This window comes from Erythranthe guttata, chromosome 2 (assembly GCF_056151865.1).
Source record: "Erythranthe guttata isolate IM_541 chromosome 2, IM_541, whole genome shotgun sequence".
Taxonomy (NCBI): Eukaryota; Viridiplantae; Streptophyta; class Magnoliopsida; order Lamiales; family Phrymaceae; genus Erythranthe; species Erythranthe guttata.
Genome location: NC_142534.1, coordinates 11,696,245 through 11,827,612, shown reverse-complemented (window position 1 = coordinate 11,827,612; position 131,368 = coordinate 11,696,245). Strand labels below are relative to the sequence as shown.

The window sequence follows — 131,368 nt, the reverse complement described above, 5'->3', positions numbered from 1 at the left end:
CCGATTCCGATCCGAATATTTCCAATTTTGGAGCAATTTTTTGTAGTCCGATTTCCGAAATTCCGATTTCCGAAATTTCCGAAAAAAATCGGATCGGAATTGGAAATTGATATGAAAAATTCAGAATTTCCAAATTCCGATCCGAAATGAATTCCGACATTTTCCGAAAATTTTATTATATTTACATGTATTATGTATACGGATTTTCATATTAAAACCAAAGTTGTTGATGTGGGCTTCAACTAATTGCTTTAAAGACTTTTATGGCCCACCAAATATTGGCCCATTTTACAAACCACACTAACCCTACTAACCCTACATGTATTTTGACGTAATCCTCCAATTTCTTCTTTCCTCACAGCGCCGATGAGAGCTTGTTCTTTTGATTTCAAACGTATCCCTCCGTCCTCCTTTTTCCTCGTTTTTATTTGGAGAGATTAATCGTTGCTGTTTTTTTGTTCTCTGGTGTGTTCGAAAAAAAAATTGTTTTCTCTTTTTTTTTTAATCGAAAATTCCGATTTTTCCGATTAAATCGGAATCGGATCTCATTTTGAGATTCCGAAAATTTCGGAGTCGGAATCGGAACTGAGATTGTTGTTCCGCAAAAAATCGGAAATTTTCCGAAAGACTCATTTCCGATATTTCCGATCCGATCCGTCCGATTTCCACACCTAGCCAAGACAGTAATATTATTTTTAAGAAAAAACAAAATTAAAAAATAAAATAAAAAAAATAGTCAACGCCGGAGACCCAGCGGTCAATGGCGACCGGCCGGAAAAAAAATTCAGGGAAAAAAAAGTTTTTCAAAAAAAAGAAAAAAAAGTCAACGCCGGTCAACGGCGGTGACCGGCGGGTCAAAATTAAAATTATGGTTAAAATTAGTTAATTGATGAAATTGGGGCTAAATTGGGGTGTAAATCATGAAATTGGAATTGAAATGAGTTTCAATGAATTGGTGGTAATTTAGGTATATATAAAAAGATTTTCCTTATTTGCAAATAAGGTTGAATGAGCTGGATTTATTTGAAAGACAAAAAAGTTGGATGTCCCTCTTTTAATTAAGTGTCTTTGTCATGGGCCTATTTGCTATTTGCCATTAATAAAAAAACCGATCTTTTAATTAAGTGTTTTTGTCATGGGCCTATTTGCCATTAATAAAAAAAATCGAACTCTTGACTGGACTACTGTTACGTTATCGAAATTTTGTTATTACATAGTTTCAATATAGACATCCTAAATAGCTTCTCAAAATCATTTTCCGATTAATGAGAAATTAATAAATCACTTAAAATATCGAAATTTTGTTGTTACATAGTTTCAATATAAACATCCTAAATAGCTTCTCAAAATCATTTTCCGATTAATGAGAAATTAATAAATCACTTAAAATAAATTAATGGAGAGTGAAAAGGTGAAGAATCGCCGTTGAAAATATGGAGTTGTTTTAAACACTCATTCAACAAAAAACGTGTCAAAACAAAACGATACCTCTTCAACCAAATACGTATTCGATCGTATATGTATGATACCTTTCCAAAGTATAATTTCCCTGATGGTTATGACTTATGGGTCATAATATTTAGGGATTTTTGTACGTAAGCTCATCCCTTTAATATGTATTATAAATAAAGGAAACATTAATGTATGATAAAATTAACCTCAATCATTTACACTCAATTCTTAATTGTAACCCCTATTTAATTAATTTTAACCACAAAAATCCAACTTTGATTTTTTTTTTTAAATTTGTTCTGAAATTATCTTTTTGCCGCCGGTCTCCGGCGCTGATTTTTTTAGTGTTTTTTTCCCCTAAATTTTATGCGTTTTTTTTCCCTAAAATTTTATGCGTTTTTTTACGTCCGCTGCTAAACGTTGACCATAATTGTATTGTCATTAACAGTATTATACTGTCACTGACAGTACACTAACGTAATTGTACTATCGTTGACTGTACATTTATGTAAGTGTATTGTCATTGACAGTATAATTACAGTCAGCGACAATATTATTATTTTTTTGGCTTTTTTTTATTTAGTTTGATTTGTTGACAAGTCAACGTAACTATAATAACTATCGTTGACAGTAAAATAACTGTAACCACAATAATATTATTGTCAACCAAATCAATATTTTTTTTTGGTTTTTTGTTTTGTTTGGATTGTTGACGGATTAACGTAATAATATTACTATCTACTATTGTAATATTATTGTAAACACAATAATATTACTGTAGTTGACCGTAATATTACTATTGCTAAAGTAATATTACTCTGGATGACAGTAATATTATTGTCAACCACATCAATATCAATTCTTTTGACTTTTTATTATGTTTACATTTGTTGAACGGTCAATATATTATTATTACTCTATTACACAATAATAATGACTTTTATTGTGTTAATGTTATTGTGCTAGATATTAATATAGCAATGTTATTGTGTTAAACTGTACTATAGTAATCTTACTGTATTTAACAGTAATATAGTTAACATGAATGTCAACCACAAGAATATTGCTGATTAAACGTGGCAAAAATATGTTACCGAGAAGAAAAAAAAGTCAACGCCGCCAAAGATCGGCAGAAAAAAGGAAAAAAAACGAAAAAGTCAGTGGGAAACTGGCGGAAAAATATGGAAGAAAAAAAAAGGTCAACGCTAGAGATAGGCGGTCAACGGACGAAATTGTACTCAAAATTTAGTTTTGGGTCAAATGAATACTTTGTAAATTTTTTGGGTCAAATTGAGGTTAAATTAAATTAAAGAATGAACTTGAAAAAATGTGAGGGGCTATTTTAAGCTTCTACATATATCTGAACAACGTGTGGATTTTTTTTGTAAAAAGATTTTTTATCTAAGCCCTTTTATGAATAAATATCTCCTAATGAACTTATTTGTAATGTGTCCTAATATTTATGTATCTATATAAAGATTCCAAAGCACACCATTTGAATCACTCACTTCCATCCAAACATTTTTTTCATGTATATTGCAATTTGTGTTTTTCTTTGTCTCATAGTAAAAAGTCCAGCACATTATTTTGTTTGTTGTAATCCAAAATTAGCTGTGCTACATTTTTTTTGTTTGAAATAACCATTGTATCTGTAGATACAAGTGCTAAAAATTGAAAGCATTTGTAAGGAACAAAATTTTCTTAAGGAGAAAAAATAGAGTTTTTGCATCGACAACAACTACTAGGTCATTATTTTGCATTTAGAGATGAATTTTTAGTGAATGAGAAATTAATAAACCACTTAATATAAATAAATGGAGAATGCATAGGTGAAACGTCATTATCAAAAACATGGAAGTTTTTGAATACCCATTCAGTTGAAAATATGTTAAGTTAAACGAAAATTACCTTTTCAACCAAATAGGTGTTTGTTTAATCATAGGACATTTCAAGTACTCATTTTTTTTAAATTTGGGAGTTTTGGTCATAACCTTTGAAATTTATAAATAAGTACCGAAAATCCAGCATTTGAATCACTCACTTGCATCCAAACATTTCCATTGCATATTGTTGCAATTCGTGTCATTTTTTCATGTAACAGTAAAAATGTTAAAACACTTTTATGTTCATTGTAATCCAAAATTAATCGTTCTACTTTATTAGTTCGAAATAATCGCTGTATTACGGAGAAAGTTGTCAAAATCGATAGCAATTATATGGAATTAGTTTGTTTTATGTAAAAAAGAACCAAACTGTTGTCTTGATTACGGTTACTTTGTTGAAAGGGGTTTACTATTCATAATGCAATTTTTTTCAGTTACAGTGCGAAATAATTCATTTGTCAAGAAATCCTTTAACTTGTTTCCAAATTCTCTCAACCTCCGATTTTTTTTGAACTTTCCAAATTGTCAAATTTTCTGATAATATCAATTAGAACACAATAATTATCAATACGGATGAAACCTACTTCGATTTTGAGATAAAGAACGTATTTTTTTTTATCGAATTTTGACCTTTTTTGCATTTCGTGCAATACAACACGAAATGCTTTTTTTTTTTCTTCATAAATTTGTTTTATTTCGTGTAAATTTACACGAAATAAAACAGAATTTTGAAAAAAAAAGCATTTCGTGTTGTATTGCACGAAATGAAGTGTTTCATTTCGTGCAATACAACACGAAATGCATAAAAACATAAATTTATGGTTTCGTGTATCGTAAAAAAACACTATCTCGTGCTTCTTTGCACGAAATGCCTTCATCCATTCCGTGTTAGGGAATACAAAATGTTAATGCACGAAATATAATTGGGAAAGAAATTGAGAGAACTGTGGTTTTTATCTTTGAAAATTACAAATAAAATAAAGTCACACTGCAAGGTGGTAAAATATGTTCTATGAATAGCATTTCAGTTTGTCGGAATTATGTAATTTCACATTTGGAAATACACACATCCCAAGTAAACAAACACCCTCTTTGGTCAAATACCATATACAATTCAAAGCGGGATAAAATAAGAGATGATTGGTAGAAAATGGAATCTCGATTGCATGTTTCATTAAGATCTCAATTTGAAACTAGCTAGGTCGAATATCTATATATAGATATGTTTCATAATCAGCAAATCCAAGGTAATTTGTATGAATTCTTAGAGAGATTTCACCTGTTCTTATTTATCTCTCTCTCTCTCTCTTCAATTTCTCCATTTCTTAATTCCTTTTGCCCTAAATCCTCTATTCCATTTGTCTCTCTCCATCTCTTTTCGCAATCAATGATCAACTCAATCATTATTACTATATACCAAAAATTACAGGTGAAAAGTAGAAATCGATGGAATCCATGATCTGTTTTGCTGAAAAAAGATTTAACCTTTTCAGGGAAAGGGTGGTGGTGGGTGGGGTGGGGGTGGGGGCGGTGGCCGCCACCTTTCGGTTCTATAATGCCAACTCAATAGTCATCACTCAGCCAACTCTTTGGTCATAGTCTCTGCGTCGCCTTCCTCTCTCTCTCTCTCTCTCTCTCCCTCATTATTATATTTTATTTTTTTTCCAATTCCAACCAATCCCATCTTTGTGTTAGAATTTTTCAAACACTTGACCCGTTACATCACCACCACCACTATCTTGCATATATACTTTTGTATGTAATTTGTATTTATAGAGTAGGGGATTAATAAATACATCTGGGGTTTCTTCTCATTTTTTTTTGATCTGTCTGAATTGTGATCATTTTTTGTCAGTCTTCGGTGAAGGCTGCGATCAGGTGTGATTCTGGTGATTTGTTTACCTTTTTCCTTCATTTAATTGCTTTTGGGACTTGTGATTCTTTGTTTGATGCTAATGATCTGTGCATATTTTCACTGTATTGTTGAATTCGAATGTCGAAAATTAAGTGATGGCTCGACTTTTTTCGTATGGTTGACTCTTTTCTTTGCATTACTTTGTTATTGTTTGTTGGGATATTCCTTAGCAATCGAATGAATGCGTGTTGGGATAGAGTTTCGTTACAGAGTGACGTATTGTTTGGCATAATATAATGAATCTGCTGTTCGAATTTTATGTTGCAATTGATTTATGCCTTTATTACTCATGCTTAGCTTTGAAAACCAAGTCCCGGTTTTATGTGATTTTCAGGACAAATGGAATTAAATCGAGCTCCAGCTAACGAATCTTCGCAGAACGTGTCTCTTAGTATTACCTCAGCTTTAGTTTCAGCAGTTCTTGAATGGATGCTGATGTTTATGATTTTCGTCGATGCTAGTTTCTCGTACTTAGTTACAAGGTTTGCCCGCTACTGCCAATTGCAAATCCCGTGTTTGCTTTGCTCGAGACTCGATCATGTTCTGGGCAATGAAAAAGATAGTTTTCACTGGGATTTGTTCTGCCACAACCACAAGTTAAACATTTCTTCTTTAGTTCTCTGTCAACATCACAACAAACTCGTTGACGTTCATGGAACATGCGAAACTTGCTTCTTCTCGTTCGCCACGACAAACAAGTCGAACGCCGAAACATACAGATTACTAGTTGGCAAACTGGGGTCCGAGCCTTACGGTAATGCCCTTGCTCAAGGTTCTTCCGACTCGAGAAAGTGTATGTGTTGCAAGGAGCAATGGATCTCTAAAAATTGCGCCGAGAAATTATTAAAGAGCAAATCAATTGACCCGGAGGAAACTCCGATGCATGGGATCATAGAGGGATCGTCGCAAATAGGACAAATTCGGAACAAGAATGCTGATACGCTGCCCCACGTCGAATATAAACAGGTCAAAGTTAGTTCTGATACCGAATCAGAAGGTCCGTTTTCAGATACTGAAAGTGTTAAAGCACTCCTTCGTGAAATGGAGGTCTTGGGCCAAGATTCAGTCGCTAACTATACTTCCTCCGAACCTCAAATTATTTCTGTTGCCGATTTTCCAGCTTTGGAGAAGTTGATACATCCATCTCCTCCAATAGAATTTTCACATTCAGAAACGGAGTACCCTATCATCAATTCACATCATAACGTAGAATCCGAGACACCCCTTGGGCACGGGTTAGAGGAACTTAATTGGCAGCAAGCTGACCACAGTAATGATGTCAGTGAACAATCTGAGCGCATTACTATTCCCGAGGCACTTCCTTCTCCCGATAATTGTGACGAATCAAAAGAAACTAGTAAGTCAAAATAAAAAGTGCATTGCATGCCTAACTGCATCTATAACCATTCATTGATTTTTTTATTTTAGTTAGGTGGTTTCAGTATATCTGATATTGTTGAAACCTTTCACGTTTTCGTGAAAAAAATTGCAAAATGATTCTACATTTCAAATCAAGCCTCGTAGTTAGTAAATATGGGAAGAACAAGACAATGTGTACTATGGATGCCATGTGCAATTCAGCATATTGCTTTTATATATAGTTAACTACTTGCCTTATCGGATTAAGTCAATCATAACAATCCCCACATGCTTATTGATCTGCAATTTCGGTAATTCGTTTTCTTTTCTTTAATCCAATTTCTACTGAATAAATGCTGGCGGTGGAAACAACTATTTTTTCTGTCTCTCTCTAATCATCTTTTCTCAGTCTATAACCTTTTAATATCATTTTGGTTTACCTGCTCACTAGTTTGGTATTCTTTAGATGCTAAAAGCACCGTTGAGTTGGAGAAAGAAGTTCACGTTGAATATGGAGAAGCTTCTCATGTGGGAAGTCACTCTGCAGGCACAATTGAAAGTGGAGAAACTTCAATGGTTGTACTCGTAAATGAAGTTCAAATGGATTCAAGACCGAACAAGACTGATAATATCCCACAAATAGCCGAGTCTCTAGATTTTGGTGATGCTTATAAATTAGCTCTCGGTACAAGGAGCAGACAAATGTCCGGAAGATTCTTAGAGCAACAAAGATCCATGACTGAATCTACTAAAGCTAGTGAAGATTTGAAGCTCTTGCTATCACAAATATCCGCTGCTCGAGGCCTTGAATTATCGTCAAATGACATGAGTCCTCGTGTATTTCCTAATAGTGAACCTACTGATGCTTATGGTGCTATGGGGATGCAAATAATTCAAAGAAGGATATCGCTCGAGAGGAACGAATCCAATTTATCTCTCGACGGTAGCATTATCGGTGAAATCGAAGGTGAGACTGTTCTGGACCGATTGAAAAGGCAGGTTGAGCACGACAAGAGAATAATGGCTACTCTGTATAAAGAATTGGAGGAAGAGAGAAACGCTTCTGCCATTGCGGTTAACCAATCAATGGCCATGATTACGAGACTGCAGGAAGAGAAAGCGGCCCTTCACATGGAGGCTTTACAGAGCATTAGAATGATGGAGGAACAAGCCGAGTACGACGGTGAAGCTTTGCAGAACGCTAATGACTTGCTTACGGAGAAGGAGAAACTGATCCAAGATCTCGAGTTCGAGCTCGAAATGCTTAGGAATCAACTCGATGATGATTCTTTGTTGAATAATAATACCCTTGTCGAACCCAGGATCGAATCTGATGCGGTTGAACTGAAGATTGCTGCACTTGGGAATTTGGATAATTACAAAAACGACACTGTCGACGTAACTGATTTAGCGTCCAAGATCTCGTCGGGGCATGAAGATGAAAAACAATATATGTTACAATGCTTACAAAAGTTGGAGGAAAAACTGCTTATGTTCGCCAAACACGAACTCTACCCTGATATGATTGATGGGGTAGAAGAAGTACCTGAGGCTGAGGCAAGTGCGTCGTCTCAAGAAAATGGTGGAACAGAAAACACTATTCTTCAAGGAGATGCAGTCGCGCATAAAGATTCTTCTTCTTCGAAAGAAAGTAGTGGTAAATCAAGGTCTAGCAGACATGTGTGTACAGATGCTGAGTTGGAGGCATTTAGACACGAGCTTTCTGTTATGAACAATAGACTGGAATCGCTCGAGGCAGAACAAAATGTTATTGACTGTTCGATAAACTCACTTGAAAAGGGAAGTGAAGGATTTGAGTTCATTCGTGAAATAACTGTTCGACTGCGAGAGTTACATTCAGCTCTCATTAAATCAAGAAAGGCAAATTTAACATGACCATTCGTGTAAGGTATGGTTTAGATACATTATTTTGATTCAGAGATTCTTTTATTTTTTTACCATGCCGCACTTGTTCTATCTTTCGATCTTTCTGTGTGCGTAATTAGACTTGTTTTTTAAAATATTAGACGATATTTACGAGTGTACATTTGGTTAGGAATCTGTGTCTATTTAGTAGTTTGTCTCTTAGTTAGGAAATTTGTCTCTCCTTAGGAAGAATTCTTTCATTGGCCATGGATTCGATTAAAGAAATAATATCTCCATCATAGTTTTGGTACGGTATGATGTTACTTTTCGGTTTTCGGCATCCGGCATTTTATTATATGGAGTTGCTACACATTTAATAAATGGATATGCCGACCATATAACGCATTTAATTAATTGATTTTTTTTTTAATTTTTTTTTATGAATTGTTTCATTTCCTCGCCGGTTTATAGTTGGAAAAATATGAGAAAAGTTTGCATAGAAAACATATGTTGAACGTGGATGGAGTTACATATTGTGGAAGTAGCAACCTATCATCCTTGTTAGCTTTTGTTTTTGCTATTTATTAATTGGAAACTATATCGTGAATTCAACAAACATGAAGCATTCTTGTTTTTTAATCTTGTCAAATGAAGATTGTGTAAATGATCATCTTTTTATATTTAGAGTGATTTTAGTATGTTGATACAATAAAATGAATAATTGGACCATTTAAAGTCTAATTTTCAGTTACACGATTTAAGTGGTTAATAATTTCCGGTAGATACCGAAATATTGGTTAATGATTTTGGTATTTCAGATAAAAAAATCCTCTCCTTTTTCTATTTTCCTTTTTATGCTATCTACTTATGTATTTTTTTTTTCTGTTTTCGAGTTTTTTTCTGCAACATCTTCAAGGTTTTATTTATTTATTCATTTAATTTTATTTTTATTTTTATTTTTTATTGTCCAATTGTAATTCCTTGACATAAAAAATAAACAATAATTTCTTCTACTGTTGGTTTTACGTCTGTCAGGATATCCATTGTTATTGTCTACAGTTTACCTACTTTACTTACTGTAAATATTGCCAATCAAAATCGAGAAGGCTATTTCCACTTTTGTTTGTGTTACCACTACTATTTTTATCTACCGACGAAATCAATTGGACTATCTATCGATCTCCCAGCCGACCATGACTGACTGATGTCGTCTGTTTGCAAATCCGAAACCCGAAATCCCGAAACCCGAAACCCGAAACAACTCTGACCGGATTACTAATTAATTATGCATCCTTTTTGTTTGACAAATCTGTGCTATGCTAAAGAATATTTAATTTTACATTATTGTTTTGTGACAAGTTCCAATTTCGGGGGAGTATTAGAAGATATTTATCAATATTCGGTTATGAATTTTGTTTCTATATTAGTTAGAAGATTTGTGTCCGTCTTTGGGAAGAATTATTTTCTTGTTACAACTCTTTTCCTATCTCTATATAAGACATAGACATGACTCGTTCAAAAATATTAATTCGTCTGGCTTTTCTATTACATTTCATGTTCGATCTCGGCTTTTCTATTCTAACAAGAATGAACCGAAACTTTACTCTCTCTCTCTAGTTGCCCTACAGAGGAAATTATAGTAACATGATTTATGTATTCATATTTGCTATAGGCCGTTTTGTACGTTGTCAATTAACTGTTCTGAGAAAGCATAGTATTTTGGCTGTCGTTTATGCATCAGTATCAAATGCGCAAAATACTCCATTCTCTCTTGTTTATTTATTTGTGTACATGGAATGGTATTTTGTGGTAATAATTTGCATCTTGTTTTTCTTTTCTTCGAACAAACGGTGTATGAGAGATTGTTTGCTTACTTCATCATTAGATGTTTGTATCTAATATAACGAAATGTTTTGTTTTAACATGTTTTTACAGATGCCTAGAAGACTCGCTCTTGTGAAACAGAAGCGACATATTAAGTAGCTGTACATGGATAAATTGAGCTCGGTGTGGTTTTTTTTTATTTGTTTTTTTCTTTTATATTTTTAACTGTTTCGGTTTACGTTCGGGGTTTTTTCCTTTGTATATCGGTTTTCAGTAATATCTTGTGAAGTCAGTGTTCATCTTTTGGATATGGAGGTTTTTGCCTGTGTTAGAATTCCAGGTAAAATGAGTTGTTCATTTGGCCATTTAACATTACCACTACATTTTAACAAATTAGTCAAACTTCTTACTACTACTATATTTTATCATCTTTAATTAGTTTTCTCTTATAACTAACTTGGTGTATACATATTTTTTGCTAACTCAACATCTACTATTTCATTTTAATTATTCAATTATATATAAATTTATTGAAGTACCATTTAAAACAACCCAACAATCTTATTTTCATTTGTAGGCATTTGTTATGCTTTGGAGGGGAGTAATTTCCAACATAATTCTAAAAGTCCTACAGTTTAGTTAATTCTTTCATTTTCAATCTCGGAAATTGTTATTTTTTTCCGAATGTTATCAACTAGGACGCGACAATAAACCAAATGAACGACGATTATCTAGACTTTCAGGTATTTGTTTTTTGTTATTCCGTTGGTCAACACCGAATCTCTTTTTGCAATTACAAATTCCATGTTAAACAACAATAACTAGAAAAAGTAAGAAAAACTGAAAACCGGGTTCCGCGTTGAACTAAACAGAAATAGCATAATTTGCTTTCGTTTTTTCTTTTTTTTTTTTAAATTCGAGATATACATGATTTAAAAATTGGAGGAATTAGGAATGCGACTTTGAAAAAACTAAAAAACCCTTCCAAATCGCATTTTAAAAATTGGAGGAATTAGGGATGTGACTTTGAAACAACAAAAAAACCCTTCCAAATCGCATGTGCAACGCACATGCTTTTAATTCCGGCCATTTTGGCCTAAAAAAAAGAAAAAAAACGGGTAACGTGGCATAACTTATTGAGTTCAGGTGATATCGTAGTTTTTTTTTTTAGGTAGTAATCCGCAAAAAGGGGCAAAGTTAGATGGTTTAATGCTATTTATCCCTAATTATATATATGCATGCTTGTTGGTGATGGAAGCTTTAAGGTACGCAATTGATTGTTCGTTTATGCACATGTTCATAGAATAACTTGTTATTATGTGTTAATTTTTTTAAATTCCACTGCGACGTGCCCTGGTCCCAACAACAACTAAGCACTGAACTATCCACAAACCGATGGCTGTACGGAAAGGGTAAACCAATGCTTAAAAAGTTATTTGAGGTGTATGTGTTTGGACAGTTTTCCAAGAAATAAAGTTCTTGGATAACATTAGCTGAGTGGTGGTATAATACTACTTACCATTCAACTATACAAAGCACCCCATTTGAAGCTTGGGTGAAAGACCATAAATGGTATCACAACAACTAAAGGGGATATAACTTAGGGAATCTCAAGGGAGGACGAAATACTTTCCAAATGAAGTGAAAGGGTGTTTGAAGTAGGAGATTAAGTCAACATAGAATTAAGTGAAAGGGTTTACCTCAAGCTAAAACCCTACAAACAATCCATACTAAGAAAAAGTTAATTTGAAAAATAACCCCAAAGTATTGTGAACTTTTCGAAGTTACTAAGAAGATAGAGAATGTGGGTTTTGAGTTATTATTACCCCTGTAGTCCAAGGTCCACCTAGTCTTTCATGTCTCACAGCTCAAGAAATATGTGACAAATACTTGGGTTATATCTGTAAGTATACCGCCTCTGGATGAGAATTCTCAATTCTTACTGGTTGCAGAAGAAGTGCTAGGAAGGAGAATGATGAAGAAAAACAACGCAACTTGGTTAAGTGGTTGGTTCGTTGGGCCCACTTGCCCAAAGAGGAAGCTACGTTGGAGGAAGCTGATGCAATGGAGAAGAAGTTCCCAATTCCAAGCCATGACTCATGGCTCGAAAAAGAGGGGTGCAATGTAATGGAATTACGTGCCTTTCCTTATTTGCACGATGTCGTTTTAACTTAATGAGTCGTTACTAATGTTATTACAATTTTATTTCCGCTTTCGAGTTGGTGAGAGGAGATGTATGCGAATTCGTTTCAAGAGCTGCTTCATGGGACCAGACTGACCATTCCGTTAAGGAAGATGCCAATAAATAGTGAAAGCAATGTTGGATTTTAGACAAGCAATCTCTAAGTATTTTGCTAGCTAGTTAAAGTAGATAATTTAGCTTCTTCCCCAAGTTTCATTTCTACTTTGTAATATTTAAGTTTTGGCTATCCAGATTTGAATATTTTCTAGGGTAAATAGCATTAAACCACCTAAACTTTTTCAGTTTTTGCGGATCACCACCTGAACAATTTTTTTTTGCACGAGTTCACCTGTACTTAATAAATTGTGTCACTTTGCCATTTTTTGCCCGTTTTCAGGTCAAAATGACCGGTTCTCAACACATGTGCGTTGCACATGACAAATTCAAGGGTATTGATGTCTTTTCCATTTTTAAAATGGAATAAATGTTTTTTTTTAGGATAAATGGAATAAATATAAAATAGAATAATTAAATGAAAAAAAACATGTCAGTTTTATTTTATTTAATTAATCAATTTTATATATACATACATTATACATACATATACAGGGGATAAAACCCACTTGCAGTTGCAGAACACAAGTTTTGAAGAAAGATTCTCTCTCTCACACACACACACACACACAACACATTCTTTCCCGTTTTTAACTAATTTAATCGGTACGAATTAACTTGGTACGTTTGTATTTCACTTTTTTCATCGAATATTTGATTCTTTGATTGAATCCCACTTCAGATCTGTTGATTTTAATAAAAAAAAAAAAAATTATTTTGCATTTGAATTGAAGTGGGATGATCTTGGTGAAATGGGGGGACGATTTTTTGTGCAACTGGTGGTGGTTTTATCATTTCGGAGTGGTAGTGTGTTTGTTGCAAAAGCAGAGGATTTCATACCCGATCTCACCACCAAGCGCCGCGCACTTCCGCTGCGGCCTCAATTGTGAGAAGATCATCTAATCCTCCATTCGTTGGAAGATGATCTAGTTGATTCGGAGGAAGAAATCGAGAGAAAATAGTGTTCATATAACCTGAATTGGGGAAAGAGAAAATTAAATGGGCATTTTTGACGTAATTTTAGGACCAATTTCATTCAATTAAAATGGGTTGGGATTAAATGTGTTCAAAATACAAACTTTAGAATGTATTGTGTTCATTGTCGAAAATTCTCGTTTGAGGTTGTGGGCGGCGGATCTGAAGATGTGGTGGTGGTGGTGAGTATGGTGGTTGTGCAAGAGGGCGGAGCTGGGTTGTGGGCGGCGGATGTGAAGAAGATGTGGTGATGGTGGTCAGTGGCGAATCCAGGATTTTTGCCAAGGGTGTTCGAAATTAAATATAGTAAAAAATATAATGGTTGGCTAATAGTTTACGGGGGTTCGGGGGCAGCGCCCCCGATTTTTTTTTTTGAATACTGTACACATTAAATAATAAAAAATCTTTAAAATTTTTAAATTTAAAGGGAGTATTTTACCATTTTTGGGCATATTTAGACATAAAATTGGTGAAAATATTAAAGGAGTCGTAAACATATATAAGTTGCAAGTGACAAAATGTACATTTCATTAGCAGATTTTGAATTTTCAAAAAAAAAAAAAAAAAAAACCCACATAGTTGTAAATTTAGAAAAAAAAAATGAAATAATACATATATATACAATATTTAGAATTTTGGAATAATTTATATTATATTTAATATTTAAGAAATAATAAATAAATTAAAGTTACAAATAGCAAAATATATGTTATATTAGGAGATTCTTTTTTAAATATTAAAAAATACCCACATATACAACATTTTTTTAAAACAATTGAAATATTGTATGTAATGGAAAAATTATGAATGAGAGGTTGGGGGACTCTAGGTCTCGAACCCTGTACCTCTGCAAAATGCTATAGAGCACTTAACCAGTTCAGCTACAGCATTGCATTGGCCATACTTTACATTTGCAGTGATATATTACTAAATATATAGGAAATAATTTTTTTTTAAAATCAAGGGTGTGCAGTAGCACACCCTTGGACCACACTGGATACGCCACTGAATTGGTGGTGAGCTTGGTGGTTGTGCAAGAGGGAGGAGCTGGTTCCTAGTGGTGAGCGGCGGACGGCTGAAAATTGTGAATTGGGTGAGTAGAGTGGGGTGGTGTGCGTGAGATGGGTAGTTCCTGGGATTGGGAAGAAGATGAAGGCCTTTTATTATTTATTTATTTTATTTAACATTTATTCCATTTATCCTAAAAAAAACATTTATTCCATTTTAAAAATAGAAAAGACGTCAATAGCCTTAGATTTGTCATGTGCAACGCACATGTGTTGAGAACCGGTCATTTTAACATGAAAACGGGCAAAAAATGGCAAAGTGACACAATTTATTAAGTACAGGTGAACTCATGCAAAAAAAAAATGTTTAGGTGGTGATTCGCAAAAACTGAAAAAGTTTAGGTGGTTTAATGCTATTTACCCTATTTTCTATTCGAAATTCCATAATTTGATTAACAATTTCAATATTATTTCTATATTCATAACACTCCGATCCTATATTCCCCCAACTCATCAGCAATGATCTAAAGAATCGAATTCGCAGACCTTTTTTATAAGTAAGAGATTAAAGATTAATTTTGAAGGGTTTTCTTCGATAAAATTGGACGATAAAAAACTCCGTACGGCACGAGTATTAGAAGGACCCTATGGACGAAAGCATGTCTTATGTTTTTATAAGGGTTTGCTACTCACACACCACAATTCGTATCAGAGTACTATTGCATTGTGGAATTCATCAACTCGAGAAGAGAAAAGACTTTCACTCCCCAATTAGTTTTATGGGTCGTATTATGGACTTTGTCAGGATTGTAAGGTAGATATTTTGGATTGGGACTACTACTAACAATATATGTCAATCCAAGAGGTGACTATTTGAAGATATGAGAAGCTGAAAAATAGTGCCGAGGACTACGAACCGGTTCACTTGGTTGATTTGAGAGGTTGTTTGTGCCTTTATAACAACGCTAGAGACAAGAAGTCGGTTCGGATATGGAAAAAAGAAAGAAAAGGGAATTGATGGTACCTTTTGGAAGACGTTAATAAATGTTGAGAATGTCAGGACGCAAATTCAGTCGTTTGAACCACAATGTTTCATCATAAATAAGATTTTAATTTGAGACAAATTATATAATAGTCAACCACCCTTGTGAGAATAGCTAGGCTTGAACAATGTGAAGAGACAAATGTTTTTGGGCGTCGATTAGTTCTATATGTAGACAATCCGTTCTTCCCAACTATAGGTATTTGTAAGTATATTTAGGTTCGACTGCATTTTTCTGAATAGAACTGATAATTAATATCTCATAGTCTATGTTTTTGCTTAATAATATATTTATGATTTTTTTTTTGATATCCCATAAGGTAATGTTTTATGAGCAGCTGGTGAGCTATGTATAATAGGCACATATTCTTATTTGTTATCAACATAGTTAATCTAATTAGATTGTTCTGGTTGCTAAATAGTACGAGTTGGTTAGTAACATGTTCAATATGCAGTAATCTAAGTTAATTTAACACTACTATGAAAGATAAATCCCATAATTATTGGTTCATAAGAAGCTGTCATTCAATCGGCCCAACACCTTCGCTGGTGTAGCTTAGCTTGTGAAAGAACACGACTTGAATTGTTTAGTTAATTGACGACTACTTCGTCAATTGAGTGATTTTGTTGAATATTAGTCCCTTAAAAATATTATTTTTGTCGCACGTTCCCTTTCAAATGTTATATTTATTTGCATAGTAACTGCGAAAATTGAGTTTTGGGGAAAAGAGTAACCGAAATAATAGTCTAGATTTATCTTAAGAAAATATTTAGGTATTTCTAGACTCTTATGAAAGTTCTAGTAGATAAATTATAGCTACTTGATTAAAATAATCCTAAAGGTTGATTTCGAATGTCACTTAGTATATATATATGAAAGAGTTAGTTTTCCAAACAGGATGAAGAACTGCCGTCGCCGGAGGAATTGATGCCCTTATCCCAATCCCTAATCACTCCCGATCTCGCACTAGCTTTCAACATTCCCATTCCCCACCACACGCCGCCGCCCCACTCGACAGCCATCTCCTCCCAACCCAACTCCTCCGCAGAGTTCGACTCCCCGGAGATGAGCGGCACAACTGGAGGCGGCGGTGGCGGCGGAGACGAGCCGGCGCGTGCGCTCAAGCCCCCCCGCCTGGTGTGGACCCCGTAGCTGCACAAGAGGTTCGTGGACGCCGTCGCCCACTTGGGGATCAAGAACGCCGTCCTGAAGACGGTAATGCAACTCATGAGTGTGGACGGACTCCCCAGAGAAAACGTGGCCAACCATTTGTAGAAGTACCGCCTCTACTTAAAGCGGATGCTGGGCATCTCCAGAAACGGCGGCGGCAACAACAACCCGACGGCTCTCTCCGCCTCTGGCATGGACGCAGCCACAAACCATCTCTTCGCCAGCTTACCAGTCCCCGCCCATTTCCTCCATACGGGTCGGCCCAATCCGACCATTACTTGCCTTTCATCCCTGTTTCCGCCGCCGCCGCAATGCAATACCACCACCAGATGGCCGTGGTGAGCTAGCCGGCCCACCCCCACTATGGCGCCCACTACCGAAATACACTGTACTTTTTTTTTGTTTTTTACAATAAATAAATACAATAACTTCCGATAAATACAATGTCTCTCACTTAATTTCTCAACAATAAAATCAAATACACGTGACGACCAAAAGCCACAACTAATTTAGTATTCATAGATCTCGAATTACAATCATTCTTAAACACAACACTAGATTAAACTCTCTAAAATATCTGAATAACTTCTACTCCTAAGAGCCATCAACATAACCGTCCACTAATGCACCTGTTACTGAGAATAAGAAGAAAAATAAAAGAGGAGTAAGTCCAAGTGGACTTAGTGAGGAGTACAAGGGAAAAACAGTCGAATCAAATAATAATCACAATATAAGTGTTCAACTTGGAATTGGGAGTTGGAATTGGACCATCTAGAGAATAATAATCGTTCAATAAGAGATAAAAGGCCAAAGTATAAGGCACATCAGTAGAATAAACAATACAATCACAGGTAAAGAACAATATTCAACGGGTAATTCCCGAATATCAATTATGAATTTCGTGGAGATTCTCACGATAACAATTTCGGATATCAAATATGAGACCATGGAGATTCCCATGGTAGCAATTTGTTCATGTACCTGTACCTGCCTTGTGACTCCCTTAGTCGTAACTACCTTATAACACCGATCAGGGAATGACCCTGCTAATCGATCAATAGGCATGCCCGGGCGCATGCCGATCTATCCATCAGCACACTTAACCTCCAACTATGCCAATGGTCTAGATCCAATATGGGTACTGTCGAAGAGACCATCCACCGTCGGCCCAATACCGCCCAACAGTCTTTTTCGAACAGCCCCGGGCCCAACTGGTCAATTATCCTTAGGGCGTCCCCAAAGGAATCAATAATATAGAGATACGGATATGCTTCCGACTATCTCAATTTACATTTTGAATCCCAATAATGAATTCCACTTTGGAAAGAACCAATATCACAGTTCAACGATTGTGGGATTCCAATAACAAGTGATAATATCTTGTGGTCACAAAATCCTAAGTCAAGAAGGGTACGATCAATGGTTTCAATAAGAGAGTGATCACAATTCAAGATCGTATAACAATTGATGAAGATGGATCTCAATCAACAATAGTCTACGGTTAAAATTGAATCTGTAGTTGTATAGCTCAAAAGACAAGTGGTTTGAATGGATCAATGAGAAGTCAAGATATGAGCGATCCATCAATTCACAGTAGGTACGAAACGAATGATTTAATGGATAAACACAATAATCCTAAATGGTCCAAGAGTCGGGAAAAGAACGATTAGTTCATTGAACCACTGTAGAAACAAATCAAATGATTCAATGAATCATAATAAAGGTGGTTCAACTATTAGACAAGTCAAGATGTGAAACGATTCAATATTGATAGAGAATTAGATTGAACTCGTTGAATAAATCAAGGATCAATAAATGAACTCGATTGAGTAGCCAAAGAATCTGGATGATAAATTATTGGAATAAGTCTCGGATCAAGATGAGAACATATTTGAATAGTTCGAGGAAGAAGATACGATTCTGAATAAATCAATATTTTCAACAATTCAAGAATCAAAATATAATACGATAGGAAAAAGTAAGATATTTCACATTTAAGTGATCAAGAAGCAATAACGGATATCTTATTCTCAGTGTGCATTTTGTTTTTCCAAGAAATAATAGTGAAGAAATAGAGATCCTCACCTGCAGTGCAATGCAAGTGCTATAAAAACACCTTACTCTCGAGTCATGCTCAAGTCTTGAATGAGAGCATTAGTACGCTCGACACCTATAAAAATATTCATCACTTAACAAGATTCCAAATACTAATATAACCGTATTATTCCACTATATCACATAGTCAATTTCTTGAAATATTTATTACGAATGTCTTGCCGCCACAACTTATTCGAACAATCGTTACGATCACCTTACTTATCCGAATAACCTAAACGATATATCATATTAAAGCTAAAATCTATATCTACAGGTTCACTTTGGACCCAGAGACCAAATCATCAACCTAACACATCAATAACAACCCCGGAAGATGAGTACATGAAACTGCCAAGTTTTTGGAAAATTCATTGTTGGCACAGTTTGTTTGAAAAATCATAACAATTAGCACGCTAATCCAAATTAATCACACGATACGTCAAATGAAAGCTAACAGAATATCCTACGAGTTCACCGAAGGCTTTTGTCCCAAATTCCGAACCTAAGATAGCAGAAACAGCCTCAAACCAGCATTACAGAACTGCCAAGATTTTGAAAAGATTATTTCTGGTACAGCTTATTTGAAAAACCATAACAAACTGCACGTATATCGAAACAGACCAAACGATATACCAAATTAAAGCTAACAACAAGATCTACAAGTTCACTGTAGAAACCAACCCCAATATATCGACCTAACACAGCAATAACAACCCCGGAAGATGATTACATGAAACTGCGAGATTTTTGGGAATTTCGATTGTTGGCACAAATTATTTGAAAAATCATAAGAATTTGTACGATTACCCAAATGGGCCAAATAATATATGAATTAAATATCACGACTCCATCTACAGTTTCACAGAAAACACCGTCCCCAAATTATTACTCCAACCTATTGAAAAAGTCCCAAAAGATTGGTTATACAAACTGCCAGAAAATGACAGCTTCAGACTCCACTGTTCCTCACCCCAAACAAGCCGTAAAACTTGATCAAATTGGACAAACATAAACACATACTTAAACTCCTCCAGGTTATCTACGATTTTTACGAATAAATAGTTTTCAAATTCGAACTCCAAACCCTCCAAATTCTGCTCCGAAAACAGATGCGGCAGCAGGTTTTCATTTCTGAAATTTCGCCCAACACTTCTGCCGGGTCAAATTCAGTTTGTTATCTGCTCTACAACTTTTGAGAAGAAACAAATCCGAAATTCAAAGCCTAAGTACCTCGAATCGACTCCTCAAGTTCAAGGGCCGGCTGCACTTCTTGCCGTCTTCCGACCACCGGTCACCTCCGCCGGCGAAATACACTGTGGTGATTGGCTGATTAAGGAGGGAAGGTGGATCTTTTTTTAAATTCAATACTACGTCGTTTTGAGAGAGTTGCGTTTTACTTATAAAAACGTGTTAGTGGTTAACGTTTATTTTCATAAGGCGCGGCTCGTGAGTAGCACGTGAGCTGGGTTGCATGGTTGTCATGAAACCCTACGATTATGGTAAACCCTAGCTATATAAATGGAAAGTGGAGGAAATACTCTCCAAGTTTGGACTAGCTAGTGTAGTTAGGGTAGGTAGCAGTAGAGATCCTTTAGCAGCTGCCATTTGATCTTTTGTAAGACTTTATTTATGAGTTTCCTTTCTTGTATGGAATTACAACTCACTTTTGGAGTTTGAAATCAATTATTTTCCTTTCTGTTTTTGTTTTCTTTTGTCGAAATCTTTATGTTAAAAGCTAGTCCATGACATTTGGTATCAGAGCATGGTTCTGGACATCACCTGTTCAGTATCACTCAAGAATAACTCACCTCATAATCACTAAACACAGCACCACAAATCACTTCACAGGCACAAAAAAATGAGTAGAAATAGGAATGAAATCACGGATCGATTGCAAGAAACCACAGATCAGTTCAAGGAGGAGCAAAGAGAGATAAATACCAGACACCAAGCAGAGATGAGGACCTTAAAGGAAGAAATGACCAATATGAACTTCAATATGGAGCAAGTTAAGAAGCTACTGGAAGATATGTGATACGCGTTTTCCTCACGTATAAATTACCGCAAGTATACGGTATCGCATTTTGCAGAACAGTGGTTCCGGATATCGATCCACAGGGACCTTGTAGATTCAAATGCTGAGTAGTGTAATTATATTATCGTTATATTATCTAGCCGATCGTAAAAAAGTGGATTGATGATAAACCCTAATTTAAAAGCATGCAAGATCGTAAACATGCAAATATGGAATGTACGTAAATAAAGTACGACAACTCAACGCGGGGGGACTTTGATTTAAAGGGGACTTCTAGGGCCAAATCCACCTATATATAATCAACAACGATCTACAAATCCGTTATCTAACGCCACATTCCTATTCGCTAACCCAGACGCTAAAGTACTCTAACCCCCGTCTCCAGTGTAGTTAGAGTCTACCCACAGGTCCGACGTCTCCGTTCAGAACCTGCTATTAAGAGAGCATTTAGGCCAAGTCCTTAAGGGCTACCCGAAGTGCATCACGTCTCCGTTTCCACACCCCGAGCTATGTTTTCCTAACTTCAAACAAGAAATCCTCTCTCGAGTTCATTCCTATTTAATATCAATCTGAGAGCTGATCAACACAATCAGAAGCATTTAATACAGGAAAACATAAACGAAATCAAAACACGACAAATAGATAACAGAAATGACGATCGAAATCAATATATACTAGGCTTCATTGCCCTAGAAGAAAATGTTCTTAGTTCATAACAAACATAGAGTCAAAAGAATGTACACAAGAAAAGAAGAACAAAACGTAAAGAAATATCGTAAGAAAAACCCAAGTCGAAACCCTCGTTGAAGATTCCCGCGAAGAACTGTCGAAGACCGAAGAAAACCGAAGATTGAAGTCCCAGCCGACGTAGAAGAATGAGGCTTGCTTCTATTTATAGTAAGGCAAAGCTTCTTGAGGAAGCTTTGCCTTTTTAGATATTTTTTACACATCCCGAGGGCATATCGCGATATGGGCAGCAGTATCGGGCGATATGGTAAAATTGCAAGCTCTCTGTTTCGTTTCTCCCCATATCGCGATATGGAATGGCATATCGCGCGATATGGCAAAAATGCAAGCTCTCTGTTTCGTTTTCTCCCATATCGCGATATGGAAGGTAATATCGCGATATGGTAACTGCAATAACTTCAAACTCTGTTTTGACCCTTTTGTAGCCCGAATTTGACAATTTTGCATTTCACAAAAGTTGTAGCCCTTGCAGTTGGCTTTCTAAATCCACTTGAATCAGCTCAATCGGAGGTCGTATGAAGAAGTTATGCGTAAAATACCGAAGGCTGCCACCATCCACTTGATTGCAATTTTTGCTCTTGTTTGACTTGATTCTCGGCTTCGCTTTCAAAATCGTCTCGAATCGGCAAAAATAGCTAACAAAACCTAAAAATATAAATAAAACAAGAAACGCAATAATATATACAAATATAGCCGAAACTCGGACGAACGAAGACCAAAACTCGAAGATTTGATAAGCAAAAATCGTGCAAAACGAACACTTATCAATATGACCAAGAACAACAAGGGGAATGAACCAGTTTATGTGGTGGGGCAGTCATCCCAAAATGACAGACTCTACACACCTCACTAAGATCATTTCTTGCCGGGCTTCACACCAGACAGAAGTGCTGAGGGCAACAATAGGAGGAATCCAATGGAAGCTGAAAACTTGGGGCAGAGAGGGCAAGAGATGCAGATCTGCAACAACACAAGGGGGCAGAGGGGTGAGTTTCCCAGATTCAATGGAGAGGACCGCATAACTTGGATAAGGAGGTGCAACAGGTACTTTGTCCTAAACCCTATGACTGATGTAGAGAGGGTAATGATGGCTGCTATGAATCTGGAGGGCAAGGCTGAATATTGGTACATGGATTATGTGGAAGGAAGAGAGTTTGTGGGATAGAATGTATTCTCCAATATGGTTTATGAAAGATTTATGGATGAAGATGGAATAGATGTGGTGGAGCAGTTCCATAAACCGAGACAAGAGGGGAGTATAGAAGACTACAGGCTCAAGTTTGAGGAGCTCAAGGCTTTTATGGCTCAGAATCATAGGAATCTAGGGGAAGATTACTATATTCGAGCTTTTTTGGGAGGAATGAAGGATGAACTTAAGAGCTTGGTAAAAGTTCTCAAACCTAAGAAGGATGAGACTCACCAGGGTGGTACTAACAGAAATTGGAACACATCAAACTACAATCATAAAGGAAACATCATAAGGAAGCTGTCTAAACCAGAAATGGAAGACAGAAAAATGAGGGGATTATGCTTCAATTGTGATGAGAAGTTTGTTCCAGGGCATAAGTGTAAGAATGTATTCACCATTGTTGGAGTTGAAGAAGAGCCAGATGAATGGGAAGGCTTGGAACAATTGGAGGAAGTGCCAGAAGGGGTGGAAGAAGAGACTCTTGGCATCTCTCTCACTGCATTAACTGGACAGTCTACTGCCAACACATTGAAGGTCAAGGGCAAGGTCAAGAACAATTACTTGAAAATGCTTCTTGACACATGGAGCACTCACAGTTTCCTGGACCCTCAGACAACAAGACAACTAGGATGTGAAGTGATATATACTAACAATTTGTTAGTCACAGTGGCCAATGGGAATCAAATGGATTGTAATGCTAAATGCCCAGCATTTCAGTGGGAAATGGGGAAGTAGGGGTGAGAAAAAAAAACCGAGGAACCGAGGAACCGAACCGAAAACCGAAAAAACCGAACCGAATTGCACCGAACCGAAGTATGCACCGCATACTCGGTTTTCAATTTTTTGTGAACCGAAAATTTCGGTTCGTACTCGGTTTTTCAAGTAGTAAACCGAACCGAGGAACCGAACCGAAATATATATATATATATATATATATATATATATATATATTCTTTTTTTTTACTTGGATAAATTTCAATTGATTTTTGGGCCTACCTTTGGGCTAGTTTTTGGGCTGACTTTCGGGCCAAAATGAGCTCAAAACCGAACCGAAAACCGAACCATTATTGAAACCGAACCCAGAATTTTATGAACCGAAAAGGAACCGAACCGAACCGAAACCGAACCGAAACCGAGAAGGAACCGAACCGCAAGAAACCGATCGGTTTGGTTTTTGGTTCCGTAGGAACCGAACACTTCGGTTCCGGTTCCGGTTTGTGGCTAAAACCGAACCGAACCGAACCGTTCTCACCCCTATGGGGAAGCATCACTTCATATTTGAAATGAGGCTGCTCAAGTTGGGGGGATGTGATGCAGTGATTGGAGTGGACTTCATGCAGAAATTTGGACCAGTGCTATTTGACCATGTGAATCAATTTGTTACACTAAGACATGGTATTAAGGATATAACCATCCATGCTGATAAACAGGAAGGCTCTATCAGCATGATCACTGGCCAAATGTTGAGCAAGATGTTTAAGAAGGGGCAAGTAGGATTGGGATGTTTCTTCATGATGAGTGGAGAATAGAAGGAACAGACTTTGGATCAAAACCAAACTGTTAATATGGAAGGGTTACTGTTGGAATACAAAGACATATTCCAAGAACCTGTGGAATTGCCACCTAGCAGAAGCATTGATCACTCAATCACCTTAAATGAGGGAGCTGTTCCTTTTAAGGCGCGGCCTTACAGATACCCTTATATGCAGATGAAAGAAGTGGAAAGAATGGTGGAAGAGATGCTAAAAACTGGGATAATCCAAGTTAGCACCAGCCCATTTGCTTCACCAGTTCTTCTGGTCAAGAAGAAAGATGGAAGTTGGAGGTTCTGTGTGGATTATAGAAGGTTAAATGCAATCACTGTCAAGGATAGCTACCCTATTCCCATTATTGATGATCTCTTGGATGAATTGGGCCAGGCAAGGGTGTTCTCTAAGATTGATTTGAGGGCTGGTTATCATCAGATTAGGGTCAATTCTGAGGATATCTCAAAACTGCCTTTGTGACCTCTTCAGGGCATTATGAGTTCAAAGTTATGCCATTTGGACTCACTAATGCTCCTGCAACCTTCCAATCTTTGATGAATGACATATTTAGGAGGCAGTTGAGGGAATTTGTACTAGTATTCTTTGATGATATATTGGTCTACAATGCAAATGAAGCCATGCATTTGGACCACTTGAGGATAGTGCTAGAACTGTTGAGGCAACACCAACTGTATGCCAAATCCTCTAAGTGCAGCTTCAATCAGAAGAAGGTAGAGTACCTTGGGCATGTGATTGATGAAAATGGAGTGGGGGTTGATCAAGAGAAGATTAAGAGCATCAATGAATGGCCACTGCCACAGACAGTTAAGGCTTTGAGGGGATTTTTGGGGTTGACAGGATATTACAGAAAGTTTGTGAAAGGATATGGGACCATTGCCAAGACTTTGACATCACTGCTCAAGAAGGGTCAGTTTGGCTGGAGTGATGAAGCTAACAAGGCATTTGAAGCACGGAAGGCAGCCATGATCAACACACCAGTGCTGCAGCTTCCCAACTTCAGTAAAAGCTTTGTGGTGGAGACTGATGCATGCCAGCATGGGATTGGGGCTGTTCTTATGCAAGAGGGTCACCCCATTGCTTACCTTAGTAAAGCCTTGGGGCCAAGGAATGCTGGATTGTCCATATATGAAAAGAAGTTCTTAGCCATCCTTCTAGCAGTACAGAAGTGGAGGTCATATCTGATTTGTGGAACCTTTACTATTAGGACAGATCAAAAGAGTCTCAAGTACCTTCTGGAACAAAAGTTATCTACCCCACTGCAACACAAGTACCTAGCCAAGCTAATGGGGTTCAATTACAAAATAGAGTACAAAAAGGGAGCAGAAAATAAGGCTGCTGATGCACTCTCAAGGATAGGGGAGGCACTGGAGGTATCACAGATCACCATTCTCCAACCAATATGGGTGAAGGAAGTGGGAGAGAGCTATATGAATGACAAAGAAGCAGAAGAAGCCATTGTGGAATGCACCATGAGGCCAATGGATGTTTCCTACTTTGAGTACTGTGAAAGGATTATGAGATGCAAGGGAAGGATTTATGTGGGGAGTTATCTTGATTTTAGGAAAAATATCATAGAGTTTATACATAACTCTAGCTTTAGTGGGGACTCAGGGATTCAAGCCACTTTTCAGAGGGTCCAAAATACTTTCTGGTGGCCACAAATGAAGCTGCAAGTGGAAGAGGTGGTTATGGAATGCCACATCTGCCAGATCAACAAACATGAGAATGTAAGGAACCCTGGCCTGCTGCAACCTCTTCCCATACCAGACCAAGCTTGGTCACACATCTCTATGGATTTTATTGTGGGGTTGCCAAATTCTAGAGGAAAAGAGGTTATATGGGTAGTTGTTGATATAGGCATTTTGTTGCTCTCAGTCACCCCCTTACAGCTTCTATGGTGTCTAAAGTCTTCATTGACAGTGTATAAATTGCATGGGCTCCCTACTAGCATTGTATCTGATAGGGACCCCATCTTCACTAGCAATTTCTGGAAGGAACTTATGAAGGTCTTGGGGGTGCAGCAGCAGATGAGCTCTGCTTATCACCCTCAAACAGATGGTCAAACAGAAAGAGTGAACCAATGCTTGGAGACATACTTAAGGTGTATGTGTGGTTACTATCCTAAGGATTGGAGCAGCTGGATTTCCTTAGCTGAATGGTGGTACAATACCACTTACCATTCCACCATTCAGAGAGCCCCTTTTGAAGCTCTCTATGGGTATGCTCCCCATCAGATGGGGTATGGCCCTCATCTAATGCCTCAAAAAGTGGGAGTGGAGACTTGGGCTAAGGAACACCAAGCCATTACACAGAAATTGAAGGAATTGCTGAGACAGGCTCAAGAGAGGATGAAAAGATTTGCTGATCCCCACAGGAGTGAGAGAACTTTTGACGAAGGGGAGTGGGCTTACCTCAAACTGAAACCCTACAAGCAGCTCAGTCTGAGGAAGAGTAGGGTGTGGAAGCTAACTCCCAAGTATTGTGGGCCATTTCTTATCCTAAGGAGAATTGGGGAGGATGCTTATGAATTGAAACTACCTGAGAACACCAAAATTCACCCTATCTTCCATGTTTCACAATTGAAGAAGAAGGTAGGTAAGTCTGAAAGAGTGGTAGAGGAATTATCTCCACTAGATGAGAAAAATCAGATTATGCTTGTACCTGAGAGGGTGTTGGAGCACAAGTTGGTAAAGAGAAAGAATGCAACTGTGGGGCAATGGTTAGTGCAGTGGGCACACTTGCCAGCTGAAGAGGCCACATGGGAGGATGGGGAGGAAATGTTGAAGAAATATCCACACTTTCAGCTATGAGACATGGCTGAAGTAAGGGGGAAGGAGTGTGGTGATTGGCTGATTAAGGAGGGAAGGTGGATCTTTTTTTAAATTCAATACTACGTCGTTTTAAGAGAGTTGCGTTTTACTTATAAAAACGTGTTAGTGGTTAACGTTTATTTTCATAAGGCGCGGCTCGTGAGTAGCACGTGAGCTGGGTTGCATGGCTGTCATGAAACCCTACAATTATGGTAAACCCTAGCTATATAAATGGAAAGTGGAGGAAATACTCTCCAAGTTTGGACTAGCTAGTGTAGTTAGGGTAGGTAGCAGTAGAGATCCTTTAGCAGCTGCCATTTGATCTTTTGTAAGACTTTATTTATGAGCTTTCTTTCTTTTATGGAATTACAACTCACTTTTGGAGTTTGAAATCAATTAGTCGAAATCTTTATGTTAAAAGCTAGTCCATGAGATACACCACCATCGGGAAGCTGGCTTATCAAGTTTCCCAACATTACTTTCGGATCGTCAAGACTCCATTGATAAAACCTTCTTGCAGCCCTGTCTTTGAAGAATCAATTTGGGCTTTCTTCTTTAATCTCTCAATTCTTCAACCTAAACTTAAATACTCAAAACCCTCTCATAGAACTGGATTTTTCCAACAATTTTTGTGATTCCAGTCAAGAATCGATAGAGAGAGAGGAGAGAGACAGAGAGATGATGAAAGAGTGAGGAACTATTTGAGTATATAAAGAAATGAAGAGATGAGAAACTCATCAGATAAAGATGACAAAGAAGCCGATTCGTTTAACCATACCCAATTCTTAAACTTGATTGCCAAGTTTATAAAGTTCTTATTATACTTATCCCCCAACTTTATCTATTAATAACAAATCAGTCCCCAATTGTCATTATAAAGTACAATAAACTCTTGTGTGTATATATGACATAAGCATAAATTACGGGGTGTTACACCCACCCCCACCACCCATAGCTCCAACACCAATTCAGGCATTTTGGAAATTCCCCGTCCAACGGGCAGTTCGAGCAGCTCTCCTTCCTGAGGCAAACTCTTTAATTAGTCTTATGACTAACTTAGTGTATACTTTGTGATAACTCAACATTTACGATCCCATTTTAATGATTCCATTATATATAAATTTATTGTGGATAAATGCTCCCTCCGTTTCACTATGTCTGTTACTTTTAAGAATTTTTTTGTTCCATATTATCTATCACTTTAGAATTCCAACACTACTTTAATTACATATTTTTCAATTATGCCCTTATTAACTCTACAACAATTTCTCTACATTAATTAATAAATAAGGTATTTTGGTCTAACAATATACATTTTCCTAAAATCAAGACATATTAATTGAGTTTCTTAAGATTTGTGCAAATATGAAAAACGACTATTATTTAGGAACGGATGGAGTACTAAATAGGCCCATGACAAGGGACTTTTAAATGTACATAGGTCCAGACGAAAAAACGGTCTTGCAAAAATCCATCCCCATATCTTTTGTCAAAAATATCATCCATAATATAATTTTCATCCATTATACTCTAACTTCATAAATATTGCACATTGGCCCCGGATTTGACCAAATATATCACATTTTTCATTATTTTGTTTTATTTTTTTTCTCAAGAAATAATTTTTTTTTCCGGCCAGATTCTGGCGTTGACCACGCGGTTCTCTGGCGTTGAATTTTTTTTCTCTCTCTCTCTATATTACTATGTTAACAACAAAATTATTGTGTGAGATAGTAATATTGAATACCAAAACAGTAATATTACTAATATTACTGTCCCAAACTGTAGTATTTATGTCCCGAATACTAATATTACTGTCCCGAACAGTAATATTATGAATATTACTTTCGCGAACAATAATATTACTAATATTACTGTCCCAAACCGTAATATTATTGCATGCGACAGTAATATTACCGTCGGAGACAGTAATATTACGGTCGAAGACAGCAAAATTGCAGGCCAAGACGATAAAATTAATTAATACAGTAAAATTACTGTGTCAGATAGTTAATTTACTGTCTTCTATTATGTTATCACTCTTGCGCATTTCATGTTGCTTCATTGAAGCCTTCCGAGCAATAACATTCAGTGGAACAAATAACCTCGTTTAAAAAAAAAAGTACAACGCACAATCTTTCCAATCAGCATACATTGCCTCGTTAAAACATTGGCCCGTAACCAAAAATCCAGTGGAAAAATAAATCCCGCGCAAAGGAAAAAGAGTACAACATGACAGGGTATCTAGGTATCTTTTGGATATTGAGTACCTACAGGGTACTCCCACATGTTGTCTCTAAGGGAGCGAACTCGAATAATCTATGCAAGCCAATAGCCTCAACATGCTTTTCAAAAGTGACTTTAGGTAATGACTTTTGATCTGCTAGATCATTATTTGTTTGAGCTCTTGTTGTTGCTCATTGAAAATTTTTTTGGAGCTATATATGCTTGGTGTTGTCACCTTTAATGAAGTCTGTCTTCATTTGCTCAATGCATGCTGCATTATTCTCAATATGATCATATGATCTTCTGTGATAGCCAATCCATAGGAATCTCGAATATGCCTAATCATGGCTTTAAGCCAAATACATCACGCACTCATAGGCGGAACATAAGAGGGGCAAGGGGGGGTTGTGGAACCCCCAAGATTTAAAAAATAATTTCTTATAGTAATTTTGAGTAATATTTTTAAATATAGGTTTTGCCCCCCCTCCCCCCCAAATCTTGTGCAAATATAAGTTTTGACCCTCAACTTTTTCATTTTTCTCTATTCTTTCATGTAAATTTGTATACTTTTTCATATTTATTAGGGTAAATTACACCAGCCCCCATGAGGTATGCTAAACTAACTTTAAGGTCCCTGTGTTATCGATAATTACACTCACCCCTTTGAAACATAGTTAGAAACTCTAATGGGATAATGCATTGGATACATTATTCCGAGAAAGTTCTAATGAACTATTACTTTTAGCTAGTGGTGGAGACAATATAGAGTTAGGGGGTGACATGACTCCCCCAATATTTCTTAAATCATCCATAACTCTTTGTTGTCTCCGCCACTTCGTGATACTAATAGTTCGTTAGAACCCTAACGGAATAATGTATCCAATGCATTATCCCATTAGAGTTTCTAACTATGTTTCGGGGGGTGAGTGTAATTATCGATACCATAGGGACCTTAAAGTTATTTTAGCATACCTCAGGGGTGTGGGTATAATTTACCCTATTTATTATTGTTAAAATCATACATCTTACATAAAATAAATAAAATACTACTTGTGTTTGCTTCATTTTTTATGAATTACTCTAAAACAATTCGAGAGCGATGCCTCCAAATAACCAAAAAATCAATCTCCCTCCGTTGTGACCGTGTATGTGTGTGGTGTGTATGCAAGTTGTGCATTTTAAGTAAATAAAATTAGTAATATTACGCATGCCTTTCCACTTGGCGAATTGTACTCATTTTATCTAAACCAACACTCAAAGAGTGCTTAGTAAGATGAAGAGACTTTTTTTTTTCTTCTTCCAACACCTAATCATCCTACTTGTCTTATCCTTCTCTCACCACCGAAACCACCATCACCACCATCGGCTCTCTCCTCCTTCCACCTCAACTTCTATTTTTCAAGAAAACACAAAATCAAAATGAGAATCCCCTATTTAAGAATACCATGAAAACCACTTGCCCTCTCACGGGAGAAAATAATACCTCTCTCCTAGAAGCCCACACTCTCTCTTTCACCATCAAAATAGCTTTGAAGCATTCTCCTTTGATTTCCCTTTTCTTTTCCTTTGGTTATTAAGGTAAGAAGTTTCGATTTCTTACTGTAATTAAAAGGTATCCGTAGTATTAAAAAGGGTTTTCAAGATTATTTAAAAGACTTGAAAGATTTAAAAATTTTAGGGTTTATTGAGGAAAATGAAAATAAATTGTGTTGATCTTTGATTTCTTGTTCTTGCATGTGTTGTTTATGTTTATAATGAGTAGATAAAAGTTTTATTTGGTTAAACTATTTAATATTTTGGATTTATAAATATTTTTAAAGAAAAATTGATTTTTGAACTTCTTGCATGTGCAAATCTCAAGACTTTGGGGCTAAATCTGCAATTTTTTGAAAGATTAGTTTTAAGTAAGTTTTTAACTTTGTTTTCCAGTTCTAAGGGCATCTCCAATGGAGAAAGCAAATCGGGTCTCCAAACTCTGTTTTGGAGACCCATATAGAGACCCGATAGAATTTTCGAGTCTCTAAAAACAAATTCCACAATGGAGGGCTCTATAATTTTGAGTCTCTAAATTTATTTTACGATTTTTTTATATAGTAATGTGATTAAGGTTTAAATGTTATTCATCTATGAGGTTTTAGATAATTAATTTATATTCCATCAGTCATAATTACTTTTAATATACATTTTGATCAAAAAAATAAAAAAATATGAAAAGATATGATATATGTCCAAATATAATGAAAAACAATATATATATATATACAAATTGATCTCTGCCATTAATTATTTTATCTACATTGCTATAAAAAAATAATTCAAACAAATGAAATGACAAAATATTAACACATATATATGTTCAAATATAATGAAAAATGATAAATATAATTTTTTTTAACTATATAAATATAATACAATTTTAAATATAAAATAAGCACCCCTTAAAAACTCAGAAAGAAAAAGTAAACGAAATAAAAAGCCCACATTGAAAATCGATTTGAAATTATTGATGAAAATGAAATAAAAAGCCTATACAATTTTTTATTCACTATTATACAACCTTTTCCGTGGGACCCAACAAATAGAGAGTCTCCAAACAAAATCACATATTTAGGAAAACATTTAGGATTTTTGTAAAAGTCTCTAAATTTGCATACCCACTAGAATCTTTGTTGGTGTATCTTTTTTTTTGCATAAGTTCTATAATTTAGAGCCCAATGGAGTATGGAGCCTCCATTGGGGATGCCCTAAGTAAATATTCCGGATTTTCAAAGGGTTTTACAATAAAAACGGATTTTTGAACTTCTAGTGGTTTGCATGTGTAAATCTAAAAAAAAATGGGCCAAATATGTAATTTTTTGAAAAATCAGTTCCAAATAAGTTTTAACTTTGTTTTTCAGCAAGTATTAAGGAATAAATAATTTTATTTGATAATGATTCATGTGTTATTTGGATCTATGAAAGAAAAATCATTTTTTTGTCAAAAAAAAAAAAAATTTCAAGAATTTTATTTATCAAAAAGTCGAAACTTTTTAAATATGCAAAATGATTTCATATTCTTCAAATTTATTCAGTAGAGAGTCTTATAATTTAATTTAAGAATATTTGGAAGTCATTTACTATTATTTCCAATTTGTTTTTGTTTATATGCCATTTATGAAATTCTTGTGCTTTAATTGTTACATCTTGATGATTGAGTCTTAAATTGTGAAACATGTGTTTATGAAGATGATTATACATCAGAAAATGTTTTAAAGGGCTGTTAGAATTTACTGGTGTAAAGTAAATGAGTTAAAGTTGAAAGAAAACTCATTTAAGGAAAAATGTAAAAGTGTGGTTACTTTCTAAGCATAAGCTGATTAATTAATGGCCTGGTTAATGATTGATCTTGGATTGCATGGCATGTGTGTATGTTGTGTATGTGCTAAGTGCGTGCCTTGTGTGTGTGCTTAAAGGTGTTGGATGGTGTGAAGCTTGGTTAAAAGCTTATTGGTTGATATTGGTAAATTATGAGGATTCTTGTATAATATTTGCCTTATGTGTTACTCTTGATTGATATTTTGTGATGTTTATATGAAAATTGGATTATGTGTAAATGCATGATCATTATTTTAAAAATATGCACATCACTTGTTTTCGAAAATTGAAAGATTAATGGAATACTCGAATAATAAACAACTCGGATACGATGGGCCGGTATCCATCTAGGATCAAAATGTGTGGATTGAATCTACTAGTGAAAACGGGCTCGTAGCAGATTTATTATCTAAGTACAAAAACTAATCTTTCACGGATCCAATATAACGAAAATGGAATTTTACACGATTTTCACAAAAAGGGCATTTTGATCATTTTTGCATAACGACGTGTATTATGTGGAATTAATGAGATTTTGTGACCTGTGTGCTTATGTGAATATCGAGTTGTAATTGGGATATGAGTAAAGGTGATTGGAGTGATATAACATATATATATATATATATATATATATATATATATATATATATATATATATATATATATATATATATATATATATATATATATATATATATATATATATATAACCTATTTTTCTAAAGTTCGATAATTACTCGGAGTTCTTACTGAGCTTTATAGCCCATATAGATATCTTTTGATTGCAGGTAATAGTAGTAGCAATCATCGCCATAATGGATCGAGTAGCGTGTCGAGGTCTTGCTCGGGGGTTTTGGAAAGTTCGTACCGAGCTTCTATAAACGATGCATAATTATATATTTTGGTGATGTATAATTATAAAGACAATTTCCTTCTCGTTTATTTTGGTTACCAAATTCCTCATTATAGGAATGAACTTTTAACCGGTACGGATCTTATTTTAAACTTTATTGATCCGTTTATATTTATAAAGTAGCTAGTTTATTTCATGTATTTATTTTGCTCACAAAAAATATTCCTAAAAACTCTAATTTCTATTTCGAACCAATATTAAAAATGTTTGTGATAATGTAGCATTCGAATAAACTCTTTGTTTAAAAGTTATTTCAAATCGAGAATTTAAATCGACTAGAATCCTTTAAAGCAAGTTTTTCGAAACCGATAATATTTTACATATTTAAGATTTGGATTTTAAATGAAAAAGGTTTTGATAAGTTTTCAATTACAACGAGATTCGAAATGCTTCCGCTATGTAAGTAAAACTCCGATAAACAGGTTCGATTTATCGCCTACATGAGAGGGAGTGTTACAAGATGTCCAAACCTGCACACAAAATATTTATAATGAAAATATTCTCTTCATGCTACAAGAATATTATACATTACTTATTTTGACAAACAAATTAATGTGCCCCTAAAAAGATCACGATCAGTGGCAGGAAAGCCATAAACTCTTATTTCCACTCACCAATAAAGTATATAACAATTAACTCATGGAGTCATACTGCACTTAAATATCAACTGAGATTCTCAAATGAATATCATATAAATATACTTCTCAGGTATTCATGTTATTTTATATATATCTAACATGAATTTCTTACGAAATAAAAATATTTTACGAGATTTAGACTTACATGAAATTGACAAATTCAGTTACTACCGAAGTGATTAACCTTCTTCTAAAGAGATCATTGTTCCACGAACACACCAGAATCATAAGCCCTTCCACGATCACCCCGAGCAATTCGTGCTGATAATATATTGTAAATCGCCCTATTAGTATTGCCGCCCTATTAGTATTGCTCTTTGGTTTGATGATTGTGGAAATAAAGTATAACAAGAATAATAAAGAGATGCCGAGATAATGCAATGGACAAAAATCCGTAGAGATTATCAAGTGGCGTGTTATTGGGGGATGGAGAGTTCCATTATGTAGGTGTAAAAACCACCGGGAGTTACTAGAGAAGTTACACAAAAAGTTACTCTACCACTAACATAATGGGATAGACATGTAGTAGGTTACTGATCTAGTGGGAATGTTAATTAGGAAACCTCACTAACGTATTATTTACAACACGAACAATCTTAATTTCATTTGTAGGCATTAGTTATACTTTGAAGGGGAGTAATTTTCAACATAATTCTAAAAACTTCGACAATTTAGTAAATTCTTTCATTTTCAATCCCGGAAATTGTTACTTTTTTCGAATTTTATTAACTAGGACGTGACAATAAACCAAATGAACGACGATTATCACGATTTTCATGTAATTATTTTTTGTTATTCCGTTGGTCAACACGGAATCCCTATGTGCGATTACGAATTCCATGTTAAATAACAATAACTAGAAAAAGAAAGAAAAGTTGAAAACCGGGTTCCGTGTTGAACTACACAGAAGTAGCATGATTTGCTGCTTTTTTTTTTTATTCAAGATATACATAATTCAAAAAAAAAAAGGCTGATGTGGCAACTTATTGAGTTCAGGTGGAATCGAAGTTTTATTTTTGTTGAGGTGGCAATCCGAGAAAAAAGACAATGTTTAGGTGGTTAAATGCTATGTACCCCTAATTATATATATGCATGCTTGTCGGTGATGGAAGCTATAAGGTACACATATGACAGTTCGTTTATGCCCATGTTCATATGATAACTTGTTATTATGTGTTATTTTTTTCTTAAATTCCGCTGCGTACATGTGCTTGATTCCTACAACAGTAATTAAGCACTACAAGCCATCCACAAACTGATGGTTGTACGAAAGGCAACCAGTGCTTAAAAAGTCAGTTGAGGTGTATGTGCGGACAATTTTTCAAGAAATAGAGTTCTTGAATAGCATTAACTGAGTGATGGTATAATACCACTTACCATTCATATATACAAATGACCCCATTTGAAGTTCTTTATGGGTATTTTGCACCCCAACTGGGCAATGGACCTCACGTAATTTACCAAGACAAAATGGGTAGAAGCTTGGGTGAAAGACCATCAAATGGTATCACAACAACTAAAGGGGCTAATTAGGGAAGCTCAAGAAATGATGAAATACTTTCCAAATCAACATAGAAGTGAAATGATGTCTGAAATAGGAGATTAGGTTTACCTCAAGCTAAAACCCTACAAACAACTCACGCTGAGAAAAATTCACATTTGGAAAAGGGTTAATAGCAATTTGCCACCTGTATTTCGCCTGTTTTTGTGCTTTGCCATCTTAACTACAAAAATTGTGTGCCTTGTTTTTTCTTTCTTTTCCTTCTCTCTCTCACACACACATGCAAAGACATGCAGAACCCGATTATTTGCTATTTTTGTTGAAATCTAATTGTGGTGGGGGAAGGGGAGGAAAATCAGCTCAGAAGATGGTGAATTTTCCATCAATTTCTTGAATGAGCTAGCTACCTGTAATATTTAAATGCATAAGTTAACAAGAAAAAGCGAAAGAAAAGGCTTACATAATGAAAAATCATAGCCGAAGACGAAGAATATCCTCAACGAGATGTACTAGGTGAAGTCCCTTCTTTATCTCCTTAGGGTACTGGAGAGGGAGGGTTAGCTGGAATATACACAACCCAGCCCTCAGTTTAAACTCCTCCACAACTTTTCCCTCTTCCCTATTAAACTGCAATTAAAAATAAAATAGAAAAAAATTGAACAAAGTAATACAAAACATAAATTGGGTTCTGGATGTGAGAGAGAGAGAGAGAGAGAGGGCCCACAAATTTTTTGAGTTGAAAATACCAAAAAATCTTACATTAAGCATGTGCATGGCTCGTGCACTGGTAAATGAGAAGATTCGTTAGAATATTTTCCTGAGGTGGTCATGTGCGTAAAAAAATGCGGGTTTTTGTGTGTCCGTGCAACTTTTTTAGTTAAGGTAGCAAAGCGCAAAAACGGGCAAACTACCGGTGGCAAAATGCTATTAACCCTTTGGAAATAACTCCAACTTATTACCCCTAAATTCCAGGGTCAACCCAGTCTTTCTTGTCTCACAACTCAAGTGGAAAATACTAGGGTTAGGGCATCTCCAAAGTGGAGAGGTAAATACATAGATGCTATATCTATTATACCTTATGAAGAGTGTTTTACTATCCCTATTTTTACTCACCTACTCCAACCATATCATTTATATTTTAGCATTCTATTATATTTAATTATTTTTCAACTATTCTAAATATGTGTAATTAATTTATTGTATTATATAGATTTTCCTTCTTGTCATCATTCTCCCACGCTCTCAGCCGTGGGTTTTCCAGCCGTGGGTTTTCTTTTTTCTCCCTTCAATTTTTCATTCCTTTTTTTGGCCTGTTGCTATCATAAATCAAAGTCTTGAACATTTTGTCTCAAACAAATACAGTTCAGATATTCAATGGCGCACTTCTTTAACAATTTTTTTATATAATCCCCAAAATTTTGACGATGATGATGATATAAATTTTGCTGCCATACTGCCATTTTGACCCATTTTATTTTTCTCTAACTTTTCAATTGAAGAAAAAACAGAGCAGATAAAATACATCTATCAGAAGAACAACAAAAAAAATGGAGTTTGCCGGAATACCAGGGAAAAGGACGATGGCGCGAAAGCAGGGGAGAAATAAACCTTAATGTTTTTTGATTTTTTTTTTCTATCTGATTGTTCTTTTGGCTTGAAGATTTTTTTTATTGTGTTTTTAATCCCTAAATTATTTTATTTTTTAATAGAAAAATTCATCAACCACCCAATTTAATTTTTAAGATTTTTAGTTACTTTTTCAACTGTTCATGATTATTTTAATATTTTTTGCATTTAGCTTCTATGAACAGTAGGTGGTATATATAGCTGTTGGGGATTTAATTTTAGCTGATGAGGTAAAATTTACCTCTCCCGTTGGAGACGATTTTTTTTGGAGAAATGGTATATTTTCACCTTTTTAGCATATAGCAGGCCCTTTTTTTTTATGGTTGGAGATGCTCTTATACCTGCAAATATACCATCTTTGTTGAGAATCTCAATTCTTGCTGGTTATTGGTATATGTGGGCCCAAATGAGTTTTCTACAATAGGCCCAACAACCAACCACCTTGCAGCCATTCATCTTGGAACTGGCCCATCACTAAGACCCAACTAAAGGAGAAAAGCTGGATTTATTCCTGTCCGTTGGATTTGAAGGATTAATCTCAACCGTTAAATCCAGGTTTATAAACCCTTCTTCTCCTCACTTTCTCCAGGATTTTTTTCCCAGAACCCTAACTCCTAAAAAAACGCCGCTGCTGCAATCTCTCTCTTCTCGGGTCCGTTTCTTCCGCCGGAAAATATTGCTAAGTCTTCTCGTGACTCTTATTTTCCGTACATGATTGTTGTGTGGTGGAGATATATATATATATATATATATATATATATATATATATATATATATATATATATATATATATATATATATATATATATATATTTCTCTGTGTGAGAAAACCATATCGAAAAATTCCAATTAATCTGCCTTTATAATACTCTCGTTCTTCTCTTCTCCCTGCTTTGTGTTATGGGTTAAGAAAATCTGTGTGTGAGTGAGAGTGGTCAAATTGTGTACTTTTGCTTCGTGATCTTGAGGGGTTTTTCGGTTGGGGTTGAGGGTTTTAGAGGGCTGTGAGTTGGAGTTCGTGGCTAGTGAAAGTCAGGCCTGGTTCCAGTGAATGCGTGGAGGCAGCCAAGTGGGTCTTGTACGAGGACGATCGGAAACTGAGGACTGAGCCGGATCTTCGTCTTCAACACAGATCTGTTTACGGATCTGTCGGGTTAGCTAATTATTCTTATAATCTGTAATTTTATTATTATTGAATATTTAGAATTGCTTTGTACTCCCTAATCCCGTTTCCCATAGGATTTATTATTCTGTATTCATATAATTATTCGGTCTGTAATAATTATTGAGTTCAACGGGTACCCAACAGTGGTACCAGAGCAATAATTTATTGTACCCGTTGAACTGGCGTACAAAACCCTACCATGGGTTTTGCTCATGTATTGTATTCTAAACCCCATATGGTTGGTTTTTATTTTCATGTTTATTGGTTGGTTGCGATTTTGGATCTGTGTGTCCAGCTTTATTAATTGTTGGATTTGTGTGTCCATTAATTGTTGGATCTGTGTGTCCATTTAGTGCTGGATCTGTGTATCCATTTGTGTTAATTTAGATGAATCTGTGATTCAATCTGTGTGCGCTAAATTTTCGTTTATTTATTCCGCTGCTTATTTGAATTATTTTAGCAATACCAAATATAGATTTATTTTTCGATTTGGTTTAGCCTCTCTCTCTACACAAAAACCCAGCTTGCGGGAACCGCTAGTGCTTCCTGACCTGGTTGGGGTAGTTGAGGGAGGACTGCCAAGTCTTTGTTACTTGCTTTACGTTAATTTTGGTATTGTTTACTTGCGCAATCGTAATTTTTTATCCTGCTGTGTGTTCTGGATAATGGCTTCTATGACTGCTTATTATGTGGCTCATTTTGATGGAAAAGGTGATTTTTCAATCTGGCAACAAAAAATGAAAAGTATTTTAATTCAACAAAAATTCTTTAAAGCTATTTCTTTAGAAGATGTTTTTATGGCTAATGTCAGACGTGAAGAATTTGATGAACTTGCTTATGCCTCTATTATTCTGAATTTGAGTGATTCTGTGATTAGAAAAGTAGGAAAGCATGATTCTGCTAGAAGTCTATGGGATAAGTTGGAGGAACTTTATACTGAAACTTCCTTGCCCTCAAAATTGTTTTTGCTCGAATTTTTTTTCAGATTTAAACTTGACTTGAACAAAGAGATTGATGTCAACATCGATCAGTTTACAAAACTTGTTCAAGATATTAAACTGACTGGAGATAAAAATATTGATGATTATACTCCAATTGTTCTTTTAAATGCCATACCAGAGTCTTACAATGATTTAAAATCTGCCATTAAATATGGTAGGGACTCTGTAACTCTTGATGTCGTTATAAATGCTTTGAAAAGTAAGGAGTTGGATTTAAAAGTGAACAAGAGCAACAAATCTTTTGGTGAGGTGAACTTTGTGAAAGGAAACAACAAAATCGTTTTCAAAACAAAAACCCGGCTTTCAATCAAAATGGTCAAAGTTCTTCAAATTTTCAAAACAAGAAAAATGGCAAGTGGAATGGAAAGTATAATGTGAAACCAAATACTCCTAGGAAGTGCTATAATTGTGGTGACCCAAACCATTTTTCTATGTGTGCCCTAAACCTAGGAGATATCAGAAAATTGCTAATGTCAACCAAGTTTCTGATAATATTGGTGATGTTTTTATGCTAAGTGGTATGCATGCTTCTGTGAATTCTGTGTTAGCCTCTCTTAGTGAGAATGAATGGCTTCTTGATTCTGCATGTTCATATCATATGACTCCACGTAGGGAAGTTTTTTCTGACTATGTGCAAATGAAAAACTGTGGTGTTACTTTAGCTGATGGCACTATGATAGTTGTGAATGGTATTGGAACTGTATGCTTAAAATTTGTTTCGGGCTCTGTGTTAACCTTGAAAAACGTGAGGCATGTTCCTACCTTAAGTCATAATTTGATCTCGTGTGCTGTACTTGAAGACGATGGTTTTCGTGGGGATTGGGGAGATGGTTGCATGAATATTATGAAGGGTAGCCGTTATTTGTTTAAGGCTTTGAGAATGGGAAATATGTATGTTTGTTCTGCTGAATCTTCTGCATCTATGAATGTTGTCCAAAATGATTTATCTGAATTATGGCATAAAGGACTAGGTCACATGAGTAATAAATGGCTTAGTATATTGCATAAAAATCAGTATTTTGGAAATGATAAAGTGTCTTCTGTGACTCTATGTGATTCATGCATTTTAGGTAAACAAACGCATGTTCTTTTTCCTGAATATCCTTCTCCCAATCTATCTAGATGCACGGAAATCCTAGAATATATTCATGCTGATGTGTGGGGTCCCACCAGTGTTCCTACATATGGTGGGAACCGTTATTTTCTGTCTATTATTGATGATTATTCTCGTAAAGTGTTTGTTTTCCTGTTAAAGCAAAAATCGGATGTCTTTGACAAATTTAAAACCTGGAAAACGTTGATTGAAAATCAAACTGGTAAACGGATAAAAACACTTAGGACAGATAACGGTATTGAGTTTTGCAACCTAGAATTCGATAATTTGTGTGCTAACTCTGGAATTAGAAGGCATAAATCTGTTGTGCACACCCCACAACAAAATGGTGTGGCCGAACGAATGAATAGAACCCTTCTCGAAAGAGTAAGGTCTATGTTAACTAGTTCTGGACTGCCAAAGTTGTTTTGGGGTGAAGCAATTTTGACTGCTACTTATTTGATTAATCGTTCTCCATCTATGCCATTAAATGGCGACTTACCTGAATCTGTGTGGTGTGGTAAGAAAGTAGATTTGTCAAACTTGCATGTTTTTGGTTACGCTGCTTTTGTTCACCATAAAGGTGATAAACTTGAACCCCGTTTCGTGAAATGTATTTTCTTAGGTTACCCCGATGGGGTTAAGGGGTATAGGCTTTGGTTGAAAGGGGATTTTGGTTATAAAATCATAATTAGTAGGGATGTTATTTTTAATGAATCTGGATTTCCTTGTCTTGCTGTCCCTAATGTGGTTATTCCTCAATCTACTCCAAATGAGGTGGAGCAATTGCCTATTAAATCTGATGATGTGAGTGATTCTGAATTATCTGAAAATCTGCAAGATCAAACTGTTGAATTGCCTAACGTGGATGATTTGTCTGATTATCAACTTGCTAGGGATAGACCTAGACGTGAGCATGTTAGGAAACCTAAACACTTTGATGATTTTCACCTTGCCTCGCATGTTTTCAATGTGTTTGAATCATTAGATGGAAATGAGCCTAAGTCGTATAAAGATGCTTTAAAATCTGATAAATCTACTGAATGGTTAAATTCTATGAATGATGAAATGAACTCGTTGCATGTTAACCAAACTTGGGAACTTGTGCCTAAACCTGTTAATTGTTCTGTGGTAGATTGCAATTGGCTGTTTAAGGTCAAAAATGAGGTAGATTCTATTAAGTATAAAGCTAGGCTTGTGGCTAAGGGCTTTACTCAAAAATAGGGTGTTGACTACACCGAAATTTTTGCCCCTGTTGTTAAATTCACTACTGTGCGTATTATGCTTGCTTTAGTTGCTCATTTTAATTGGGAATTGAAGCAAATGGATGTTAAAACTGCGTTTTTGCATGGTGAATTAGATGAGACGATCTATATGAAACAGCCCGAGGGCTTTATAGATCCTAATAAAGGTGAACATGTGTGTTTGCTTAAAAAGTCTTTGTATGGCTTGAAACAATCTCCTAGGCAATGGAATAAGAAATTTGACTCTTGCATGCTTTCTTTGAATTTTAAACGAAGTGACTTCGATTCTTGCCTTTATTTTATGGAGAATGCTCGTGTTCCTATCTTTCTGTTAATTTATGTTGATGATATGCTCCTAATTAGTCCTTGCTTGAAATCCATTGATTATATCAAAAAGTGTCTAAGTGAACAATTTGATATGAAGTACTTAGGAGATGCCAAGAAGATTCTTGGAATTAATATTGATAGGGATCGTAGTAATAACACCTTGCTTCTTAATAAAATTTCTTATGTTGAAAAGATCTTGGAAAAATTCTCAATGAATTCTGCTAAATCTGTTTCTGTGCCATTAGCTGCCCATTTTTTGCTAAGTAAGACTCAGTCTCCTTCTACTGAATCTGAAATAAATGATATGCAATATGTGCCTTACTCCAATGCTATTGGATCTGTCATGTATCTTATGGTTTGTACTCGGCCTGATATTGCGTATGCAGTTAGTTGTTTAAGTAGATATATGTCTAATCCCGGTATGCCGCATTGGGAAGCGCTTAAATGGCTTCTTCGTTATTTGAAAGGTTCGTTGAACTTGGGTTTAAATTTTTCCAAATCTAATAATGGTGTTGAATTAATCGGATATGTGGATTCTAATTTTGCTAATGATAGAGATAATAGGAAATCTACTACTTCTTATGTTTTTACTTTGTGTGGCTCTTGCATTAGTTGGAAATCTCAGTTGCAACGTATAGTAGCTTTATCTACTACTGAAGCAGAGTACATTGCTGCAACCGAGGCTATAAAAGAAGCCATTTGGCTTAAAGGTCTTCTTAAGGAAATTGGTTTCTTAAATATAGAAGTAGCTGTCTATTCAGACAGCCAATCAGGTATTCAACTGTGTAAGAACCCGGTTTTCCACGAGAGAACTAAACACATACAAATTAAGTACCACTTTATTCGTAACATAGTGGATCGTGGAAAAATTAGACTTGAAAAGATCCCATCCGAATTTAATCCTGCTGATATGGGTACTAAGTGCCTACCCATCGAGAAATTCAGATCTTGCTTGAAAAATCTGAATTTCGAGACGAAAGGTTGATTTACTTTACTTATTTCATTTTTTATTGCTTTCGTAATGTTATTTTATTTTATGCAAATAAATTGTGTACTAACTCTATTCTGTTGAGTGCAAGTACATTTACCCGGCAATGATGACCTCAATGTTTCCACAAAAGTCCCGATGACTCATTTGGTCCAAGTGGAGATTATTGGTATATCTGGGCCCAAATGAGTTTTCTACAATAGGCCCAACAACCAACCACCTTGCAGCCCATTCATCTTGGAACCGGCCCATCACTAAGGCCCAACTAAAGGAGAAAAGTTGGATTTATTCCTGTCCGTCGGATTTGAAGGATTAATCTCGACCGTTAAATCCAGGTTTATAAACCCTTCTTCTCCTCACTTTCTTCAGGATTTTTTTCCCAGAACCCTAACTCCTAAAAAAACGCCGCTGCTGCAATCTCTCTCTTCTCGGGTCCGTTTCTTCCGCCGGAAAATATTGCTAAATCTTCTCGTGACTCTTATTTTCCGTAGAGGATTGTTGTGTGGTGGAGATATATATATATATATTTCTCTGTGTGAGAAAACCATATCAAAAAATTCCAATTAATCTGCCTTTATAATACTCTCGTTCTTCTCTTCTCCCTGCTTTGTGTTATGGGTTAAGAAAATATGTGTGTGAGTGAGAGTGGTCAGATTGTGTACTTTTGCTTCGTGATCTTGAGGGGTTTTTCGGTTGGGGTTGAGGGTTTTAGAGGGCTGTGAGTTGGAGTTTGTGGCTAGTGAAAGTCAGGCCTGGTTCCAGTGAATGCGTGGAGGCAGCCAAGTGGGTCTTGGACGAGGACGATCGGAAACTGAGGACTGAGCCGGATCTTCGTCTTCAACACAGATCTATTTACGGATCTGTCGGGTTAGCTAATTATTCTTATAATCTGTAATTTTATTATTATTGAATATTTAGAATTGCTTTGTACTCCCTAATCCCGTTTCCCATAGGATTTATTATTCTGTATTCATATAATTATTCGGTCTGTAATAATTATTGAGTTCAACGGGTACCCAACACTGGTTCTAGAAGAAGTGCTATGAAGAAGAATGGTGAAGAAAAACATCACAACTTGGTTCAGTGGTTGGTTCGTTAGGCCCAATTGCCTAAAGAAGAAGCTACGTGGGAGGAAACTAATGCAACGGAGAAGTTCACAATTTCAAGCCATGGGTAATGGCTCGAAAAAGAGGGGTGCCATGTAACGGAATTACCTGCTTTTTCTTGCTTGCACGACCTCGTTTTAACTTAATGAGTCGTTACTACATTATTACAATTTTTATTTTTATTTTCGAATTGGTGAGCGGAGATGTATGCAATGTCGTTTCAAGACCTGCTTCATAGGACCGGATTGCTCATCCCGTTGAGGAAGATGCCACTAAATAGTGTATGCAATATTGGGTTTTAGGCAAGCAATCTCTAAGTATTTTGTTAGCTAGTTAAAGTAGATGATTTAGCTTCTTCCCCAAGTTTCATTTCTACTTTGTAATATTCAAGTTTTGGCTATCCAAATCGAATATTTTATCTTCAAAATTCCATAATTTGATTCACAATTTCAATATTCATAACACTCCGCTCATATATTTTTCCACTCATCAACAATGATCTAAAGAATCGAATTCGCAGATCCTTTTTATAAGTAAGAGATTATAGATTATTTTTGAAGGGTTTTCTTCGATAAACTTAGACGATAAAATACTCGATTGCACGAGTATTGGAAGGACGCTAAGGATAGGGATGGCAAAAAAACCCAATCCGCGGGTTTCCGCTCAGTTTAAAACCCGCTACCGAAACCATTTGGGTTTGGTAATGGTTTTGGTTTTACCCCTTAGGTCATGGGTACCCGACCATTTAATATATATATATATATATATATATATATATATATATATATATATATATATATATATATAATAGTTTAATTCAACATAATATGAATACAAAAATAATTTAATAAAATCTTAAATAAAGTATTAAATAAATTTGGGAGGATATAATTTTACTACTTAATGAATTACTCAAGTACATAAGAATTTTTGTATCATTCCAGTCAATTGTATATCCTAAATTTCATATTTCAAAATATATTTTCAATATCTTTTAGTGAATTTTGTTATTTTAATAATCATTTTGTTGCCTTGAAACATCAATTTTGTGGAGTGTCTTATTTCATTTTGAATAATTTACTTAATTTACATGGTAAATGGATACTCGTGGGTATCCGGATATTGGTGGTAATGGTTCTGGTATTCCGATAATTTTTTTAAATGGTTTTGGTATGATTTTAGTTTGAGCTATATTAAATGGTAATGATTATGGGTATTACACTTTTTTTAGGGTACCCGCTCCGCCGCTATCCCTACCTATCAGGGGCGGAACCAGGATTAAAAAAATAGGTTTATACTGCGAATTTTTAATTAAAATAATATATATATATATATATATATATATATATATATATATATATATATATATATATATATATATATATATATATATATATATATATATATATATATATATATATATATATATATATATATATATATATATATATATATATATATATATATATATATATTATTTTATCATATTTCAAGTATGACAAAAAAATCTAAATTATTCTAATAATATATTGCAATTAATGGGATTTATGGCACGTCTCGTATTATTTTTTAGAGACATTGATATAAAAGATTAAAGATCGATAAGTAAATATTCATAAATTTTATTTAAAATAGTACAAGTTTTAACCATTTTATTTTATATTTTTATATTAAATATAATATATATCTATAATTTATATAAAATTGTGGAGAATAAACAAAAAAAATTAAGGGTTAAGATACATATTTACAAAACTTTTGGGGGGGCCAAAAGTAATATTGAAAAATTATTATGCCAAAACAGCAAAAAAAATTTTTTTTTTTTTCTTGGGGGGTCAACTGCCCCCCCTGCCCCTATGAAGTACCGCCCCTGCTACCTATGGATGAGAGCATGTCTTATGCATTTAAAAAGGTTTGCTACTCATACACCACAATGCGCATTGGAGTACTATTGCATTGTGGAATTCATCAACTCGAGAAGAGAAAAGAATTTCACTCCCCACTTAGTTTTATGGGTCGTATTATGGGCTTTGTCAGTATTTTAAAGTTGTTATTTTGGATTGGGACTACTAGTAACAAATTATGTCAATCCAAGAGGTGACGAGTTGAAGATATGATAGAAGCGGAAAAATAGTGTGGATGACTTCGAATCGGTTCACTTGGTTGATTTGAGAGGTTGTTTGTGTCTTTATTGCAAAGCCAGAGATAAGAAGTCAGTTCGGATTTGAAAAAAGAAGGAAAAGGGTATTGACAGTACCTTTGGGAAGACAGTTAACGAATGTTGAGAATGTCAGAACGCCAATTTGGTTGTTTGAACTAGGGGTGAGAAAAAGACCGGTAAACCAAATAACCGAACCGAAAACCGAAAAAACCGAGGCCATATGTACCGTCCCGATTTAAAACCGCATATACGGTAATTTGTTTTTTGAAAAACCGAAAATAGCGATTTGTGTATGGAGAATAAAAAAATTATCGAACCGATTTCCCGAACCGAACCGATTTATACAAAATGATGTCTTTTTGATATATAGTATAAATACTTACCCTACATGTATCTTTCGAGCGCCTCCATGTAACATAATTTTCTATTAATTAATTTTGGTTGTGACGTGGTTTTTATTAGTTAATTTTCAGTTGTTATTTGTTAATTTTCTCAAATAAATATAATGAAAGTCCAAATATATCGGTTTTATACCAAATCGATTCGAACAAATAGACGAAATCAAAACCGAAAATAAACCGAATTGATACCGAAACCATTAACCGAAAAACCGATTAACACCGAACCGAAAAAAACCGACATATTCGATTTTTAAAATATGAAAAACCGATATTATCGGTACGTGTTTGGTTTATTGGAAAAATCGAGCCGTATCGACCCGTGCACACCCCTAATTTGAACCACAATGTTTCATTAGAAATAGGATTTTAATTTGAGACAAATTATAGAATGGACTAGTGGTCAACAACCCTTAATAGCAACTCTAACGGGTTATTAAATGGGTTATCAAACCCCTTAACCTCCATTTGACTCCCTAAATTTAAAAACTCTCTCCTCCAATGGGGTTATTAAAATAGAGTTCTATTTTGATAATTCATTCTCATCCGGAAGTAAAAATACATCCCAAATAAATAGTTATCAAATATTCTCCTAAAAAATAGGAGCACGCGAAAAATGAAAAATCTCAACAGAATTGAGTTTTCTTTTCTTTTCGTAAAAATCTCAACAGAATAAAATTAAATTCTCTACGTCTTCAACAAATTTCCACTGGAAAAAAAATCTCAAAAATATCTTCACATTATTTTTTTTTTCTCTAGAGCTTCAACAAAGTTCCACGGAAAAAAAGAATCTCTATGTATATATAATTTTTTTTTTTTCTGTTTTGAAAAGGTAAAACTTGATTAATATTGATTTTGAGAATAGTTTACCAGAAAAATCGGTTTGTATGGTTATTTAAAATAGATTAAAAAATAAATAATATATAAATAATCATAAATTTGTTTGATAATTGTTTTTTGATACTTGTGGTTGGAGTTCACTAGTTGTATAGAGATATCAAAGTATAATCATGGTTATCAAATGAGTATTTGATAACCCCATTTGATAACAATGGGTTGGAGTTACTCTAATGGAAGAACTAGGTTTGAACAATTTAAAGAGATAAAGGTTTTTGTGCGTGGATTAGTTCTATATCTGGACAGTCTGTTCTTCCCCAGTGTCGTTATTTGTAAGTATATTTAGGTTCAATTGCATTGTTCTTGTTTGTTATCAAGATAGTTAGTCTAATTAGATCGTTCCAGTTGCTACTAGATAAATAGATCATATTAACCCTTAAATTTATTTTTTTTCTCGCATATTCCCTTTCAAATTTTATATTTATTTGCACGTTACCCGCGGAAATTGAGTTTTGGGGAAAAGAACAACCAAAATAATAGTTTAGATTTCTCTTAAGGAATATTTAGATATTTCTATACACTCTTATGAAAGTTCTAGTAGATAAATTATAATTATTTGATTAAAACAATCCTAAAAGTTGATTTCAAATGTCACTTAGTATATATATATGCAAGAGTTTTAGCTCTCATTTTGTATCAATCTAAAAAGCCTAAAAGCCATATAAACAATAAAAGAAATACAACTGATTGTGACTGTTTTACTTTTATATTGGCAGTTAGTTACAAATAGTTATATATGAATAGAATGTTGAGGCATCCATAATATATTGAACTTAGACTTTATTTATTACTAAAATACACATATATTAAGATATACCAGAAACTCGTTAACACAAGACTCATCGTCTATCTAGTCCAATTTATTTAACCTAGTCGAAGAAGGCAACCACCTATTCTAGATCTCATACTGTCGAAAATTGCACAAATATTCTCACAAATATCCGCTTGATTCAAAATCCCTAGAAATCCCAAAAATCTTTAAATCCCGTTCGCTCAAAATTCTCCCAAAGATTCCGCCACTTGCTCAAAATTCCCAAAAAAACACTACCAATTTTTTTCCGAAAAATGCTCGCTCAAGAACCCTACTCATAGCTTATAAATATAAGGACACATGCGATTCATGAGGTAGTATTTGGTGGTGTATCGTGAGATCTTTCCCGCTCATATAGAAAAGCCTTGAGAAGTAGTTGGAGTAGAAAGTATATATATAGAAAAGCCTTGTAGTTGGAGAGAATTTATGAATGCTCCTTGCAACAATGTTCTGCCTTCACACTGACAATTAATTTTTTTCTAAGAAAGCAGTCCTATTGTTCCATTTAAAAGACATAATTCTTGTCATGTAACTTTAACCTAAAGAGAATTATGTCAACTTCAAGAACTTAAAACAATCCAACGTTAAAATGAACATAAAGCAATATTTCAATCGAACATTAAAAAAGAAAGAGATAAATAGTTTAATTTGCATTAATCCAAAATTTTACTTATGGAGAAGATGAAAAAAGAAAAACTACAATACAAGATAGATGGAGGAGGAAAACATGGATTAAACTACGATTCGGTATTGGAGAAACTCATAGATGGGGGTAAAACACGAACTAAACTACGAATAAGAATCGATAAACTTAGATTAAACCCTAAATCAATCCAAAAAGTAATTATGATCACAAAAAAGTTTCCCTACGCATAGTTACTACCCCATCTTCCATCTTCCACGAACGTACCAAACATATCGATATCGACTGTCACTTTGTTCGCGAGCAAGAAACTAAAGGATTATTGAAATTAATGCCGATTCGCTTTGAAAATCAATTGGCAGACCTCTTCATAAAAGCTTTTCCTATACCTCTATTCAACAAATTAACCAACACGTTGGCCATTAAAGATCTTTATTGTCCACCTTGAGGGGAGGATATCACAACACGAGCACCATGCGACGATCTTGTTTATTATGTAACATAATATGATATATATAGTACATAATTAATAAGTATAGATAGCATCGTGTAACCATCGAGCTAACAAACACTATATAAAACATGTATTGCTTCAGTATTCTTCAACAAGTTCTATTCCATGTTATTCATACTTCGATAACGAGAGATCAGTTCTATATTCTCAATAGAGTTACAACAACAATGGGAAGCAAAGCATTAACTCGTTGATGTATGTTCTTTAATGTCTAACATTAGTTTCAAGCTAAATCAACAAAATGAAAGTCGAAAGAAAAATTAATACAAACTTAGGAAACAAACTATATGATATATAAGAGAAATTCTACAAACATGGGAACAATTGCGCACTAAAATTATTCTCTCACTTTTGTTATTTTGAACTTTCTTTTCATTTTTCTTTTCTTCATGCTTGATTACACTTGCGTCTGTTTGTTCATGGAGACCATGTGTTTAGGGTGGGCAAGCACCAAACATGAAAAAACATCTCAAGAAGCAATGCCAGAAGTTCAAGAAATTTCTGAATGAGTTGAAGCATGAAGTTCATGTCAAGCTTTATTGTTGAATAACAGGCACAGGCATTTTTGTGTTTTCCAAAATTGCATGTGCAAACGAACGTGCATTTAATTCCTGCCAATTGATATGAAAATGAGCCAGAAATTAGGGCTTAGAAAATCGAAAGGACAAAAATACCCTTCAAAATCGCATGTCTAAATGCAATGTGCATTTAATTCATAGCAATTGGCCTGAAAATGAGCCAGAGAAAATTGAAAAGACAAAAATACCCTTCAAAATGCATGTGCATTGCACATGCATTTAATTCCTATCATTTGGCCTGAAATGAGCCAGATATGGTAATGTGGCACAAATAATCGAATTCGGGTGGGATCGTGCGACGAAAATTGAAAACGTTTAGTTGGTTTAAAGCTATTGATCCTTAATTTCAGGGGATACATATTGTTCATCACACACAGTTTACTTCAGGCACATTTTACATAATAGTCTTCGGCTGCACCAAAAAGACGTCCTCCACATATCACATGCTTGGTGACCTATTTGATCTTGTGGTTCTTATTTATATAAACTGTTCTTATATATATAAATCAAGGTTATAAAAGGCGGTTATCGGGTTCGTGGAGGTTAGGGACCGCCACACGATAAATCGGCGCGGCGGTGATTTATCGGAGATAAATCGAAAATAAATCGGTTTTTAAATTCAGTGTAATATATTTCTAAATATTATTTGTAAATACTCAAAATATATATAAAAGAATATTTAAAAATAATTATATCCTATCATTCATATGTTATTATATAATTCTAATTACTCAATAAATAACAAAAATTTAAAAATAATAAGATCATAACATAATGAAATATTCTTACGAAATACAAATACTAGGCAAGTCTTTTGCATCAACAATTAATATAAACATAATAAAGCATAAACTCATGTTTTGGGTTATCGACAAGTTCTCTTTTCCTGTCAGTTACAAGTTGCGGGACAGTACTTGGTTTGGTTTTGGAAGTTGAAAGAATTAGAAAAAACAAAAAACAAAACCTATTTTCATTTTAATTTAAATTTAATAAAAAAAAAAAAAAAAAAAAAAAACGATTTATTGACCGATATATCGGTTTGACCCGCCAAAAACCACCGCAAACCGCCTCGCCGTAAAAAAACCGATATTCCAAACCGCCTCAACAAAATCGTAAAGGTTTATAACCGATACCGATATGGCGGCCGATATATCGACCGCCACGACCGCTATTTAGAACACTAATATAAATTGAAAAACAATGATTACATGCATCGAATCATTCTACTTTAGACAGACTTCACTATGTACAAATTCACAAAAAATATTCTCGTTGACGGCTTAGGTTTACGGTTCCAAATGCAACCGATTGTTGCTAGCTCACTTGAGTAATTAATTGGTCATATTTCAGGCACCAGACTCATAGGTAGACTCCATCATTAATATATTGTAGATGGTTAGTGTTGGCGCCAGATTTCTGTTAGTGAAAATTGAAGAAATTCGCTATACGTGGAAATTAAAGATTGACAAAGATTTGTTTCTATATTTATTTTGGAATTAATTAGAGTCCTATTCTTGTAATATTGTTATTAGGACTTAGATTTATTTCCATGTATTATATTCTAGTTAGGTATCTTTTGTACTTATCTAGAATAGAAGTAGAAATCGACTAGGATTCTATTACCTAGTTAAATCGATTTCTTAGGGCCCAAGTTAGGTTTATGGTGGTGATTTCGTGCCTGTATAAGGCCCGCAACCTCATATGAGTCCCATGGAGCTTTAATCAAAAAATCCCAGCATAAAGGGCTTTGAAGGGTGCACATCAGGTGTGGCAACATGACGGGTTTCTTCTACCAGGCCATAAAGAAAGCATAAAGGCTTTGAAGGGTGCACATCAGGTGTGGCTTTCTTCTACCAGGCCATAAAGAAGATCGGCGTTCTTAAAAGATCTCGGGAGAGGGCCATAAAGAAGATCGGCGTTCGGGAGAAGTGCTTAAAAGATCTCGGGAGAGGTCGATCCGCCGCTTAAAAGATCTCGGGGAGGTCGATCCGCCGTTTGAAGGGAGTTCAATATTGGAGAAAGTCCAAGAGTGCGGATGGAGGAATTGCTTTGATTATCAACAAGTTCGAGTCGTGTGCAAAAACGGCATATTACATAAAGAGGGAGTCTTTAGTGTTTTTATTAAGTCCTATTAATGTACACTTAAATCTGAACTAGTTTTGCAAGTGCTCGTGGATGTAGGGTACATTTGTATCCGAACCACATTAAATTCTTGTGTTATTTATTCTGCTTTTAGTAGGTCTATTACTGTGACAACACAAGAATTATGTTACCACACCTAATATCGTAACCAGTGTTCTAAAAATCGGCCGAGGCGGTCCAAAACCTTTACGATTTTAGTGTAAAGGTTTGAAAAATCGGTTTTTTGCCTGTGAGGCGGTTTGAGGCGGTCCGAGGCGGTCTGAGGCGGTCTGAGGCGGTCCGAGACGGTCAAACCTTTAAGACGGGTCAAACTTCGGTGGAAAAAATCGGCAAAAAATCGGTCAAAAATCGGTTTTTTTTTTTTTTTTTTTTTTTTTTTTTTTTTTTTTTTATATAAATCAAAATAAAAGTTGGAATTTAAATAAAAAAAAAAGAGTTTATGCTTTATTTTGTTTATGTTAATTATTATTGTTAAAGAACTAATGATGTATGCCAAGAATGTATGTAAATTCAAAAAAAATTGTCTTTTTATTTATATTTTATAAGGATATTTATGTATTATGATCTTATTATTATTAAACTTTTATTATGTTATTAGAATATATACATGATAGAGATATAACTATGTTTAAATATTTTTTATCTATGTTTTGAGTATTTATAAATAATATCTACAAATATATTATATTAAATTTTAAAAACCGATTTATTTCCGATTTATCACCGATTAATCGTGAGTCGGTGCCTGACCGAGTCGGACCCGATTACCGATTTTTACAACCTTGATCGTAACACGTAATCTGTCTCAACATATGAGTAGATATTCATAGGCATTTAAAATCAACAGTTAATTTATTTGGATTTAATCTGGAATTTAACTGCTAATTAATTACGATGCCACATTATAGAAGTTCTTTTAATTTGCCTGCTCTACTTTCTTGCTATTTTTTACACTTCCTTATAGATCCCATTTTTAGATGTTGGATTTATTTATTTGATTTGGCGGGTTCTTGGGTTTTTTCTTTTAAACTTTCTTGGCTGCCTAATATCATGAAAATAATGGAATTTAACTAGTCAATATAATGTGTTTGCAAAATAAATTTTAGTTTTCACTTATTGTTGTCAAATATCCTTATAAATTGGATTTAGATAAAAGTATCAAGTGCAAAACGCGCTGTAGAATGCCACTTCAAGATATATATTTTTCAAATTTAACACAGAAAAAGCGTACCTCAATTGGATAAGGGCTCCTTTGCTACTATTAGATTAGATAAACTAAAAATAGAAGTTAGTAACATGCATAGTACTGTTAAACTCGCGAGATCTCGCGATATATATCACGAGACGGTACGGTCCCAATCAAAACGATACAACTCATAATATGTATCGGCTATGCATAAATACCGTTAAATATCGCGAGATATCGTATCGTATCGCCATATCACGATACGATACGATATTTACGATATTAGTCAAAAAATTAAAAAAAATTAAAAAAAATTTAAAAAAAATTAAAAAGTAAAAGAAAAAAGAAGGAAACGAAATATTCACATTATCAGGACCTAAAAACGAATTTCAATATTATTTAATGTTTTTTTTACATATATTAGATCCAAGAAATTTACAAGCCAAGTTTGATATAAATAAGATGACGTAGGAAAAATGCCAAAGTTGGAGTTGATGAAGTTGAAGAGATTGATGAACATGAGGATGAAGAAACTCTTTTGAAATTGGTGGATGAAAAAAAATTTAAGTGACATTAATCTTGAAAATTATGAAAGATAGATTTGTTGATGTTATTTTTATGAGCAGTTATAACTTTTGTCCTATTTTATGATCTATTTTATGATAGATTAGTTTTTTTTCAAGAAATTAGGAACGAGTGGTTTGACTTTAAAATGTTAAATTTTACATTGTTATAGTATTTTTATTATGTAAATATATATTTTTTATTATTTTTAATAGTCGGTTAAATATCTTACGATACGATACGATAACGATACGATACGATACACGAAGGAAAACGATACGCCGATATTTTCCGATTCGATACATGTTTGTTCGGTACATTTCAATAATACTCAAGCCCGCTATTGAAGTTGAAGCCCGTAATTAAGTGATATTATGTCATGAAATTAGTAACATCCATTCCCTGTGCGAAAAATTTGTAGGGGTAGCTAAAACGAAAAATTACAATTTTATCCATAAAACAATAACTTAATTTTGTAATAAATTTTTTTACAGACAATTCACATATAATGATAGAATCTAACAAATTTAATACAACATGTAATCTAGAAGGGATTTTTGTGCATAAGTCCCTAATCAAGCATCTTTATTATTCTAGGTTTAGGGGTTATATCTCTTTCACCAATAAGCCCATCCCTTTAATATTTATTACAAATAAAGGAAACATTCATGTATATGACAAAATTACCCTCAACCATTTATACACAATTCTTAATTGTAACCTGAATTTAATCAATTTTGACCACAAAAATCCAATTTTGATTTTTTTTTTCAAAAAAATTTTATGCTGGTCTCCGGAGTTGACTTTTTGATTTTTTTTTCGGCTATGTTTTTTCCGCCGCCCGGATTGCGGCGTTGACTTCCTTTTTTCTGGTCTGTTTTTTTCCGTCGCCAGATTCCGGCGTTGATTTTTTTTAGTGTTTTTTTTATGTCCGTTGCTAAATGTTGACAATTAAAGTAATTATACTGTAAATGACAGTACATTAACGTAATTGTACTGCCGTTGACAATACATTTATATAATTGTTCTGCCGTTGACAGTAAATTAACGTAACATTATTATTATTATTTTTTTGTTATTTTTTTTTTATTTTGTTTGATTTGTTGACAAGGCAATGTAATTATATTATTGTGGTTGACAGTAAAACAACTGTAAACACAATAAATATTCCTGTCAACCACATCAAAATTATTATTTTTTTGGGTTTTTTGGTTTGTTTGAGTTATTCACGGAGAAATATAATAATATTATTGTCTATTATTGCAATATTACTGTAAAAACAATAATATTACTGTGGTTGACGGTAATATTACTGTTGTTATAGCAATATTGCTCTCAACCACATCAATATTATTATTTTTTTTGGGTCTTTTTGTTTGTTTGAGTTATTCACGGAGTAACGTAATAATATTACTGTCTATTATTGTAATATTACCGTGGTTGACGGTAATATTACTGTTGTTATAGTAATGTTACTGTCACTCAGAGTAATATTAATTCTTTTGGCTGTTTATTATGTTTACATTTGTTGAACGATCAACATAGTAATATTACTCTATTACACAATAATAATGAGTTTTATTGTGTTAATATTATTGTGCTAGAGATTAATATAGCAATATTACCATGTTAAACTGTAATATAGTTAATTTTAATGTGTTTAACAGTAATATAGTTAATATTACTTTCAATCACAGCAATATTGTTGTTTAAACGGAAAAAAAAAAAAGATGTTAAAAAAAATCGAAAAAGTCAACGCCGGAGAACAACGTTGACCGTCGGTCAACGCCGAAAACCGGCGGAAAATCAGGAAAAAAAAAAGTCAATGGCGGTGACGGACGAAATTGTCCATAAAAATGTGTTTTGGGTCAAAATTGAATAATTTGTGAAATTTGGGGTCAAATTGAGGTTAAATTAAATTAAAGAATGAAATTGGAGCATATTAAAGTATGAGGAGTTGTTTTAGTCTTTTAAAAAAATCAGGACCATGTGTGGACATTTTTGTAAATGAGTTTATTCTCTGGATCTCTTTATGAATAAATACTCATTGATGGGCTTATCGGTAAAGACCCCATCTAAATAACCAAACATATTATTAACTAACTAATTAATTAACTAATAGGGAATTAATTCAATCTGACTACAAGCCCCTGTCAAATTATCAACGATTTTTCCAGCTACGACATAAATCTGGGTGAGCTACCTTATTGTCAAATTTATGCATCATCTGGCAGAGCTATAGCTCTTTGAAAATTAAATAAACAAAACAAACGAAACTCGTCGTTCACATCGATCCCACACGAGGAAGGCCTCTTGATAGTCTGAAGTCATCAAAATCATCTAATGAGCTTGGGATACTCTCGAGAGAGTCTCTGCCAGTAAGTACCCAGTGGCGGAATCACCCTTTGGCAAGGGTAGGCTCCAACCCACTCTCATTTAAAAAAAATTATAATATATTATATGTATATATATTTAGCCCACCCAAATTGTTTAATTTAGTTCACCCAACTAATTTAGTTTAACTTATCTAACAAAATATTTATGCTATATTAGTTGAAGTTTATAATTTGTAGTTATTTATGTTAATGAATCAAAAAAAAAAGGAAAAAAATTTGGGGGCGTTGCCCCTGAATCCCTGTAAATTTTAAGCCTACTCTGTTTCAAATTCCTGGCTCCGCCACTGCCAATACCTGTGAAGTGGAAGGACCTTAAAAATTGAAATTTTGAATTGGTGGTGGCTTTTGACCTACTTGACGTTAGTACATTTTTGTAGAAATTATGACATACTTATTTGTTTGTGTTGTTCATGTTATTACAAAACCAATATTGTAGTTAAATATTATTTTTAGTGTAGACGAATTTACCAATTGATAATCCAAACGAAGAGACTATGGAGAACGTCATGGAACTTTTGAAGCAACAAAGCAGCCACCAACAACATAGGCTGAATACACATTTTAATAAGTTTGCTTCAATAGAGGAAGCGCTACAAAATAAGCTATCTTTTGGAGGATTAATTCAACAGAACTGGAAAAATTTATGCACTGCTCTTTTTAGTGATCCTAAATACAAGGTATTATTTTTTTTATGTAAGTAAATTTATAATATTAATATGCATTTTATAATGTAAAATCATATTTTGAAGGAAAGATGCGAAAAATCAAAAAAAAAAATCGGTTAGAGATGAAAACAAATCATAATCAAGGCTCTAGATCATTCATATTAGTTCGCCGTATGTTGTAAGTTACTTTTTTTTTTCTCTTCATATTGTATAGATTTATGTTGAGAATCTTTTTATTTAACACCACCCATTTTTCACAGAGTCAAAAATCAAAATTTGATGACGATGATGATGGTGGTGGTGATTACGATGATGGTGTTGATGAAGTTGATATGATAAAGTTTTACACACATTGTCACTACAAAGAAGCCAAGGGATGAGTTAAAGAACAATCCGAAAAAAAATCATGTAAGTAAAATTTGGTATTTTTTATTTTAACTTGTTCATGCTCACAATTTCTTCGAAAACTTATTTCTTCATGGAAAATTTGGATGTCAATTTTAGATGGAAATGGAGCATCATAGAATTGGTGCTAATTATCTAGTGAGAAAGTTGATGCTGATAAAATTGCCGAAGATGTTCTTGGAAAGAGGTCTTCTTATGTTGTTGAACTTGGGTATGGTCCAAAACCGAAGAAATGTGCATCAGACGCAGCCATAAAAAAACTTCAAGAATCTTTGAGAGAGAAAGAACAAAAAAAAATTGGAACTTAAGGAGTAACTTCTTGCTATGAAATCAACTATTGCAAATTATTATCTTTTCTTTCAAAAAATGTTCGGTTCTCAACATAATGAATGACTCTTCATGGTAATATTTCAATATTTTACTGTAAAATAACAATTTAATTGTATTGTGATTATTTTGTAGATCGGAGATTATTTGTTTGAAGTGAGAGCAAAACACTTGTGTTTTAGGTTTATTTACATATGATGTTCCTGTTTCGTTGTTTTAGAATGACATGTAGTTTTAGTTGTTTTTGAATAATATTTGAATTTTTGTTCTCAGCTTAGTACTTTAATTTAATTTCGATTTAGTATTTAGATGATTGATTTGTTCTTAGATGATATCTTGTTTATATGAATTTCTTTCTCTATTTATAAAGATGGATCAATTATTTATATATCTAGACATATAAAAAAATGAAAATAATCATTTAATAATATTTAAATCAAAATCAATATTTCAATTAATATTGGTCAAATTATTATTATTTGTTTGCCCACAAAAGCTTTAGTTGCATAATTTTCTTTTAAATAACAAAATATTTAAAGTATCTTCTGGCACGATAAATATTTGTTGCACAAAAAGTTACTTTGGCCTTTGGGTACGAAAAATATTTGTTTGCCAAAATCTTATTGTTGGCAGGAAACAATTTTGTTGCCTAAAAATATACATTTTTCGCAACAAAGAATATTGTGGCAATTATCATCCGCTGGGAAAAGAAATAATAGTTTTCACTACCACTTAATGATAGTTTTTGAAACATAAATAATTGTTGTCTATTGTATATATCTTTGACGACAATAAAATTGTTGTTGAGAGTGGATGTATTTGCTACAAAAATAATGACATAAAACGTTGGTAACTAAGTCATGGCAATAATAAATATCTTGCAACAAAATACAACTGTCGTTAATGATTAATGTTCTGTCAACGATTAATATGTTGCAACGAAATAAATTCATTGTTACTAATGACTACATTGACAACGATAGACTTGTGGCAACAAAATAAATTTGGTGGTACTAATGAATGTATTGGCCACGATAAATCTATGGCGACAAAGTAAATTTGTTGTTACTACTTAGTGCATTGGCAACGATCACTATGTGGCAACAACATAACAATGTTGTCTATGGTCAATATAGTGGCGACGATTTGTGCATTTCTTTGCCCCGAACTTTCCGAGACATGGAAAAGTTGGAAATATGCATGCTAAGATGATATTATATGTAATTTCCATGCTACACACCATAATTTGATATATATGTCGTTTGGCTATATTGGTATACATGATAACTGTTAGGTTCAGACACGGTTAATGTGACGAAAGCCTCTTTAGTCCTATACTAATATGGTCAATGGACGAGATTTTAAGGAATACCTTTTTATATGATAGCAATATTTGAGCTCATAAGGTGTACACATTTATAAGGTATCACATATGTGACGTAAATGTGTATGGTTATCTAAAAGAAAGTCCAAATTAATTGTGATCTAATAAAGATTATTGGGTTGGACTTATAGGTTGAGTATAATTATGGGCCTAATGTGTAGAGACAATCAGGGTTTAATTGTGATTTATTGATGGGGCTGAATAACAGTTGTAATACAACTGGACTCTACAGTTATATAAAGAGTCGTGGTCCCAAAAAAAACGCAATCATTCCATCTCTTCTAAAATCCATCGTTATAGAGAAAAATAAGGAACTGCGAATTCTTTGGAAAATCTATCCCATTCCAGTGGAGATTTGACGATTCGATTTCATGATGTAAGGTACGCTTCCGTGTTTATATTTATGTTTAATTCTCGTTGATTCAAGCATGTTGGTTCTTGGGAATTTGTATGTAAGTACGATAAATTTCTAACATGAAATATTTTTTGTTGCAATTGTGGAATCGGCAACAAAATCATAGTCTTTTGGCAACGAAATATAATGATGCAAATTTGACATTTTCATGTAGTGGATTAATCTAAATCCGATGAAGTCCAATATAGGTAAACAAACGAGGTCTTACGAATTTTGCATTCCGGAACACTCAACAAATAGCTTATGAGTCAAACAAATCTCATATTTTTTTCAAGGAACTTTTGCACACACGGCCTAAATATTCTATAACTTTTAATCTGTTGATATATATATATATATATATATATATATATATATATATATATATATATATATATATATATATATATATATATATATATATATATATATATATATATATATATATATATATATAATGTACATATGATATGTGATGGGAGTCAGTTTGGCAGGCTTGGACGGACCCTCGAAACCAAGATTATTGGGCCAAAAGCCCAATGAATGACAAGAATCAAGGCAGGTCAGATGTTCGCCAACAAAGAGCTTAACATATAGTCCGCTGACATATAGCTCGTAGGATAAAGTCCACAACTACTTCTCGCCTCGCATAAAAAGAGTAGCAGGAGCCAGGAAGTGGTAGGTGAGAGAGCTGAACGAGAGCAGTTAAAAGTAAGAAGACTCGAAGATATTCTGAATAAATATATAAAGGAAACATGAAAAGTAAGATGAGTAATTGAGCAATCAATGTAATCAATCAGAATAAAGAGATTATAAATTAGGAAATGTCTAATTAGAAACTCTCTATATAAATGAATGCAAAGTACATGTTAGGATCACGATTTGAACATTAATAAGAATACTCTAATACTTTCTTCTAGACTCTCTCTCTCTCTCTCTCTCTCTCTCTCTCTCTCTCTCTCTCTCTCTCTAAATTCATACTCTTCGTTCGTCGAATTCGGCCAGAAGGACCAGTGTTCGATGATTTTTCAAAGGGAGTTAGGCTTGAAACGAGGTCTTGGAGTGTAGATCCTACACCATCAATATGAATACCGTTTGAAGAAAAGAAAATGCAAGCACATGCAATAATCAAGAAATAGCTCATGACTCAAACAAATCTCATATTTTTTTCCAAAGAACTTTTGCTCACACAACCTAAATATTTTATAACCTTTAATTTGTTGATATATATATATTAAGGTTATAAAAAGTGGTAATCGGGTCGTAGGCGGTCAGGGACCGACTCACGATTAATCGGTGTGGCGGTGATTAATCGGTGATAAATCGGAAATAAATCGGTTTTTAAAATTTAATATAATATATTTCTAGATATAATTTATAAATACTCAAAACATATTTAAAAATATATTTAAACATGGTTAAATCGGTGTATGTATCCTAATAAAATAATAAAAGTTATAATAATAAGATCATAATACAGAAATATCCTTATAAAACATAAATAAATTTTTTTTTTTTTAATTTAGATTTATTCTTGAACATTCCTAGCATACATCATTAGTTCTTCAACGATAACAGTTCACATAAACAAAATAAAACATAAACTCATATTTTGTTTATTAGTAATCCCAACTTTTATTTTGAATTATAAAAAAAAAAAAAAAAAAAAAAAAAAAAAAAAAAAAAAAAAACCGACTTTTGACCTATTTTTGGCCGATTTTTGCCACCGAAGTTTGACCCGCCATAAAGGTTTGACCACCTCGGACCACCTCAAACCGTCTAAATCGCCTCACAGGCAAAAAACCGATTTTTCAAACCTTTACACTAAAATCGTAAAGGTTTTTGACCGCCTCCGCCTCGGAGACCGATTAATCGGCCACCTCGGCCTATTTTTAGAACACATATATATATATATATATATATATATATATATATATATATATATATATATATATATATATATATATATATATATATATATATATATATATATATATATATATATATATATATATATATATATATATATATATATATATATATATATGACCCATATTATATGTCGTTTTAGATGGTTGCGCGCATATTAAAATAGTCAATAAATATGCATAGATTATACCAAAAATTGTTGTCGAAATTTTGTTTTTTTATTGAATTGGCGAGGCGAGTTGCCTCTGTCATTAAGACGAAATTTTCCTGCTACGGTGCTTACGGCTTTAACAGAAATCGTCTCCCAAGTTGCAACAGCAAACTTGGAATAGGAGCACTCCAAATTCCAAGTACGACGAATTGTACTTTGTGTGAAACTTTTCGAGACAATCTGGAAAAGGTAGGTTAGAATTGAAGAAGAAGAGAAAATGGTATTTGGATTTGAAGTGAAGAATTATGGAAAAGCGGGAGTCTATTTATAAAACATTAAAAGCAATGTCCCTTGGAGAAAAGGGTGCAAGACCCACCAGTTATCCCAAATTTTGCACTGTTTCGGCTATAGAGCTGTTGGATCGAATCTGTTGCAACATTCCGATTTGAGCCAATTGGTTTGCACTGGTTCGGCCGCATCAATTCAAAATAATAGGGCTAGTGTAACACCCCACATTTTTGGTAAAATATTAATATTTTATTTCACCACCTCTATGTGCAAATTTATTAGATTAGAATTTAGAATAATCCTTGCATAACCAATTGTTTATGTGAGTATGTGAATTATGTGATTAGAAAATATTTAAAAATATTATGTCGAAATAAATTATTTCCATGAACAAAAATTTGATTCTTGCATAATGAATTTAAATGAGCATTTTATTACATTTATGCATGCATTAAATTATAGAAAATAAAAATTTACTCATGAATGTTAGGATTTTTAATTGGTGATGAAAATTAGAAAATCATCCCCTTATTTTTTTGAAATTTTAGGCCCCTACTATACATACACACACACAAGAATTTAAAATAATGCATATTAATTAGAAGAAGAAGAAGAACAAGCATTAGAAGGCTTGTACATTGAGCATTAAAAGAAATACCTAACTCTAGTTTTTTTCTAATCATTAGCTAGAGCACACTTAACAACTCCTACACTCCAACTTTAGCTAACCCAAAGGTCACCCTTCTTCTTCCTTTCTCCCCTTCATTTAGGCAGCCTCAACCGCCCACCATAGCCACCATTTTCTTGATATTAAGCACCCAAGAGCCACCACCACACCTCCCCAAGAAATTGCAATCGACTTCTACAAAACATGTATTTCTCATTCTTCTCCATAGGCTTTGAAGTCTCCAAAAACTCTATAAATACCTCCAATATCCAAGATCAAAATGCACTCTCAAACTCCACTCTCACCATCTATAAGTTCAAGGTCTCTTTCTAATTCAACAAAAGGAGAATTTTCGGTCAAGTTTAAGTGTAAGCTTCTTCTTCCTTTTCTTCATTTTTCGAAGAAAGAGCTCTCTTTTCTTTAAATTTGTCTTCCTCTCATCTTAAAATTATAATCTAACCCTCTATCTCTTCTTGTATTATAGAGAAAAGAGCTAACAATTCCTCCCATTGAAGATTAGAGGTGAGAATTCTTGAATTCTTGCTCAAATATGCAACACCAATATTATTTCGGGTTTTCCTTGAATTCTTGACTAATACTTGCATATTATATGGTTACATTGCTTAGATGATGATTGCATCTTAGTATTTTAAGGAGAAAAGTTTGTTCTTGAAGTTCTATGATATTTCAAATTTTGGGGGAAAATGCCTAAGATGCTTATTTGATTTAATTAGTGTCGTGCATGTGTTAATCTAGTGATTAATTGTTGATTTGTGAAAAGAAATGGAATTTTTGTCTTAACTACAAAACTTTATAAATTGCCTCTTTAACTATTGAAATGGGAAAAGTGATGAAATAGGAGTAGAATAGTATGGATGCATGTGGGATTTGTGTAAAAAGGAAATTTCTGTTTATGTGTGATGTTTTGAATTTTGGTATAAAGATGCCTAAGTGCTTATTTGAGTTAATTAATGCCTTGCGTGTGTTGATCTTGATTGATTTTTGATTTAAGGTCTTGTATGTTAAGATCTAGTATTTTCTATGAAGATTGGTAAAAGAATTAAAAAGTTGTACGAAACTTGGTTAAAAGGATCTTACATGTGAAGATCTAGTGGTAAGACTTGAATAAATTAAATGCAAATTAAAACCATTTCATATCCCATGGAGATAATAAATGACTCCGAGATAGCAACAATTATGTTGCCTAATGGTACTACGCAAATGTGGCATTTGCGCGTTTACTAGTATAAATTATTGTGTAACACTCAGAATAAATGTCGAGTACCCAATAGCATATGTTCCCACTCAGAATGGGCTGGCAAAATCTTTCATCAAACGCGTCCAAATAATCTCTCGTACTTTGCGGATGAGATCTAAACTCACTAGTGCAGAATGGGGCCTTGCAGTATTGCACGCATCAGCACTGATTAAATTGCGCCCCAGTGCTTATCATATGCATTCACCAATGCAATTGGCCTTGGGCTTCGAGCCCGATATTTCGCACATACGCACATTTAGTTGCGGTGTGCAAGTGTCAATTCCTCATCCTTAGAGGACTAAAATAGGTTCCCAAAGCCGACTTGGCATATACGTTGGATTTGATTCACCGTTAATTATTAGGTTCTTGAAACCAATGACAAGTGATTTATTTACAGCTAGACTTGCGGACAATCACTTTGATGAGACATTATTTATACCGATTGGTAAGGATGTTCAGATACCCATGATAATGATAAACAAAAACCAATCAAAAATCTCACATGGTGAGTGAAACATTTATCTCATCTAGACCCACGTACCTCTGAGTGTGAAAATAAGATCCATAGAATCATTCATTTACAAAATATTGCCAATAAACTTCCTGGTGCATTTTATGACTCCAGTCAAGTGTATATAAGTCCACACAAAAAATAGTTTCGCAAATAAATCCATCCTCATGTTTTTTGCCTAAAATACCATTTATGATATATTTTTTATCAATTTCACCATTATACTCTAACTTTATCAATATTGCACATTGACCCCGAATTTGAACAAATATAACACATTAACTTCCATTTTCACAACTTTTTTTAAAAATATTTTTTTTAGAAAATAATTTTTTTTCAAAATTTTTTTTCCGGCCAGATTCTGGCGTTGACTTTTTTTTGAATTTTTTTTTTCTGAAATATTTTTCCCGGCCAGTCTCCGATCTTGACTTTTGTTTTTCTACCTAAATTATTATGTTAACAAAATTACTGTCTGAGACAATAATATTTAATGCCAAAACAAGGATTAAATTGAACCTTCAACTTTAAAGTTTGTTTTCTAAGTACATCAATTTATAAAAGGCTGCGGCTATATGCAATACTAATCCCACTTGTGCAAGATCAAATTAAACAAGGATTCCAAAAGATTTCATTTTATTAAGATGAAATAACAAATATACCCATAAATTAAATTAGCTTTTGTTTGCTCATGCAAGACCAAATAACAAATAATTAAAAAAAAAACGTGGAATTAAAAAAACCCCATCCCCCCGTCTCTCCTGTGAAACCCTACCATACGCTCAAGCTTCGCTGCCAAAGCTCCGCCGCTCTTGATGCGACGTTCTTGATCTCTTGTACATATTTTTTAAATATTGGATGAATTTGGACAATAAACTGCGTTTTCGCATTCGCTTCATAACCAGTTGGTGCCTTCAAATAATTCAAATTGCTATAAAAATAAGTGAATATTGAAATAAAAAGTATAATTGGAAAATAGAAAGTTAAAAAAAAAATGAAACAACTAAATTTCGACATTAAAGTGTCGAATATATGTCCATAAATTCGACACCTTAATGTTGAAATTTAGTTTATGTGGACTAATTTGCTAACAGTTAAATTTCGACACTAAGGTGTCGATTTTGTACTCCAAAATCGACATCTCAATGCTGATTTTTACTTATAAAATTCGACATACACATGTCGACCGCGTCTGCGCGGGATTGTTTTTTTAAAAAATATGAAACAACTAAATTTCGACATTAAGCTGACGAATTTATGGACATAAATTCGACACCTGAATGTCGAAATTTAGTATATTTGGACTAATTTGCTAACAGTTAAATTTCGACACTAGGGTGTCGATTTTGTACTCCAAAATCGACATCTCAATGTCGATTTTTATCTATAAAATTCGACATGTACATGTCGACTGCATTTGCGCGAGATGTTTTTTGGAAAAACGATATTCTAGCTAAAAAACAAATAAATGCATATTTTATTGGGTTCTTCCACCGTAGAATCTTCTATTTTGATGTCTTATGACTCCATACATTTCATCTTTGTAAGATTTGTTGAGTTTTGATGATTTTGAATGTGTAGGTTTTATGTGTTTATGGAGGAGGAAGGAGAAAGGTTTTGTGGGTCTTGGAGGATGGAGAAGATGAGAGTTGGTCTTTTGGTTTTGTGATAGGGTTTTTTGTGTTTTTAAGTTTTTGGTATTGCATATTTAGAATTTTTAATTTTTTTAACAAGTAAGGGTATTATAGTATTTATACATTGAAAAATTTGATTTTGTCTTGCACAAGTGTAATTAGTCTTGCATATAGCCGCACGCAGCCTTTATAAAATTAGTGTTTAGCATTGATTTTTCAGAATTTTTTTTTTTCCCCACATTTGATTCACAGTCACCAACTTTTGCTATTTCGACCATTGTTGAATGAGCTCCAACGTAACAGAACGAAACATGTCATTGTTATGCATTAAAACTAGAGTTTATCTCACTTCAACCAACTCTCATTTCCCATAACAAGTAACAAAGAGAACCAAAGTAGAAACTCAGTTTGGACCATTCTCTCGTTACAATAAATTCTTTCTTCACAACTTAATAGCATTCAAATGATATATCAATATTACAGAATATATTATCAATCTCATATTATAATTAAATACATATTATCTATCTAGTAGGGCATGGATGCTTGAATTCTATCTTTCCTTTTCTGCAGAAATATCTGAAGAGATTTCTTTAGTGAGAGTCCTCCATTTCCATGGTGCAGAGAGAGCGATCCCGCATTTATCGACCTCATCGCATTATACTTCTCTTCGGTTTCTCTTCTTGCAACCCAAAGAATCGCTATTGCCTGGATAACAATCAGCACATATGTTTTCTTACAGTTAGTTTTTTTCAAGAGTTAGAAAAGATTAAAAAAAAAATGTTTCTATATCGATCATATGTTTTACAGAAACTTGTTGAAGAAGGTACCTGAAGCTCAGTTGCATCACTGTAGGAGCTGGTTATGGTAATTCCATTTGACCTAGTTGTCCTACGAACATTTAATTTTCACAATTAATTATCGGAAATATTATATACTTTATATTCATTAAGCACACCCTCATGTCATATGATTCAACTTAATCCATTCTCACATTCTCACGGAATAAACCGTAATAACTTCCAAAATCGAAAACAGGCCGCCAAAGTAGGAAGTGTCCTATTATTCCCGACGTACATTGGAATTAGTTAAATTGCAGTTCATTATCAGATACACGCAGAGAACTACATAAAAAAAAAAAAAAAAAAAAGGCAATGCTACTTACACTAGTTGGCTACGAGGACCTACCAATGAGGCCGATGTTACATTGGATCGACGAAATGGAACGCTTAGGTTGCAGTGTCTCTTCATTCCTAGTCCCTCTTCGATCACTTTCTCTGCATGCTTTGAATGAACTTACGCAAAAATAAGAAACAGTTTTTTTTTCAATCAGTTTTTCGAAATTTTCATCGATCAGGTGTAAGATATTAGAGTGGTGAAGAAGTGAAGCATCACTGCAAAAATATCTTCCAAAAGGATTGTGGTTTTGGCACATATATATAAAACATGGGATAGGCAGTTGGATTGTAAAGTAATTGCAATAACCAAAAAAAAAAAAAAAAAAAAAAGGTAATATAGTAATAATAATAATAAAAAATAATATTTGGGACATGTGAAAAATATGAATGTACATGTCCACATGGGGTTGAGTTGATTTAAACTTGTGACGTTGTGTTGTTTCCTAATAAGGAAAGTTTGTTAGTTTCACATGTTATTCTGAAAATATTTATGGCCTACCCTTTTTTCACTACCAATTATTATATAGTTGAAAGCAATAACACTTGGCCAACCCCTTACATGCAGTATCTATATATATATATATATATATATAATACGATCATATAAATGTTTAATCATCTTACATGGTCTAACAGATACCTCTGTTCTAGCTCCAAAATATTCCAAATTTGGTTCTCTATAATATAATTTTTAATATAATATCGTCTAATTACACTACTGACGCTCGAAGCAATAACTATCGAAGTCGTTGTCTTGTCGGTATAATAAGCTATTTCACGTTTTGAACATGAAAAGGAAAAAGAAGAAAGTACGCATAACAGCATGCCTTTCTTGATTTTTCTCTTGGAATGCCAGATGTCATTCGGCCGTTTGGTCCTCAACTATGGGGTCTGCAGAGTCATCGTTGTTTATATCATCGTTTTGAGTGTCCAAATATGCTTGAGAGCTAACTATTTGTCCCGTCAAATCTTTATGCTTTAAATTGCCTGACAAAATTACCGAAACCGTAGTTATCAAATTAAATAAAATAAAATATCTGGTGATCGAATATAGATGCAGGAAAATATATTTATTTACCCATCCAGAACGAGCATCCACTTGGTGTTGCGTAAAGAAGACCCTTGACATGAAATAAAAATCGTTCCATGGATCTTTTCGTGGCGGGGATCTTGCAAGTTATAGCAGTTTGTTTTGAGCCCTTCAATAAAAAATAAAAAATAAATACACAATATTATGTATGTTAAGGAGTGTCGTCGAGGAATACAAACTAAGACAGACAAGCTCACCTTGGCTTCAGAACATAGTGTCTGTATGGTTCTTGTTGCTTTCTGAAGCTCTTTTATCTGACACGGGAAAAGAAACTCGTTACAACAAATACTTTTTATCATCAATAAATAACATGACTCGATATTAATGCTCTAACCAGGTTGAGTATGAGGTCCTTGTGCATCTCAAACTGGGCCTGTAAGAAATCAAAAACTGGAGAGGAACAACTTTATTCAGCAACCCAAGATAAAATCATTTGATAGTCATAATTCCAATAGCTTCCCTTCATAATTATCTATTCATTTTTCGAAAGACCTCGTAACAATAGCATCTAGCCAAAAAGATAAAATTTTGACACAAAGAGCTGCTAATTATTCAAGAAAATATACAAAAACAAGTAAACCAAACGTCTTTTATATAATACTGCTTTCGTTTTACTCTTAGAATGATTTAAAATCCCCAAGTCCCGATACTGCGATACCATATTTTGTATCTCCTTGTTACTAACTTGCATTCTCAAGGCTGTACCTTGCTTATCTTTAGTCCATCTCTGACCAGTTAAATAAAGAAATTCGAGACTAGAACATGTATTTTGTGGTTACCACGTATGTTAAACATAAGTAGTATAAACTAGATCGATTTTAGAAAATATGACAGCTCTGCGGAAAACCAATATCCAGAGTGATCTATTATTCTCATCAGAAGAGGAAACAGTTAAGGGGCAACATATTTTTCTTGAAGTGCATTATCAGTATGTGTATTTAATCTCTTGTGCCTTTAGTTTCATGCTTCCACTCTTAACACCTATAAGTCTTTAACCACATCACCAAAGCTCATAAGACAAGAAAACGTAATAGACAAATCGATACAGATGCAAATTCAAATGTGTACACGAAGGGAGTACTTCCAACGACTCCCAAACAGAGAATGACATGCCATGTAGGCAGCATCGTCTTTCATCAAGGAATCAGCAGGTGGTGCAGATAATTATGCGTGCCATAGTTCTCCATCGGAGTCTAGTCATTACTTTAGGGACAATATCTTAAAACAAATCAAATACCTTTAAGAAAGGAGTCGATGAACTTCCCGCCATACTTGACTGCCATTGCATGAACACTCACCTAAATTTTATTATCAAGCTAAAATGTCAAAATCTCAGGTATTTTACACTTCAAAAATATGTAAAAAGAAAAAGAAAAATTGAGAAACCCACCTTGTCGTTATTCCTGCACACGCTAATAAGAGATACAAACACATTAACAGACTGCAACATTTTGTTCAGGAGCCTCTTTAGACTTTCTACTTCAGCACCACCTCTTGGCTTCTCCAAGACAGCAATTTCCTTAACCTAAGCATGAAATACACAAATTACACGGTCGAAAATGAGTTACCAAGTTCATTATTTTTACTGATGGATAACACAGCCTAACCGGCTACTCACCAATTTATTTAGCGTAGAAATGTTCTCTTCATGCTGCATAACAAACAATTTAATATCAACATCTATGTTACTTGATATGACTGCTCATCCATAACAAATAAGGTTGGTAACTTACCATCACTCGATACCAGACGGTCATTGTTGCAGGGCAGAGGGTAGGAAAAGTCTGATTATCATCCTCCACTGAAGTTCCAGAAGAAGATACCTATCACAAATGAAAGTGACTTGATTTGGGGTCCCATATAACCATTTTCGCTATTGTTTTATTAGATATATTTTCTTGTGCATCCTAAATTCCTTAACTGTAATTTTCTATCACCTTGTTGGTCACTATTTTCATATAGATGATGAGAACATACATATCTTTTCATAAAGGGAACAAAATACTTATAGGATTCAAAATTTAATAGATAGATACGTGTGTAGATATATTATGCTTATTATATGTATGTAAATATATGTTGTAATTCTAGAAAATTGCACCTGAGGTAAAACAGAGCAGGCAAGTTCATTTAGAGAATCAGAAGTTGACTGGCAATTCGCCAAGTATATGCGGAGTATCTTCTGGACCATTTCCCCCTGCAATGATGAATAGCATTGTGTTTATTTCTCCAACTTTCTCGACATAGTGAGAATGCAACCCCTTCAATCAAATCCATCATGTTTGAAATATAAGAAACTGAACTCACTTTAGTTTTCAAACTGTGGTCAACATCATCCCTATCGCACTTGTGCGTCAAGAGTTTCTGAGCATAACTCCCCAGCTTGTTGCAGAGAAAAGGAACGATTTCCTTGCTGAATTCTGTGCAAGCATCCTTTCCATTTTCACACAGAGATACATCGAGGAACATACGGATGGACATAACCAACAACTCCAAAGTCAACAAGACTTCTGAAGCCAGTGTAAATGAAAAGTTCATTGCTGCGGAAAAGAATAGTCAAGCTTATTACCTCTATATGGTTTTTGGTTTGAGAATTATCAAAAAAGAAAAGAAAAAGAAAAAAAAAAATAAACCTACCATCATCAAAGATGGTTCCTAGGAAAATATAAGCACCAGAATATAAATAGTCCATATTCCCTGGTGAAGGAATCAGCTGCATTCCTTGGAAAAAACAACCAGATATTTCCATTGGTTGAAAGGCCTGGAGTATATCTGATAGGATTTCTTTTTCCTTCAAAACATCTGGCAGATTAAGCATCTGCACATAAGAAACAGAGAGTGTAAACAATGATCAGCATTTTGAAAAACTAAAAACAGCGGAAAATTGATAGTGCCACAGAATAAAAAAGAAACAATCTATAATGAGCAAAACAGCGAACAACTGTACAAGTGATGTAGAAGAAATGATAAGAATTACGGGTAACTCTAAATCACCTTGCCAATGCAGAGAAGTGTCTCTTTATAAACTGAAATAGAGGTCTGAGTTGGTAATGCGAGAATACTTGTATTTGTTATCTCTGGGTTTGCAGCCAAACTAGACTGAGCAATCCAGTGTTCTTGACAAGTTTCAGTATCTACAATAGAGTTCCGTCAACATAGATAACCAAATAGCACATATTCCGCATCTTTGCCAAAAGATTTATCACTAACCTTCTCTAAGAATGTGTACTGCACGATCAAAGTTTTTTCTAAGATACAGAAACCAAGGTCTTAACTTGCCCAAGAAGTCATTTGATTTAATCCCCGTGAATCCTGCTGCAGCGTTTGAGCATCTTGCTAAAGTTTGTTTTCTTGTGGGACTTAATTGGTCCAGCTTTTTGTGAAGATCACGCAGGAGATACAGATGAAGCGGTAACTAGTAAAATCCAAGAGTTAAATAATAGCTATGCAAAGTTGTCAATGAGCTCTTGATAACTAAATTAGCTAGAAGCATGATTTCAGTTTGCAAATTGAAGTGTATTCCTTACTTAAAACTACCCATGTGACCCATAAACCGGTAATACAGTTTCACAGCAAAATATGTCGGACATAATTGTACAAATTTATCATTACTCGACCATAAAATTTTTGTTTATATTTTCTTTTGTGAGTGTGAATTTCAGATTTTGTTTGAATGCTATATTCTCAATCAAACTTTTTCCTTGGTTTTAGAAATCTTGTTATGGATAGTTGTGTTCATTCACATTAGTAGTGAATAGTGCTCTTATGTAAGTAGAAATGTTGAGGAAGCAATCTGGTTCTCTAAAACAGAGTTTTCTTTCCCTTGGATTCCCTTAATGAGTGGCCCATGCAATGCAAAGAAAAAAAGAAGAAGAAACGAATAAAGAAAGAAAAGAGTACGTTCTCTGAAAGGAAAGTAAGCAATCTATTAAATAATAATTATATACTTCTATTCTTCTAGGTCTAGTGAATACTTCATTTAGCACCTAAAATATAAATCATGTATTTTCGTGTTGTCATTGAAAACGAACTTTCAACTCGTTCAAGTTCTCCTATTGCCTTAAGCTACTTAAATAGGTACTTCTTGATATAACTGCCAATATTTTAAAGTTTACTCCGCTCTAAAGAATAACATTACAATTTAAACTCATTCAATTTTTAGAATACTCCAGGAATTTTCTATTTTTTTCATGAAAAACTGCCTTTTGGTAGATGTATGGTTAGGCTGACCGTACCTCTTTCTGATAACTGAGAAAAAGCCCATCATATGCATACTCAAACATACACACACACACAGAGAAAGAGATAGACAGAGAGATACCTCAGCAGATGGGTCTTCACAACAAGAACCTTCATTGTTCTGAATGTAAGAGAGAACAAAAGGAAAGGAAGGAGGAAAAAATCAGAAAATTTTATAACTTCTGTTGATGACTAACTGCATATGCCAAGGTAGAAATATATCTTCTACCATCTACAAATCGAGTAGAACAGCTAATTAAGAATCAACAAATACCATCTACAACCAATTCATGCAAGGTTAAGCTCTTTATACTGCTATTTCAAACAATCAAAAGGTAGGTACTCTTTCAACTTTGCAATATATTAACACACAACTCAATGCATAAAGCATGGATGCAAGAGAATAACATTAAAAAAAAAATTATGCGTACCTCTAAACTTGTAAGTATTGTTAGGCAATCAACTGAAAGAGGCCTGAATTTGTACCTCTGTGCTTCTAAATACTTCACAGGTGCAGATATTTCAATATTTAGTGGTACATTAGAGTTATCGGCCTGATTTTCGTCAGACTCAGATTGTTTATTCTTTGATGACGTCACCAACACATCCTCTTTGAGAGTTTCTTGGCTGGGTATAGCACCAGCTTTCTTCCAGGTGTCAACTATGGTTGGTTGCCTGAGTTTTTCCTCAATGTTTGAATTAGCCAATGGTGATGAGGACTTTGCTCTGTTTCTCTTTTTATTTTGGGAGATACCTTCACTACCTTTATGCAGCTGGTTCATCTTTTCTAAGTCCCCGGCATGGTCAAACTCAATAACTGGTGACAGTTCCCAATGAGGACAGAGCTCAGGTAGAAGCACTGGGTGTTGTTTGAGACAATTGTCCAATAAACACTCAACAAATCTGCACATCAAGAGTTCCGTTCATTGTATTAAGTTCATAAAGTAATCTGCATAACATACATATTTAGGTGCCATCCTAGCAATAACATATACAATCCACTAGGCATTCGGCCATCCAATTGATCACTCTCCCGTCATTTTAGTCCCCAGCTTTCGTTAAGTCTGTTCTAAGTGAGATATGCATCCATTGTGAGAACGCTTAAAATACCATAACATAACTACTGAGAATAGATAACAGTCTGATTCATTGTACTCTGTATAAAAAACAAAAATATGACATTGCATGGTGAGAGAAACCAAAATGCGGCTGCTTATAGTTTTATTGGCTCACAACTACTTAAGAACCGACTAAGGATTTAAATACTTCGAAGTCATATAGAATGCTTTAATGCTGCTAATCTGCTTATTTTGGTCAGCAATGAGAAATTGAGTTCCAGCAAGTTACATAATTATGCGATATATCTGATGAGAAATTACAAATCTAATCTATTGTTGTATGATATAATACGAAAAAATGACAATTGTGGAGTATCAGGAATGATTTTTTGTAATCATAAAGCATCATTTATGTTGGAATCTCTCGACATTTACTATGGTATTAAAAGCTCTGGTTATATATTTGGTAAAATCTGCTTTCAAAAGGTAGTGGGAACATACACAAGGTTCCTCAAACGCTTTAATAGCTTAGGAATTATTTCCTCCTTCGTTGCTTGGCTTATGATGTCGCATTCCTTTACTATTTGAGTGGAAAAGACATTTAGCTGCATGGTGTAGAGTTAGTATTGAACTGCTATCTAATATAAATAGATATTCACTTAGGAAAATAGGTAGGCAATTTACCAGCTCCCTCATCCAGTTAGAAGCATAATAAAGAGAGAGAATAGCAATCTGTTTTTGCTTTACTGTCAAAGACTGCCAAGAAAGTTCAGAGAAAAGCTGCCACAGAAAAGATAGAAAAAGTCAGCATATGGCTGCAGGCAGCAACTGAGAACATGCTCATAAAGACTTGCTCCAAAATCCTAAGCTCGTGAGAAATTAAAATTTAAATAATATGCTTTGGTACGTACTGATACACAGAAAACACATAAGATACTGGCTTCAGGAAATGGCATTGTTAAAAAATATACACAGCAAAGATAGATGAAACATTTAGAAGATGTACATAATTATACATGTGCTTAAGGCTAATAAAAATTCACAACGTGTTATTGCTCTAATATAATGTAAGATAAAATTATAATATTCTGTTGTGTTATAAATGCACATAATACGACGTCAGTAAAATAGGACATATCATAAAACCATGTATTGCATTGTATTAAAGAAAAAAAAATATTATATTACAGTATTTACACACTTCATCAAAGAAAGAAAATAAGAGAAAGGTCAAGTTTAAATGCATCACAGGAAATCAAAAACACAGTTGAAATATTGAGTTAGTCTCTTGTGAAATGGCAGCAGAAAACATTCTTGAGAAATATACTCATTTCTTAATAAAGTCAAGAGTAGGCTCTTAAAAAGCAACACACCAACGTTTCACTAGAAAAACATATGCAAGTATACATGAATGAATCATTTCATATGTCGCACTTTCATATACATATAAGAAACCATAGATCACTTATAGTTGATACATTTAGTTGATTGAAACTCACATGTCGGAGACCTTTCCGTTTGAGTAGAATCAAATCTTTAACGTCTGTTACTTTTTTCTAGATTCTGGGAGGTTTTTTAAACTCTTTTAAGCATTTCCATAAGCTACATATCAATTCAAAGAAATTTGATAACACTGTTATCTCTTTTAAGACGCTTGACGATCGACTTGATCAATGCTGAAGATGCTACTGCAACTGGAGGATAAATGTTCCCAAACATTTTTAGTTTTCATCTTAAGTGTAAGCCCAAGTTCTTGAAATTTCAAATCAGGTAATGACAAAGTCTTACAATAGGTAAAATAAAGTAAAGTTTTTTTTTTATAAAAAGCGTGCTGGAGCATGATGGTACTATGGCTAAATTTTTAGACCAGGTCGGCATGCACCAATATTTTTTTTTAATGTAATTCAGGAAATAGGGGTAACATGTATCAAGAAAACAAGATGACGTAAATGAAAACCATCCTGGTAATTGAGGCTACAGAAAAATTACTACTAGATAACAAGATTTTGTTCATCACAACAAGATCTATTAGCATCAGAGTACACCCAACCTTAGAGGAAGGAAGGTGAAAAGGGCAACCAAGAAGTGCATCTATGCCTCCAAGAGAACCTTGATTGGCTGATCTCTCAACCTGAAAAAATTGCGTCAAACTATCATACCTTCAATTCAAAATCACTCTTTAGGATTGATTAGGAGGTGCACTCACTAGAGAAAGTAAAATAAACTTGGTAGGAAGAACTTGTAGTGGCGAAGTGGATCTGTGATAAAAGACATAAGAAAGTTCAACAGCCAGTCTATATAAGAAAGTTCCACAGCCAGTAAATTCTTAATCAAACTAGTAGAATTAAAAGATAAGAATTACCTAATCGACGAAAAAACAAGTGGCAAAATGTTTAAGCATATAGGAGATATATCACCATCCAGGTTCATCCATAGTTCTCCTGGATCATGTAAACAGAGTTTCAATAAAAAACTTCACCTAGCTTTAGCATAAAGTATCCCAACTTATAGTTTTATGGAAGTAACAAATAGACTTCTCTTACCTTCTAAACCCTGAGACGAGTCCTGATCAATCAAATTTCCACTATCGAGGTCACATAAGTAAACTGACTCGAATTCTACGACTTGTTTGCCAATCCTACAAAGTAACATTATTAAGGATTATGATTAACAGGATTAGGAGGGTATGAAGTATCTAATAGATTATGTTGTAACTCGGAAACGCAACCTCCATACTGCCACATACCATTCCATAACAACTGGATGAAGTGTTTTATTTTGCAATGTCAAAACCAGTTCTTCATAAAACAAGATTAATGGTAAAGGCATTTGTTGGCAAGAGTCCAACGATAATTTCAAGAGCTCCACCGCTTCCTCATAATTTGACCTCTGCAAAGAAGTTCTAGAATCAGTATGCACATCTTAACAACATTAAAGACACTGGGTTACTTCAATCATTCATGTACATCATATGCCTATAAATAAAATCTACAATTGAGGTTTAGCAACGGCACATTACTTGTGACAAAGGCGGAAGGGAGCTGTTATTTGTATCTGCTATGTAGGAAACTATTTTAAGTGTTCCTATTAGGCCCATCTTCTTGTACATCAGGTCAGAGTTATTGATCTGCAAAGGTATAAAGTGAGTTCCAGCAATACAAAAAAAGATAAATTCATGAAAAATATCAGAATCAATAGAAAAATGCAAAGGAGGATTTGTTTCCAGTTTGCCTGCTTTCTCAAAATCATTAGAAGTTCGTTTGCAATGGAACATCCATAAGGTTGTGAGCTAGAATGGTCAGAAACTGCAAGTCGGATGAAAACTTCATACACCTGCAACATACATGAATTAAAGAAAAGATCAAGAAACAGATGATGACATCCAGTAAGTATAATAAAAGATGGTAGGAACCTTGTGGAGGTTCTCAACACTAAACCCCTCCAAGTAATCCAAGATACCTATAAAGATGGCAAAAAGCAGATTAAGAAATTACGGAAGTAGTTATGCAAAATTTAAATAGATTTACTGTTATAAGAAAAGGAGAATGATGAGCTAGGCCTACCATTTATGTGAGAAGAGAGTGAAATCAACTCCTGGGACTTCTTAGAGGCCAGCTTAACCATGGCATCTAAAGCCGCACTTACTTCAAAGTGTATGCCAGAACCCACATGAGTTAGTAATGCTCCTAGAACCTTCATAAAATTGCCATTAATTAGGGCTTTGAGCATGAATGAAACCCCATCTTACGTGTTCTGATATCAAGAAGATAACTCACTTCTTGTCTCAAATAAGCATCACATAATTCTTCAAATAGGCATATGTATATGTGAACGCCAAATTCCTGAACTCTTTGCTCTTTGCAAGCCAACATGTATGCAGCTAATGATACAAATGTGGTAAGAAAATCCTATAGACAGACCAATTCTTGTGATGAGTATCGTATATGAAGACACAACAAAAAATCCAATACAAAGTTGTGTTTGAAGTGATCCAATACCTTCGGCAAATCCTTGAAACCATGAATGCACTGTTCAAACATATGTTCTTGAAAACAACCATCAAGAATTTTTTTCTTGAATAACTTTTCAACACTCTTCTGCAAAGTTTCACAGTTCATGAATATGAGAATAAGCAACCATATGTCTATCACTTTATGCTTGTGAGCTTCGTCCAAACTTTTCAGTTCTTTTAATATCTCCAGACAAAGAATCTACAAATAGAAAGATATCAACAGAGAATCAGCTTAATACATTCATATATGTGTCGCATATGAGGATACACAAAAATGACAATTTCAAAAGTGTATTATCAAACCGACATTTTTGAAACGCAGACTAGATCTCAGAGCATCAAGAATTGAAGCTTCTGTATTATGTACAACAGATATTCCTTTAAGTTTACTGTTCTGGGAGACTTGTGTGTGAGATGCTCCCACAAATTTCAGCTTTTCACGTATCTTGGAGATTATTCGCCTAGAATTCGATGTGTTTGTTGAAAGCAGCAAGAATCTAAGTAGGTAGGGTATGTGCTCGATGTCAATTGTCCGTATGCAGGATAAAGCTATCATAATCACCTTCACATGTTTTCAGAAAATAAATCAAAAAGTAAGAGGCAGAAATGGAACAATAAGATTAAACAAAAAGCAAAGTAACCACAACGATCAGTAATTAGAATGCAGAGAAATACCTGGTCCTGCAACAGGTCGTCCAAATTGAGGTTGGAAAACGAATCGAGCACTGGAACAACAATGGAAGAGTCTTCTTGAAGCATCTGCTGAAGTGAATTAACCACACTCGTATTATTCTGGTCGCCTATGATCTCAGGCAATGACCCTATAATCTCTTTCTTTAGATGATGGGGGCAAATAGTTAAGACTTGAAGCAGTTTCTCAACAAAAGCCTCGGAATTGACAAGGAAGTCAAGCCATCTTAATTGGTTCAGTATTAGCGTTGCCACATCTTCATCAACACGCGACGATGACGAGAATCCACAACTACTGACAATGGGGTCCACGTCAAAGTACTCGGGGAGTTTCTCAAGCAACATGTCTAGAAGGTCTTGCTGGATGGATCTAACCAATAAGAGTAGTCGAACAAAGCTATCTCTTCTTACCGATCCAAATCCATCTTGATGATAAGGTAGCAATACACTGTATTTACCAAAAGATTATGGGACTGGTTTAGTTGTAAAATTATCAGCAGAATAAATAGCATATGATAGAAAGAAAAAAAAGTGTAAAGTAACAACACCTATTACTGAATTTTAGTCTGCAATTTACAGTTTCAGTTGACACTACGAAGATCAATAAGGGTAAAAAAAAAAAAAAAAACATAACAAAAATTGCCCTAACACAAACTAACCGGCGCAAATTGAAGGTGGAAGAAATATAATCTGAAAAGCCCTTGAGAAACTGGGACCGAAGGGAGGAATCGCGGGAGAATATTCCGTCAAGCCGTTGACGGAATTTGTAGAGGTCGGAGGGAAGGCACGGCGGTCCGGCGGGATTGATCAGCGTGCACCCTGCATCCGCCAAAAGGGAGACCATTTTGTCAATTGGACTCTGGCTTTGATGGAGCGGCGTCGTTTTGGGTTGTGGTGAAGCAGTAGCAGAGGTAGTGGGTTCATTTCGAGCGGCGGCGGCGGCGGCGGTGGTGGTGGTGGGTTTGAGGAGTTTGGTGGTTGGGGGCTGCGCGAATGGGGGAACGAAGGGGGTGTTGGATTTGGAAGAGCGTTTACGGGAGAGCATAGTGTGTGAGGAACTTTGTTGCAGGGGTTGGGTTTTGAGTTTTGATTTGACGGAGAAGGTTTATGTGATTTTTTTTAGGGGGAAATAGGCGCCAAATCTTTTTGTTGTGCTATTTTGGGAAGTGGTATTTACACTTTCACCCTTCATTGTTCATAATATCACATGTGCTGCCATTTTGCGACATCCCAAAATGTTTTTTTGCAATTATCTAGCATATCATGATGTGTTTATTTATTTTAATTTATTTGAAGGTCCTTTCATATTTTGAAGGACAAATTATCTCCAACTGTTTTTTCTCTCTCTTTTCCCCCTTTCCTCTTTTCGTTATGCTTTCTGTAATCATAGTCAATGAAAAAGAACATCACCGGTTGGACTCGAAGTTGGTCGAGGTGATTCAAGATGTCGGAAGGGACGGTTCCACGAAGGTTGTAGCTCTTAACAACATAGCGGACGATGTTGTTGTGTGGTCATTCGAGGGCGCGGATTCGGGGTCAACTTTATACAACGAAGAACATTTGGGAGCAAAACTCTTTTTAATAACATGTTGCTTTTATTACTTATAATGAAGGCCAATGTGTTTTGGCTAGACGGCGACGCTTGTGGGATCGACTATTTTCAAGTTCGAAGTTTGTGAAAAATTTGTATCACAATACTTTTACTTTCAGTTTGTGTTTGGTATTACAATATTTATATAGTTACATTGTTGCTATTCCAGTTGTGCAAATTTGTTTTCATATGATTACGATTATGAACTTAATCGGTTGTGGATTGGTTTGCGCTAAACTTATTATTTAGTTTTGAGTTTCGGGTAAATATACCTATCCATGGCTATATCTTCCTTTCGTGTTTATGAGAATTCGACTCTTAACATAAAACCATGAGCTACATCTGCAATACAGAGATGTCGAACACTTGAGTCGAGAACTATACGAGCTGAAAGGTCAAAGCATTCGAGTTTGATTTTAACTTCCTTGTCTACCCGCCCACTACACATGCTCGAGTAAGATACATATTAATGGTTCTTATTTTCAAAATTTGAGATTAACGTAAATTAGTATCACCGTTTTTTGCATGTTATCATTGCCAATAGTGGCGAGGCTACAAAGTTTGGTGTGGGGTAGGGGGGGCTTAAACACACGGGGTGCGGGGGCAGCGCCCCCGAAATTTTTTTTGCTACAAAAGAAATTTGATTTGAATTTTTTTCCTTCACTTTCAGAAGATAATAACAAAATGAATTGCGAAAGCTGCTATGAAAATTTAAGAAACATGAATATCAAGTCGATTATCAAATTGACACAGAGAAGTTGTCAAATGCTAAAACGATTGTCGGTGGGTGGCAATTTAACTGCTGTTAGTGTGACTGTGGGAGAGAACAATTTTTTTTTTCAAGAAACGTAATGAAGTTGAGAAATAGAAGATGAAAGCAAGTCATACATGGGGGACTAAAAATAAGTGGGCTTAAATAATATAATTAAATAGACTAAAATATATAATTGAAAAAAAAATAAAGATAAACACCCTATTTTCCTTGTAATAAAAAATAAATTAAAAAAATTAGAAAAATAATATTTTCCGATATATCGCTCGAAGTTTGACCTGATATATCGGTTTGGCCCGCCACATATCGCCACAAACCGCCTCACCAACAATAAATCGATTTTCAAAACCGCCACACAAATATCGTAAAGGTTTATGCCCGCCACCGATATATCGGCCGTCACAACCGATATTTAGAACACCGATATATATATATATATATATATATATATATATATATATATATATATATATATATATATATTTGATTAATTGAATAGACTAAAAAAATTAATAGAATATACATATATACATGGGACTTTGAGTAAGTGGATCAAAAATAAGTGGACTTAAATAATATAATTGAATTGACTAAAAAATTAAATAGAATATATATATATATATATATATATATATATATATATATATATATATATATATATATATATATATATATATATATATATATATATATATATATATATATATATATATTTGGAAGTGAGGGTGGGCTTAGTCCACCCTAGCCCTTGGAAAGGGATCAATGTAGGCTCCAATAGTCCCTAGAATGTCTTATGGTCCAAACTCGATGGTAGCCGGGTACGCGATTTGACATACTTTTCCTCCTTTTTTTATTTCCCCGATATGTCTTCTTTAGCCACGGTGTCCTCCTAATATTATTTGAATATCCGATCCTCTTTTGAGAGGTGGTGGCGGGGGCACTCTCCATCGAGGTCCGAAGTGAGCACCTCGTTTTTTCTTTTTCCTTGGGGCGGGTCTAACTTGACAAAATCAACGATTTTGTTACCTCGTATCAGGTCACATCTCTTATACGCCCTAGAAGGCAACTTAATTTGCAAAATAGTCAACTAAAATCTTTGTTGACAATGCATAATAACACTGTGTTATTGTTGACCTTAACATAGGGTTATTTAACTACTTACCACAACATAATAGTGCAATTTTACTATTGACCACGATATATTAGCGCTATTTTACTATTGAAAACAACATAACAACCCTATTTTACAAGTGACCACAACATAATTGTCGCAAAGAAAAAACTGTAAAAAAATATTAATGTTACTGTATTGACCGGTCAATACTAATATTGGCGTGAAAAAATAAACATTTATAGAAAAAAAACATTAACAAAACTTTTCTTAATGTCAACGCCGGTCAACAACCCCGACTCGATCAACATTAGGGTCAACTGGTAAATTTTGGGTTCAGAAAACATTAATGTTAAATTATAATTTGAGCTATTAATAATGTTAAGGTCTAGGTCCGCCTCTGCCTATGCGGCTTGCCGAGCAACGCCCGTGCCAAGCTCCAAGAACCGTCGAGACTTCCCCATGCCACTTGCCAAACACTCCCTATCAACACCCTCAATGCATTCTCAATACTTCACCATCCATTGGCCGATATGTGGCTGCCTTGTGTCATCCATCACTTGGCGCCATTATTGGCTACAACTCGACTACACTCGAACCATAGCCGATGTCACCGAGTAAGGGGCCCGACATTGGGCTATTATGAGATTATCTATTTGACTAAACCTCATGATGGCTAGAAAGTGGTTTTTTTTTTTCCTTTTTTTATTTGGCCCCACAAAATAAAAATTTGAATAGGTTCCGTAGGTTGTCTGCCCTTCAAAACCGCGCGAAGATCAAGCTAGATTTAATTGATTTAATTTGGCTTCGCCTTCTTTCTATTTATTATTAGACTTACTTTTTTTCTTAATTCGTTGAATTCAATTACGAAGATTTCCTCTTATCAGGACGCGTAAGAAACACATTTCACCCTAATTTATCGGCGATCTCCATTCCCTCAAATCAAAATCTTCGTACTTGTTTTTTTATATAATTTCTTTTGATTCTACGGCGTGATTATTTAGTTGTTTGATATTTACAGATTCTTTTAATCAAGTAAAAATGGATGGCAGTAATTTGGGGGCGGCAGCCCAAGGACAGGCTCAGATTCCTGGCCAGGTTATGGGCGGCGTTGCGGCGGCGGCTGCGGGAACAGAAGGCAGTGATTGGAGGAATCATCTATCAGCGACTTCTAGACAGAAGATTGTAAACAAGATGTAAATTCCTTGAATTCTCCCCTTACTTTTTTTCAATTTTTTTTTTTTTTTTAATTTTACTTATTACAACACGTGCTAGTTTTGAGCATTTAATTTTTATTCTGTTAATGTTGAATTGTTTTCTATTAGTTATAAAATCGAAACCATGAACTTATTTCTGAAGCTGCCAAATAACTGATATTATAGTTATACAGTTAAACCTCTATAAATTAATACAGTCGCGACTAGGGAAATTCTATTAATTAAGCGAAACATTAAATTATCGAGTTAATAATTTAGCACGCTCTCACCTAGTTGTGACCGGAAGGATTTATTATTTAATCGAGGTTATTAATTTATTTATCGATGTTCTACTATAGTATATGAGTTTGAGAGAACTGTTATTCCGCAATTCGATTTTGCTTCTTTAGCCTGAAGAAATTATGTACACTTAATTTTGTTAGAGTTACGAGTTTGTTGTGTATAAGAGATGCAAATGATATTCGTAGAGAAGTTGGGCTGAAGATGGTAAAGTTTGGTTTATTTCGTTTATAGCCCCGGCGAAGATTGGTGAAGAGATTTAAAAAAAAACAAAAAAAACAAAAAAAAAAAAGATTTTGTAGCATGATCTTTGATGTGCTTGCATATGCAATGTAGTTATTTCGTGTAGAATAAAAATGTTGTCTCGTCGTCTCTTCTATACACTGTCCTTGTCTTTTTTGTCATAAACTTGATATTTGATTACATCAATTTTAGTACTTGTTTTGGAAAAACGATTACATCATAATATAATACTGTCAATAAGAAGAATCGTTCGAAAGCATCCCTAAAGTATTTACTTGTCTTGATCGAAACACGAATGAAGAGACGTACGTACTCTACTATCATCTTTCCCTGCTTCCGTAAGATTACGTTTTACCAGGTGACTTTTAATTCAATGCTGCATATATTCTTTAACACTTAAGAATGGAGCATCTCAAGATGTATCTTCCTTTCTCTGGAGAACTAGACGAACTTAAACGACTAGCTGTTAATTTTGAGGAGAAGATGTACACGAAAGCAACAAGTCAGGTATACTCATGTTCGTTTCTCCTTCATATATATATATATATATATATATATATATATATATATATATATATATATATATATATATATATATATATATATATATATATATATATTTGCCTTGACCTTTTCCTTACACACCGTACTCTTGCAGTCGAATTACTTGATGATGATAAGTGTGAAAATGCTGACAATGGATGCAAAATCCCGGGATTCTTCGGCAAATTCTCGTCAGTCGTCTAATGCTGCAAGAAATAGCGAAAACCCCCAAGAACCAGGTAAAGAATATTCCGAGCTGATATACATTAAAATTACAAAATGTTTCTACTTCCCTTTGTTTTTAGAAAAAAACAATATGTAAAATATGACTAAACTACCCTTTGCGAGAATAGCGTTTGATCAAATTTACGAGTAATAAGTAGTACGGCATTGACATTCTAAAACATGTGATATTGATTGATGATATCTACCTCGCATATATAATATATATATGAATGAAATTTGTTTTCATTTGCTCTTTTTATTATCATGCAGTTACTGACATGCATTGTTTCGCAGCATCTCAAAGCGTGCAAATCCAAATGCAAAATCGCGTTCAGCAACTACAGGCTCCAATGGTTTCGGATGAATCTCAAGTTCGGCAACAACTTTTATCCCACAATAGCGCTCGTATTTTGTAATCTATTTTTTTTTAATTGACACCTTGTTTTTTTTTTCTTTTTTTTTTTGTTATTAGATGCAGACTCGTCGCGGATATGAGGCGGATATAGCCCAGTTGCTACAAGATCTACTCCTGAAGGACTCCGAAGTGTAACGTGTTTTCGTGTGGATTTTAAACTAAATAAAGATCTTTAGAATTTATTTGTTTCTCTTCAATTTTTGTAGAAGTTTGTTTTTTGCACTGTGGACTATTTGGTCCCTTTGGAAATCTTTAATCGCTCATATACTTTTTTATGAGACTGTAGCATTTGATTTCTCTATGAATCGAATTAATTTAGATTGGATGAGATTGAATTATTTTTTCACTGACTAATTTATTAATTCAATTTCAACTAATCCAAATTAATTCGATTTAATTTTAGAACAAAAAATTTTATTCGTTCCAAAATTTTTATTGACTAATTATTGATTTTTCCGAATATATTTGGAACTTGGAACAAAACCCGAATTGTATACAAAATTACAGGAAATTCTAATTTTCGATCCGATTTTAGTTTCGAATATTTCGATTTTTTTTCGAAATATATAATGTAAGTTTTTATTATATTTTGTAATTCCATAATATAACTTATGCTATATTTTATAGGAAAAATATAAATACCGAAAATATAACTTAGAAAAGATTAATTGGTATCAGAAACTCTCTTATGAGAAAATATTTGTTAACTCTCTTATGAGAAAATATTTGTTTAAATTTGTTGTTCCAATATGTGGTTTTATTTATTGCATTTTGTCGAACTGTCTTTTGTGAAAAATATTATGAAAAATTCTCATTATATCCGGATTTGTGACAAGAAATTATAAACTAATATAATTTCCGAAATTTTTGAAATTCCACTGATTTCAAGATATTTCGAAATCGGAATGAATTTTTGCATTCCAATTTTTTCGAAATGAAAATTAGAAGATATTTTCTACTTGCGGAAAGTATTTTTTTGTAAAAGCAATTTCTGATCAACTCCAATTTCCACCCATACTATAAATGTATTTATTGAAGGCATAACTTTTTTTTTTTTTTGAAAATGAAGGCATAATTGTAACATACTTTTTTTTTATAAATGAAATAACCATATTATTAGGCAAACTGTGCCAACTTTGGAGGAAGATCAATCCCTTCCAAACATGAGTAATCATACAACTGAGTTAAAGCATGAGCTAGACTATTTCCAGCACGTTTAATGAATTGAAACGAAACATGACGAAAAACATTAGCCAGACTCAAAGTCTCTTCTATCAAAGCACCAAATGATACATGACTGTGATCCTGCTCTATAAGTGCTTCCGTTACCAATAAGTTATCGCCTTCGATAATAATTGATTCCCATCCTTTATTTCAAGCTAACTTTAATGCTTGAAGCACCGCTTTTGCTTCACCATGGACTGGCGAATTATGTTTCTACCGACCACCATACACATTCACCAAGCCAATTGCGAGCTACCAAAGCAGTAACAAAGAAATCCTTACCCACCGGAAATGCCGCGTCCACGTTGAGTTTGATAAAGCCTTGCGTCGGAGGTAGCCACGTGGATGGGTGTGATGGACGATGGCTATTGTGCAAAATGGTATTCGCTTGTTTGAATAGGTTGAGATAATCCACACACCACTTGATAATATTTTCCTTGGCCGTCGTTTCTTCGCCATGCAAAGTCTGATTGCGCACATCCCAAAGCTTCCAACAGACAATGAGACCCAACAGTAGTTGGTCTTCTTGTAGAGTGTTTTTCATATGATTTAGCCAACACTCAAAATTTTGAGAGGGACCCGAACACAAAGTCTGAAATGGATAGCTCTGCCATACATCCTTAATATATTCGCATTCTATAATCGCATGCATGGAGGTCTCGATCGCTCCACATCTCACGAATTGTAACATACTACTACATCACGTTATCAAAAGAAAGTGATTTTTTTTTTCTCAACATGTTAAAATAAAATTGGACTTTCTTTTTATATTGCCACGTGATCCACACAAGCTCAAAGATGATGAATTGGAAGAAGCGCAAGCGTATGAGTTTAGAGAGGTTATCCGAGATGTCATTGGAGATAAATGTTTGAATGAGATTGTTGAAGAGTTAATGGTTTGGAATTGGAAGAAATGAAAAAGGAAATTCGTTAGACAAGTCGAATTTCAAGCACCCCGAAAGTCATGTATGATTCTGGCAGAGTTTAACATTCGAGTTATAACTCTCTCGTCCGTAGTTCACTTAATCTGATTCAAAATGATTCGTAAAGCTAACTGAAAGATCTAAAACTTTCATGTTTTGACGAAAGAGAGATTCGAAGTGGAACGGTAACCAAAATCGAGCTTGAAGAGCTTAGACGTGCACAATCCAATGTCTACGCGAGTTAAGAAGGATCGGGAAGTTGACTTGAGGACCAAGTTATTTAATTAATTTATTCCGCTTTTATTTTAGGATTTATTATATTTTTATTTTTTTAGAATCTTTTATGGTTAGAATTTTCTTATTTATAAGTTTCCTTATTATAGATTAGGTAGGAGTCATTTTCCTTGTGAAAAATGAGTCTTTTTAGCACTTATAAATAGGTTGCCAATTTGGCCTTTTATTATGGACGAATTATAATAAATAATTGAGTATTTTGAGAGGTCAATTCTCCTTCGCTGTTCTACAGTAACTTCGGGATCTTACAAGGGGATTCTTGTAATTTTCTTAGCGACATAATATTGGTTTCTGGTTCTTTATAACCACGGAGTCAATATTCCACCTTGATAATAATGGTTTCTAGCTTTTTATAACCACGGAGTCAATTCCACCTTGATAATAATGGTTTCTAGCTCTTTATAGCTATGGGGTCATTATTCCTTGCTTCCGCCAACCTGAATCCTTTGTTTTTTGATGTTTTCGATCTTGCTTCAGCGTAAGGTATTGGGTCTCGTAAGTCGTAACAAGTTCTACGGGGTTCGTATAATTTACCTTATTAATTAAGGATCCATTACGAATAAACCCATCATGTGATACTTATTCATAAAGGGGTCCAAATAATATTTTTTTTACAATAAAGTCCAGACATTATCCAGAGGTGTGTAAAAGACTAAAATATCCCTTCACATTTTAATATGCTCCCATTTCATCCTTTAATTTAATTTAACCTTAATTTGATCTCAAATTTCACAAATTATTCAATTTTGACACAAAACTCAATTTTTAGTACAATTTTGCCCGTCGCCGCCATTGACTTTCTTTCTTTTTATTTTTTTCTTCTTTTTTTTTCCTTTCTACCGCCAATGACCAGCGGTTAATGCCGGTCTCCGGCGTCGTTGACTTTTTTTTTTTTCTGTTTCTTCAACATCTTTTTTCCCGTTTAAACAGTAACATTGATGTAGTTGACAGTCATATTTATTATATTACTGTTTAACACAATAATATTAACTATACTACAATTTAACATAGTAATATAGCTATATTACTCTCTATCACAGTAATATTAACACAACAAAACTCACCATTATTGTGTAATAGAGTAATATTAATATGTTGACCGTTCAACAAATGCAAATATAATAAATAGCCAAAAAAATTAGGGGAAACTACAGTTTGCACCCCTGAACTATGGGGTCTGTCGCAAACACCCCCCTGGACTACAAAACGTGACAAAATGGCCCCTCCGTTTCGAATCTGTTAGTGGATGATGACGTGGCACATGGACATTACTGTTACTAGCCGTTTTTATACCCGTTGGAACATTTTTTGACCCTTTTGCCCCTTATACTAGTATATATATATGTTTGTGTGGGTTATAGAGGTTTTCAAAAACTTTTTTCTTCATCATTTTTTCTCTAAATTTCTTCATGTTCTATTTTTCCCTTCTTTTTTCCTTCTTATAAAGCACGTTAATATCCCTTTTTTTTTTAATATTGAAAAATGTCGAGTAATAACTCAAATTCACAAGATTATTGTCATTCATGTCACAAATCACGACACTATTTGTCTAATTTTTTAGGCACAACATGCAAGTGCCATAAAAATGCTGTAACTCGAACAACTTGGACTCCTCTCAATCCAGGAAGAAGATTTGCAGGCTGTGAAAACTGGGATGTAAGAAAATATTTCATATTCATTGCAATCATCATTTACAAATAGTATTTGTAACTGTATAAATATACTTATTAATTTCTTAACAGAAATCAAGTGGTTGCAAGTACTTTCAGTGGTTGGAGCCTGAGATTTGTCCAAAGGAGCTGGAGATTGGGCAAGGCTTGTTGAAATTTTTGGATGAGAAAAATGAAAAGATAAAGTCAATGGAGGCTGCTAATGAAAAGCTGCAATTGTACAATGAGGAACTTCATGAAATTATTCTAAACATGACAAGAGCAAACAAGCACTTGGAAGAAAAAGTCCAAACACTAGAATGTGCAGCTTCTAAGAAAAATAAGATAGGGAGATATGTGAAGATATTCTCAATTTTTAGCATCTTCATATTCCTATGCAAATTGATTGCAAAGAACTCAGAATATCACAAGGGAAACTTATTGTATCTACAATAAGACTATTTCCAATGAAATTAGCAAGATAATAAATGTCATTTCATACTTGAATAGAAAGGCTAAACAGCCATACCAAAATACCATGTCTGTTCTAAATAGCAAACCCCAAAATATAAAGGCTTCACATCCACCAAAATGTAAATGCTAATACACAGCCATGCCAAAATATTAAAATACTAGTTTGCAGGCTTCCAAATATCAAAATAATAACCTAACATAAGAATCAACTTATTCAATTAACACAATATCTTAAGAAACATCAGAAAATACCACTTAATTTCATGTTTCTCCATTATCAGAAGTGGCAGCAAATCTGTTTGATCTTGGCTGGCTGGAGAAGAACACATTGCCAAATCTAGTATTGTGCACTTGCATCTACATTTATTGAGAAAAAAATGAACCATTAATTCACTGTATAATAAAAGATCAGTTACATTTTAATAAATTAGTTATCTGTATATTTCCCCCATCTGAAAAATTGTTTACTTGAACTTGAGACCCATTATTTGCACCACTCTGGCTTGCACCACTCTGCCACCATAGCATTCAAATGAGTAATATTTTATTCAAAATTGAAAATACAGATTATTTATGATGAGAGAAAAATACCTGCATAGGAGGTCTGAACATTCCCACCCCATTCCAATTACCAATTCCAGCATGGGGACCACTTTTTTTGCTAGGTTTCTTGTTTTTTTGTCCATGTCTTTTGCTACCTTGTCCTCTAACAGGTTGTGTAGAAGGACCAGCTGGTGTAGAGGATTGTGTAGAAGGACCAGTTAGTGTAGAGGATTGTATTGGTGTAGAGGATTGTCCTGCAACAGTTGTTCTTGTATGATGTGGGGTTGAAGTGGTTGCACTAACAGAAGATGAAGGTGCCTGCAATTGCAAAATTATTGACTTTAGTTAACTACATCAAATGTTCTAAATGAATTAATCAATAATAATATAAACACATAACCTTAGTTCTTTTTCTTGGCCTTTCTACATTATTTGGTCTTTCAGCACTTCTTGATTTTTGTGAAGGAGGCTTCTTGCACCTTCTTTTGTTGTGAGTGATATCACCACAATTTGAGAATGTTTGCACAGTTCCTTGTCTTGTCACTGTGCCTCCAACACTGATTTCATCATATCCTCTCTTTCTCATTTTTCTTGGTCTGCCAGTCTGTTTTTTGAATGGAGGTGGCAAGATTGGCAGTGATTCAGCTTGTGTTGATGGAATTGACCATTGTGAATGGTCTGGCAGATGAGTCAAAGTATAACTGTAAGATTTCTTGTAGTTATCAACAGAGAAATAAGGGCTCACATAATCCTCTATATCTTTGTGCTCAGACATAAGTGCACAAGTGGCATGTGTACATGGTATTCCTGTCATGTCCCATTCCTTACAACTGCATGACTTTTTTCTAAAGTCCACAACCCAACCCTTATTTCCTAATGTCACTTCCCACAGCCCCTCATTTGCCATATGACATTCAAACTCAAGTGCCTTGTCTTTGATACTGTTCAATTTATCTTGTATCCTAGGACAAATTTTGGTAGTGCATTTCTCTATCCATTGTCTTTTACTCTGAATTCTGCACATAAATTGTCTCCTCAAAGCCTCCATCATTGTAAGAATGGGCAGTTCTCTAGCTTCCTTGATGTAGCTGTTAAAGGATTCACACAAGTTGTTGTTCAACAGATCACACTTTGGCCTTGCTGAGATAGCATGCTTGCACCACAAGTTGGTTGGGATTTTCTTTAACCAAACATAAGCCTCATTTGATAAGTCTTTGATCTCATCAATTTTCTTATTGAATTCTTCCTCCAAATAAGCCCTTGCTGCACTCCACATCAGGTCTTTCAGTGCCTTATCCTTAAACTTCAGCTTGAAGTTTGCATACAGGTGCCTTACACAAAATCTGTGATCTGTGTTTGGCATAATGGATTGAAAAGTCTCAACTAATCCCTTCTGTCGATCATAAATGAAGTTGCATGAGGTTAGATCAAAACCAGTTACATAATGAATCAACATATTTAAAAACCAAGTCCAGCTCTCTCTGCACTCACTTTCAACTACTGCAATAGCTAAATGGAACATCTGATTATTCCCATCTCTAGCTATAACAGCTATCAACTGCCCACCATAAGGAGTCTTGAGGAAGCAAGCATCCAATCCTATAATTGGTCTACAAACCTCTATAAAACCTCTTTTCATTGCATCAAAAAATACAAAAATCCTCTGAAATCTAGGATCTTTGTATATTGGAGGGCCCTGAACCTTAACTACTGCAGTAGAACCAGGATTGGTTTTTAGAATTTCATGGCAATACTGCCTCACTCTAGAGTATTGCTCATACACATTGCCATGAGCTTTCTCAATGGCTTTTTGTTTGGCTCTGTATAGCTTTTGCCTATGTGCATACACCTTCACTTCTTTTCTCATTAGCTTTCTGAATGATTTAATAGACATAGAGGGGTCTTCAAGAAAATGTTCCAAGTACTGCTCTGCAAGGTAAGTGGAGTTGGCACTCTTGTTCCTAAATCCTCTAGGACACCTATGAGGTTCACCTTTAATTGTCTTCACCTGAAATGTTGTGGACTTACCCTGTAAGCTAGCATGTATCCTCCACCCACATTTATTCTTACAAGATGCAGTCACCCCTTTTCTCTCATTTTTTTCAAATTTCAGTTCAAATCCTCTCACAATTGAAAACTGCCTCAAAGATTTCCTAAATATAAAAGAATTGGCAAACACAAGGCCCACTGCAAGTTCTGAATTTTTCATTTAAGACCCCTCATCAAACTCTGGAAATTTTAGGCTTGTGTTCTCACAATCTGAGTCACTAGGTTATGTGAGGATTTCTGGATCACTTTGAATATCTTTTTCTCCTGTAACAAATGTTTTTTCAACTTCAGCATATGATACTGGATATGAAATATTTGTTTCTGCATCATGGTCTCCTATAGGATCACAACTATCACTAAATGTATCACCCTCAGCAAAGAACTCAAAGTCAGACAAACCATCTTCACTTTCACTATCAGTACTTGCATCATAATCAGGATCAGTTTCACTCTCAAGCTCATCTCTCTCTGAGTTATCCTCATCATCAGCCTCTGTGATTTCTGGATCAATTTCTACGGTGTCGACATCTAGAAATAAATCAATCTCATGCACACATGCAGAAGCATACAATCTAAACATTTCCATCACAACAATATCACTATCAAGCAGCTTCAATTCTACGTCAGCAGGCATTATAAACCAAACAACAGTAGTGGCAGGGTATCCCATTTCTTTAACTAAGTCAATTATCTCGAAATATGACATCAAATCTGGGTCAACATCTTTAACAATGTGTACCTTGCCTCTGATATACCTACCCCCTTCACCACCAAAACTCCCCCGTAGTTAATCCTAAGTGTATACTGCTGATCGCCCAACATGTTTTCCTAAACAAAAGAAAAAATAATCAATTAATCAAATGCACATAAGTTGCAGAAACAAAAAAAACCCCAAAATTAAATCTCAATACCAAAAGAAAGAAAACCCCATGAAAAGTCACAATATTTATGGAAATTGTTCTGGAAAATAGTAAATTGCCAACAAAATTCCAAAAAATAAATCTTAAGACCAAATTAAATTAATTCCCCAAAAATTCGAAAAAGATTTTTGCAAAACCCTAATTTTCTCAAAATCGTGAATTAATTTAGTGAATACCCCAATTTAACATCGAAATGGACAAAATAAACACCATAAACACAAGAAATTTGTTTCTAAAACAAACCCATGACATAACTACGAAAAAAAAAGGTGGAATTGAAAGCCCTAAAAGCAACACTAACCTTTGTCTCTCTTTAGATTTCTTGATTTTTTTGCCTCCAAATTTCTTCAGACGTCTTCAGACATCAACGCTTTCAGATGATTCAAACCATGGAAGAATTTCAGCAAAGAAATCAAATTTTGGGAAAATTTCGATCTTACGTTCTTAGAGTGAAGGAGAAACGTTTTTTTTTGTCTAAGTGAGAGGAATGATAAGTCTGCACACAATACAGACCATGTTAGTGTTACAAGGGTACATAAGTAATTACACTCTTAAATTAACGGTGTTAATTTTCTAACGTTTGACCAAAAAACGGAGGGGCCATTTTGTCACGTTTTGTAGTCCAGGGGGGTGTTTGCGACAGACCCCATAGTTCAGGGGTGCAAACTGTAGTTTCCCAAAAAAAATCATATTGATGTGGTTGACATTAATATTACTGTCATCCACAGTAATATTACTGTAACGACAGTTATATTACCGTCCACCATAGTAATATAATTGTGTTTACGGTAATATTACAATAGTAGACAGTAATATGATTACGTTAATCGGTCAACAAATCATACTAAACAAAAAGGCCAAAAAAATAATACATTGATGTGGTTGACAGTAATATTATTGTGTTTACAGTAATTTTAATGTCAACGACAGTAAATATTACGTTGACTTGTCAACAAATCAAACAAAAAAAAAGTTAAAAAATAATAACATTTTTGTGGTTGACAATAATTGTACTTAAACGACAATACAATAACGTAAATTTACTCTCAACAATAGTACAATTACTCTCGGTGGCAGTATGATTACTGTTAATGACACTACAATTACGATCAACCTTCGGCGGCCGGCTTAAAAAAACGGATAAAAATAAATTAAAATCCATTCAAGTGAAAAAAACAAAAAATAATAAACCAGTCAAAATTGTTAGAGTAGGTGGCCAACAAGCCAACTTGCGCCTATGGTCTTTTATTTATTCTTGCAATAAATTTTCCTTTTCCGTATTCTCCCTACCTTTAAAAGCATGAATGTTTTATGTTTCTTAACTTTTTTGTGATACCTATTCTACCCTTATTAGTAAGTTATTATATATCTATGTATATTACATATTGTTATGTACGTAAAAATATTATTTATATTCCAATCAATACATCTTATTAATATATTTGCACTTTACTGCTCTCTCTCGATCTCTCTTTGTTTGTTTTTTTTTTAGTTTTTTTTTATTTAACACATATACAAAAGTAATGTTTGGGAACTTTGTATTCCATTTATTGGATAAATCAAATTCGACTTGGATTTATGGATCATCGGAAAATGATATTTTTCTAATAATCCATAAAATATTTTTAATGGCGTGATTTAGTTTCATGATTTACATCTCAAACCTCTAGAATATTTTTATTTATTATTTTTTTATTTGATATAAATTTATAACTTTTCTTTTATCGAAATATGTAAATTAAATAAACATATTTAGTAATAAAGAAATTATATCAAACTTTTAAAACCCGTAAAATGAAACTACATTTGATTTAGTATGTCTTCGTAATATTTTTTTATGAAAAGAATATGATAAGATCGATGATAATTTCATAAAATGTTATGCAAGTGACAAAACCAATATAATGATATTATAAAAAACAGTCACTTAAAGTTTTGGTAGTAATATGTCTATTTTAAATATTTAGCTTACATTTATTTGGTAATGAAGGAATCTATAGCATTTTTCTTATATAAGGAACTCTGTGTTGCATATTATTTTTTCTAGGTTTTATTTATTGCAATTTGTTGAATTTTTTCTGAATGTTCATGCATTTCGCTATAAAATTCCGAAAAAAAAAGTGAAAACATTGTGAAAAATCCCATTATATCCGAATTTGGATCAAGAGATTATAAATTAATGCAATTTCTGAAATTTCCGAAATATTGATAATATTATGATCATTGGAAAACTCTTGAAATGTCACTCTAAAGAAAAGACATTGTTGAAATTTAATGTATAACAATAGTTACAGTAACAAAAAAAAAAAAATTAGTATATTTTGTAGTATACCAGATCCGTAACATTAAAATTATAATACTAAAAAGTAATTAATATACATTATTATTTATTAACTTATTTTCTTTTTATGTTTTTTAACATAATTGACTATGGTGAAATCATATTATCACTTATACTAATAAAATCCATAAATAACGATAAATACATGAAATTAAGAATTTATTTTACCTCGATATTTTAAAATCAATCTTAGCCATTCACAACTATTTCATCTTATTTTAGACATATTTATTATATATTGGTTATTATTATTTATTTTTAATTTTATTTTGTTCTTTCTAAATAATTCTTAATTAAGTTAATAATGTTCACTTACATGTTTATGATATGTCACTGAAAAACTCTATTATGAGTTTTATGTAAAATACATTTTATTTAATAATTTAAGAAAATAAACTTCAACTTTCAAAATAAATCATAATATATGAAAAGATTATCATACTTTTAATATAACATAATATAAATATTATTAATAGTATTAGTAAATAATAATTCGTTTGAGTTTGTATTATTCTATTTTCATATTTGTGGAATATCCGTGATAAAAATTATATGAGAGCTAATTTAAAAGTTTAAACTACTTTAGGTATCTAAAGCTTAACTTAAAATAAAATGATTTATTTTAAAATAAAGTTTTACAAGTATATGCTTATAATATATTATTGGAAAGCTCTTCAAATATAGTTTTATACAAATTAAATTACATGAAAAATTTCAATACGTAGAGAAAAATTCAATATGAAGAAAGTAAACACTTGCCTTAGTATAAATATACCACATGAAAAGACATTTGATATTTAAACTACATTATTAAGCTATGTTAATTTATTATTTTCATTTTTGTTATTACACAATTGATCCTAACTAATTGATGGTATAACTTTGTAATAAGGGGCATAATAGGAAGCACAAAAATGTTAAGAAACAAAAATGTATATTTTACCCTTAATTAGTAAGTTACACTATATACTATTTATGGTTAGTTAAGTAAAAAAGTTATTGATATTTCAATCAATGCATTCAATCAATGTATCATGCTCTCCCCTAATTCATAATACGAATTTTTGTTTTACTTTATAGCATAATGAAAATTCATGCACATTTTCTCTTTCTATTATATTTCTATGGTTTTGTTTTGTATTTCCTTTACTTTTTCTTTATAGTAATTGCTTTCGTATTTTCCATTTTTCAACTGCACATCTCTATTTTTCAAAATAAATAAACCATAAAGTAACAATTGTTTTGGATTTTTGGACAGGCTAAAAGAAAGATGAGTAAATTACAACACCTCTGATTTGAGGTATAATTACAAATTTTTTTTTTCGTATAATAGCATCCACACGTGTACATTGTATCCATCGTACACGTTCACCCTTACAGTGTCAAAATAAATTGTTTTTTTAGATTTCGTGAAATATTTTTTAGTCTATCCCCAATTCCCCATTTTACCCCGGCATAGGAGTCCCAATAAAATAGCTCATTTAAGACAAAAATATCGTTAGGAAGAAGTGGGTAACATTTAAAATTTCAGAGGATTCAATTATAATATATTTTCAGGTTAAAAAATATATTTGTAATTTAATTCCATGTGCAGCCGCCGACGGCTCTAGAGAGGGGTGGGTAATTGAGGCTGAAAACGAAGATGAGTACTATATTCCTTGGTTTAAATTTTATCAACTCGACACTACCCAGATGACGATAATTGCTCTTGCTATTAACATTGAGGTTTATGTGGAGGATCTAAATCTTTTGGTAACTCCTGAAGAGCTCATAAAGACCGCAAACTATTTGATGAAAGAATTTGAGATGAAAAATCTCGGAAGGACAAAATTTTGTCTTGCCCTCCAGATCGAGCATTTGTTCAATGGAATCTTCATCCATCAGTCCACATATAAAGAAAAAGATTCTAAAACGATTTTACATGGATAAATCTCATCCTTTGAGTAATCCTAAGGTTGTTCGATCGTTGGATATAAAGAAAGATCCATTCCGCCATAGAGAAGAGAATGAAGAATTACTTGGTCCAGAAGTACCTTATCGTAGTGCCATTGGGGGACTAATGTATCTTGCAAGTAACACTAGACCTGATATTGCTTTCTCAGTTAACTTATTAGCACCATAGTAATGCAACAAAATCAAGAAACTGTTAAATGCCTCAAATTACCACCATCCTTATATGTATATTTGAATAACCAATTTCCTTTTTTATGTTTGTATTTGCTATTTAATATTAAATATTTGTCATAACGTTTTTTTGGACAATTTCAACAAAATTAAAATATGGAATAAGTTTAATGATATAATTTTTTATTTTTTTTGTTATGATTAAATAGGTTTTGAAATGAAATTGGATATCTAAGAGACCATGAATGTAAAAACATATATTGGAAAAGAAATAACTATGTTGGTTTGACGGTTGTGCTTTTGAAAAACAACATAGTTAAATTAAGTACACATTATAAAATTAATTTTATAGTGAAATGTTGCAATTAAATAATCCACACTTCTTGTATATATATAAAATGTTCTTTCAAGTTACATTGTTAGAAATAAATAATCCACATATTTTTTTGTTTTAATACAAAATTTTATTTTAAGTCACATACATAATTAACATTATAAAATTAATTAAACACGTGCGAGGCACGTGCTTTTTTCTAGTAATGATAAAACACCTTTAGGCATTTTATATATTTGTCCCTTGCATAAGCATATGTATAGTCCTTACATTTATTATAATTACTTATATATGATCTAGTAGGATCTTGAGATATTTACTTAAGTATTATAACTGTTAAGCCATGTTCCTAGTCGAAGGGTTACGCCACCAATGAGGATATCGACATTTTCCATTAAGAGACTAGCACTTAGCGTATGTGTACTGCGTCTCATCAGTAAACGGTATTGTGATACCGGCATACATAAGTGGGTGCTCGTAAGTTGACGAGTTCACTAAACTCCCTCATCCTAGAAATCTCTAAGTGGTTCTCAATAATCGAGTAGAGATCTCTATGATATAGATGTACACCATTAGTCCTTAAGACCTAGATATCACCGTGACTTCACTAGAGGACCAGCTATATTGTCACCTGTCCCTGAGTTCCACCGAGGACCGCCCCAAGGGCCGGTGTTCGTGCAACGCGAAATCTAAGTGGGAGGTCTGTGCATTGTAGTCGGGGATTCGATTGCTAGAATAATCCTGGATGTCCTGTGTGTTCTCACAGTTTGTAATCTTTAAGTCTCTGGCCAGAGCTGACTAAGTGATGATTAGGGAATGTGATTCTGTAAGTCATGCACGTAACGATAGAACACTTAGAACGATCGCACAATTATTGAACTATAAAGGAGGTCTCAATGAACCAATGCCTCTAGTTCAATTGGGACATATTTATCGAAGGGATCGTAGTGTATGTTAACTATATCACACGGTTCTTGCAGGCACTTCATTTGTATCTAGGGAATCATGATCGTAGTTGCTAAACGCCAATCTTGAATCGTTGGGTGATTAAGTTGAAACGAGCTTCATCTTAATTATAACTCTAGTGACGGGATTAATAATGGGAAGTCTATACGATTGAGTCCAACATTCATAATTGAGAACTATCAATAGAAAAGAAAAGAACTAGGCGATTATCTTAGTGAACTTTCTAAATTAGGAAATTTCCAAATTTAGTCGGTTTACTAAATTAAGGTTTCCAGTTTTTGAAATTTGAAAATAGAGAATTGGCATTCGTAATTCATCAAATATATTTTCAATATAGTTTTTTCTATTTTTCTGGACTTTATGAATTCCATAGCTAATTTGCAGAAAACGCACAATATCAAAACCTAATCAAGCCAAAAAATAACACCAAGTGTCTAACCTAATTCCAATTTATGCCTCGAATTTGTAATGGTAGCGTTAGTGGTGCATCGGAAGCGGTTGTGCGACGGTGGAAGCGGATGTGCGTTGGTGGAAGCGATTGTGTGTCGGTGGAAGCGATTGTGCGTCGGCGGCAGCACTCTCGACACAGAGGTAAAGGTCGCGGTGCAGGCGCAGCAATCACACCAATATGAAATCATAAGCAATGAAAGCCACCAAGAGCAAGGCAACACCAATAACTTTAAATACAGTAAGACACAATGTTCTTTGAATATAAATAATTTTTTATGCTTTTTGTAGAAGAATATTATGGTTTGGGTAAAAAGAAAATTAAAAAATAACAAAACACAATCACAAAGTAAGAACACCAAACCTTTTCCCCGTCGTGATAACAACAAAATGATCTCCGAGGCCGCCGTTGCCACCAACAACAAGATTAATACCTTTCTGTACCTAAATTCTCAGCACTCCATATGTAGCACTCCATATGCACTATTTAGAACTTGAATAGCATCATATCTTATAATCTCTCGTTGCTCTGACATTTCATTTGCAGATGCCAAAATATGACCATTGTTTATATTGAAATTTAAGCGAATTGTCTTAAGTGGTAATAGTACAGCAAATTCTAACTTGATCATCGGCAATAGTAGCTATAGAGTCTGGACTCATCGATTGTTTGGTGCTAGAAGTATTTTTTCGGCCCATTTTTGAATATATTGGAACAACAAGTTTGGGGAAAACAGTCGGTTGAGTATGAACAACCTCTATATCCTCTTGAACATCACTCTCTAACAACTCAAAGGGGTTGGAATGCTCGAAATACCCTTTATGAATATTCTCGACAATAATCCGCACAATAGCTTGAGAAAAACTAGGATTTTCAGTCAATTGTTTCCCCGATGTTTCAGGAATATCCACGTTTTCAACTCGCCAAACTGGTTTTTCTTTTGGTGGGGCTGTGGGTTTTGGAATCCGTTGTGGCGGTGGTGGAAAATCCGGTTTTTTAGCATTTCCATTTGTATAACAATTTTCAACCGAGTGATCCAAGTGAGAACAAAAAGTGTAGAGTTTTGGGATGTTGTCGTAGTTAACCGCCAAGGAAATCATCTCGAAATCATCATAGCCAGTCATCACCGGAATTCGTTCAACCCTCGATTTCAAGAGATCAATTATGACACAAAATCGGGCAATGGAGAGCTTCTTTTGATCGGCTATAAAATCAAAAAACTCAAGGGGATTGTCAATAGAAGAAGCAAGGAAGAATATAGCTTCCATGTTATACATATAAGGATGAATTCCCGGCACATTAACCCAAACCGGCGCTTTAGAAGTATAATTGTTCAAATTAAAGCACAAATATATTTAAAAACATGCATGGGAATCCCATCAATATAGCATATCGAACTTCTCAAAAGCAAACAATAATCATTTAATACCGAGAATTGAATCAACACATGCCGATAATTCAATTTATGTAACTTAAAGGAACTGCGGGGCTTCAAATCGTATCAACCTCTTTTTTCGAGAAATAAAGCACATTCTTGTCATCTATCACTTTAATTATCCCAATTGGAGCGATATCTTCTCGGTTGAGAAAGTGACGACCACGATCAGCCTTAGAAGGGGCAATTGGAGGTCGGATATCACCATGTACAACGGGAGCAAAGGATTTGGTCGGGGATTGAGGTTTTGGGGTTTGAATTTCGGGATTATGATTTTTTAATTGGGTATTTTGGGTTTTGAATTGGGAATTTGGGTTATGATTGTCCAATTCAGAAATAGGGGTAGAAGTATCATTTTTAGTGGTTGAATTGGACATAAGATCAGCTTGTGCCACAAAATTGGGGTTTATGAGGTCTATTTTAGGGCTTTCGGCTCGGGTTTGAGTGATATTATCGTGAGCCGGTTTTAAAGTGGGAGAAAGGCCTTTCTTCGGAGAGTTAGGGGCTGAGATGGGCTAGGGGCCGGTGGTTTGAGGCTAGAACCATCCTCATGGGATGGTGATTTGGCTGGTGTAAACTTGGTGAATTGTGGTTGACTGAGGTGAGGAGTTCTGGCCAAGTCAATGGGTGAGGTGGAATGGGATAGAAAATGGATTGGTGAGATTTGAACTGTGGAGACCTTACCTTGTGTTGAAGATTCAACTTCCACACAATCAAGGAATATTAATTAGTGAAATCTTCCATAACTACCACGTCCGAAGAGGAAGGTCCCGATTTAGAATGATCTTGATTGACAATACTCATTAAATGATGAACAAGACAAGATGACAGTCTTGATTCATGAGGGGGTACAAACAACAGCTACCCACTCGAAGACCTCCACTGAGAGAATGTGGGCATACGACGGAGACACGAAAAACCCATGGCAAGGCACGAACACGAAACAAGATGAAGACGAAGCAAACCTTCACTAAAATTCAAAAAAAAAAAAAAGCAAAAGAATCTCCCTAAGCTCTATGAAAAAAATGAGGCTGAGATCACAAGGATTGAAAGTAACCCCAAAACCCAACGAAATGAAGGAGAAACAACAAATAAAAGGACACAAAGGCACAAGAATACGGCTGACCCAAACACAAGACACGAAAAAAAACGAGTAACACTACCAAATTTTGAGAAAATTAGATGCAAATAGCACCAAAACCTCAAAACCGATGAAAAATTGAACTAAAATAACAATAAAAAAACGATGATCAACTAACCAGAAATTAATGAAATGATAAATAAACATATAAACGGCTAGAATTGATCAACATCTTCGTCGAAAAGGCACAACTTTCTAGAGAGAAGGCAGAGTGTTTTTAGACACAAATTTACGTATGTCTAGAAATGCATTTGCCCGACTTTGTTTTCTTATTCATAATTTCGGTGGCTTAGTTGATACATGTCATGTCAAAGTTAATGAACAATCGGCCATTTTCATGCATATATTGGGACATCGTACAAAAAATAGGATTGTAGATTATAAGTTCAACAGATCTAGGTATACGGTGTGTAAGCACTTCAATGGTAACAAGCCCGTCCATAATCGTAGTGTTGTTGTTTCAACCCTACCAAAAGTTGTCTTTCTTTGCATCTTCCACCACAACTTCAATTTTGGGATCAAAGTCATTTTTAGAGTTGTGTTTATAACTGATGTGATTAAAATGTAACTCACGTCTTTTGAAGAAGAATTGGGGGTCAATTTATAACAGAAGTTGCAGGGGTGGTAGGTTAACCACACACAGTGCTTTAACTACACTTCATATTTTCACAAGTGAAATGATTAGCATTCTTCTTGAAAAATCACGAAATTTAGTACACAAGCTCAATTCATACGCATAAGATCTAAAAAATTGTTATTTGTCAACTACATTACATTAATTACCTATCAATGCATCAATAAAAAAAGGGGTCTTAAGAGATAGGTCCCTGGTGACAAAACTAAATAGAACTAAATGACAACCTCAACTAAACATTTGCTTCACGTCCTTTATTAAATTAATTCCAAAAATGCCCTTTTACTCATCTTTATTTTTTTGATTCTTACTTTATCATTTTTTACATTATTATAAACAACTTATTTTTTTTCCTTTTTTTTGATTTGGGAATTACGAAAAAAATATATTTTTCGTTTTTATTAAAAAATAAAACAGATTTAAAAAAAAACTATGATGTACTATGATATACTATGGTCCACTGTTGATAGATTAAAGTATTATTAAAAAAAAATCTTTTTTTCTACATAATATAAAAAATTACAAAAACAACGTGTTTTTTGTTTTTTTTAATTCAAATTACATTTTTTTTATTTTTTAATTTAATTTATTTGTTTGTCAATACTGTAGTAGACTATAGTATACTGATGTGTACTATGATCTACTACGGTGTACTACAAAACCCTAGCAGCCAACAACACCAATCTCACCAACCCTAGACGTCAAACCCTAGTCGCCTACCTTCGCAGCCGTCGCAACTACCAACTTTGAAAAAACCTAGATTTACCAGTTTTAACCCAAATCAAATAAAATCTCTTGAAGATCAAGAAAATCAGATGCAATTAGTAAAGACTATACTTTCAATTAAATCTCCACCATAACCACACCGCTTCATCGACCTCCACAGCCCCCACCGCCGCCACGACCACCATAGCGGGATAGCCCCCGTTGCCGTCTCGACCACCATAGCAGGACAACCCCCGGCTCGCATCGACCATCAAAGCCCCCTGGCGCCACCTCCACCACCACGGCCCCCCGCTACCGCCTCGTGCACCACAGCCCTTTGCCTTGCGCTACAACTGGAGAAGAAAGCAAGAGAGATATAGAGATGGAAAGGTGAGAGAGAAAAAAAAACGAGAGAGAAAAGAATATGCAGAGACAACGTATGTGAGAGAGAGAGAACGGAGAGAATAACGAAAGAATAAAATAAATCTGAATGAAAGAAACGTTAATATGTAGGTTACAGAATTTAGAGTATAAGGGCAAGATTGGGATGTAAAAAAAATTAGGGGTGTGGCTCATATATTATTTCAAATTAAGGATTTAATTAAAAGAATGAATTTGAACTTGTCATTTAGTTCAAATTAAGTTTCGTTTGAGGGACTCATAGCGTATTACCCCATAAAAAAAATCACTTTGACATGACACGTTTTTTTGTAATTTATAAGCACAATGCTAAATGGAGGTTTTATAATGTAAAATACCATTGAAAAACAGATATCATACAATTAATTTCACATCCTAAATTAAATAATAAAAAAGTACACAACAACATTTAAACAAATGTCTTCTAATTTGGACATACACAAAAACATATATCATACAATTAATTCCACATTCTAAATTAAATAATTAAAGAGTACACAACAACATTTAAACAAATGTCTTCTAATTTTGACATACACCACGTTACACATAATAAATAACTGGCATTAAGAAAAACATACCAATTATGACAATCGAACCAAGTAAATTCATCCATTTGATTTTACTTACATCATCATAATAATAATAATAATAATAATAATAATAATAATAATAATAATAAGAGTTAATTGCAAATACCCTTGTGAAATCTCTAATTGTCAAAAATCCCCTGTCAAAAAATAATTTGCTCATACCCCATGTGTAAACAAAAAGTCAAGGCCTTGAGACCCTGAGAGCAAATCGTGTCTCTCACGCGCTGCGACTGCGATTTTTTCTTAATTTTCAATTATGAAATGTCAAAAATTTCCCCAAGCCCCCTCTCCCTCCCTGTTCTTCATTCTCCATCGTCCCCAACATGTACCATTCTTCGTTCTCCATCATCCAACATGTAGCGGTACCCACCAAGGATTACCGCTACCAGCCGCAAGATGAAGATGGTGTAACAAAACTCCCTCTTGACGGTTACGAAATTACTCCGCTACAACTTCTTTATGGGCCTCCATTTTCGCCGCCCCAGGCGTAATAATTTTCGGCCCTCCGCCGCCCACTGCTGCACCTCCGCCGCGAAATGGGCCGCCATCAATTGGGAGAAGCGAGTCCAAACCTTGGCCCATCCCCACTCCAATTCTCCCTTCTACTTCCACAACAACATCGCCGGACCCGCCGCCATTTTTAGACCTGCAAAAACGCATTCCATAGCCATCTACAGACCCTTCATCAGAAATCGACAAAATCGATCAAGCCGCGAGCTTCTACACCGCCACCAAAAAATTCCGAGCTTGAAGAAGCCTAAACAATTGATGGATGTGGTGGTGCGTGTTGGGCGGCGGCGGTGAATGATAAGTATGATTGGAAATTGAGAGGAAGGTGAGGAATTGGGCTGCCATTGGGAAAAATTGCAGAAAATTGAGAGATGGATTTTGGAATATTGCAATTTAGTCCCCCAATTTAAGTTTTAGAAGTTTAACAAAATTCCAATTTGGCCTCTTAAATTATTATAATTTTATGTTATTCCACTTAGGGGTATACTTGTCTTTTTACCTTCAGTCAACCATTAAAATGATAATGGGTGCTGTGAGCTTCGAAAAATATTACAAAGAGGGGTATGAGCGAATTTTTTTTTGAAAGGGGGTATTTGATAATTAGAGATTTCACAGCGGTGGTATTTGCAATTAACTCATAATAATAATAATAATAATAATAATAATAATAATAATAATAATTGTTGAACCGACAGACCAACCTCGCCGATTCAAAATGCCGGTTCGAATTGTGGGTCAACCGTAACAGATTGGGTAAATTCAACCCTTAACCGACCCGGATACATACGGTTAGGTCACATTTATGAGTCAAAAGCCAATGACCCATTTAACAGTTCGGTTGACCACGGGCCACATCCAGAGGTAAGAAGAACCCTTTGTTAAAGTACTAAATTGCCCTCTACCATTTTAAGAAGAATTAAAGAAAAGGGTTTATTAGGGAAAACCCCCTTGTTCATATTTTATAATGAGGTAGATCCAATTTTTTTTCCCCTTTTTGAGATACACCCAATTTTGCCAACTTGGCAAAATATATTATATAATTTCCCTTTAATACCCCTGTTTTATTATTAAACGGCATTTATTTCCTTTAATACGTGATTTGAGATTTGCTGATACGTTGCCTAAAATCACGGAATAAATTTACGTGAGATCATTGGCCGTTATATCAAATCGTGTACAATATTTTTTGAAGATTCTCTTCATCGTTCCAACGGGTTTTATCGTCTTTGAAGATTTCTGCACCGTCGTGGAAATAGGATCGATTTTTGAGCGTTTGTTGTTGGACGTTGTTAAGCGGGTATGAATGCGTTATTCGTTTTTTTTTTTGCTCAATGTCCATGATTGTCGTGTACGGTGGTTAGAAATTTTTAAGAGTTGTGTTGATACTTGATTCTATTAAGTAGAACGTTTTTTAACAAAATTATTCCGTCATATATATATATATATATATATATATATATATATATATATATATATCGTTTTTTTTGGCCGATGATGTTTGTTCGGAAGAGGATTGACAGAGTTAGAAGAGGATGGTTCACGCAAATCGGACCAGAGTTGTTTTATATGAGCTTCGTAGTTGGTTTATGCAATAATCGGAATAATTGTCCGCTGTGGTCGAGTTCATGTTTTTATCCCGATCGATAGTTGGTTTATTTGTTTATAACAGCCGATTTAAGTGTGCTGGGTAGTACATTAAAATATAGTTCGTAGTCTTTTTTAATTTAGCGTATGGATTTTGCATTTTAAGTTTATTTTTGATGATATTAATGTATTATCATTCAAATGTATTTGCAGTCTATTTAATCATTTTTTAGTATTCTGCATTTTTAATTTTGTTTCATGATTTTAGGTTTTTTCGATGGCGAATTTCGTACGGATTTTGTTGAGGTTTGGTGGGTTGGTTGCTATAAAGAGGTGTTTACGATGTAATGGCTCGGTAACTTCGGTTAAGTGTTAAACCGTTGTAATACAGTAGTATACTATTATGAATACCGTATGATACTACCATTATTATTTTATTATACTATTATGAGATTATTAATGTACTAGAGTTTTTTAACTCGACATATTGGTTTGATTGTGTTATGATGTGTTTTATGTATTTTATCAAAACCCTAGATTGAAATTATGAGATTATTAATGTACTATTTTATTGGTTATGTGGAATACTTTACGTTGGTGTTGTTCTCAATGTTCTTGTCATTTCAGTGGTATATTGTTTGTAACACAATTTCATATCACTACTATAACCGTAATATACTATCATAGCAGATTAATGTACTATATTGAAATTATTAATATACTATGTGGTTGAATAATACGGGATCCATAGTTGATTAACGAGATCCATAGTCGAATTAGATCAATAAGATAGTCTATTACATGATATAAGGAAAATTACCCTAATTGATTAGTATTTCAAACAAACATATTATTCAGTTTCCATATATATTATTATTTTTTCATATATATTATTATTTACCCTAATCGTTTTCATATAATAAGGAAAATTACCCTAATTGATTAGTATTTCAAACAAACATATTATTCAGTTTCCATATATATTATTATTTTTCCAATAGTCAATTAACTAAACCCATAGTCGAATTAGATACATGGGATAGTCTATTAAAAGATATGAGATAGTCTATTAATTTTAGAACACAAATCCGCCGCCGTCACTTCTCAAATATAGGGTTTTGATGATTCTTCGGCCCATAGTCGATTAACGAGATCCATAGTAAAATTATACCAGTGGGATAGTCTATTAAATGATATGGGATAGTATATTAATACAGATGTAGTTCGACTATGCATCTCGTTAATCAACTATGGGCCGAAGAATTATCAAAACCCTAGATTTGAGTAATCCTAGATTTGAGTAACCCTAGATTGGAGCAGTGACGGCGACGACGACGGCGGCCAACGACGATATCACTTCTGGTGGATGTCCTGCCCATCAATTGTTGCAATATCAATGATTTAGTGCTTGAATTCGGTATGCGATTATAACAGATCTGCAATTATACAAACGTGATAGTCGATTTAGCCAAAACATATGAACAAATCGATGGACGATAGCGATGCAGCGACCGGCGAAGACGTACCTACGGCGGCTTGCTCGGAGTCCACGAAAATCGTCGTTTCACGGCAGTGCAGATTTCTTCCCCTTTCGATCGGCCGTACCGGGAAGTGGTTCTGGGAGGTTTTTGCAGTTTATTTGATAGTGGATTTTGGGGTGATAGTGTGTTAACGGGAAAATAGGAAGGGATTTGATATTATTTCAAAAGGTAAAGCAACGGGATTTGTGGGATTTGATTGAGGGTAATTATGTAATTACGAAAACCTTGGGCTTTTATCAAAATGACAAATTTAAATTTGGGTCTACCCATATTATTTGAATGTTTAAGGGGGTTATATCTAATAGACCCTAAAGAAAAACAAGAATTAGTTGAGAGGGGAATTGACAAATAAGTACAAGCCATAAATAAATCAGTAATAGCCCGGCATAAACGGTTTCGAGATTCCATTGTAACCAGAGAGATGAAAACATAAAAAAACCAGACAATAAAGAAAAGGATGAAATCCTGTAAGAAAATAAACACGAAATATTCACCCGGTTGGTAATAATTGGTACGTTTGTTTGCAGATTGTCTTGGAGACCTTGCAACTAAGATTGTAAACATAGGGGAACAAAATCCATTTGTAAGGTTTCTTTATCATTGCTTTTCTTCTGATTGTATTGTTGTTGTTTTCAATTATAGCCCTTATATATATATATATATATATATATATATATATATATATATATATATATATATATATATATATATATATATATATATATATATATATATATATATATATATCATGCATTTATATTGCATTACATTATTCCGTTCTATCTGCATGCATGTTGTTTTTGTGGATAATTTCTATCTTCAATTGGCGTAGCCAGCATAGAAACAGCGGGGCCATGGCCCCCCCAAACATTTCTCAAATCTCTATTAATTTATATAGAAGTATAATTTTCTTTTGTGTACAATATCATTAACGGCCCCTCATTAGATTTATTTTAATGCATTCGGCCCCCGAACATAAATACTAGCTCGGCTAATGTCTAATTGTCTATCTTGGCGAGGACTCTGTTGTGCGCTTCTCTGTTATTTAGGCCTTTTCTTAATATTATTATTTTTTTCTTGAGAAATGTAACCGAAAAAAATTGCATTTTCCATTTATTTTCGAAATTTTGGAAATAAATTTTAAGTTGATTAAAAATGGCGCCGCTTTGAGATGCATAGTCGAATTCATCTATGTACATTAATTTTTTCGCGCATGTTGTTATTGCATCATCCGTAATGCCTTTCGTGAAAGAACGACGACGTCGAGAGATCAAATGGATGGGTTTTTGTTTTTTTTTTTTATTAACCAATTGTTTATTTTGATAGAAGCAAATGGGGAGGGATGTGGCAGGCTTACGATACGAGAAGAAGCCAAATACCGTCAACTTGAAGTCAAACGAAGAAAAAATCGAAATAAAGGATTCTGAACCAGATGATGACGATCATACTGTAAAAGGCAGAGTTATCGATGAACGTAATAAGAAGCAAGAAGTCAAAAGCAGCAACCCTGAGGAAAAAATCATTAGGGCCGAGGCTCAAAAGTCAACTGACAAAAAGTCGACGAGCTCGCCAGCTTCAACTTCTGCTGTTAATGTGAATAATGTCGATTCAAATTCTTTAGAGGCCGATGAAAGATCCCCGTGTAAAGATCACAATAGTGATCTTCATAGCCCTCAGAGTACCAAAAAATCACCGGTAATTATGTGCGCTTGCATTACATATATCCGTGTTAATTTAATTATATCGGCAATTCTTGATGTTTTTACGTTGATGGGAAGTTAATTAAGTCGGAATAAATAAGCGTTCTATACTATTGTTAATTGATTAACCTTAATTTTCAGACGAAGAAGTATTACGAAGAAGACGATAATTGTTCGCTGGCTTCATCGTATCCTTAGTCCGAGTTTTCCGATTTTTCATATTAAACGGTCTTTTCTTCCCTTCTTTAATTTTTTTTCTTCTCTAAAACTAGATATTATTGTCCTTAACATATTCATAGTACTGCGACATCTGTTCGGACAATTAAATCCAAAGTTACGGTTCCAGTTGGCCCAAAATTTACTTGCGGAGACCGTTTAGAGAGACGTAAGGAGGTAATATAATAATCAGTTTTGTTTTTAAATTTCTTGTTCATAGAATAGATTTATGTATCCTTTCTTTCAATAGATACTATTCTCTTATTTTTCATCTTTCGTACGTGCCACGTTTAGTTCTACAGTAAGCTGGAGGAGAGACATAAAGCTTTGGAGAAAGAGAAGCTCGAATACGAAGCTAAAATCAGGGTACTTCTTCATTTCCTTTTTTTTCCATGCCTTTTTAATTCTTTTAAACATGTTTTAATTTGCAATTTCCAAATGGCAACATTTGAATATATAGTATAAAACATATTATGCGTATTCCGATGAGTTCTTTATGGTGATCCGGTATAGGAAGAAGAACAAGCAGCTATAAAGCAGCTGAGGAAGAGCATGGTGTACAAAGCAAATCCCATTCCGAGCTTTTATCGCGAAGGCCCTCCTCCAAAGGTTGAGCTTAAAAAGGTCATTTGAGAATTACTTTATAAATATATATTGGATGGCTGCACCTATTTACGACAAAAAAATAAATAAAAAAAATTTACATTTTTGACTAATTTGGATCAAATGCAGCTGCCGGTGACCCGTCCTAAATCACCGAAGCTTACTAGGAGAAAGAGTTGCGGTGATGCGGTAAAAACTTGTCCGGAGGATAAGGAAGTTGATGGACAAGCAACTCGTCGCAGCGTAAGCACTAAAGGTAAGGATCGAGTTGGTTCGCGTAAGAACATCAAGAATCAAGCTAAGGATGAAGAACCTCTTCAAGAGACGACCGAAAATCCTAATGCCGATGAGTAGCGCGCGATTTGTTCGACTCCTTTGAACTGGTGAATTTCCTCATGATTGATCAAAATATATATTTGTCAACGCAAGGCAAATTTTCTTGTCAAAAGGGATGTTTAATAGTTTTTGAGTTTTGTATATCTTTTGTAATTTATAATGTTTCATGTAATACACTTTTACTATGGGCTACTCTTAACACATTTCTGTTGATAATTTTTACTTTATATAACTATTCATTTGGTTTTAGTAACTTGTGTTATTATATATGTGTATCGAAAAACCGAAAAAAATGAACCATTTTAATTGGGTCCCGATTAAGAACCGATAGATATATTTTCTTATTTATGTTGAATCGAACAAATTGGTTCACTTTTGGTTTTCAGGCAAATAATCGATCCAAAAACTAAGTGATAAGATGACGCCCTTTTGTAGATGGTACGTATGCATATAGACTTTCTTCTTTAGAGTCTATTTGGACGGAAGAATTTGGAAGAAATATTTCAAATTCATAATAACAAACCCGTTGCACTTGCTTGGATTGAAGGATTTGATAAGGAATTCAGATCCCACCCTTCATTTTTAGTATAGAGTAATTGATGTGGATTTCAAATGACTCCAAATTGAAGTCGTTTCAAATCTATCTTCCCATCTTTAGGGGTACTCTTTAAATGTAATTTGGATTTGACTAGGTTTATGTAATTTTCGTAAACTCTGTAAACAGGGGCACTCTTTTCCTTGTTCTAGGCCAACAAGATTTTCAACGAGGCCCCCTTTGCCTCCATGCAATCAAAGTTCGTTTCTTTTGGCCAAAATATATATATATATATATATATATATATATATATATATATATATATATATATATATATATATATATATATATATGAGTTAACTGCAAAAAATCCCCTAAACTTTGGACGTTTTTGCGCTTTACCCCCTGAACGGAAAAAAGTTGCACGAGCATACCTGAACTTACGTATTTTTAGCACCGATTAAGAAATAGTCCATTTTTGGATATTTCTGGCCGGAATCAAAATCACGTGCCTTGCACGTGAACTTAGTTGTATAATTAATAAGTAAACTTAGTAATAGAGATATTTATAAGCAATAGCTTAGTTAAAATAAACTAAATAAAAAACTAAAATAAGAATAGATGAATCCCACAACACATACACAACTTACACATACAACTTATAGAAAACTCATTTTAAGAGCTCAGTTACATTAACGAGCAACAATTTCGAGAAAAAAAAAAATTCATGTAATTTTACTATGAAGTTAGACAACTTAGAAAGCTAATTTGTATATTAGTTACACAGCTTAGTTAAAATAAGTTGAAAAACAAACTTAAAGCTCTGATGTGTACATCACCACCAATATTACCATCACCAAACAATTCTTCATATTTTTCCATGATTATTAGGTTACAACGGAGATGAAATGAGTGTAACCAAAGTCGTATGTGTGTATGTGCGTGTGCCTGGTTCAGTATCTGCATATGTAGGAGTGTGATTATGTGTGTGTGACTGTTTGTGGTTGTGCGACAACGCAAAGCTTCGATGATGGCAGCGGTGGAGAGTGTGTGTGGAACAGATTTGACGTTGTGTGGCAAAGTTGGACGAAATTTGATGGAAAACAGTTAGGGTGAACGCGACGAAAGCACATGTGAAGAACAAAAGATTTTTAGCAAATTGTAAAAGTCTGACTGTATTAATTTGAAAGACTATTAGCGTTCACGGATGTTAGCAAATTACCCCTTATTTAAAATTTTACTCGCTTCAAATTAATCGGTTTGAATTAACAATAAAAAAAATATAACTATTCAATAAAACTTAGAAACAAACACAATTAAATTTCATTATACTTAAAAATTCAACAATTACCTTGATTGAAATATAATTTCCACCAACTCATTACACGTATAATTTAGGGAAAATTACAGTTTATGTCCCTAAACTTTACCACTAAAACGATTTATGTCCTCAAACATTTCAATCCACGAAATATGTCCTCAAACTTGCCACTTTTGATCACTTTATGTTCTGCCGTTAACGTCGGCAGCTAACTTCGACGGAAATTGCACGCGTGGCTCACGTGACGTCTATGTGGCCGTTAAATGTCGAGTTGTACAACACCCAATGCCTACTTGGTCGAAGAAACGTGATGTGGAGCGACACGTCATTCTCCTCCCCTATTTCTATTCTAAAATCCCTAATTCTCCATATCCCCAATGAACCCGTAAATCCAATCCCTAAAACCCCATTTCGAATCCTTCGATTAAGGTGAAATTCGAAAATAGCAGAATCGTCTGTGAATCCATGGCCATTTTTCTTGGTGTTTTACCTGCAAAATAGCCCAATAAACAAATGCCGAATGTTTCCTCGATTTCACTTTCATCTTTGGGCTGAAATATCATGTCTTCTTCCACTTCGTTGGGGAAGTCGGGGAGCTGAAATCCGTTCTTGGGCACTCTATTCTTGGCGAAAAAAGAATTATATGCAGCTTTGACAGGTGCGGCATGTTTTTTTTTTCCGGAATTGGTTCAAACATTTTGTCGAACACCTTCTGGGCTGGTTCAGAAACTGCTAAGTTGGGTAGAATTTGTGCCATCTTCACCATCCTTGTGCTCGCTTCATCGAGACCACAAGGGGCACAAGCATCAGCAGGCGAAGAATCACACGACCCCAACGTTCTAGAGACGGAGTTGGGAGAAGAATTACCTTCTTCCTCTCGATTGCAGACATGTGTTTGCACGTGAATCTGCTGTTCTTTGAGAAGGGAAAAACTCTTCAAATGTGAGAATGTTTGTATTTTTTATGGGTTTATGACTTCGATTTTAGTATGGGTTCGAGCAAGAATGCAGATTGGATTGAAAATTTGGGAATGGGAATGAAACGTGATTTGGGATTTGGGATTTGGGAGAGTGAGTAAGAGGAAATTAGTATATTTTTGTGCCACGTCAACATTTAATATTCAATATATTATTCCACGTCACATTTAACGGCCACATAGACGTCACGTGAGCCACGCATGCAATTTCCGTCGAAGTTAGCTGCCGACGTTAACGGCAGAACATAAAGTGATCAAAAGTGGCAAGTTTGAGGACATATTTTGTGGATTGAAATGTTTGAGGACATAAATCGTTTTATTGGTAAAGTTTAGGGACATAAACTGTAATTTTCCCTATAATTTATTTAAAGAAAAACAAAAGGCCATGCATGCATGCATGCATGCACGTACGTGCCAAATAAAAATTATAAACTTGTGACAGTTAGAAATGAAGGGTGGAGTCTGGAGAGACAAGCCCCGTAATGAAAGGGCTTCCCCTCTCATTCATTCTCATTTCACTTCTTCAAAGCCACCGCTCTTCCACCCGCTGCTGTTTTTTTTGCTCCCCACCATTCAAAAACAAAATACCCAAAAAACAAAAAACACAAAAAAAAAAAAGAAGAAAATTTAATCCACCCTTCAAACAAAAGCATCCACCACCACCTACACGGCGGTCTGAGGCGGTTTTGCACCCACCTCCGCCTAAGGCCGCCGCTCATCACAGCTAGCTTCCATCCTAAACTAACATGAAAAACTTAATTTGTTTCCATTAATTTACAGACAGATATATATATACATATATTGTTCCGAATAGTATCTATTAATCAGATGGGAGAGCCGCCACAGAATACATTCGAGTACACAAAAGAGGACCCACCACCACCACCACCGTCGTCATCTTCCTCATCTCCGCCGCCGTCGTGCGTCTCCGACGAGAGCGAGGAGCTGCAATGCCTGGAGCACGCGCCGCCGTTCTGGAGGAGCCTCCAGAGCAACAAGAAGAAGATACTGTCGAAGCAGTTGTCGATGTGCGAGGTCCCCCGCAACATAGCGTGGGAGAGGCGGCGCCGCCAGTTCCTCCAGCAGGAGCGGCGGAGGAACAACCCGGGCGGTGATCTGACCGACGAGGATCTGAACGAGCTCAAGGGCTGCATTGAGTTGGGGTTCGGATTCAACGAAGAGAACGGGCAGCGGCTCTGCCCGACTATTCCTGCTCTCGATCTTTATTTCGCCGTGAATCGACAGCTGTCGATTAGCCCTATCTCTAGCCCCGCCAGCAGCGGCGGCGGCGGCTCTGCGCGGTCCATCGGCACCTCCACCACGTTGAGTCTCGGTGGACGATCCAACTCTTTTGGTAGCCCTATGAGCGATTCCGATTCTTGGAAGATTTTCAGCCGAGGTACGTACAGTTAAACTTCTATAAATTAATAGAGTTTGAACTTATATAAATTTATACAGTCCGGACCGACAAAATTCTACTACTTTAGCGAAATATTAAATTATCTAGCTAATAATTTAATACGTTTTTACCAAGTCGGGACCGTAAGAAATTATTATTTAAGCGAGATTATTAATTTATCGAGTTTCTAGTGTATTTATTTACGTTCATATACTATTTGTCTGTTGATATTTTGAGGCTTTGAAACACAAGTAAATAAATCTGGGTCTTTTCTATATACTTTTCTTTATTATGCTTTATAGATTTAAATTAATCTATATAAAAAATCTTCTAGATTTTATCGATATATATATTCCAATATATTAATTAAATTATGGCATTCAAATACTTTTCTTTACACTCTTTTTAATCAAAAGCAGTTAGTGAGAAATATTATTTATTATATATGAAATTTGTAGAAATTGAGAGGAAACTGATCCATTTATGTATGGAATGGGAGATAGTATTATTCTTATAATACTTTTATTAAAATATAATTATGTTTATTAAATAATGAAAATTACCAAAATATCCCTAACATTTTTTTTTTCTTCAAATTTTGGCCATCTCCTAAGATAGTGTTTTACCAGCTTTAATTTTGAACTTTGAACTTGCATAAGAAAAATGAGATGAAACTTAGATTAATGATGGCCTATTCGAAATATGAATCCAAACATGCCACCTCATTATTAATTCCGAGCATCGGAGAGTATGACATGTTAACCTAAGGCTTCTAGCGTCGAGTTTTAGAGGACAAATACTATAAAATAAAGTTTTCCATTGCAAATACTTTGAAGTATACACGACGTATATTTTCTCGCCGAACTGAAAGTGTGTTTTCATGTAGTGATACATGAAATTTCAATATTAATTGATATATGCAACTTTTTTATTAACTATTAAATTCGACGTGTAGGAGACGATCCTCAACAAGTGAAGACAAAGTTGAGGCATTGGGCGCAAGCAGTCGCATGTTCCGTGCTGCAGTCTCCTTTAAGGAGTGGGATGGATTTTATGGCAGAGAAAGAGAAAGAGTAATTAGACATAGAGAGAGAAAGAGAGATATACATATAGGGGGAGAGAGAGAGATAAAGAAGACGATCATGAAAACGAAATCCCGCTCGATCGAAACTATACGTACTCTACCTAAAGACGGAGGAAATATTAATGCATGGCTCTTCCAGCTGGTTGAAGAATAGATCAATTTCTGATTAATTAAGAGGGACATTTTTGGAACATTAATTAGATATGTAGGTTCTTGATTTAATTTCTTCCCTTTTTTTTTCATGCAAAACTACTTAAACTTACGATGATCCAACAACGTTTTTTTGTGCTGAGTTTGGAAATTTCATCCGAATGGTAATCGATCGATCTCAACCGTACACGCTTGAAGATGATGGTGACCGTTGATGAAATTCTTTTACAGCAACCAACATTAATACATGATAGCATTTGATAGGTTTTTTGTTTTGATTTTCGATTTTTTTTTTCCTTTTGATATGCATATATGATCAGTAGAAGATGCCCGGCCGCCTTTGCCGCGGTGCCCCTTCACTGAATTCAGGATATGTTCTTGTTTTTTCGAAATTTGTTAGCTATTATAGAAGGAAATAAAACCCATGTGCGAACTAGATCATGTTTTTCCATTTATAAGAAGGAATAATATTCATATATTATATGATTTTTTTTTTCGGGAAAATTGGCTACACACCCTTTATTTTGGATTTATATAGGTGGAGATCCATTCTATTAGATGAATATAACTGTAGGTCATTTGACTAAGGGTTCATTGGATATACACCCCTAGAATGGAAAATATATAAGGATAGGTCCACCCCTAAAAATCTTCCTTTGAGATACACCCCTGGAGAGGCAAAAATAATATTGTGCCCTTAAGTGCAATTTTCGCCCAGCTGCATTAGTATTTTCATCTTTGCATTCAGTACAAGGCCCAACTGCATTTATTATTTTTATAGGATTTTTTAAATAAAAAATATAAATGTATATTTTATTATTATTTTTTATACATACCCTCTTTTGTATTTTTTTAATTTTTTAATTTTTTTTAATTTTTTTTAATTTTTTTAATTTTTTTTAATTTTTTTACTTTTTTAATTTTTTTAATTTTTTTTAATTTCTTATTTGATAAAGTTACTGCTGAAATTGACTATACATGACTATAGTATACTACACCGAACTATAGTATACCACAATCATGTATAGTTATATGTAATCCCGTAATGTTTTTTTTATCCCAAAATTAATCTATACCAACAACTAAAATTTCACAATTTTAATCTTGATATTGTAAATCAACTAACCAAAAAAAAAAAAACACAATCACGTGCATTTATCTTCAAAACATGAACACGCATTACTATACATTAAAATGCGAATAGCATACATATACCTATATGTTACAACATGTGACTATAGTTATCTACAATTATCTATAGTTATATAAGTGGCATAAGTCTGGAGTACTGTAGCATGAATGCAACTTCACATGGCACTTCTCTGTGTCTTATTATTTGCATCTCATAATGTTATACGAAAAAAAACCTGTAACAAAAAAATACAAGTTAAAGAGCAAAATAAAACATGCGAGTTAGATTACATGAAAATTACAAAAACACATGAATTTTTATTTTTTTTAAAATGTATTGTACTGTAATCCACTACAAATGATTATAGTATACTACAAGTTGTATAGTCATGTATAGTTATATGTATCCATGACTATACATGACTACATATATGACTGTATATGACTACATATAACTGTATATTCACCTGACCCAAATCATCCATCTAAGTAACCACTAGTGATTAAGTTTCTACTACAGGCAAACAGAACTCTCACACTTGAGGCATTTCGGGTCATCTTCAAATAAATACAAAAAATAAAACACATATGATTTATAACAAAAAATGAACAACATCAGAATCAAACAAATAAAAAAATCAAATTAATTCAAAGAAAAAGATTTTAATATTAACTGTTTACAGATCTTAAAAAACATAGTAGATCTGATATTTTTTTAACTAAAAATAGTAGATCTGATTTGAGCCCTCCTTAAACCAAAAAAAGAGAAGAAACTAAAACAATAACGTAGAAACCATTTCACATGTATATAACAGTATAACTGTATATACATATAATCAGTAGTGTATAACTGTATATACATATAACTGTATATTCACGTGACCCAAGTTCTATAGTCATGTATAGTTATATGTATCTATGACTATACATGACTACATATATGGCTGTATATGACTACATATAATTGTATATTCATCTGACCCAAATCCCCGATCTAAGTAACTACTACTGATTAAGTTTCTACTACAGGCAAACAGAGCTCTCACACTTGAGGCATTTCGGATCATCTTCAAATAAATACGAAAAATAAAAGACATAGGATTTATAAAAAATATGGACAACATAAGAATCAAACAAAATAAAAATTCAAATTAATCCAGAGGAATTTTTTTTTTAATATTAATTGTTCACAAATCTTAAAAAACGTAGTATATCTGGATTTTTTTTGAATAAGAAATAGTAGATCTAATTTGAGCTCTCCATCAACCAAAAAAGAGATTTGCAGATAAAACAATTTTAAAAGGCCAAGATCTACCACTGTGTAAGTACTATATCATATATACTAAAGATATGGAGTTAATTGCACAAAACCCCCTGTGTAATCTCAAATTGCCGAAAAAGTCCTCATGTTAAAAATATTAGCAAGGTCCCCCCTGTATTGTGTTTTACGAAGCACACTGCCCCTTACTTCAAATTTGATGGTTGACTTATATGAAAATGACGAAACTACCCCTAATAAGTATTTAATAATATTTCAGTTTTAAACAAATAAAATGTAAAAAAAAATAAATTAATCTAAATAAATAAATAATATCACCCAAATGGGCCCAAACCATCTTGGCATCTTCTCTCCCCCTTCACTGGGACGTCTCTGACTCACTAGAAAAAGGAGTCCCGTGAAGAATGGTTGGCTGTCAATGGTGGGAGGAGATGTTTTTTTCTTTTTTGTAGATTGGAAGAAAAAAGTGTAAGGACGACAATTTCGATGGACGGTAATTGTGGATTCAGAAGTTACAAAAGCGGCGGTGGCACTCAAAGGCGGCGCGGCAGTAGTGGTGGTGGATCCGGAGAGTCGGCTTCGAGTTTGGCGGAGTAACTGTGCAGTGGCTTGGAAAGGATTCTTCGAGTTTGACATTCTTCTTATTTCTCAGATACGATTTAAGTTTCAGAAATTGGAAGAAAATGCTCTGAATGTTTTTGTATTTTTCTGGGTTGTGCCGAAAAAGCTTGAGGATCGATTTTTCTTCCCTTTTGTTCTACTTGATTTGGAATAGAAATGAACTTGATGCTCAGAGCTGGGTTTGGTTGATGGTTTTTGCTGAAAACAATCATAGTAAAGAAGTGGATGTTCTTGAGGTTGAAGAGGGCTTAATTGAAAATATGGAGGACTCAATTGAAAATAAAAAAAAATTCATTTTAGTGCTTATATAAATTATGCCGTATTTAAGTATTTTCTGGTCAAGAAAAGAAATCCCAGTCGCATTCATGGCGAGTGCAACACACGGTCAGCTTACAGGGACCTTATTGACTTTGACTAATTTTCATAGGGGGGTATTTGCTAATTGTTTTAACACGAGGGGTTTTTCAGCAATTAGAGATTACACAGGGGTGCAAAAAACCCTAAAGATATGTTTAATTTCCAAATAACCTGACCCCATTCAATATTGGAGTCCAAAATATTTCTACTGTTGAACAATTGGCATGCCATGCCAATTTTACAGGCTTATTTTTAAAGCCTAGGCTTGAAGCAGAAGAAAACTTACATTAATTAAAAATGATTTGTTTTATTTTAACAGAGAATACCTTCCCCAAGCCTCTGCCGCCCGTCATCAACCCCATCTGTTGTGCATCTTCTTCGTCGGGGCCAGATCTACCGAGAAAGAGTTTAATGGATAAGCGAAGCCTTATCCATAACCTTCAGCACAAAAAAACACCAATTTGTTCCTAGCGAAGCAAGCATATGAGCAAGCGAGTCGATGCACTTCTTCGACTTGTTCTCCGTTCGTCGTTGGAGACTTTTCTGTTTTTTTTTTTTTTTGGCGATAAAGTTAGAGAGACGAAGAGAACGAGAGATGAAGAGAGAGAGAGAGGGGAAGAGATAAAACGGCGGTTGTTGTGGGTGTGAGTGGAAGAATGAGAAGATTAGGGTAAATTGAAATTAAAAGGGCAAAAGAGGTAATTCAAGTTACACAGGGGGTCTCACTAATTAAGATTGGAATTTGGGTTTTTGACTAAGACAAAATAATTCATTGGATCTCCTCATATATATTTTCAAAACTAGGGGGTTCATTTACCCTAAAATAAAATAAAATTATTAGTGTATAGACATAAATAACCCTCAATTAAATATTTATATATAAATAGTTATATTGGAAATTGAGGGAACACATCCGGCAAATCATTCTCTCTTTTTCTCCCTCTTCTCTCTGACACGGTGGTATTTCTCTCCTCCCCAACCCCAAACGCCTCTTACTCCCTTAGTCCCTTTCTCTTATGTCATACCTCTCTCTCTCTCAAGCCTTTAGTTATTGTGAAAATTTATTTTTCATTTTCTGTACAAAAAAACATTAATTATATTTCCATAAATATCTTATAGCAATCTTCACTTATCAACTTTCTTGAGAACATATATTTTGAATATTAATTGTTATTTCGTATATTATCGACGCTATTGCATTTTTTTTATGGTTGCATTTGCTAGCCGATTTTACTTCAGCAAACCATAAAAAAAAGTTAACAAATAAAATAAATTTGCAATATAAAATTGAAAACTGAAAATTACAATTTATAACTTAAAATAACACAAAAAATAAACAACAAAGCAAAGAATAAACAACAAATAAACGACAAACACAAACAATAAACAATAAACATAGTAGACACAAACATAGTAGACACAAACACAAACAATAAACAACACTGCCCCCAGTGGTTTTTTTACTCGAGCAATATGAAATAGTTTTCAAAACATGAAATACAAAATAAAAGATGTTATAACATATGTTATAATAATACATGATAGCATTTGATAGTTTTTTGTTTTTTGGTTTTCGGTTTTTTTTTTTTTTTTTTTTTTTTTTTTTTTTTTTTTTCTTTTGATGTGCATATATGATCAGTAGAAGATACCCCTTTGCCACGGTGCCCCTTCTCTGAATTCATGATATGTTCTTGTTTTTTTTCGAAATTTGCTAGGTATAGAAGGAAATAAAACACATGTACTAACTAGATCATGTTTTTCCATTTATAAGAGGGAATAATATTCATATATTATATGAATTTTTTTCACAAAAAGAGTTGCCTTTCTTAATTTCACCCCAATTTATGTTAGTGATCGTTTGCAAACTTGCGATATATAAAATACCCGCAAGTAGGGTTGCGACTGAGTTGTTTTTACCCAACAACCGATCCATTACTGATCATATTTTCAGGTGGATAATAAAATTTTGACCAATCCATTAGATCGGGTCGAAAATTTAAACTAACTCATCTATAATAGGTCGATTGATGGTTTCGAATATCATCAAAAGTCGATTAACCGATAATTATCGGTCAACCTTTTTTATTAATAAAATTTTACTAGAATGTTATTTTGAACTTCTAAATTAGGTGTTTTCTTTTATATATATATATATATATATATATATATATATATATATATATATATATATATATATATATATATATATAATATTGACAATAGATAGAAGTTTGAACTTTAAATTAGTTGTTTTGTTGATTTGACTTTAATTATTATGAACTGATGAGTGATGGTGACATTATGACCGAATATGCATATTTTAGAATTGTATATTTTGTCGAATTGCTATTAATGATTTTGAACTGATAAATGATGATGGTGCAGTGGCACTAGGTAGATTGTGGAAGCTTTTACTCCAAACTTTAATTTTTTAAGTGATCTAGGTGGCAGGTATACTTGTCAATCAACCTATTTCGGAACCAAATTAAATATTCGTTTGTCAACCATCAACCGACCCACAAAATGTTGGGTCAACAATAGTTTTTAAATTTAATAAAATTGGTTTGTCGGATGGATCGGTTTTTAGGTCGATAATCAACAGACTCAATCCTATCTCAGCCCTACCCACAAGTTGTTGGTGATTGTACCTACACACAAGTGTACGTATCGAACAAGTGATATGGTGGACAAAAGTCCAGATATCGATCCCGCAAAGAATATTAAATTATCAAACTTTAATTGCTAAATTCTACCAATTATGATCAAACCCACCCTACACAGTCGAAAGTTGATAATTATTCTAAATTAAACTAAAGCAATTTAAAGACAAATTAAATAAACAAAAGCACGGAAACAATTAAACACGAAAATTAATCAGATTTAACAAGTCTAGGATTTTATTCTTTCCCTTATGTGATCATTAATTCCCCAATCCCTTCAAATATGCAAGTAATTAAATCGGATTACTTACCTGAGATGCTTAAGTAATCATAATCCGCTTCCACGTGTATTACGATTCTAATATTCTAGATTGAATTACTGTATTCCTACGCAATTAAATCCAGAACCCAACATGAAGCACAAATCTCAACAATGGTTACCTAAGAGATTAACTATATTCATATGTTAATACAACAAATGTTCTTCTACCGCAGTTCTAATTGTTAAACCGATCTTCCGATTCATGCATTCAACAATAACAATTAAAACACATAAAGTGGTCATTTTCAGGCACTTAATAAAACAAGTAGACGAAATATTTCGGAATTAAAACTTGCATAAAATCATAGAAAATGGTTCATAAATCGCACATAGGGTTAAAAATAAAATCCTAAAAATAAAGAGTTTAGCTACTCATGATTAAATTAAAAGTTAAATAAAAATAAATCATGAACGATAAATCTATGCTTGAAGGCAGTAAGGTTTGTTTAGTTTGAGTTTAGGCTGCTATGACTTGCCCCAACAGCCGTAGCTAAAGGTATACATATATATATATATATATATATATATATATATATATATATATATATATATATATATATATATATATATATATATATATATATATATATATATATATAAATATAAATATATATATATATATATATATATATATATATATATATATATATATATATATATATATATATATATATATATATATATATATATATATATATATATATATATATATTCGATTACTTTAATTCGTTGTGAATTACGTAGATTTCGATAAGTTTGTAGTGAATTACATCAATATTACAGAGTCTAGGAATTTGTAATTATACAGTGGTTTTCGTTAATTATAGAGTGGTTTTCGTTAATTACAGAGTGGTTTTCGTTAATTTAATAGTGGTTTTTGTTAATTGATAGGTTTTTAGTGAATTTTTGTAATGAAATTTGTTAATTACATAGTGGTTTTCACTAATTACATAGTGGTTTTCATTAATTACATAGTGGTTTTTCACTAATTACATAGTGGATTATGTTAATATTAATGTGGATTATGCTTATTTTATACTAATTTTTACTTTAATTTCATAGTGGTTTTCGATAAATTTAGTGGTTTTCGATGTGTATGTAGTGGATTTTAATTTTTTTTTAAATATGAACCATTTAAAAAAGTATAAAAAAAAAAACACTTATGTTTTAAATTAATATAAAAAAAACTATTTAAAAAAAAAATCTTGCATATTATACGGTTATGTTTTCTACCGTGATTTGGGGGAAGAGGGGCGAATTATACGGCAATGTGATTTTGGGATTGATTTGGAATTGATTTATTTTTGGGAGGGATTTGGTATTAATTTACCGTAATATTTAATTTAATAATTATACTAATAAGTAGGGGGCATATATGGGTTTTTAAGTCCAATGGATTTATCTCAAATACCATTAATTAATTAAGGATTTATCAAGAATAAAAAACCCAATGAAGGGTGTTTGACATATTCCCCCTATTTTTATAGGGGATCTTTGGGGAAACCCTCTCATTACTTCTTTTAATGGAGAGAGGCCTCAAATATTTTCTCTCCATTTGAGAAAAACATATCTATTTCCAGCTATTATCTTTTCCAAATTTTTCCCGCCCGCCACATCATCACCGCGTCACGCACTGGTCATCAGCGAATTATTTTTTTTTTTCCGTTTTTTTTTTCTGTTTTTTTTTTTTTCCGTATCAGTTTTATTAATCGACTATGAAGCATAGTCGATTAAGGTAAATCGACTATGAAGCATACTCGATTAAGGAAATTCTTTAATTTTTTTTAACTTCTTTTGTTTTTTAATTTTGTTTTTCTATATCAGTATATTAATCGACTATGATGAAACATAGTCGATTAAGAGTTTGCTACTAAAAATAATAAACAAAAACTGCAAAAAAATGCAAAATCAATTTTATTTTACAAAAACAAAAAATATAAAAACATTATAATTTATTTATGCAATTGGAATCAATAAACAAAAAATTCAAAAAAAATGAACAATTGGAGTTGATCAACCTTAATCGACTACCAAAGCATTCGATTATGAATCTGCTAATAAAAATAACAAATCACAACTGCACAAAAATGCATAATCAACTGCATTTTACAAAAAAAACAAAAAAAATATACCAACATTATAATTGATTTATACAATTGGAATCAATAAACAAAAAATCCAAAAAAAAAAAAAAAAAACTAGAGTTGATCAACCTTAATCGACTACCAGAACATAGTTGATTACCTTAATCGACTATTGAACATGTACATAGTCGATTAAGATTCCAGCATGCGCGAATTTCTCTACACGCGTCGTCCTCTATCCGATCCACAAAAAAACCCTAAATCTACCTCCCCATCGCCACCACACCGCTGCCACACCAGACTATTGAGCCAATCCATAACAAGGATAAAATAAATAATTCATATATTTAAATACAAATTAGCATTTCAATGTAAAAAAGAAAAAGAAAAAAACATAAACGATTCAAGGAATTGACAACCCATTGCGTCCTTGACAACGAGTGTCAGTCATCAGTCGTCGGTGGAAACCACCGTCACCAACTACAGATCCGTCACCACCTTTCACGCGGCGGCGCGAGGCGGCGGCAAACACTCTTCCACCACCACCACTGTCTGTTGACGTCTTGCTTTTCTTCCGAATTTCAGTCGAGAAGAGAAGTGAGAAGAGAGAAGAGAGAAGAGAAGATGAGAAGATGAGAAAATGAGAAGAAAGAACTGCAAATGAAATGGGTTAGGGTTTTGAAAGGTGAAAATGAGATTTAATATTAATAAAGGTGGTTTGAGAATTATTAAAATATCAATTGAGTGGGATATTAGGTAGGGGATTTTCTCTAATTATTTTTGGGAGGGGGTGTTTCCTTAACTCATTTAATTAGATGAGGGGGTTTTCTCTAATTTTCCCATTTTTATATATAGGGCAAATGGCAAATAGGCCCATGACAAGGACACTTAATTAAAATAGAGACATCCAACTTTTTTGTCTTTCAAATAAATCCAGCTTATTCAAACTTATTTGCAAATAAGGAAAATCCTTTTATATATACCAAAATCACCCCCAATTCATTGAAACCCAATTCAACTCCAATTTCATGATTTACACCCTAATTTAGCACAATTTCATCAATTAACCAATTTTAACCCTAATTTCAATTTTGACCCGCTACCACCGGAGATCGCTGGTCTCCGGCGTTGACTTTATTTAAAAATTTTTTTTCCAGTAGGTCAACCGCCGTTGACCGCCAGGTCTCTAGCGTTGACTTTTTTTTTTCTTATAATTTTGTTTTTTCTTAAAACAAATATTTTAATTAATATTACTGTCTTTGCTAATAAATTAGTGTCTCCAACAATTATTTAACTGTCGAAGACTGTAATTTAACTGTTAATTGACTGTTTTTTTTTCTTCAAAAATATTTTAATTAATATTATTGTCTTGGCTGCGAAATTACTGTCTCCAGCAGTTATTTAACTGTCGAAGACAGTAATTTAACTGTTAATTGATTTTTTTTTTTAAATATTTTAATTAAAATTATTGTATTCGTTGCTAAATTACTGTCTTTAACAGTTATTTAACTGTCGGAGACAGTAATTTAACTGTTAATTAAATTTTTTTCTTAAAAAAATATTTTTAATTAATATTACTGTCTTGGCTGCGAAATTAGTATCTCCAACAGTTATTTAACTGTCGAAAACAGTAATTTAACTGTTAATTCACTTTTTTTTTTCTTAAAAAAATTATTTAAATTAATATTACTGTTTTGGCTGCTAATTTACTGTTTTCAACAGTAATTTAACTGTCTCTGATAGTTATATTAATAATATTACTGTCCGGAAAAATAATATTCATAATATTAGTGTCCCAAACATACTGTCTGAGATAGTAACTTAGTAGCCAAGACAGTAATATTAATTAAAATAAATTTCTAAGAAAAAAAAATTTGAAAAAAAAAAAAGTCAACGCCGGAGACTGGCGGTCAACGGTGGTTGACCGGCCAGAAAAAAATTTCAGAAAAAAAAAGTTTTCAAAAAAAAAAAAGATGTCAACGCCGGAAAAAAAAATCAGAAAAAAAATTATTTTCAGAAAAAAAAATATTTTTTCAAAAAAATATTACTTTGGGGGTTAATGTGATATATTTGTTTAAATTCGGGGTCAATGAGTAATATTAAGGAAGTTAGAGCACAATGAATGAAATTGATAAGAATTATATTTTGGAGGGTATTTTAGACTGCAGACATGGGGATGAGTTTATTTGAAACACTGTTTTTTTGTGTGGACTAATGTGCATTTACGTCCCTTGTGATGCGCCTTTTTGCGATTCGCCCTTATATATATCGTCGTCTGTATAATACTATAATATATAGGGTAATAATTAGTTCTAAAATAGTTTTTTTTCTCTTACTATTTTATTTTAGGGACTATTAGCCATAACCCTCTCAAGTGTTTTTTTAATAAGGGGAGATCCAGTTATATTTTCAATATAAGTAGAAAACCCACTATTTTAATGATTCCCGAAAATAGCCTTCTGGAAGACACACACACAAAAAATCCAGAAATTTGAAATTCCTACAATCGTGTGTGATTGATTTATATCCCCAAAAAATCATTTTCCAAATCTTTCCATACTGCCATCTGCAAACTATACATACATATATATATATATATATATATATATATATATATATATATATATATATATATATATATATATATATACATATATATATATATATATATATATATATACATATATATATATATATATACTTCGGTCAACCGTTAGTCAAGGGGGGTTTTCGTAATTACGAGAACGTGAGGGGGATTTTCGTTATTTAGGCTTACCTCATGGGGGTTTTGGTAAAGTGCCCTTTATTTATTTCATTTTTATTAATTTTAATTTTCAGTTATTTTTGGCATTTTTTTTCTAGAAAACATGTATTTCTTTGCCATTTTTTGTAATAAAAAACAACCATAAATTATAAAACAATTATTCGAAAAACTACAAAAACCTATCGAAAACAACTAAAAATAGCAAGATAACGAAAACAACTAAAACAAATAGCATAATAACGAAATCAACAATAAAAATAGTAGAATATCGGAAAAAACTATAAATATAGGAGAATAGCAAAAACAACCATTTTATCGGAAAATACTCAACATCAAAAGCATCACAAAAAAAAATTAAAAAGAAGACGGCGGCGGGGCGGAGGTGGAAGGGGCAAGATGCGGCGGCGGCTGGGTCATCAGATCTGGCGGCGAAGACGAGGGGTAGAGGTAGATAGGGATTTATGAGTTCTTGTTCTTGTCTTATACAACTATATCGAATATTATAGCAATGGCGGCAACGGCAACGACACCGAGATCTCCAGATCCAGTGGTGAAGACGAGATTTTTTTGAGAATGTTTCGTCATCGGGTGCTGGGTAGATGGAGTGACTTTTTCACCATCACGGCATCGATGAGCGGCTTTTGGCGGCTTCGGTCGGAGATGGCGACAATGAGATTTCTCATCCGCTCATTACACTTATTTTGGGCGATCTGATTAGTTCCTCGGCGGAGCGGCTCAAAGACTTCGGCAGGGAGAAGGGAGAACTTGGCGGCATCGGAGCGGAGGTGGAAGGGGGAGATGGCGGCGACGAGACTGCGATGGAAGGGGAGAGAGGGCAGCGTAGAGAGAAAAGAGAGAAGAAGAAGAAATACAATTGGAACGTGGTAGGGTTTGGTAATTTGAGAAATAATAAATTTGAAATAATATAAGTAAATTATAATTTTGGGGTAAAATAGTCTTATAGTATAAGATTTTATTAAAATGTTAATCTTAAATGAAAATGAGAGGGTTTGACTAATAATACAAAAGGGGCTGGATCCAGCATAATATAAGTAAAAGACTTGGGTTTTTCTTTTTTTACTAATTTCCCCTTCATTTTATTGATTGACGCTAATTATCGATCCAAATGACACAAATCCCGCACGTGTGGTACTTCCTAGTGGTAACCAAAAAAAAAGGAGGTGCTAAATTCCACACTAAGATTTATTAGATCCCTCACATAAATTAAAATCATTTCTCTCCCTAATCACATTCCTCTAACTTCTCCCTTGGATTTTGTTTTCACTCAAATTCATCCGTTTTTTCACTTAAAATCATAAAACCGACTTTAATTTTATTAAGTATTTATTCAATTTTATTAAATATTTGTAATTAGTAAATATTATTTAATACTTTAGCTAACATCTATTAAATGATTATTTAAATTAATTAAATATTTGATAAACTGAATCGCATTACTAATCGGTGAGACATGGCAAATATTTGATAAATAAGATGCCAGAACTCTATATACCATAAACTACAAGTGTAAAATAATTATAATAAATGATGTTTTGATTATTAATTATAATATTCATTATTATTAAATAATTTTAATTAAATTATTAACAAATACAATATTATAAAAAAATAAAATAAAGAAAAAAAGAGATTGGAAGGACTCGAGCTTAATCAATTTAAATCTTACGATTCAATTCAAATATTTGAATAAAATGTAAATGTAAAAAATATTAATTAAATAATATAATCTACGATTTTATTCTTACAATTTTTACAAATTAAACCTTATTAAAAGAAAAATCACATCGTAATATTTTGATTCTGCTAATCATATATAGTTTTATTTTTATAGTATGAAAATTAATTGGAATGAGTTATAATCTATTTTTGTTAAAATAAACACCATCTATGTTTTTTTTATAAATATATTCTTGTCAACAATTGTCTTATGATAAAATAATCAGTAATTTTAATAAGTTCTTGTAAATAGTTGAGGTTAATCAATTGTAATTAATTGAAATGAGTTATTGTTGGTGGTTTTATCTACAAGCAAGTGCACGTATCGAGCAAGTAATACAGTGGACAGTTAAGTCCGAATATCGATCCCATGGAGAATATTTAAGGGTAAATTACAAACACCCCCCTGAGGTATGGTCAAATTACAAAAACACCCATCTTGTTTGGATAATTACAACCACCTCCTCAACTCCTCAAATTTAGTGAATCTTCGAGATTATATGGAATATTATCACTTTTGTACCCATTTTATCCCATTCAAACTCTACATTATTGAGCAAGATGATCATAATATGTGATATTTAGCTTGTATATATCAGTTTATGGTACATCGGAAACTGTATTTTTACACAAAACGAGTACAAACTAGAGCACATTTCACGGAATCTATATGATTATATTGAATTTGGCACCATAAGAGTGGAAGTGTAAGAAAAAAATATAGTTGATGGGGTAGATGTAGTAATTATCCAAACAAGAGGGAGGTTTTTGTAATTTGACCATACCTCAGGGGGGGTGTTTGTAATTTACCCAATATTTAATTATCGAAGCGTAGACGCTAAATTGTACCAATTATGCTCAAGCTCACTGTTAAGCGTATATTTTTACACTTTATCGAACCTTTTTATTTGAGCTTTTGGTGTGTTTTAACAATAATTGGTGCTTAAAAAGTTGATTTATTGTATTTTAGGTACAAATTGAAGAATTGGAAAAGTATGGGGTCAAAACTGCAATTTTGGAGAAAATATGGGCCAAAAGTGAAAAAATCAAAATTTTGAAGATTTAATGCTCGGACGGCCGTCCGAGTTTTAGTTCAAATTATGGGACGGCCGTCCGAGACCCCGAGGCAGCGCAGTAAAGGGATTTTAATTGCACAAGGAAACTGCCTTCTTCCCCAAGTTTTTCACCCTATATAAGACCAAGCCAAGCACACAATTGGGAATCTTTTTACGCAATTTCAAGAGCAACAAAGCAATAACGAAGACGAAGAATTCGAAGACTCTAAGCATAGATTTATCGTTTATGACTTATTTTATTTGTGTTTTTCCTTTAATCATGAGTAGCTAATTTTCTTATTTCTAGGATTTTATTTGGAACCCTATGTGGGATTTATAAACCCTTTTCTATGATTTTATGCAAGTTTTAATTCCGGATTGTTTCTTCTACTTGTTTTATTAATTAAGTGCATGAACTTGATCAACTTATGTGCTTTTATGTTATTGTTAATCGCATGAATCAGAAGATCGGGTTAATAATTAGAACTGTGGTAGAAGAGCCTTTGTGAGATTAACATAGGAATATAGTTAATCTCTTAGGTAGCCATTATTGAGATTTGTGCTTAAAGACTAATTCTCGGACGGCCGTCTGAGAAATAGGCAAAAATGTGGGACGGCCGTCCGAACTCAAAAAGGGGGCGTTTAAATTTTCGAAAATCAGATTTGCTCCCCCATTATTTCTTAATCCCCCTCATCTTTCCTTCTCTCTAACTCCCACACACGAATTTTCGAATTTTTTGAATTTCTCTTCCAAAAAATTCTTTGATTCCACACACATAATTCACTCACACACTCTCCGATTCTTATTTTGTGTTGGTATTTACAGGGAGACTAGAGAATCGAACCAACCTCTACAAAATCTAATCTTTCAAGCCACGCCCACAAGGTGTTCGACAAATTGCTCCAACCAAGTTTGGGGGTCGATTCTCGTCCAATTCTTACCGGATCCACTCCAAAAGTTCTCCCAAATATGTCGTCCAACAAAAGAGGCCGTACGAATGAAGCTTCATCCTCCAAAGGGAAGGGAAGGGAAAGAAAAGTGCCAAAGCCCGTACCCGAGTTTTCCGATGAGGACGAGCGTGAGAGAGCGAGGGAGGAACACCCCGATCACATCGAATCCAAATAAATCAGGTGTTTTCTATCCTTAAACTTTGTGCTAATTTCGTTGAGGGCAACGAAAAATTTAAGTTTGGGGGTGAAAAACATGTTTTTGTGTTTATTTGTTT

At 33.9% G+C, this 131,368-nt stretch overlaps 8 protein-coding genes, 1 long non-coding RNA gene and 1 pseudogene across 18 annotated transcripts; 7 read left to right on the top strand and 3 right to left on the bottom strand.

The window, feature by feature from the left end:
• Positions 1 to 4,335: 4,335 nt before the first annotated feature.
• LOC105969748 (myosin-binding protein 1) lies at positions 4,336 to 10,717 on the top strand. 6 transcript variants are annotated; one of them, XM_088827429.1, is made up of 5 exons: positions 4,402 to 4,582; positions 4,765 to 5,224; positions 5,585 to 6,607; positions 7,076 to 8,518; positions 10,411 to 10,717. In XM_088827429.1, the coding sequence occupies exons 3-4, from the start codon at positions 5,590 to 5,592 to the stop codon at positions 8,503 to 8,505; spliced, it is 2,448 nt and encodes an 815-aa protein (XP_088683555.1). In that variant the 5' UTR covers positions 4,402 to 4,582; positions 4,765 to 5,224; positions 5,585 to 5,589; the 3' UTR covers positions 8,506 to 8,518; positions 10,411 to 10,717. The 6 variants fall into 6 exon arrangements, with proteins under 6 accessions (XP_088683524.1, XP_088683555.1, XP_088683545.1 ...); XM_088827419.1 differs by having other exon boundaries at positions 4,421 to 4,582; positions 4,829 to 5,213; XM_088827433.1 differs by having other exon boundaries at positions 4,478 to 4,582; positions 4,829 to 5,224.
• An 833-nt stretch (positions 10,718 to 11,550) lies between these two features.
• LOC148772334 (transcription factor PCL1-like) lies at positions 11,551 to 28,254 on the top strand (annotated as a pseudogene).
• An 11,905-nt stretch (positions 28,255 to 40,159) lies between these two features.
• Positions 40,160 to 41,956, top strand: LOC105969660 (retrovirus-related Pol polyprotein from transposon TNT 1-94). Its single transcript, XM_012994434.2, has one exon. It carries the CDS (start codon positions 40,160 to 40,162, stop codon positions 41,954 to 41,956), a length of 1,797 nt encoding a protein of 598 aa, XP_012849888.1.
• A 24,763-nt stretch (positions 41,957 to 66,719) lies between these two features.
• LOC105969722 (protein TIFY 5A) lies at positions 66,720 to 67,704 on the bottom strand. 2 transcript variants are annotated; one of them, XM_012994493.2, is made up of 3 exons: positions 67,463 to 67,704; positions 67,128 to 67,188; positions 66,720 to 67,005 (listed from the first exon to the last, which is right to left on the bottom strand). In XM_012994493.2, the coding sequence occupies exons 1-3, from the start codon at positions 67,546 to 67,548 to the stop codon at positions 66,826 to 66,828; spliced, it is 327 nt and encodes a 108-aa protein (XP_012849947.1). In that variant the 5' UTR covers positions 67,549 to 67,704; the 3' UTR covers positions 66,720 to 66,825. The 2 variants fall into 2 exon arrangements, with proteins under 2 accessions (XP_012849947.1, XP_088683512.1); XM_088827386.1 differs by having other exon boundaries at positions 67,128 to 67,179; positions 67,463 to 67,633.
• Positions 67,705 to 68,060: 356 nt separating this feature from the next.
• On the bottom strand, positions 68,061 to 79,665 carry LOC105969735 (fanconi anemia group D2 protein). Its single transcript, XM_088827378.1, has 31 exons — positions 79,224 to 79,665; positions 78,550 to 79,012; positions 78,182 to 78,436; positions 77,861 to 78,073; positions 77,639 to 77,770; positions 77,426 to 77,555; positions 77,275 to 77,321; positions 77,094 to 77,195; positions 76,882 to 76,989; positions 76,609 to 76,751; positions 76,406 to 76,500; positions 76,225 to 76,303; positions 76,069 to 76,120; positions 75,913 to 75,993; positions 74,547 to 74,642; positions 74,364 to 74,467; positions 73,236 to 73,707; positions 72,887 to 72,925; positions 71,776 to 71,980; positions 71,560 to 71,699; positions 71,203 to 71,383; positions 70,873 to 71,105; positions 70,667 to 70,762; positions 70,299 to 70,388; positions 70,184 to 70,216; positions 69,956 to 70,090; positions 69,803 to 69,863; positions 68,900 to 68,955; positions 68,763 to 68,819; positions 68,554 to 68,674; positions 68,061 to 68,462 (listed from the first exon to the last, which is right to left on the bottom strand). Exons 1-31 carry the CDS (start codon positions 79,607 to 79,609, stop codon positions 68,335 to 68,337), a joined length of 4,533 nt encoding a protein of 1,510 aa, XP_088683504.1. The 5' UTR covers positions 79,610 to 79,665; the 3' UTR covers positions 68,061 to 68,334.
• A 3,263-nt stretch (positions 79,666 to 82,928) lies between these two features.
• On the top strand, positions 82,929 to 85,285 carry LOC105969719 (uncharacterized). The gene is made up of 5 exons (XM_012994491.2): positions 82,929 to 83,234; positions 84,179 to 84,284; positions 84,436 to 84,559; positions 84,840 to 84,916; positions 85,018 to 85,285. The coding sequence occupies exons 1-5, from the start codon at positions 83,080 to 83,082 to the stop codon at positions 85,093 to 85,095; spliced, it is 540 nt and encodes a 179-aa protein (XP_012849945.1). The 5' UTR covers positions 82,929 to 83,079; the 3' UTR covers positions 85,096 to 85,285.
• Positions 85,286 to 90,443: 5,158 nt separating this feature from the next.
• Positions 90,444 to 92,276, bottom strand: LOC105969659 (uncharacterized). The gene has a single exon (XM_012994433.2). The coding sequence runs from the start codon at positions 92,274 to 92,276 to the stop codon at positions 90,444 to 90,446; it is 1,833 nt and encodes a 610-aa protein (XP_012849887.2).
• Positions 92,277 to 105,664: 13,388 nt separating this feature from the next.
• On the top strand, positions 105,665 to 106,672 carry LOC148772333 (uncharacterized). The gene is made up of 2 exons (XR_016030088.1): positions 105,665 to 105,984; positions 106,540 to 106,672. It is a non-coding gene; the product is annotated as an uncharacterized LOC148772333 (long non-coding RNA).
• A 1,467-nt stretch (positions 106,673 to 108,139) lies between these two features.
• LOC105969658 (protein WVD2-like 2) lies at positions 108,140 to 110,916 on the top strand. 4 transcript variants are annotated; one of them, XM_088827349.1, is made up of 7 exons: positions 108,140 to 108,395; positions 109,142 to 109,507; positions 109,654 to 109,700; positions 109,812 to 109,905; positions 110,023 to 110,094; positions 110,242 to 110,352; positions 110,461 to 110,916. In XM_088827349.1, exons 2-7 carry the CDS (start codon positions 109,145 to 109,147, stop codon positions 110,683 to 110,685), a joined length of 912 nt encoding a protein of 303 aa, XP_088683475.1. In that variant the 5' UTR covers positions 108,140 to 108,395; positions 109,142 to 109,144; the 3' UTR covers positions 110,686 to 110,916. The 4 variants fall into 4 exon arrangements, with proteins under 4 accessions (XP_088683475.1, XP_088683485.1, XP_088683480.1 ...); XM_088827359.1 differs by having other exon boundaries at positions 108,163 to 108,395; positions 109,139 to 109,507; positions 110,242 to 110,337; XM_088827354.1 differs by having other exon boundaries at positions 108,257 to 108,395; positions 110,242 to 110,337.
• Positions 110,917 to 113,958: 3,042 nt separating this feature from the next.
• Positions 113,959 to 121,313, top strand: LOC105969723 (1-phosphatidylinositol-4,5-bisphosphate phosphodiesterase epsilon-1, putative (DUF1685)). Its single transcript, XM_012994494.2, has 3 exons — positions 113,959 to 114,898; positions 115,854 to 116,531; positions 121,236 to 121,313. Exons 1-2 carry the CDS (start codon positions 114,328 to 114,330, stop codon positions 115,973 to 115,975), a joined length of 693 nt encoding a protein of 230 aa, XP_012849948.1. The 5' UTR covers positions 113,959 to 114,327; the 3' UTR covers positions 115,976 to 116,531; positions 121,236 to 121,313.
• Positions 121,314 to 131,368: the final 10,055 nt, after the last annotated feature.

Excerpts from the sequence above, each read along its gene's own strand:
- LOC105969748 (XM_088827398.1), top strand. The coding sequence starts at position 4,558 with ATGTTTCATAATCAGCAAATCCAAG. Across the intron at positions 4,583-5,584 it reads TCATAATCAGCAAATCCAAG|GACAAATGGAATTAAATCGA; the intron begins GTAATTTGTATG and ends TGTGATTTTCAG. Across the intron at positions 6,608-7,075 it reads TGACGAATCAAAAGAAACTA|ATGCTAAAAGCACCGTTGAG; the intron begins GTAAGTCAAAAT and ends GGTATTCTTTAG.
- LOC105969723 (XM_012994494.2), top strand. The coding sequence starts at position 114,328 with ATGGGAGAGCCGCCACAGAATACATTCGAGTACACAAAAGAGGACCCA. Across the intron at positions 114,899-115,853 it reads TTGGAAGATTTTCAGCCGAG|GAGACGATCCTCAACAAGTG; the intron begins GTACGTACAGTT and ends TTCGACGTGTAG.
- LOC105969722 (XM_012994493.2), bottom strand. The coding sequence starts at position 67,548 with ATGAAGAGACACTGCAACCTAAGCGTTCCATTTCGTCGATCCAATGTA. Across the intron at positions 67,189-67,462 it reads GGTCCTCGTAGCCAACTAGT|GACAACTAGGTCAAATGGAA; the intron begins GTAAGTAGCATT and ends AAATGTTCGTAG. Across the intron at positions 67,006-67,127 it reads GTGATGCAACTGAGCTTCAG|GCAATAGCGATTCTTTGGGT; the intron begins GTACCTTCTTCA and ends ATTGTTATCCAG.
- LOC105969659 (XM_012994433.2), bottom strand. The coding sequence starts at position 92,276 with ATGAAAAATTCAGAACTTGCAGTGGGCCTTGTGTTTGCCAATTCTTTT.
- LOC105969719 (XM_012994491.2), top strand. The coding sequence starts at position 83,080 with ATGGATGGCAGTAATTTGGGGGCGGCAGCCCAAGGACAGGCTCAGATT. Across the intron at positions 84,285-84,435 it reads ACACGAAAGCAACAAGTCAG|TCGAATTACTTGATGATGAT; the intron begins GTATACTCATGT and ends GTACTCTTGCAG. Across the intron at positions 84,917-85,017 it reads TGGTTTCGGATGAATCTCAA|ATGCAGACTCGTCGCGGATA; the intron begins GTTCGGCAACAA and ends TTTTGTTATTAG.
- LOC105969660 (XM_012994434.2), top strand. The coding sequence starts at position 40,160 with ATGCATGCTTCTGTGAATTCTGTGTTAGCCTCTCTTAGTGAGAATGAA.
- LOC105969658 (XM_088827349.1), top strand. The coding sequence starts at position 109,145 with ATGGGGAGGGATGTGGCAGGCTTACGATACGAGAAGAAGCCAAATACC. Across the intron at positions 109,701-109,811 it reads AATTGTTCGCTGGCTTCATC|TACTGCGACATCTGTTCGGA; the intron begins GTATCCTTAGTC and ends ACATATTCATAG. Across the intron at positions 110,095-110,241 it reads AATACGAAGCTAAAATCAGG|GAAGAAGAACAAGCAGCTAT; the intron begins GTACTTCTTCAT and ends GATCCGGTATAG.
- LOC105969735 (XM_088827378.1), bottom strand. The coding sequence starts at position 79,609 with ATGCTCTCCCGTAAACGCTCTTCCAAATCCAACACCCCCTTCGTTCCC. Across the intron at positions 76,304-76,405 it reads CTCGTCTCAGGGTTTAGAAG|GAGAACTATGGATGAACCTG; the intron begins GTAAGAGAAGTC and ends TACATGATCCAG. Across the intron at positions 69,864-69,955 it reads TGTGCAGGAATAACGACAAG|GTGAGTGTTCATGCAATGGC; the intron begins GTGGGTTTCTCA and ends AATAAAATTTAG.